General features: G+C 38.5%; 1 protein-coding gene across 1 annotated transcript; it reads right to left on the minus strand.

Moving 5' to 3' along the window:
• Window positions 1–30605: 30605 nt before the first annotated feature.
• Window positions 30606–79196, minus strand: LOC145999178 (gamma-aminobutyric acid receptor subunit alpha-2-like). Its single transcript, XM_083136109.1, has 6 exons — window positions 79084–79196; window positions 57205–57287; window positions 56858–57001; window positions 55907–56108; window positions 38093–38324; window positions 30606–30794 (listed from the first exon to the last, which is right to left on the minus strand). The coding sequence occupies exons 1-6, from the start codon at window positions 79137–79139 to the stop codon at window positions 30606–30608; spliced, it is 906 nt and encodes a 301-aa protein (XP_082992235.1). The 5' UTR covers window positions 79140–79196.
• Window positions 79197–144179: the final 64983 nt, after the last annotated feature.

A 144179-nucleotide genomic window follows, 5' to 3' on the forward strand; every position in this document is an offset into this window, starting at 1 on the left:
TTTTTGTCTAATTTCATCAAACATTATTTATATAACTGATTTATCTTCAAAACCTTTTGAATTACATGCCACTTCGTATGTTGATAATCTGAAAGCAGCAAAGATGAAAATGTCTTGTTCCGAAGCGTCGATGCATTATTGTATATGTTGAAAAATCACAGTTATTAGCGAAAAGCATGCAGCTATATTATCATTGAGATCGCTTCCTAGTTGTCAGTGCTAATATGGCAGTAGTTACATTATGTCAACACACCATTATGCCAACACACGTTCCCAGTAAAATGATTACCTTTCCACTTTTCAAAATCGTGAGTGCTGTTTGAAGTAAAGACTTTGATACTTGCGTTTGCAGGTTCGAATCCAAAGTAATACGATTTTTTTTCCAGCAAGTGACATTGAAACCATTAATAACTGTTTTTGTAATGCGATATTGATATCATATATTGAAAGAATAAAAATGGAGAATTTCGCTTAAACCAACTTTTAAATTATCATACCCTGATGTGAAGCCTAAGATGCACCATCAGAAAGCCTGATTGTTGCACTGAAAACCGTAGAGAACAATGACTGACTTATGAACAGTGAAAGGTTTTTCTATGTTTCAATGGGCTTTTACTTATTACTATAAATAAACAAAGGAGAAGATCACAGGTTGGTTTGATGAACTAAATTGTAAACTAAAAGTTTTATTTAAAGAAACAAAACACGTTCACGATTTAAAAAATGGCACTCAATTTCAGGCACATTCCGCCAACTGAAAGAGTATTTTCAAAATTAATAATATTTGGAATACCGACAAATCCAAAATTGACATTGAGAACGTAAAGCACTTGATAATCACAGAAATATAATTTCACTTGAGCATGCCCTTAATTTTGTGTCTTGATTGTGGAAATAATGTATTGCAACGAGCAGATGTTTTTTGAGAGTGTTTATCGTCTGTGTACTGCATGAGAATACTGAAGTCATTTTTATTTTCCTAATCAAATGAAAATTATTCAATGTAATCTTTAAAAAGGAGAGCCTTTGTTTATTTGCAGCTGTTCATGATAGAAATTCAACTGCAAAACAAGTTACCAAATTAACAAATATTACATATTTGTGGTATGTGCTCGTATGCTTTATACAGGATGAGGAAGGAAGCAGATATAAAAGGTAGAAAATTACTGTTTTGAGTAGCCTGTACTGCTTTGTCAAAAAACCTGATCAGAATACTGAACAAAGCCACCACATGAGATACGACTTCAATAATAAGATCCGTTTCTGTGGCCAAATAACTCCGAAAAAGGTAATACAATTGTCAGTGTGAGGAGGCGAAGAAATAATTGCCTCCTATTTTACATTATACTCTGTATGCCTAGTGTAGTTTGCCTGTCCCAAAATAGTAAGCTGAAGACAACCCTCTGTCGGTTGTAACGCGTGTAACGTTTTGTTCCAGCTTCCAAATCACATGAAATACCTTCGTTCACATCAGTGTGCTGGTCTGAATGCACGAGTTCGTGTTCGACTGATAAAGCAGATACAACGTGACTCCGAGGCCAACCGTCAACACCGCAGAGAACCTTGTGTAACTTTGCGAGATTCCTTAGCATCCCTGATAAAGCGCATGCTCCATGTAGTCCTCGCACGTTTTGCATAACTGGGTAACTATTAGTGAGTTTGGACTCTGGATATTTTTTGAACTCAGAGAAAAGTAATGATGTGCAGGGAAAAACATTTTTTCTCTATGTTTCGAATGTGTGCTCAAATGTTGCAGTAATCATAACTCCGTGATACATAACAAGAATTACATTAGCCAGTCATATCCGACAAAAAACGCTGTAAAGATTAGAAACTTAGCAAGAGTTACTCATGAGACGAATATATTGACCGTCTGTCAGAAGACCGGATGGTGTGGTGGTAGCGTGTTAGCTTGACACGTTGAAGGTACTGGGTTTGATTCCCGTTTGATTGCCTCCATTTTTCCTTAACTCGAGCAACCATTTATTTCATTTTATTTATTGCGCACATTATTATTTTATTTGCTGTGCAAATTGTTGAATTTTGAATTGAATTTTGTTTTCCAAACTTTTACGATAATTACTTGTGAATAGTATATTTATTTCTGGATCATTTTCTCGAGAAAAATGTATATTTTTCTCCAGGCATAACATTTTTGAATAAAACACTTGAAGAATTTAATATGTAAATGTTTGTAAAATGATGAGAAAAGTGGAAACCTATCGTAAAAAATCATTTTAATAAATAAAATTGAAAACGGTGAAATAGAGATTTCTACCCAAAAATAAAATAAAAATTTCACCTTTATTTATTAAATAAAATGCAAAAATGAGTTGCTCTAGTTATTGAAGAGAAGTTGTGCAGTAGAAAGAGAATCGAACCCAAAACCTTCAGGACGTGAAACCTATTAGCTACCACGGGGCCATCTGGCCGCTTGAATGTCATGCAATAGCTAGCTACGCCTCATCAAGGCACTTGGAAAGCATCGAAACCTTCAAGTGCTTTTCCTCAGATTTTTTCTTCTTTTAAGTCCACAGTAAGAAAGCAAATACCGAACTGGACCTACAGTTTAAAGTGGGATCCCAACCACTTACGTCTAAACCGTATCAAACTTTTGCTCGGAAATTGATGACTATTGAGTGATATTATCAATACTCATTTCGAGCATGGATGTTTGTGTTTGTCCTAATGAGAATGAAGAGAACATAGAGAAAATTGACGTGTGTGACAACTGAGAAAAATGTGAAAAACGGGGGATACTGACGTGTAGGTGTATTCCTTTAATTTAATAATAAAAAAACTACAGGGTACCCTACCACTATACAAAGTCCCGTCCCAAACCGTAGCCTCTTCTTCTGAGATATCAACAGATATTCGCAGTTTGTGACTTGTGTGCCTTTTCCTGAAAAACTTAGATATTTTATTTTAGTTTACAATTTTAGTTCATTATTAGTTCTCTCATGTTTATTTATATTTATAAGTAAATTCCTATTATAGTATGAAGATACATTTCACTGTTCATGGGTCATTCATTGTATACTGTTAAAAAATAATACATTGTAAACTGTTGAAAAATAATGCATTGTTCTCTGTAGTTTTCAATGCAACATTCAGGTTTCTGATCTTGCATCTTACGCTTCACATCAGGGTATGATAATTTATAAGTTGGTTTAAGCGAAATTCTCCATTTTTATTCCAAAAATTCGTATAACTTTGGATTCGAATATGGAAACGCAAGTATCAAAGAATTTTCTTCAGACAGCACTCACGATTTTGAAACGTGGAAAGGTAATCATTTTACTGGTAACGTGAAAGTTGGTGTGTTGACATAATGTAACTCCTGCCATATTAGCACTGACAACTAGGAAGCGATCTCAGTGATAATATGGCTGCATGCTTTTCGCTAATAACTGTGATCTTTCAACATATACAATAATACATCGACGCTTCGGAACAAGACATTTTCATCTTTGCTGCTTTCAGATTACCAACATACAAAGTGTCATGTAATTCAAAAGGTTTTGAAGAAACCTCAGTTTTATAAATAAGGTTGGATGAAATTAAACAAATTAATTGTTGACTTCCGCTGGGCTCGAACTCAGGTCCCCGCATGCTAGTCTGACACGATAACCAATGTTCCAAACGAGACAACACGAAACATTTTTGCAAGTAGTCGACTAAAACGAAAGTTTATTTTCAGTTTGCTAATTCCCTAAGTATAACATGGCTTGTCAGGTATTTGAGTAGCATGGATCTCTCCCTAAATTAATCACGGGAATAGTGAGGAATGTGTTTTAGACGAAAATAATAAATAGACACCCAGGAATAATCACCGTCGCAAAAAATGCAGAACTCGAACCTGGAACCTTCGATGCGAGGTGTGTTTCTTGTTCTAACTATATCTGTTTGTTTTCGTTAGATTCATGGTAGTCCGTGAACAAATATGAGGAAAGTAAATAAATAAGACAAGTGGGTGGAAGGGATTGGGGAATTGTAGCTACGGAACCATTGAGAAGATATCCTTCGCCAAGATAGAGAATCTCTATATCCCTTGTGATAGAGAACCTATTAGAAGAATGAAAGGAAAGATTAAAATATTAAATTTGATGTGTATCATTCCGTCAAAATGTCCAGAAAACAATATAATATACTTGTTCACTGCTAGAAAAAAATATATTTTTTGCCCATGGTGCGGATCGAACCCAGGCCTCGTTGATGAAAACGCTGCACGCTACCAACACACTATCAATAACACTACATTTTATTTTCTCCAGTCAGTTTATTTCCTTCCTCAACACCTGAAAAAGCAAATATATCTTAATTTCACTGATAATTGTTTCATTGTCTATTGATAGAAACCAGGTTTGTAAAAGAGAGACGCAACCTTTCCGTGAAATATCCCATGTTTCGCACATCATGCTTCTCCGTTTACTGTTATTTGGACATTCACTTGGAAGTTAAAACTTAGCTTTGTCTGTTTGTATTGACGTGCATGTGTGTGACAAGAGTGGTGTGAACGTTTGTTGGATGTTGTTCAAGGTATTATTTTGTTCAAAGCATTAATATAATTGTAAGATATAGAACTTAGTGTAATGCAAAGAGTGAAAATATGAACCCAGTCGGTCTGGTTTGTTCCCAAACAATATTAAAGAAAGGAACGTAACGTGGACCGGGATTAGTCCATGTCGAGAACACGAGACATTACTTCCGACAATCTTCATCTCGTATTTCTCTTTGTCATCACTGTTCAATTTACAGATATGTGTAGCCGTGACTGGTATACAAGCCGCAGAATTGTAATGTTGGTTGGGTTGTCTACTCAGAAGGCGCTTGGTGGTCAGACATCGAGACTTGCTTCAGTACTTCTTTAACAGGGTCGTTACAACTCAGAAGTGTGGTGACTGTACAAACTACAAACGAAAATATAACCTACATTTTTTAAAATTAGTTTTTTCTTGTTTTCTCATTTCAAAATTTGTAAGATGGAAATATTACGAGCCATTATTTAAGAAGAAAATATCAAAGGAAGCAATTCAATTTTGGTGCAAAGCCGCGCATAACGGTAGAAAAGGAGATGAAGCGAGTGGACGTAACAAAGCCGTGCTGCAAACGGCTAGTATCTGCAGCTGCATTTTCACCTCACACCCCTTCTCACGGGATCATTGGTCGAGCCCTCTCGAGTTGTAATTGCACAGAGGACTTGTTTTATTTCACTTGCTCCATACCGTCCTGGACAGAGGCGACAATGTTAAAAATAGCTAAATTGTTAATCAAGCCAGTCACATAATACGTGGGTGCAAAACCCATAGTTAAAGGAAAATAATGGTAAAGGCTCTTGTTAGAAAATGAAAATGTGTTTAAGGATTAATTGAATCAGACATTTAAACTAATACAGGAATCTACTTCTTATTAAGAACTCGAGCCAAATTATTCATACTTCTGCCAAATGCCGAAGTAATATTCCGTGACTTCTGCTCCTTCCAGATTGAAATGGAAAATTGACAATAAGGAACAAGAATAAGATATCGCCAAGGAATTCTTAAGAATGTATATATATATATATATATATATATATATATATATATATATATATATATATAAATGGATGTATATATACCGTATATATATATATAAATGGATGTATATATGTTTGTTCCGGCATAACTCTCGAACGCCTGGAGCAATTTCAACCAAACTTGGTACACACATGACTTACAATTTGGAAATAAATAATGTGGGGGAAAGACACCTATGGATGGGGTGGGGGTGGAAAGGGGGTGACATGTAAAAATAATCGAAAACGACCGATATTAGTATGGAATCCATAGTTTTCTGGGTCGCTAAGATGAATAGTGACACTCCCAATGCCGTTCAATTTATTTATTCTTGCTCCTGGGGGTGAAACTAAAAGTGTTATTTATAATCAAGTATTGAGTAAATTATTAATATTATAGTGACATTGTAAAAGATTTTACTTCATAATTTGTATACTGTACTTAAACTTTTAAATACCTGTAAATAAAATTAGTAACATTTTACACTGTAGTTAGGATTCATTATTTTCCTGTCTCGGTGAACGCCGGGTAATCAGCTAGTAATTCAATAAAATAAATTTACCTATATATTTTCTGTCAGCAATTTCTTTACCTAACTTTATTAGAGCGTATCTCGGCCCTTTGAAATGTACCCAACATCTTAAGCAACTCAAACTGTACCTCTTGTCCTGTACGCCCTACATGTTGGCAAGGGAAGTGGGGAGCGGGGATGTGACCAATCCAGCGGAATAAGAAAGCAGCAACGCCAAGCACCTCCTACCGTGACGTCGTAACCCTCGACGCCAACGCTGGTTGGTCTGCAACTTATTCCACGCTCCCCACTTCCCTTGCCAGTATGTACAGGCCGCCCGCCGTAAGACCAGACAAGAGCTGTAGTAACCAATTTGGTTAGAATGCTTTACATGTGAAATTTTGGAAAGTGAAGGAAATAACAAGATTTTGTAATGGAATGCATAACATCATGATCGGTGTGTTTGCAAATGGCCACTGCCATTTTTTCTGTCGACAAACAATAACATTTTTAGTACCCTTTTGGAGTATGAATGCTTCTGGAAAATCTTACGAAGCTCATATTTAACAGAAAAGCATGAAAGCAAGCATGCATAGTACATATGAAAGGTGATAAATACACTAATTAAAGTTGGAAATATGAAGTCTGGGATTTCACCAGTGGTGGTGACTTTATGGCATCAAAATGTACAAATGCTGTAAAATCAATTGTAATATTTTTTCCGATAGGAAATATAGGACTTTGTATCTGCATATTTGAATGTATTTACAGTTAGAATGGCGAGGCGGAGGTGTCCATCCGAACATGACCCATTAAGGAGAATCGGGGTGCAGCGGGGACTTGCTACGTATTCTGCAGTCCTCATTCTTCTCCTCCAACCTAGAGACTCTTGGTTCTGAATATTCCACTGAGTCTCCATTGCCCGATTCACCATCGTGCTGTGCCGCTTTGGCATAGGTTATTGGAGATCTTCATCTGATCGTCGCACTGCCTATTGTTCGGATGAACGCCTACACTGCCGCGATTCGTGTATGAATGGGGCTGTTCATTTCCAAACTTTTCCAGTGGCTGCGCCACCCTCGTTGTGTCCCAAAATAATCCCCTATACGCCTTCATGGCGTGGTGCTATGCACAGGGGAGCACTTTACCTTTACCTTTTTCTTCATTTGTTTGCCATAAGCTTGGAGCGCTATAGAGTGGCTATTCAAACGTTATTTTCATGTAAAACGGTAATCAAAATATGTTTAGCAAACCTTAAAGATTATGTAGCAAGTCATAAGTTTCAGAAAATTACATTCTCCTGAACCAAATAATTCCTATTAATGCGCCACGGTAGGGTAGCTCGAACGGGCAAAGTATCGTATGTTTATGCACAACGAACACTAAACGCGACGTCATTTGGGTCATCCCTAGATGTAGGTCGATAGTACAGAAATTTACATTCTACACTACGCTTTATGTTTCTTCTGGTCGAGAGTGTGTGTAATTCAATATGTGAATCGGAGACACTTCCCAAATTATGCAGAAAAAATGTGTTAAGTGCGTACCTGTATGAGCATATTTATTATTATGCACTATCGGATAACTTAATATTAACGTATGTTTTCCTTGTATTAAGCAAACAATTTCTCCCGTACTTTGCAACGTTATTTCTTATTTACGACACTTTCAAAATTATAATTAATCCAAATAAGAACGCCCTACAGGTTGCGAGACATGAAACTGAAGGTAAAATATTTTTCGTAATAACTTTTCTTCTCGATGAATGTGTACATATAAAACAGAGGGCCACATTTAGTAGCCATATCGAAAAGTATTATATTATGTGAAAAATAGAGTCAGTTAATAATAACAACTATAAAAATTGAAAGTACAGTCACGTGGAATTATTATGTATTATTCTTTAACGGATTCACAACAATAAAGCACTTAAGTTGCGAAAATTGCGTGACGTAAACAAATGCTGCGTAAATATTTTTTTAAGTTCCGATATCTTTGTTTTTGTTGTGGAAGATCATATTTTTTTAAATCATAGTTTTAAGTATTCATCTAGCATGTTCCGACATAATGTTTGAGGTTAAGATTAAATAAAACTTGCAATTTCGTATAATAGCAGCACGTTCAGTATCAAATTCCCCATGTAAATGGAAGAATAATTGCCCAGGATGGAAATAAGCATGGGGAGACAACAGTCATGCTGCCACCTACAATATTTTTCTTTGACCAGGCCCATCGTTGTGTCCTAATTGCGAACAGTCCTAATTGCGAACAATGCCTAAATCGTCCTAATTGCGAACACTTAAAAGTGAGAAATAATATCATGTCCGAATTGCTATCACATGAAACGCAAATACCTGTTTTCAAAATCAGATAAGGTATTGACGCAGAGAGACAGCTAGTTTGACTAACACCAATAGCCAACCTGGTGGACTTATCATAGTCTTCTGCTTTGTAAATCCATCCAACCTCATTTCACTCTTTCAGTCTGTCGACGTAATCTGACTTTCATTCGTGTGTTAATGACTCGAAAACCTCTTAGTGTCTTAAGTGATGTGAAACTGTTTCAACAGGAAGCACCGGACAAATAATGTAGTGAACGGATGGAACCGCAAAATCAACAGCGACATAGGTAGTCCACATCCGGGAGTAGAAGGCCTTATATAAAGCTTAAAGGGTGAGGTAGAAAAGTCCAATGGCATGACTCTTAGGATGGAAATGAGTCTGGAAGATGTAGATCGTAAGAAAAAATAATGTGTTTTTGTTATTTGACGATGAGCACTAACAAGTATGACATTGGCGGTATTCCTAACTTTTAAGGACAGTGAGATATGTTTTGAAATTTGAATTTGAAATTTAGGTAAAGTTAATATTTGTATTATTGAATGACGATGCTCTTTTCATTTAAGAAGTGTGGAGTACGTATTCCTATAAAAATAGGCCACACTTTCATTATTAAATTATATATACTTTGGTGACCACTTTAATCATATCGATTTTTTATGATCCTACAAAACACTGACCAGTACCAAGTCTGGAACTGAGTCCCTTTTTAAAAAAAATCGTTAAATAGCTTCGGGAAGTGTGAGAGAAAGTGTAGGTACCAAGGCAGAAAAATGTGTTCGCGATTAGGACATAGTCGAGTATGTTTCTGTTCAGGCAGCAGGTGTTTGCAATTAGGACTGTTCGCAGCTAGGAATGTTCGCAATTAGGAGGCACCCAGGCCCATTGGTGTAAGTTTCATGGCAAACTTATAGTGACTCTTGCGCTTGCGCATGCGGGCCTGCTTTCGGACACTGTTGCCAAATGGCATTGGTAGATACAGTATGTGCTACCCTGTATAATACAGAGTATTCACTTACCTTTAAGATTGCTGTAACTTTTGCTTCCTGTGTCCTGTATCTGAGAAGAGTAGCAGATATTGTGAACTGAAATGCTTAGAAGCAGAATCTAGCAAGAACCTTTAGATTCCATTGACTGTTCTGTAGAGTTAACGTGCGGTAGAAGTCTGACGAGAAGTACGTATGCATAGTAACACATTGATTTTATCTGCACATCGTTGAGCATACAGCCGTAGGTTGTTAATGGCAAATACAAACATTGTTCGTGTACAACACAACCACACAGAAAGAGAAGATATATTTTCTGATTATTTGTCATGCAACAAAGTAAATAGCTTTGATATAATCTATTGGTCGTTGGGCAAATTAGTGCCAAATGCACATAATACAATCGAAGCTGTCATGCCGTTCTAATAGATGTCACTACTATCACCAATGCACTATAATAATCCAAACTGGATTTCTCAAAGAAGTAAATTACTACGATTTCTCAGTTTCGAATTGAATTAATTATGTACTTAAAGGCGTTACTTACTTGAAGGAATAATCGGTCTCCTAATAGTAAGGCAACTGATTTCTTGCATATTTTTGTGAAAACATAATAATAATTCCAGATATATAAAAAGTGGCTAACTCGCAATAATGTTGGCGCAGTCAATTTTTGCTAAGTGCGTAGTTAGAGATCGGTTAGTTCATTGAACTTTTCAGCCTAATTATTATTGCCTATTTTTGGGGGAGCAGGAAAAAGGTTCATTAATCCTTACCTTAACTTATTCTCACCCAACAGACCGCTAGGCGCCGGGGCTTGACCCGAGTTGATACTTTCCTGGAGATGAGGCCAGCTCGATAAAATGTATATTAATCCAATAATGTTGGGACAATAATTTAGAAACTATTTGGCATTAATCTATATAACCGGTATACCTATCATCTGAAATTCAATATTCCAATTTTGCTCATATTTGTGTAGACTATAATTATAGAAATTAAGAAACGAAACTGTGAGTAGTTTTAAGGTATTACTCAAGATGTGGACTTGTAATAAAAATATTTAATAACGTGCGTCATATAGGTGCAACACATTGATATTGTTATCGCCATAACTGCAGCAAATTTAGATGTTTGCAGCACAAATTCATATTTCTATGATACACCTTAAATGACTGATCTGGTGTTCCATTTGAGAAAAATCAGGCAAATTATTTCAAGATGGCGGATGCATAAGAAATGTTTCCTATTTCTCCATTTAAAATTCTGCTGACATTTTCGAAACTGCTTAGACTATATTTCTGAGGCGTAAGAAATTGACTGAGAGTAATTTCAGAGATTTTTTTTTTGTGAAGCGCTGTTGATAAATGTTTAAAATGTATTGTGTAGTTTAGAAATGGAGTGGGGGCAATGTGTTTGCTCTTAATACTGTCGTGATTTTTCACTCTTAATTATTTTATAGTAGCATCAGAACATTGAAAACTTGCTCTTGTGTTGCTTTTGACAAAAATTGATCCCATTGTCTCCTTGTAATCAAGGGGTCCCATTTTCGATACCCGGTGGAGGCATATTGCACAGTAGATTTGATCCCACTTTAGACTGTAGGTCCAGTCCCGATTAGCGTACAAGTCCCATAAAGTGGACTATAAAAACAATTTTAAAAGAATCAATTTATTCAAATATTGGTCAACGCTTTTCAGGACGACAAACGTGTTACAGTTTTCTTCCCTGTCCTGCAAAACTTCAGGTTCTTCTCTCATTGGCTAGCAGCCCACGAGACTCACACCACTCCCCTGTGTCGTCGTGTGCTACTTCACAAGGGTAACAGATACCAAGGGACTTTCCTGTTGCACACAGCACGATCAGCTTCTCCATGTTTTCCGAGGCACCAGCCTATCGGTCACTCGACACCTCTCAACGAATGCAAGGTCTTGCGTCCAGAGAGCCAGGACAGGCAGAGCTATACAACCTCGCACGGAGCGAGTGACTCAACGCCAAAAATTTATCGCTACAATCATTGTATTCCTTCACAGAATCCGAGCCATTGAGGGCAGAGATAGAAAAGCGAGTTTCGACTTGACTCTTCCTTTCATTTCAGAACTTATCCCCCAGCGTACTCGATTTCAGTACCGAAACGCGGTGTCAAGCTACACTATAGTGACGAACTTCTATTTAAAATAACAAAACTAGGAAATACGCTTGGCGCGGCTGATGAGCGGAAGAGATATTTCAAATTTATAAAATTGCAAATATTTCAAATACATTTTCCTACATTTTATCTGTATTTTATCTCCGCTCTAAGTTAAATAATTACTGGAACGTACTACCTATGTGGTAAAGAATAAAATTTTAGCAGGTGTTCATTAGAAATATTAGGGTTACGACTCTAGGGATCCCGGGTTCAATTTCTGGTCTGGCCTAGAGGTTCTTAGTGAGTGTCCCTTTATCAATCACATCATATCATCCTCAACCTCGCAATTAGCCAAAAGTGGAAGAAATGCGACGACAAATACAAAAAACACGAATAAAAATATTAGGCCTGAAATATGGTCAAGAATAAGAAAATCTGAAGATTGATGGATCTCTAAAACTGGAAACAGGAAATTTCTAAAATTTCATATTTGGTGAATTGATTATATTAGCGATTATGCTTCTTGAAAAATAAGTTTGAGCTCTGAGAATTACTATTTTCCTTTAAGAAGAATGCTTTGAAAACTACTTATTGTTTATTTTTATTTCGCTTTCTGCAATTTACGGCTAATCGCGAAGATGAGATGAGGTGTTGATATTTTGATATTCCCACACCGGGATTCGAATTCCAAACCTCTGGCATTGAAGTTAGTCGTGGTAACCACTCTGCTACGGAGGTCGGCGCAATCAACAAGACAGTTGCTGACGTCATCTGAACCTGCAACATCTCGCTAGCCCCCTTGTTGACGCTCTACACTGTTCGTAGGCTCACTATCTACCTAGGTAGACTAGACCAGTTAGCAGGAGATGTTCCGAAACTAATCGGCCCATATATGTGCAGGAAGAAATTCCTAAGGTAGATTCAAGTATTTTGAATTGAACCATGGGAAGAAAATGAAGGAAAGAAATAATATTTACCAGTTTCCTTCAACAAGGTGAGATTTGTGACTCCGACTATCCTTATGTGAAAGAAAGGATAATTTATTTTAGTAACCATAATACATTTTGTTAAATTTTAAGCCATTGTTGAAACCTCCTATTGTGTACAAATTAATACGCCGAACTGAAGAGGAAACTAGAATTTTTATTTCTGAAGCCACAGAACAAGATGAACCAGAAAAAAGAGTAGCTCTACAGAATATACCGGGTGTTCCGTTCAAATCTCCCTAATTTCAATTAATCGTAGAAAAGAAAGTATGAATGATAGAGCAATGACATTTCAGAGAATTGAAGAAAAACTTATAAATTTTATTTTCCACACACTAATACACCTCTACATTTGCCCCATTGGTAGCACGAAAAATATCCAGTCTTCAAATTCTAGCCATGCTCTCTTCAACATGTCCTTTCTTACTGTTGCAATCGTATCACGTAAGCGCGTTCGTAACTCTGGGATGTTATTCACTGGAGTCGCAAACACACGATCCTTGGCATAACCCCAGAGGAAGAAGTCCAGCGGAGTTCGGTCAGGTGAACGTGGCGGCCACCGTGTCGGTCCATCGCGTCCAATCCAGCGATTAGGAAATGTCGAATTGAGGGACCTCGGGACATCCAGACTCCAGTGTGCGGGAGCCCCATCTTGTTGGTCCGTTTGTAGAGCAACTACCTGGGGGTACACGAACTGCTTCAACATGTCCAAGTACACAGGGTCTGTTACTGTATCGTCATTGAAAACAAACGGACCGATGATCCTGTCCTTCATTAGACCACACTAAACATTCAATTTTGGGCTAACGCGTACATATTCTCTGCACACATGAGGGTTTTCAAATCCCCAGATCCGTACGTTATGCCGGTTGACAATCACCGACACGTGAAACGTTGGTTCGTCTGAAAACATGACGTTGTCAAGGAAGTGAGGAGTCATGTCGATACGCTGCAGCATTTCCATACCAAATTCTTTGCGACGCGGCTCATCATCTGACTTCAATTGTTGCACAATCTGCACTTTATACGGATACAACCAAAGCCGCTTGTACAGAACTCGATGTATTGTTGTTAGAGGCACATTGAATTGCCTAGATGCCTGGCGGATGGATTTACTCGAGCTTCTCTGAAACCCCGCTCGAATTTCTTCCACCTTTTCCTCCGACACACGACGGCGAGCTCCACCAGATTATTTTAAGACACTGCCGGTTGTTAGAAACTAAACTTACTAAACCACAGCCTAATTGATTTAGCATCAGGTGCAACTTCTCCATACACTCGTCTGAAATTTCGTTGCGTTGCAATCACAGCTTTTGTCTCAGCATACCACACCACTGTCTGCGCTTGTTGTTGAACGGTCGCCATTTTTATTTATGCGACCGTGGCGCTGCGTAGTGAGCAAACGGGCAAATTCAAGTCATGAAAACAAAACCTGAAGATCTGGCCTTTCATTTGGTGTTACAGTTATTTCACAATTCATCGTACTTCGTTCACAGTAATTAATGGAAATTAGGGAGATTTGAACGGAACACTCTGTATAACACATATGAAAAAGCTGCGTGCATATTTGAGTATGAGAATATTTTTGGAACAAAACATTTTTACACTTCCCCTTACTCAAATATGCATACATACATATGACCATCATTATTTTAAACCTAACTTTGATACATAATTGTCATGCACAATTTTAGATACAGGTTTCGTTAATATATCTGCAATCATATCATTCGTTGGTTGATAAACCAAATGAAAATCTCCCTGCTGAACAGCATCCCTAATATAATGATGTACATCAATGTGTTTTGCACGCCTATGATGCTGAGAATTTTCAACATTTTTATGAACACTTAAATTATCATTAAAAATTGTAATCGGTACCTTAATATCAATTATCTCTGATAACAAATTTTTCATGAATTGTGCCTCTTTGGCGTCATCACCCAAACTATAATACTCTGCTTCGGTACTTGAGGAAGCAACGGTACGTTGTTTCGAACCTCCAAATTTTACAACTAAACCACTGTAGGATTTACGATCTACCAAATTATTAGACCAGTCAGCATCTGTGTAGACTTCTACTTCATTTCCACCTATGTGAAACTTAAGTCTATAATCTAGTTCACCTGCCAAATATTTCAAAACTTGTTTTGCTGCAACCCAATGTCTTTCATCATAACAATTATTTAATTGACTGAGTTTTTTACAAGCAAAAGCAATATGTGGTCGCGTACAAACTACTACATACATAAGACTACCTACCAATTGCTGATAGGAAAACTTGGTTACACATTTCTCAGCTTTTTCTAACTTTACATTTAGCTCCATGGGAGTTGAAACACTTTTACAATTATTCATACAAAAAAAATTAAGTAACTCTTTAGTATACTTCTTCTGAGATAAAGTCAGGGTATTCAGTTTCTTATTCCTGTCAACCTCCATTCCTAGGCAATGTCTTACTGGTCGAATAGTTTAACATCAAAATTTTCTTTCAGTACATTGATCAACATTTATTTTTCATATGCATCTTCACTAAATACAAAAATATCATTAACATATAATGCTAAAATCATCTCTTTACCCTTTATACATTTTGAATACACACAAGGTTAACATTTTGATTGATTGTATTTCATTTTGATTAACACATCATGTATTTTCTGATTCGGTTGATTGCGGTTGTTCCATATAAATTGTCTCATTTAAATCATCATTCAGGAATGCAGTACTTATATCAATATGCTCTATGTCCAAATTATATTCCACACCAATAGCAAACAAAAGTCTGAGAGTAGAGTCTCTTACAACAGGTGCAAACGTCTCTTCATAATCGAACTTTAAAGGAACGAATCTGGAAGTATTTTACAAAGGAAAGAACCAACTGTTATGTTAATGTACTCCCAAAGCTCTTGAAAGCTTATAATCATAAAATTCACTCGAGTATTAAAATAGCACCAGCAGATGTTACTCCTGAGAAGGTTTTGAAAGTATGGCACAATATGTATGACAAGAAGCTCAAATCTAATTCATCTCCACTATTCTCATCGAAGATGCCATTGAAAATAGGGGATACAGTGAGAATAACAAAACCAAAAAACGTTTTGAACTAACAACTTCTTACTGGCTCCTTTACCTTTGGTCGCAAGGATTTTATCAATTTGATGCATATCCGGTAAGCGGACCAGTTGCAACTCTTCCTTATAAAATGTTCCATCGATCTTATGTTCTTGTAGATCCTTTAATTCATACACTTGAGGATTTCTTTTCAAAATACGTTCCACTACAAATATTTCTCTACTACAATTTTCCATGTAACCTTTGTCAAAACTTTTTTTGTTTTTTGTTATTCTCACTGTATCCCCTATTTTCAATGGCATCTTCGATGACAATAGTGGAGATGAATTAGATTCGAGCTTCTTGTCATACAAATTGTGCCATTCTTTCAAAACTTTCTCAGGAGTAACATCTGCTGGTGCCATTTTAATACTCGAGTGAATTTTATGATTATAAGTTTCAAGAGCTTTGGGAGTACATTAACATAACAGCAAACAATACTAGCTTTGATATCAGGATTCTTTGTTGTAAAATAAATCACATTTTCCTTTATGAGATATTCCTGCACATTAGTGTTGGTAAACTCACGTCCTTTGTCAGTTTGTAATTTCAAAGGATTCCTTTTGCTTTGTTTGAAAATTTGTTGGAAAGCCTTTTTTATACATACACCAGTTTTATTTCTCACAGGGACAGCCCAAGCATGCCTGCTAAAAATATAGATAACTGTGAGTATATATGTGTACCCTTTGTTGTGATTCCGCAAACTCTGCATGTCATTCAGGTCAGCTTGCCATTGGTTATAGATATTATGCACAAAGTAAAAATTTCTCAGAAATCGACGCCTTACAGGTCTATGCAAAGTATATGCAGGTTGCTTTGTCAACCAATGTTTGATTTTTGACAATGGTATGGATTTTTACGGCTTTCCATAATGTTGATGCTGTAGAATAGGATGCTCGATGAGCTGGATTGTATCAGATATTCTCTAATGTTTTATCGCTGATGGTTTGTATCTTCACCAAACTGGAATAGTGCGTTTACGTCTGTGCCCTACAGATAATGATACAAACGAAATTGGTTCCTTTTCTTCTTTCTCTTCTTCTTCTATTACTTCTTGTACCTCTTCTTGGTTAGCTCCAGACAGCGAAACATGGCGTTCAGGGTTGCCAAAACAATCTGTTGAATAATCTCTTGTCTCCGGGGTTTTCAATATATTCTTGAGGAATATTAGATAACGCCAGAGCTCTGCTGAACACTTGCCAGCCAACAGGATTGCTTGTTTTCCGTGGTCAAATTATATCCGATACTAGATCAACAATATTTGAGCCTTCAATTTTATTATTATTAATAAAACCTGCCCCATATTTATCCCAATCAATATTACTATTATGCAAAAGACGTTCATACAACAATTAGGCTTTTCTACGATACATGCTAGGTGTAGCAGATATAATTTCTTCTTTCATATGAACCAACTTCTCAGTTATTTCTGCAATCGGTAGCGACACAGGTTCTCTTTGTTTTCGGGTAATAGAAATACATTTTTGGAGCACAATGTTGTAACGATTCGATTTTTCATCATCCGAAAGATTTTGAAGATTCAAAATTACTTGCATATCCTGATCCAATTGCGATAAGGATGTAGACGGTGCAGACATATCAGAATGTCTCATGTTATCCATGAATTCTTGAGATATTATAATCATTTTCTTGACGTGCTCCATGTTCAGCTTTTATTTCACTTAAATAAACTTGATAAGACACCTCCTATTAAAGGGGTAAAAACCCTCTGCTTTGTAGATTGTCCTTTGGCAGACGATGCAATCAATTATTTGTATATTCCAACAAAAAAGCAAGCATCATCAGTAGTTGTTTATTCTGTCCTTTGGCAGAGAGATTACGTATCATCTTCTTGTACCGGCCGAAAACGTACTTCTTCCGGAGTGTTCTGCTTGTAATATGTCTCTTTTACAAAATTTGGTTTCTCCGGGTATACTTGTCTAGATAAATAATTAATTTGAGCTCAGCTTCTTGGATTTTTGAAGCACACTATATAATGACTAATCAAACATATATCCCTATTCCCTTGATGGATTAGATTTTGAGTGATATAAAAATACTAATATCACGATGATTACCCTTTTGTGAATAAATCCATGATTCTTTGATCGCATTATCTCATCTGATGATCGACAATAATAATTTGAGGTCCAGAATTTGGCACAATCTCATCAATATTAGGCATTCCTTCCCGAAATTGTACAAAACCATGGAAATCATGGTATGTAGGTTGCCATTCTCCGTAGCACAACAAACTGTTGTTGAATTTTACATTTACCATTTGGGGTAAAGAATGGAGAAAATGCTTCACAAAATATGTCTTTCCGCAACCAGATGGACCAGCCAATATTGCAGAGAAGAGGTGTTTCCACAAGCGCTCTATTTTTCAAACTGTGAAGAATGTTTTATATTACACCTAATATAAAAGTCGAATGTTATGAATCTCTTTCTAGTTGTTAGACTATTAGTACAAAATTCACTTTACAACAACACAATCAATGACAAATAGCATTACCACTACACGCCTGCGCGTTTGAAAAACCCACCTACACATTGCGAGCATCAATGTGCTGTTATATCGCTCTCCATTGTTTCAACGGCGAGAAACAGCTTGAAAGTCCAGTTAAAATTGGTTCTGGAATCTGCTGTGACTTGTAGTGTCTACTTTGATGTATAAAGAGGCGAGTTGGACAATATTACTATTTAGTGTCCAGCAATGCTGTCGACTTTAAATTTCCTTCACGGGTTAATATCAAATAGAGCCTTTGACAATCATCATTTTGGGGTTTTCGGTGCTAATGAATTACCTGTACATGTAGAACTACCAGCAGCACTGATTGTAATTACAGATCCAAGGGATAGCCCCGGGAAGCACTGGGTAGCAATTTACATAGACAGTAACTGCCGAGGGGAATTCTTTGATAGTTACGAAAAACCTCCACATGTGCATAACTATTTGCGATTTTTGGAAAGCAACTCTAAATGCTACACGTACAACACCCATCAGATACAAAGCTACGTGTCTGTATACTGTGGGCATTACTTTTTTCTTATAAGACCATTAAGCTTTGTTTCCATGATATGAAACTCAATATGCTGACCAAGGCAGAAATTTATTTTATTATAAAACATAAACTAAACGTAACGTTTCAACCTTCTAGCAAGGTCATCTTCAGACTATGTACCAAGTACAAGTGTAACAAGGTACAAGAACAGGACGATATATACACGGGGTGTTTCGTAAGTTCGTTTACAACGCTTCGGAGGTGATTGTACGAGTGAAAATAAGGTGGAAAGTTCATGTAACGAAATTCCGGAAACGGCTTTGTTGACTAGTTATTGACGTTTGAAAATGATTTTCCGAAGTGATTAATGGCAAAACTGGTGGAGAAAAGTCGTCGGTTTTTGGCGGTCCACTAAGAAATTGGGTACGCTCTTGTCAAAAAATCACGCGGCAATGTTGTGCAATGTCGGCGCGAGGGATTCCCCAAAGGACGCGAGCGGAGATGTTGACGGGAGTGGGGTGGGTGTGAGCTGGTATCGACGAAAATTGGCATGTGTTGAATGGCACCAAAAAACAAAGAAAATTTCCTGAGCGAAGGGCACCATGACGTAAAAAAGAAAAAATGAACTATCATAGGTTGTATACCCTGAAGGGCAGATGGGTGTCCGTGTGATCTGACGTTAAGTACCACATTTCCTCATGAAGGAGCGCACGTGTCTATGCCATTCGTGCTTCAGGTGCTGTGCCAACAGCAGGTTGTTAAACATTCACGGTTGAATGTAAAGACGTGAGGTTCTTGGACAGTAGTGTTGGGCAAAAATTTGACCTAGCAGTGTTACGTGTTAATTCTTAGCCACAGGCCATCGTGTTCTGTGAAGTGCACTAGTGTTAAGGGCCATAAACACTTGTAGTCCGGTGTAAGGGATGGCTGCATACACGTCCCAAGAGCTGGTGGACATGCATCTGATTTATGGGGAGGCTGGAGGTAATAGCCGTGCTGCAAGAGGTCTGTATGGGGCACGTTTTCCAAATAGGGTGTTACCATCACACACCTTATTTCAAATTGTAGACACTCGACTTCGGGAAACAGGATCAGTTTTGCCACCTCGTGGAGAAGTTTAACGACCGCGAAGTGTGCGAACACTACGGTTTGTGGAAGATGTGATAACTGCAGTTATGGATCATCCAGGCACCAATACGCGCGCACTAGCCCACGAACGAAACACCTCAAATGTGAATGTGTGGCGAGTCCTGGCATAAGAGGGGATGCACCGGTACAAATAATTTTCCCACGTTTTCAAACGTCAATAACTCGTCAACAAAGCCGTTTCCGGAATTTCGTTACATGAACTTTCCACCTTATTTTCACTCGTACAATAACCTCCCAAGCGTTGTAAACGAACTTACGAAACACCCTGTATATACACAAAAATACTCCCCTCTAGACTATTAGAAAGTTGTTCGGGAACATTCTAGCAGGTGGCTTTCCCTTGTCAACTTTACGTTCACCTGAAAGTGAATGTGGTTCGGCTCTTTATCTCACGCTCTATTTCCTTCATTTTCTTCCTTCTTCTCTTCTCTTTCTCTCTTGTTCTTTCCACTCTTTCTAACACCTTCTTCCATTCTTTGTTTATCATCAGTCCCCCATTCCAGTTCATTGTGTCTTCTTCACCTTTCTTCTCTATTTCCTTGGCGTCTCTCCATTTTCTCACAAGCATTCTCTTCTCCCTTCCTATCTGCTTAGCCTCATCCAACTCTATGTCATGTCCTGTTTCTGTCGTGTGTTTAAACATCGCATTTCTCTCTCTCCTAAGTTTTTACATCATCCCCATGTTGTTTTAACCTGTCTTTCAGCCCCTTTTTCGTTTCTCCTATGTACACACACTGACATTCTTTACATTCCACTTCGTAGATAATCCCTTCCTATTCCTCTTCTCTGTTTTCCTTTTTCTTGTTTGCATTCTTCGCTCTTCTTAAGATGCTTCTCCCTCCCATCCTGTAAGTTTTAATTCCCGCTTTTCTAAGCACTTTGCATATCTTTTCTGTGGTCTTCCCCATACTCCTTATTCCAAACCTCCTCTCTTTTTCTATCTCTTCCTCTTTTTCTTTCTCTTCCAATTCTCCCCTGCCACTTTTCTTCCTTCTTCTGTTTATGTCCAGTCTATCCTCCTTCTCATAACCATTATTTTCCAGCTGTTTCAATAGGCTATTTATTTTGCCTTCTTTTGCACATTCTTTTCTGCATATTTTCTTGATTCTGTTCTCCATATTCTTTATAAAATTTCTTTTTGTCACCTCACTTACATCACTTTTTTGTGGCAGAATACCCCTGCTGCACACTTCTTCTGATGCCAAGCGGTTTCAATTTCTTGTCCTCTCTTCCTTTTCATCAATATATCTAGTAAGCTTAACTTATCTTCTTCTATTTCGAGTTCTGTATTTATTTCATACAGCCTCTGGTAAAACCTTGCAACAATTTCAAACTTTATTCCCAGTGCTCTTCGCTGGATGTCTTCAAGGTCAACAGGCACATCAACGTTCTGCAGACTCAGCCTTATATCCGCTCATACATGTCTATGAACAGATGTAACATAACACCGGACGTGTCAGGGTTTTTGCTGTGTTTTTAAATATAGTGCTGCCCTTACTACTCGCAGCAATCAGGAGACAAGAAAAGCAAAGCGCCGATTTGCATACTAATTGCTCAACCACCAAAATAAACAGGACGTTCTGTGGAAAATGTTGAAAATTCTTGGTGTTGGGAAACAGAAAAAGTACGACTACAGTCCTAAGTTTGCACCAGATGTACTAAATGACCATTTTCGTGACCTCCCCACTATTGAAAATAATGTTAGACGCGAAATTATTCGGAACATCGCAACGCACTCCACAAATGCTTGAAAATTTTGCTTTTCCTGGATTTCACCGGAACCAGTCAGAAAATCTTTATTTAAGATAAAATCGTCGGCCGTAGGAGTAGATGAAGTTTCCATTCTCATGATCAAAAAATCCTCCACCACGTTCTTATTCCCATCACGGACATATTTTATTTCTCCTTGTTTTATGACACATTTCCGTCGCTTTGGAAACTCGCCGAGGTACACCCTATACCTAAAACAAGAAACGAAAACAATTTAAACAATTTTAGACCAATCAGCATCTTCCCAGCTCTAAGGCTCTAGAACATCTAATTAGTGGTCAAACCCTTGAATTCTTAGCATGAAATACGTGCGCTAAATCGGGGCTATATGGAGGGTGGGGCAGCCATTCCCACCCCAATTCTTCAATTTTATGTTGTGTTTGCACTGCTGAGTGGGGGCGAACGTAATCGTCAAGAAGAATGACACCAGCTGACAGGAGACTTGTCGCTTATGTCGAATTGAAGTTTTCAGTTTATCCAATGTTTGACAATAACGGTCAGCATTAATTGTTCTTCCTCGTTCCAAAAAGTCCATAAGCAGAACGCCCTTAGCATCCATGCTTCTGAACTCCTTATGACGCGAGCCTGCGTTTTCCGAACAAGCATTTACTTTTCGCCCTTGAGCGCATGCGCCTTCACGTCTGATAACGAATCGATTGTTGTTCCTTGTAGACGAAGGATGGCGCTTGTCAACCATGTGCTTCTTTTTAATGGCATTGCTTTATACAATATTTTATAGCACAGGGAAACTTGTATATTGAACGTCCCTAGTAACCTAATAGACCACTTTCAATCTGGGTTCCGTAGCAACCACAGCACATGCACGGCTCTCGTCAACGTAACCGACGACATGAGGTTGGCAATGGACAATCGACAACTTACAATCCTTGTTCTTCTCGATTTTACCAAAGCATTCCAAACCATTGACCACGAAATTTTACTCACAAAATTATCATCGCTATTCAGCTTCTCGAACTCTATGTAAACTGGTTCCGTTCCTATCTGTAAGGACGTCAAAAACGTGCCGTCGACCCATATCAAAGATCATCCTGGAGAAACATCCCCTGCGGCGTTCCTCAAGGCACCGTACTGGGCCCTCTTGTTTACACTGTATATAAAAGTCCTCCCGTCGGTGCTTAATCACTGTAGGTATCACGTCACCAAGTGGTCGGTAGACCACTGTTTGCACGTCAACCCGACCAAAACGCAGTGTATGCTCGTAGGCTCCCCAAAGATTCTGAACAAAATTGACAAATCTTCCTAAGCTGACGGTCAATGATAACCACTTATTGTCACACTGTCTATTCGGACGTTAATCACGAGCAAGCTAAACGTCTTCAGCGAATCCAGAACGCGTGTGTCCGCTTCGTTTTCGACTTAAAGTATTCCGAACATTTGACACCGTATTATGCGAAGGTCGAGTGGCTGAAATTTAGTAATAAAAGGATTTATCACAGCCTTGTCCTACTGTACAAAGCCCTAGAAATAAAAGATCCAAAATACTTTTCAATATCTTTCCGACTTTCACTCCCGCAACACCAGATCACGTGAAAAATCTCTCTTATCCATCCCTATCCACAGATCTAACTTCTACGCCAATTTGTTTACCGTTACCTCTGCAGGACACTGGTACAGACTGCCCCCCGAAATCCAAGCCACCTCCTCAGTTGTAACATTCAAAAGACAATTAAAATTACACATGCTAAACAATTCGACCTAGATTAAATTCCCAGAAAGCAATGCGTTATGCATTTAGCCCACGAAATCTGCATTCTATATATGTTTTTGTGTGAGTGTATGTGTGTGTGTGTGTGAAACTGTATTGTTTTTATTTTTAATTTCTTCTAAGTTACATTTTTTCATTGTGTTAGTAAAAATAATGAGCAATGTAATTAATGGTTAATCCATGCTTGACTGCTCGTATTTCAAACTGTATTGCTTTCATTTTATTTTCATTTTACTTTCATTACTTTATTTTTCATTTATCTTTTTTAATTTTTTAATTGTATACAATTAACTGTAAATAAAAAAAATGATCCCTGTAATTAATGGTTAAGTGGAGGAGAAGGCATTAATGCCTTAACTTCGCCATGTAAACAAAGTCGTTAATAAATAGAATAAATACATAAGTGGTAAAACCGGCAGGAACGTTGTGCTGACCACATCACTTCAGAGAAATTGCCGAGATCGAGAATATGTGGAGTCAGTCCTACCTTCACATCCATCTTCATTGAATTGTCCAATGAGAGGAACTATACTTTTATCCACGTTACCCTATGGGTTTATCCAGGACTTTTCGGGAAAGATTTTATCACTTCCATAATTCTCGTAAATTACAACCTGCAGAAAACAACTTGAAACATGTTTGGGTACTGATAGATATAAAAACAAGCAACATTTCCTTATAATCATTATCTCTAAAATGCTTAGTCTCTGCACTGTAAGCACTAAAAGCCTAACCTGTATATATGGAACTTAACACAGCAAACACAGCAGGGTTGCCACGACCGACCCTTGTCAAGAGAGATGACTTCTTGGAACTCAGCAAAATCCAGAAATCAATTATACTTACGATGTTGTAAGAAGTATTTACAATATTTAAAAACTGACCAAGACAAAGAGTGCGTACTGAAATGCAAGACTGTTAGTTCTAAAACGTGCCCATGGTGTTTCGAGTTTCACGGAATATCAATAATCGCAAGAATCACGTGCAACGGTTGTTGATGACAACGACGAAAGAACTACATCATGTGCAAGCATAATGTGTTCGCCGCCTCGTTTAGATCACGTCATTGCCTTGTAATCAAGTTGTCCCGGATTCGATAGCCGGTAGAGGCGCAAGTGGTTCGGATTCCACTTTAAACTGTAGGTCCAGTCCCGATTAACCTTACTCTGCATAAAGTGGACCTAAAAAACACCAACTCGAACCAAACTCGAACCCATGACAATTTATTACAAGGACGAGGACGAGGTAAAAATAAGGATACATTAAGTGAAGAGATATATACTTGAAGAAGTGGAAATGAGAAATGACATCAACATTATTTATGTGATACTGAAAGCAAATATAATCTCATATAATATCCACCACTATTGAGTCTACTGTCTTCAAATTTGCTGTAGTATTTGGTATTTTTAATGAAATTTTACTTTTCCCTTAAAATTCCGTCCAAAATTGCATACAAAGAGAGGGAAATTTCCCATCATGTGTAAACACTGCATGACACACTGACCCCGAGCATTTTTAGCCGCTTAAGAGTATAACCCTGTCCTAGCTAACTGTAAAGCAGCTACATGTATGGACGTACGGTCCAGATCTTAGTTCGTGGGCTATATGTGCAGCTTGTCAAAAGTTGCTGTTGCAGTTTTATCAATAATATTTCCCTAAGAAATTCTTAAACCAATCGTACGGACCTGAAGATATAAATACGGTCCGTTTGGCATGTGTGTTAGGTATTATCCTTTTCAAAAGTTTGCAACGCTGCATAGCGAAGGTGGAAATCGGGAAACTCCCGTTGCCCATTACACAATCCCGTTTCTCTCACTGCTCATTGGTGGAGCCGTCTCGCGTCACTACTTGCGCAGAGACTTGTTCTCGTTTGCCTGGTCTACAGTTAGCTGGTACTGAGTTTATTAGATTCCCTCTCAGTGTTGACAATAGACGTTAATAGTTAACATGTATACCATCCTGTACAATACAAAATATTCGCTTACCTTTAAGATTGCTAGAAACTTTGCTTGCTATGTTCTGTATCTGAGAAGAGTATCACATGCTGTGAACTGAATCGCATAGAAGCAGATTCTAGCAAGAACATATAGAACATGTATTCTGTAAGATTAACGTACAGCAACAGTATGGCGAGTAACACATAGGTTGTATCTGTTCATCTTGGAAATTCGTTGAGCATACAGTCGTAGGTTGTTAATGGCCAATATAAGTATTTTCGTGCAAGAAGCAGTCACAGTACAACACAATTACACAAAAGAGAAGATAATTTATTGTTTATTAGTCACGCAAGAAAATAAATAGCTTCGATAATATCTGTTGGTCGATGGGGAAATTAGTGCAAATGTACATAATCTAATCCAACCTGTCGTGCCATATTTAATAGATGGCGCCACTAGCGTCAAACTAAGGGCTAAGCTGATACCGGTGCCGATGTATCGGTATCGGTGATAGCAGTGGTACCGGTATCGGAAAGTATCGGTTGAAATTTATTTACCGATACTGGCTGATACTTTTCTGACGTCTTCGTCTTTCAGGAGGCCCACAAGATGCCGCATGTCACGTCTAATTAAGGTACCTGTACCCAATTAGAATCAGTTTCAAATAAAAACATGGGTGCAGTTAAGGTTTTGTTAAAAACTAAGTTTTAGTCCATATTGGGTACATATGGGCCCAGTAATATCTATATTTTGTTCTTTCCCATCAGAAGATTCAACAGAAATTGAAAAGAAAGTACCATAATGTTATTTGTATAGGTATATATAAGTATATTTATGCACTTACATTTTATTTACATAACGACATAATGAGATTTTTACAAGGAAATAACATCGTTTACAAACCAATAAACAAGGAAGTGAGATGTCATAATATGTCACCAGAAGACCACACACACCACAGTCTGGGCAAATGAAAGGTCCTTCATCATCCTTAGCGACTCCCAGACACTACGTGAACATAAGGGTAACAAATATCACATTTGCACATGTATTTTCCTATATATTCCTATGTAAGTTATATTGAGTCCACCTTACATAGTGTTCTTCTTTCCTTTGTTGTAAACAGTCTTTAGATTAAAGTCTAAACTAAGTACATTGTTGTAAAGTACAAATTATGAGCTACCATAATATGTACTAGAGATATAAACAGCTATCACTTGGAAGATGTATAAAATAATAACTTACATGCGCAATATTAGATGACGTAGAACACAATCATAAGGTTCAGCTATTTAACTTCTTGGTACTCAAGTTACTGCACTATAGGTGCAGTATAAATTTCTCAAAATTCGAAATTGTTTTCGTCGTACGCCAGTTAGTGTGGAAAAACTTAATTTTGCTTCAACGAAAGATGTGATTCTTGCATATTTGAAGCATGGTAAGTTGATGCATATAATTAGATGTCAATCCATATTTTTATCAATTTTTGATTTTTACATTTTTTAAGTATCGGTGAGGGTATCGGTTTTTGTTGAAAGTATCATCCCTGTTTAATACAAAACTGGATATATTAGAAGTAGCTTACCAAACTCACAATAATATTGGGACAACAACTTTGAATATATATATATATATATATATATATATATATATATATATATATATTGTGTTGTGTAGGAAGGGAGTGGCTGCCAAGTTTTGCGAGGTGTGATTGAGATGTTCTTTGACTAGGCTTGTAATTTTAAATTTCTTACGAAGTCCAATTATAGACTTTGCGTCTAAAAGTTTGTATTTTACATTTGAAAGTGGTATTTTTGGAGGTAAGTGCTAAAGGGACATCAACTTGAAGACGTGTTAGTTATCTGACCTTAGCCCCCAAGAAAAATACTGTAAATACAAGGTGGCGGAAAAAGATCGCATGTTTTTGGAATAAGTGTAACGTCGTTGATTTTCAAGATACAAACGTTTCATTAACAACAAAACCATCGATAAGAAATTCAGTTTGGATAGGTATACAGTGATGATTTAAGTATGGAAGATGATGTCAAGGAAGCTCCGGATGTGTAAACAACAATAACAACCATTGAATCATTTCCTTAGCTGATGCAAATACATGGAGCAACACAACACCAAACCCTATTTTTCGTAGCAACAATCGACACTTTACTGTTCTGCTGTCTGAGAAAAAAGTTGCGGAGATTTTAGTCTTGGATCGGAATGAATTGACCTTGAAGCATCTATACCTTTCGCAATTCTAACTGGCGGCTGGGAAACAACGAATCAGCGAGCAGCCGATTTCTCTTCGACTGACATCGGGCATTTTCGAATCACCGAAAATTCTTGGCGGGACGAAACAAATGAGCATCGAATACGCAGCATGTTGCCAAACGTACTGTAAAACGAAAGGGGGGGATAGAGGGAGAGAGTTGATCAGAGCCGTTACTGAATAAAACTTGCACAGAAAATGATAACACAAAACACCCAAACACCTTACAGACAAATCAATAAAAACAACATTGGCACGATTGGCAACATTGTAACTGGAGAGCGATGTTACCCCTACAGATTTCTCTTTGCAACTGAGGCTGTTGACACTCATCGAGGCACACTCCCCCGAAGACGATTGATTGTCAGAAGGAGCTATGTAGCAAAAGGTAAGTCAGCCGTCAATAGGGTATAACACAGTCGCTTTTTTCTTTACAGCTTATTACTATAATTTGCCGATGTTTGGGGATCGGCGCGAGTAATCAAGCTGCAGCATTTTCCACGTCCAAGAAGCAAATTTTATTCATAAGCTCGCAACTAATGTCATCATGTTAGACATTGTGAAAGTAGGAGTTTTCCGCCATGCAAAGTGTAGACACTGTCTAAGCTTCTCGCACAGCCACCTTACTATCTAGAACAAGACAGGTATATACGTCTCGATTCTCACCTTACACCTCCTTCTACCAGAGTTCTTCGTTTACTCCTGTTCTTCCGCTTTCCTTGAGGAAATTACGATCCGAAACCAACAAGAGCCGTGTCGTGTTTGGTCCAACCGGTTACCTTTCCCGCCCTCGGCAATTTCTGTGCCAATCAGAAACACTCTTACACACCGAAGGACGAATGGAAATAAAAGAAGTGTGCACATGCGCTGTTGCCATTTCGTAATTTAATCCTAGCTTTTTTTTTATGGTCGTTGTGGCCAGTTCTCATTCGAGTTGTTAGCCCGCTGAGAGTACATGTGTGTATATTTTCGTGCAGCTTATTTGAGGGCTGACCCCCCTCCCACCAACATGGGGTTTCACAGTAGATAGACAATGCCGTGTAGTTTCTGCTAGAACCATCCGCAAGAGCTGAAGCGCAAAACGGTATAAAGAATGCTTTACCTCAAGTAGGATGTACATTATGATACCATTACAACAATGCTCGACAACAAAGTAACAATAATGCTTTCCCTTTCGAAATTCTCAAACAATAACTACGAAGTAATAACGACCTCTTGGGTTCTATAAAATTTAAAAACTTACCAGTTGGACTTGAAGTTACTTCGGATTGTTACGTTACATGCGAGGACGACACGTTTTTGCATCAAAAACAATAACATTTCTGTATAGAATCAATAGAGTGTTATTATAAATCGATTACTGTCGATGTTTGATAGCAGTAAGGCGAGAAATATAAATGGGAACATACAGTGGCGGCGATTAGGGGGGACGAGGGAGCCAGTTGCCCCTTACTTTTTGCGACTTTTGCCCCCATACTATGCTAAACCTTATGTATCAATGGAAAGTCAATTTTCCTTACCCCCTCCCACTTTTTGTACCTTGCCCCCGTAGTTTTGGAACCCAATCTCCGCCACTGGTAACACATAAATAATATACTGGCCAATTCAAACATAGCACTGTCTTGATTAACGTTCCTAGAAATATACACCCATATATCGTGCAATAAATAGTCCCTGTTCTAATAATTATGTATAGTAGTCATGAAAATAGGTAGCATTGAAATAATCACTCGGTCTCATGGGAAATTAGTAGCAAATGTATCAATTAATGTTTTCTTACAGTAGTTGGCAAAACTAGCACGTAAAAGAGATAATTAAGAATTCTGTTTACTTTGAAGGCGAATTTAGTGTAGTTCTAAACTGAAATAAAAAATCAGAGTCAATAAAGGAATAAGTAGTTGAGTGTTTAGTTTTATGAATATCTCCAAAGATATTTTGTTTTGTAATCATGTATTAAAAAGCATCGGTTATGTTAATAAAAATAGGAAAAACATATATGTTCTATGAGGTAGCCACAGCACAATAAACATTCACATTACTTTTATAACATCTTTGACTGTTCTGCATATGTAGCTTAGAAGCGAGCCGTAACTCCCGAATCCACTAATCAGCAAGCGAGTCGCTGACGTCACCTCAACCCAGCAACCATTCCCCAAACCACTTGATGACGCAATACACTGTTCGTAGGATCACTAGCTAGACTAGAACAGTCAGATGGAGATCTTCCGTATCTAATCTGACTATATGGGTGCAGACAGAAATTCCTAAGGTAGACTGAACTCTTGAAAAAAGAAAATCCTGAATTGTACGTGGGAAGAAAATGAAGGAAAATAATAAAACTTACCTATTTCCTTCAAGAAAATTGTGTCCGAAGATTGTATGTGTGATTCCTATGATAACTCTTTACTATCTTTATGTGAGAGAAAGGATATTCCTGTTAGTAGACATAAAAATTGATATATTTGATAATATCTCTCGGCCAGTTGGGAAATTAATACGAAATATACAAAGTCTTATCAAAATCTTAAAGCTTTTTGGTAATAGATTGCAAAATGGCAGCGGATATATGAAACAAAGCAATAATTAATATTTCTGTGTTAATCGTAGGCTAATTGTGCAAAACGAGTTAAAATAAAGATCTGTTGAATGGTTGTTGATTTTTACCTTAAATTTCACTTATTGTTCTTGATTATGACCTAAATCAAAATATCTTCATTGTTAACCACAAATATGCAATCAGATATTTTAACTCATCTTGAGCCATTTGACATAATGTGTTCTGATAACGTATTCTGGATTTAAGGGGAATTTGTCCATGAAAACATTTAAGAAAACGTCGAGTTGCAATATGCATGTTTAAAAATGTCACAAGTGCACATTTCCATGACGTCAGATAATTTACTCGTCCCAAGATATATCTCATTAATCGTAGTTTTTCTGTTGAGCATTACATGCACATTTTGTTACAGCCATTTAACATTTTTTTCCAGGTTTACATATCTGCATGTTGCAACATTGCTGTTTCACTATTCGGTGCTAGTATCACACTTGTTTCTTTATTCCCATATTATAACATGAGCAAAATGATGAAAGCAGGCATAGTTTCGAGTTCTAGAAACATGGAACTTAAGCATTTATGACGCTCCTTCTCTGGAAGTATGTTGTCCAGTACACGGCATTGAAGCCTATGAACAGCAACGGGAAAAAGATCAAGGCCAGGATATCCATCGACATTTCATCTCGGCAAAGAGTGTTCTTCAAAGATTCCCATTTGCCATTCTTCTTCCTCTTTTTCTGTTTCCGGTCCAAGTCCTCCTGAAAATAGGTAAATATTTTATTATTAGACCATTATCACCAGTTTAAAATTCCTGTGCTTTAAGCTGGCGGCTGGAAATCAAATATCGGTTAAATATTGTTCGGCTATCATCGTTTACCTTTGTGACCCAAAGGACCAATCAGCGCTCGGTTAAATTGTGTTCGGCTTTAATCGTTCACATTCGTGCCCCAAAGTGCCAATTAGCGTTCGTCTCAATGGTGTTCGGCTGTTATCGTTCAGCTTCATGACAAGGTTGCTGAAGACAGCAGTCAGTAGGAAATACATTAAGTATAGTGCAAGAACTGGAAGTAGCATTTACAACTAAATGAATAGAATAAGTAAACCATACACAATAATCATTTAAGATGATTTACTCATATCCGAAATGTTTATCACCGCTATAGTCCATGAGCCCTTAAAAAGATCGCTTCGCGGGCTTGCAGCAGACGACAATATGGGTGTGTGTCTGCGAGAACCAATCAGGTCCGCGAATGAGCGAGCCCGGTTGCCACAGCTATAGCTCGACCACAAGGAAAAAAACCTTCCGTCCAAAGCGTTCGCGCAACTTCCCTGCAGTTATCGGTGTTCGGCGCAGTGTTGCCAGGTAAGATTTGAAAAATTTGGGAGATTGTTCCTTGGGAAACCAGAAGATCTGCTACAAAATCCGTTGATCTAATAGTAGCGGATGAAGGACGTTCTTGGGGGGGGGGGTGAAGGCGAGTGGCGCGCATTGTTTACGGTGTAAACGTCACAGATACATTTGTAACAATGGTGCTAAACCCAGCACCCTGTGTTTGGCGAAAATAAACCGAAGATCTCCATTTCAGGAGTGGACATGTTTCAAACAAAAGAAAGTGAACCGCCCGAGGGAACCGACCAACATGTTTCATCTCTTCCGCATTTTCCGGTTAGAGGGTGCGTGGAAAGACCCTCAAATTTGCCCTTTCTCAGCACCGACACAAGGGGTTTGCGATGCCTCTATTATCGCGAGGAATTTTTATGACAGGAAATGTTAAGAAAGTTGTGTTCACAGATGAAGCTAACGTGCCGCCGATTTTCCACAATCTTTCAAGTCGAATGCTAACAATAACAAATCAGTTTGCCTTCTGCTGGTGTTCGGTGTACACGTACGGCTATCGATAGGGGTGGGCACGCGTCCTGCACCATAATGAGAAAATGCATTACGTATGTGAAATATATTTGGTGAAGTAGACAGCATGTCTTCCTCAATAATTCAAGATAGCAACGCTTATGCTAGGGTGCCACCCATCCTAGATATATATACACACACACACACCCAAAACACATACATGTATAACATAAGTTGCCCACGCTAAGAAGTCAGTGTTTCTACCTCGTAAGGAAAGGACGTTTCACTGTGTTTGCGTCACTTCATCCATTTCATCAGTTTTTCATTCATCCATATTGTCGTACTTACCCGTAGAGGCACAAAAGCGACGTAAAATAACTAAAATAGTAATAGAGTTTAGGGTGGGATAAAATACAGCCATCTAAAATAGTAATATAATACAAGTAATAAAATAATGTCCTAGTGCAATTGAGTAGCGTTTGACATAATTTCACAGTTCAAACAGCACTTTTCACGGCTGAGTGGAGTTCCACTCCACATCTCCCCTTCATGTTCAAGTAAGATGAGCAGTAAACGTGTTTTTAAGCTGGCCGTTGGAGGTTCCATAGCAATAGTTTATTAAGGAATTCTCCCGAGAAATCAAAAGGCCTGGCAACGCTGACGTGAGCCAGCGCGAATGTTGCTTCCCCCTGCTCTTTCTTGCACCCGCCGGCGCGATGTGCTTCTGCGCAGGTTTTTTTGCTTGTGGTTCCACTATAGCTCGCTGCACCATTCTGGAAGGGTGAGTGACCTCTGTCTGTTGTGAGTGAGCGCGCTTGTGCTCAAAATATAGGATACGTGTTCGAGATGGAAATGTTGCTACCTGTGTTTGTTGCGGTGTTAGTATTTGTATTGGTTGTAGGAGGTTTACGTAGTGAAAGAAGTGTACGGTCAGATGCGAAGGAATTGGTGGTGAATGTGTATACGTTCTTTCAGTCAGAATTTGATAAAGGTAAAAAAAAAAGGTAAAGTGTTCCCCTGTGCATAGCACCACGCCATGAAGGCGTATAGGGGGTGTGGGGGTAACGCCCCACACTTTCTTGATCCGGTCGTGAGTGGGGGTGATGTGATCAGCATCACGCCCCTGACCGCCTTTACCCCCCAGGGTTTCCCCCAGGTACCCATGTTATTCGACGCTGGGTAGGCGCCGGGGCCGCTTCCACCGTTAGAAAAGTTCCCGGATTTGAACCGGCCGGGGATCGAACCCGGGACCTTTAGCATGGTAGTCAGACGCGTTACCGACTGAGCCACCGCGGCCACTCAGTCAGTCAGAATTTGATGCGTGCAGAAAAAACGAACAATTTATTTCAGTAAGTTTGGTTATGGCCAGACCGTGTAAAGCCACAGCTCTTTCGAAATCTTGCATTCGGCTCATTCTGAAAGAGAAGGAGGCTGCAGATGTCAAGGGAGTCCCCTCTGAAAACTCCAGGTAAGAAGAGGAGAAGGAAAGCCACGAGGTCAAATATTGACAATTTTGATAGAGATCTCTTACGTAGAAGCATTTTTGATATGTACAATGACAAGTGTATTCCGAGCCTACCTATGTACAAGAAAGCAAAGGAGGTTATTTTGTTTCAAGGTTCTATGTGGGCTTTCAGAAAAGTGATTAAGGCACTTGGGGTTGTCTATAAAAATGAATTGGGAAGAAAGTACTTGATAGGGAGAAACGATGTGGTTTCCAAACGAAGCGAGTATCTTCGGAAAATGAAAAGGTTTAGGGAGGTTAAACGATTTATCGTATTCCTTGACGAAACGTGGGTTCATGCAAACAACACCAAAGGCAAATTGTGGATGGAGAATGAAAGTTCAACGCCTTTGAAAACACCATACGGAAATAGGCAACAAATAATTTTTGCGGGAAGTTCCAATGGGTTTATTTCGAATGCTTTTGATATATAAATCCAAATCAACAAAAGACTACCACGAAGAGATGGACGCTGATCGATTTAAAGAATTGTTCGAAAATCAACTATTACCCAACATTCCTCCACATTCCGTGATATTTATGGATAACGCCTCAAATCATTTCAAAGATATTAACAATGCTCCAACATCTAATTCAGGAAAGGGTGAAATGCAGGCCTGGTTACAAGACAAAAATATTTCTTTCGAGTTAGTTATGGTAAAACAAAAATTATATGATTTGATCAAACTACACAAAGATAGGTATGACATTGATTCTTTGGCAGAGAAAGCAGGCCATATATGCAGAGTCGGATTAAGACGAAATTGGACCTGATGCTTGAAATCTTCTGTGAACAATAAACACAACGACGTTGTAGTTACATCACAGCGCAAAGATTAATAGTACTTACTACTTACTTACTTAGTCGATCCTCTTCTACCGTCAGGTGTAGAGGTTTTGCAAAGAGCTCTCCATCCTTCTCGGTCCCTGGCTAACATTTTTGCCCTGTTGGTATCCAATCCTCTTCTCCTCAAAACTTCTTCCATCCAGCCGTCCCAGGTCTGCCTTGGTCTTCCCTTTGGTCTCTTTCCATCTACTTTAGCTTGCCATATCTTTTTAGGTATCCTTTCTTCACTCATTCTGTGGACATGACCAAACCACCTCAACTGCGATGCTTCTATTTTTGTTGTAAAGGTTGGGTCTTAAGGCTCATTCGAATTGTCTGATTCCTTACTCTATCTCGTTTTGTTTTTCCTTCTATTCTTCTTAGGTATCTTATTTCAGTTGCTTGAAGTTTGCTAGAATAATTAGTTGTTAGTGGCCATGATTCACACCCGTAAATTACTGTAGGTGCATACGTTGTTTTGTAAACTGTCAACTTTGTTTTCTTCGTAATTTCCTTTTTATTTATGAAGTTTCTATTTAGAGCATGATATAATCTTCCTACTGCAGCAATTCTATTATTTACTTCTTCATCTATTTTCCCACTGCTGCTTATTATAGACCCTAAATACTTGAACTTTGTTACTTGTTCCAAGCTCTCGCCTTCTATCTTAATGGTATGAGTTCTATGTTCTCTACTTATTATCATTGTTTTTGTTTTACTAGTGTTAATTCTCATATTTACCTTTTGTAGTTCTCTGTTCCATACATCTAAATTATATTGTAAGTCCTTTTCAGTTTTAGCAAATAAAACGAGATCGTCTGCAAAAGCTAGTTCTGATATTTGTACAGGTCTCATGAGCCAATTCCCAACAGTAAAGGGTTTAATCTTTCTTTTGCAAATTTTTGAAATTTCATCAATTAAAATTATGAACAGAAGTGGACTTAAAATGCAGCCTTGTCTTACTCCAGTTGATGTATAAAATTCATCAGATTTTATGTTACTTGTACGGATGTAGTTACAACAGTTATTGTAAAAGCTCTGTATGCTAGCGATCAGGTTGTAATTCACTTTTCTTCTTTGCAGCACTTCCCATAATTTAATCCAAGGTACCCTGTCAAATGCCTTTTCCAAATCTATGAAACACATATGAATTTCTTTATTATATTCTATCACTCTTCCTGATATTTGTCTTAGTGTAAAAATTAAATCTTGGCAGCTTCGATTTGGTCTAAATCCACTTTGGCTTTCTTCTAGACAAAGAAGCAACCAATCGGTCAACGGCTCTGACGACGGATGAAGATACATAAACATCCCAACGGCGAAGGAGGCGGAAGAACCACAAATCCTCTGCCTTGAGGAAAGGGTGTTGACCCAAAGGCTAAGGGAGTAAACCCTGAAGAAAATCCTGGTCCCCCAGGTTGGGGGTTGGGCGTGAGGCCAACACCCTCACCCTGGAAAAATTTATCTCGTTAAAAGTAATCAAAGAGATTAATAGTAACTGTATAATAAGTAGCACTGTGTCTAGGCGTCCGAAATTGGGGCTCCAAATTTCATTCTAAGATTTATTTTCAGGTTAATGTAGCAGAAGAAAACTGTTCAGCTTTCGGAAAATTATCGTCTGTTTTCATTTGGGCCTATTTCAGGAATGGGCCTAATGGTGTACAGCATCAATAGCACCCACCTTGATCCGTCACTGCATATATGTGTGAATTAAATCCAATAGAACTTATATGGAGGTAAGTAAAATGTTATGGGGCAAAATACAACATACATTTCAAGATGTCAGATGTTGAAAAATTATTTCAGGAGGCAGTTGACATTGTGACAACGGAAAACTGGAGATGTATGACCATGTGTGCGGAAATGAAAACTTTTACCGAGAAAAAGACTCAGTGCTCGATTAGTTACAAAGAACTTCATCATTTCTCTATCATCTGGAAGTGAATCTGATCCTATGGTGAGACCCTGGATGAAAGCGAATCTGACGAGACTTAGGGTGGACTTGAAGGAATCCAAACTATGGATGGAACGTAAGGTACGTGTGTATTAAATTAATTTCCCCTTTTTTGCTAAATTATGTCATTACATGTTTTTGGCTTAACACATTATAATTTTCATTTGATTCACTTACTTGTTCTTTGTCTTTTAAAACAATATATTTCTTGACTTCAGTGTACTGGAATTTCATAGCGATATGCCTATTCTTTCATTTACTGAAGCAAGCACTGAAATTACCGTGTGAAAAATTATTCCTCTTTGCTATCTCGACCTGTTTGTTCGGCCGAGGAGCAGACGACACGAGATTATCGGCAACAGTGTGCGAGCGACGTCTGCTGTTAGACAGCGAAGCGCTCTTTCTAAGGCTTCTTGAAGTATAGTAGCTTCTACATATTTCAGACATGTGTTACAGAGTCGCAATCTTTTATACTTCCAGACTTTTCACCCTACCTCCGTTGTGAAGTGGTAAATATACTAATGCACTACGAAGTCAGAAGATCGAACACTGGTTCAGACATGGGTGTGCCACTGTGTTTGTCCAGTAATTTGTTTCATCCGTTCACTCATTGTAGTGATCAACACAAGATGCAGACAAGTGACGTCAAAAACAGAAATATAAAATTTTTGAGATTCATTCAACTACGTACGAACCGCGTGCTGCTAAGTTCTGTTCTTTTTTATGGGGCGCCATTTCTAAGTGTCCATTCTTCATTCATCCTCCTCATCTTGGCGATTAGTCTAGCGTCAGAGAAAGCGTGAAAGAAATAAATAAAATTTCTTACCTTGAAACATAGAAATACAGGGTGCTACAAAAGTAAGTTTACGTAGGAAAAAAAATACATGCATACGAACATACACATATATACATGATTGGTATGCAATGGCTACAGTAAACAGTACATTTTCAATATACGCACCACCTGCTTGGATGCATGCTTAATTTGAAGCTTTTCCAGTAGAGAAAGATATCTGATACTGTGGTGGTTCATACATCACCTAGTATATAATCTGACTTTTACCTCACCCTATATATATATATATATATATATATATATATATATATATATATACACACACACACACGCACATTATGACTAATTTTAAGATGACTGTATGTGATCTGCTGAAGCCTCATAAACTATTAGACTTTCAAAGATAAATGGATAAGGTAAGATAAAGTTCCCGTTCATATAGCACCGTGACGTGGAGGTACATTTAGGGGATATGGGGGTAGTTGATGTGATCAGCACCACGCTCAGGCCGCCGTTACCTCCCCCATGGTTGCCCCAGATACCCATTAATTTGAGCCCCAAAACTGCTTTATGCGGGAATAAGGTCGGAAAAATTCCGACTTCAGATTACCTAGCCTGGAAATCAAACCTGAGTCTCCGAAGCGGATTGACAAATAATTTACTTGCTTGACTAGCGAGTGTTTACGGTTAAAAATCACGTGATTGAAACCATCTTGGCTTATTCTCGGCATCGCATTTTTGAGAAACATCTCACGTCTTGATTTTCTCTCTTTAAAATACACATTTGGAAATAACAGTAATATTTGTTTAGGAATTCTGACTGTCATTATCTATATTTAAAAGAAAGTAGCTGTTACGTTCTTGTCATACAGGACTCGTTACCAATACTTACTTTACGACACTTAAATTGTGACCTGACAATTTGTAACAAGGGGGTATAGCTAAATGTGGCAAACCTGTTTCCAATCGTGTCTTCTCTGGAAGGTAAGGTGAAAGGTTTTTGTGGAATCGTTTAAAACCATCCGGGCTCTGCCTCATATGATCTATACAATCAACTTTTAACTGTTTGAAAGATTTACCAAATACTTGCTTGTTGCAAGAATCGAATAAAATACTCATACACCAACCTTCCACGCAGATGGCACGTTTCTCAAGTGTTTCCTGTAGATGGAAAACGCGCTATTTTCATATATATTGTACTCAGGATGCACACTTGAAGACTCGGTCGACCATGAAGATTTCCTCCTCATCTTGAAGAGGACGATTGCGAACTCCGCAAATGAAGATGCCACGAAGGCGATGCACGCTAGGATCCACACTTCAATGGGCTTCACGAGAACAGACCCTGGAGTGTTTTGCCTGAAATGAAGATTGAAATACAGATACCGTACTGTGAAAAATGAAGGTGTTAAAGCAATATTGACAGTACGAGATCTAAACAAATTTAGCACTTTTAACTTCAGTGCTGTTAAAATAACACAGGTGAATAATTGCACTGGGAACACAGTTTTTGGCACATGAAACATAGATTGTGCTTCTAATGTAAACGTTTACGCTGAATTCAAATATGCACTTAGATTTTTTTTGTGACACACAGATTTTTTAAGTATTGCTTAATTTTGGTATTTTTTTCTGTGAGAAGTAATGTATGTAAAACAATATTAAATGATTTCGAACAGAAGGTGGGCACAAACAAATTAGCATTGATGAATGCTAAATAGCTCACTCAAATTTTATTTCGGGGGAGGGCTAAAACGCATTGAAAGGGGAAACCTTGAATGTGATCCGACTTCAATGGAAATGGAATGTTGTAGCTTGAAGCACGAGATTATTCACCAGACTGTTATTTCTGTTCTACAAAGGTAAGACGAATAAGTAGTAGATGCAAATAAACAATAAAGTAACCAAATTTGCCATATTCTGTGAGGCCAGTACCTGTACCACATCCCCGGACACATCTAACTGTAGAAGATACATGGGAACATGACTTGACTTACTTTGACTTATATCCTGTTACTCCACTACGGAGCATAGGGCCTCAACGAAGCATCGCCAACGGACTCTGTTTCCAGCCATTTTCCTCATCTCGTTCCAGGTCTTTCCTGCTTCCCATATTTCTTGCTCTATTGTCCTTCTCCAACTCATTCTTGGCCTTCCTCTCCTATGTTGTCTTTGTGGATTCCAGCTCAATGCTTGTCTTTCTATTGCCGATGGATCTTTCCTAAATGTGTGGCCAATCCACTTCCACTTTCTTCTTTTGATCTGTATTGCCACCGGTTCCTCTTGTGTACGTTTCCATAGATCTTTATTTGAGATAATATCTGGCCAATATATTCCCAGAAGTTTCCTTAGGCATCCATTTATGAATGTCTGTAGGTCTTTAGTAATTTTCTTTGGTACTTTCCAAGTTTCACATCCATAAAGGAGAACTGACCACATTACTTCTAAAAATTTGCAGCTTAGTTCTTATTGAAATTTCTCTGGAGTAGTATAATTGATGATACTATAAACTCAACAAATGATGAGCCCCCCTCAAGCAGATTTGGCTACACTTAAAACAAGCTCAACATGCCCATATGAGCTTCTTGCTCAAGTGTAGCACCCTGTCTAATCCAAGATTTTTGTAAAAATGCCCTCGGGAATTTCCCGAAACTACAGTGTACAAATGATGAGCCCCCTCAGATTGATTTGCCCATACTTACAAAAGTTGCATCAGCCAGATTGTTGTCCATAAGCTTGTTAAAAATATGCCCCTTCTTGATATTGTTTTGGATACACTTGAAATTAAGCCAAAATCCTCATAAAACACACACCCACACACACACACATACACACACACACACAAAGCACACACACTTGTTTTGTTTGCTTGTTTGTTGTAATCCATTCTTATTTAGAGTCAGGCTTATATCTGTCCCAGCCTGTTATACAAAAATCAATACATAACACACAGTGTTAGGTCATTGCCTTTCTAGGACATGCATGTCTGTGCAGGCATTTGCGGAAGGTCAGTGTAGATCAATATTTATTCTCTTTTTCCACTTGTAGGCTATTAGCTTTACAACCTGTCATAGGTTTATTAAGTATAGAGTTTTGATTTGAACCCCAAGAAATTTTATATAAATACCAAAGCCAAAAAATATTCACACACACACACACACACACACTAAATATACAAAACACACTGCTGAACCCAACTGATATTTTTTTATTAAGCATAGAATTTTGATTTGAACCCCAAGAAATTTTATATAAAAAACATAACAAAATTCTAATATTTATTTTTGTTTAACAGGTACAACAAGTTTTGAGCACATAAGCAGTTTCTGAGGAATACAAGGCAGCAGCAGCAGCAAGCAAGTAACTTAGAAAAAATACACACTGCCTTCTATAATTGCATGGATAATCTTGACACAGGATTTTTTGAGAGAAGATGTATTTCAAAATACATAAAATCTAAGTCACTTGTTGATGATTTAAAGCTTAGATTCTTTGGCCTGTCCGAGTATGACCTGTTTGCTGTGAAGAATGAAACTGAAATGCAGTGGGTGCTTGCCAGTGACAGGCCATTCCAATGCCTGTATCTCAACTTTATCAGTGAGTTTGAAAGGCTTGTATACAACAAGTACAAGAGAATTGTTGGATTGTTTGTTAATTTTTATACATACAGGTGCCATTATAATTTAAGGTTGAAATTGTTTGACAATTATTGGTTCAACAATTGCTATGAGCATTGTTTTTAGTATAGGATGCCCATGATTGCATCTCAGAGTTTAAATTGCAGACATTATAAATATTCAAATAAAATTATTAACAAGATATCTAAAAATAAGAAGATTGAATTTGTTACAACTGATAATGGGAATTTGTACAGTGGTGAAGATTTCAATCCAGAGTTTGTATCAAATTCCAACTATATATATTTGAATGAGCTTGTCATGTATTTTATAAGGCAAAAATTTAGAGATTGCACTTATGATTGTATTGTTGAGGCACTGGGGCAGAATAATTTGCATGATATATGCAATTGTGGGAGAGTTTTGTCCAGCCTCTCAGTGTGATTTCAGGCACAGGAATTTGGCAGTTGGGAATCAATCCGCAGCTGGCAGCCCTGATTATTTCAGCAGAGACAACAATCAAGGTAAATAAATATTTTCTGCAAGTGTAATTTAATTCTCTTCTCATCAGTGTAACATATTTCCTGTCTTATGCAGTTCCAAATCCCTGCCCCATCAGTGCTGTAGAAATATCAGACAGGCTCGGGTCTGTATGCAGGAAGAGGCAAGACATTTGTTTGAAATCTGTTTTGAAGCCTGTACCTAATCACAGCACAGCTCTGTCAGAGATAGGGACAATGAGTAATATCTGTAATTAATAATTCAGTAATCATTTCTAACAAGTTTAATTTTCAATAGGCTCTTCTCATCAGTGTAACACATTTCCTGTCTTATGCAGTTCCAAATCCCTGCATAGCAGTGCTGTAGCCAGGCTCGGGTCTGTATGTAGGAAGAGGCATAGTTGAAATCTGCTTGGGTATAATATTTTGAAGCCTGTACCTCATCACAGCATAGCTCTGTCAGAGGATAGGGACATTGAGTATAAAATCTGTAATCAATAAGTCAGTAATCAATTCTAACAAGTTTAATTTTTAATAGGATCTTCTCATCAGTGTAACAAATTTCCTGTCTTGTTTCACATGCAAATCCCTGCTCATCAGTGCTGCAGCCAGGCTTGGGTCTGTATGCAGGAAGAGGCAAGATATTTGTTTGAAATCTGCTTGGGTATAATTTTCGGAAGCCTGTACCATTCACAGCATAGCTCTGTCAGAGATAGGGACATTGAGTAATAATTAATAATTATTCTTGTCAGTAATCAATTCTAACAAGTTTAATTTTTAATAGGTTCTTCTCATCAGTGTAACAAATTTCCTGTCTCATGCAGTTCCAAATCCCTACCCATCATCAGTGCTGTAGAAATATCAGCCAGACTCGGGTCTGTATGCAGGAAGAGGCAAGACATTTGTTTGAAATCTGCTTGGGTATAATTTTCTGAAGCCTGTACCTAATCACAGCACAGCTCTTTCAGAGTGTAACAAATTTTCTGTCTTGTTTCACATGCAGTTCCAAATCCCTGCCCAGCAGTGCTGCAGCCAGGCTCGGGTCTGTATGCAGGAACAGGCATAATATTTGTGAAATCTGCTTGGGTATAATTTTCTGAAGCCTGTACCCATCACAGCACAGCTCTGTCAGAGATAGGGACATTGAGTAATATCTGTAATCAATAATTAATAATTATTCTTGTCAGTAATCAATTCTAACAAGTTTAATTTTTAATAGGCTCTTCTCCTGTCTTGTTTCACATGCAGTTCCAAATCCCTGCCCATCAGTGCTGTAGAAATATCTTCCAGGCTCGGGTCTGTGTGTAGGAACAGGCAAGATATCTGCTTGGGCATAATTTTTTGAAGCCTGTACCCATCACAGCATAGCTCTGTCATAGATAGGGACATTGAGTATGTATTATTACTGCACCTGCCCCATCTAACATGTTGCTGTGTTTCTTCAATACATTAGTCATAATCAATAAAATATTCAGAACAAACCTCTATAAGATATGACAACCTGCAACAATCTGGATGTATGAGATGTTTATTTTCTGTATTTTTCAGGCTCTCTTGTTACAATCTTGTTTCTCTCTCCAACATTGCTATCACTATAATTCCACATGTTCTATGCTAACAACTTCAAACCTGAAAACATATCTGTAATCAATAATTAATAATTATTCTTGTCAGTAATCAATTCTAATATTTAATTTTTAATAGGTTCTTCTCATCAGTGTCCTGTCTTGTTTCACATGCAGTTTCAAATCCCTGCCCATCAGTGCTGCAGCCAGGCTCTGGGTCTGTGTGCAGGAAGTTTGTAGTTGAAATCTGCTTGGGTATAATTTTTTGAAGCCTGTACCTCATCACAGCATAGCTCTGTCAGAGATAGGGACATTGAGTATAAAATTATTACTGCACTATATTTTAAAACCTGCCCCATCTAACATTGCTGTGTTTCTTCATAATCAATAAAATATTCAGATCAAACCTCTATAAGATATGACAACCTGCAACAATCTGGATGTATGAGATGTTTTATTTTCTGTATTTTTCAGGCTCTTTTGTCACAATCTTGTTTCTCTCTTCAACATTGCCATCACTATAATAATATCTGCCACATGTTCTATGTTAACAACTTCATAATCGATGCAAAAAAAATAAACCTGAAAACATATCTGTAATCTAATCAATTATAACATTTAATTTTCAATAGGCTCTTCTCCTGTCTTGTTTTACATACAGTTCCATCCCTGCTCATCCGTGCTGTAGAAATATCAGCCAGGCTCGGGGGTCTGTGTGTAGGAACAGGCAAGATATTTGTTTGAAATCTGCTTGGGTATAATTTTCTGAAGCCTGTACCTAATAACAGAATCACAGCATAGCTCTGTCAGAGATAAGAACATTGAGTAATATCTGTAATCAACAATTAATAATTATTCTTGTCAGTAATCAATTCTAACAAGTTTAATTTTTAATAGGCTCTTCCTGTCTTGTTTTACATACAGTTCCAAATGCCCATCAGTGCTGTAGAAATATCAGCCAGGCTCGGGTCTGTGTGCAGGAAGAGGCATGATACCTGCAGTGGTACATACAATTTTGAAATCTGCTTGGGTATAATTTTCTGAAGCCTGTACCTCTTCACAGCACAGCTCTGTCAGAGATAGGGACATTGAGTATAAACTTAATTGAAAACATATCTGTAATCAATAAGTCACTAACAAGTTTAATTCTTAATAGGCTCTTCTCTGTGTTGTTTCACATGCAGTTCCATCCCTGCCCCTCAGTGCTGTAGAAATATCAGCCAGGCTCGGGGGGTCTGTATGCAGGAACAGGCATAGTTGAAATCTGCTTGGGTATAATTTTCTGAAGCCTGTACCTAATAATAACATCACAGCACAGCTCTGTCAGAGACAGGGACATTGAGTATAAACTTTATTGTGAAAACATATCTGTAATCAATAATCATTATTCTTGTCAGTAATCAATTCCTTCTTATCAGTGTAACAAATTTCCTGTCTTGTTTCACATGCAGTTCCATCCCTGCCCATCAGTGCTGTAGAAATATCAGCCATGCTCGGGGGGTCTGTATGCAGGAACAGGCATAGCTGAAATCTGCTTGGGTATAATTTTCTGAAGCCTCTACCTAATAATAACATCACAGCACAGCTCTGTCAGAGACAGGGACATTGAGTATAAACCTCTATAAGATATGGCAACCTGCAACAATCTGGATGTATGAGATGTTTTATTGTTTTTATGTTTCTGTATTTTTCAGGTTCTCTCTTGTTACAATCTCATTGCCCTGCCACATGTTCTATGATTATATGCTCTAACAACTTATCTGTAATCAATAATAATTTTTCTTGTCAGTAGCTCTTCTCATCAGTGTAACAAATTTCCTGTCTTGTTTTGCATGCAGTTCCAAATCCCTACCCATCAGTGCTCAGCCAGGCTCGGGTCTGTATGTAGGAAGAGGCAAGACATTTGTTTGAAATCTGCTCTGAAGCCTGTACCTAATAACAGCATCACAGCATAACTCTGTCAGAGATAGGGACATTGAGTATAAATTTAATTGAAAACATATCTGTAATCAATAAGTCAGTAATCAATTCTAACAAGTTTAATTTTCTTCTCATCAGTGTAACAAATTTCCTGTCTTGTTTCACATTTCCAAATCCCTTCACATCAGCGCTCAGCCAGGCTCGGGTCTGTATGCAGGAAGAGGCAAGATATTTGTTTGAAATCTGCTCTGAAGCCTGTACCTCATCACAGCACAGCTCTGTCAGAGATAGGGACATATATCTATAATCAATAATTCTCAATAATCAATTCTAACAAGTTTAATTTTCTTCTCATCAGTGTAACAAATTTCCTTCTTGTTTTACATGCTGTTCCTAATCCCTTCACATCAGTGCTCAGCCAGGCTCGGGTCTGTATGCAGGAAGAGGCAAGATATTTGTTTGAAATCTGTTCTGAAGCCTGTACCTCATCACAGCACAGCTCTGTCAGAGATAGGGACATTGAGTATAAATTTAATTATATTCAGAACAAACCTCTATAAGATATGACAACCTGCAACAATCTGGATGTATGAGATGTTTTGTTTCTGTATTTTTCAGGCTCTCTTGTTACAATCTTGTTTCTCTCTGCAACATTGCCATCACTATAATAATATCTGCCACATGTTCTATCTAACAACTTCATAATCGATGCAAAAAAATAAACCTGAAAACATATCTGTAATCAATAATAATCTTGTCAGTAATTAATTCTAACTCATCAGTGTAACAAATTTCCTGTCTTGTTTCACATTTCCAAATCCCTGCCCATCAGTGATGTAGAAATATCAGCCAGGCTCGGGTCTGTGTGCAGGCAGGGGCAAGATATTTGTTTGAAATCTGCTTGGGTATAATTTTCTGAAGCCTGTGCCTAATAATAGCATCACAGCATAACTCTGATAGAGAAGCAGCCATTATAAATATACATGTAATGCAGATATTTGTGAAAACATTGACAGGAAAGAGAGTGACCCTGGAGGTAAATCCAGAAGACACTGTTGCTGCTTTATAGCTGCTGCTGATAATCTGATTCTGATATTTTCCACCATTGTTCCTATATAAACGTTTCAACGTATGTATGTATGTTTCAACATGTTTCAACAATTACTGACAAGATTATTATTGATTACAGATATGTTTTCAGGTTTATTTTTTTGCATCGATTATGAAGTTGTTAGATAGAACATGTGGCAGATATTATTATAGTGATAGCAATGTTGCAGAGAGAAACAAGATTGTGACAAGAGAGCCTGAAAAATACAGAAACAAAACATCTCATACATCCAGATTGTTGCAGGTTGTCATATCTTATAGAGGTTTATACTCAATGTCCCTGTCTCTGACAGAGCTGTGCTGTGATGTTATTATTAGGTACAGGCTTCAGAAAATTATACCCAAGCAGATTTCAACTATGCCTGTTCCTGCATACAGACCCCCCGAGCCTGGCTGATATTTCTACAGCACTGATGGGCAGGGATGGAACTGCATGTGAAACAAGACAGGAAATTTGTTACACTGATGAGAAGGAATTGATTACTGACAAGAATAATGATTATTGATTACAGATATGTTTTCACAATAAAGTTTATACTCAATGTCCCTGTCTCTGACAGAGCTGTGCTGTGATGTTATTATTAGGTACAGGCTTCAGAAAATTATACCCAAGCAGATTTCAACTATGCCTGTTCGTGCATACAGACCCCCCGAGCCTGGCTGATATTTCTACAGCACTGATGGGCAGGGATGGAACTGCATGTGAAACAACACAGAGAAGAGCCTATTAAGAATTAAACTTGTTAGTGACTTATTGATTACAGAGCTGTGCTGTGATGAGGTACAGGCTTCAGAAAATTATACCCAAGCAGATTTCAAAATTTTACGTACCACTGCAGGTATCATGCCTCTTCCTGCACACAGACCCGAGCCTAGCTGATATTTCTACAGCACTGATGGGCAGGGATGGAACTGCATGTGAAACAAGACAGGAAATTTTTTACACTGATGAGGAGAAGAGCCTATTAAGAATTAAACTTGTTAGAATTGATTACTGACAATTATTGATTACAGATATGTTTTCATGCATCGATTATGAAGTTGTTAGCATAGAACATGTGGCAGATATTATTATAGTGATGGTGCAGAGAGAAACAAGATTGTAACAAGAGAGCCTGAAAAATACAGAAATATAAAATCAATAAAACATCTCATACATCCAGATTGTTGCAGGTTGTCATATCTTATAGAGGTTTTGTTCTGAATATAACTATATTTTATTGATTCCTTCTGTATGTTGTAATCTGAAAGCACCCTGTCATCCTGAAGCTGCTTGCATGCAAATATGAGCCTCTGTTGATCGGGAGGGATTCCCTCCTTATCCTGTATTTTCTGCTTTATAGCAGCAACAGTGTCCTCTGGATTTACCTCCAGGCTCACTGTCTTGCCTGTCAATGTTTTCACATATATCTGCATTAATGGCTGCTTCTTTATCAGAGTTATGCTGTGATGTTGTTATTAGGTACAGGCTTCAGAAAATTATACCCAAGCAGATTTCAACTATGCCTCTTCCTACATACAGACCTGAGCCTGACTGATATTTCTACAGCACTGATGAGCAGGGATTTGGAACTACATGCAAAACAAGACAGGAGAAGAGCCTATTAAAAATTAAACTTGTTAATATTGATTACTGACAAGTTATTGATTACAGATATGTTTTCAGGTTTATGTTGTTAGAGCATATAATCATAGAACATGTGGCAGATATTGTTATAGTGATGGCAATATTGCAGAGAGAAACAAGATTCTAACAAGAGAGCCTGAAAAATACAGAATCAATAAAACATCTCATACATCCAGATTGTTTCAGGTTGTGATATCTTATAGAGGTTTGTTCTGAATATTTTATTGATACTCAATGTCCCTATCTCTATCAGAGTTATGCTGTGATGCTATTATTAGGTACAGGCTTCAGAAAATTATACCCAAGCAGATTTCAAACAAATATCTTGCCTCTTCCTGCATACAGACCCGAGCCTGGCTGTGATGGGCAGGGATTTGGAACTGCATGTGAAACAAGACAGGAAATTTGTTACACTGATGAGAAGATCCTATACAGCATATAATCATAGAACATGTGGCAGATATTATTATAGTGATGGTAATAGAGAGAAACAAGATTGTAACAAGAGAGCCTGAAAAATAGGGAATCAATAAAACATCTCTTACATCCAGATTGTTGCAGGTTGTCATATCTTATAGAGGTTTGTTCTGAATATTGATACTCAATGTCCCTATCTCTATCAGAGTTATGCTGTGATGCTATTATTAGGTACAGGATTCAGAAAATTATACCCAAGCAGATTTCAAACAAATATCTTGCCTCTTCCTGCATACAGACCCGAGCCTGGCTATGATGGGCAGGGATTTACACTTGCAGCAAATATTTATTTACCTTGATTGCTGTCTCTGCTGAAATAATCAGGGCTGCCTGCTACCGGTTGATTCCCAACTGCCAGATTCCTGTGCCTGAAATCACACTGAGAGGCTGGACAAAACTCTCCCACAATTGCATATATCATGCAAATTATTCTGCCCCAGTGCCTCAACAATACAATCATAAGTGCAATCTCTAAATTTTTGCCTTATAAAATACATGACAAGCTCATTCAAATATATATAGTTGGAATTTGATACAAACTCTGGATTGAAATCTTCACCACTGTACAAATTCCCATTATCAGTTGTAACAAATTCAATCTTCTTATTTTTAGATATCTTGTTAATAATTTTATTTGAATATTTATAATGTCTGCAATTTAAACTCTGAGATGCAATCATGGGCATCCTATACTCAAAACAATGCTCATAGCAATTGTTGAACCAATAATTGTCAAACAATTTCAACCTTAAATTATAATGGCACCTGTATGTATAAAAATTAACAAACAATCCAACAATTCTCTTGTACTTGTTGTATACAAGCCTTTCAAACTCACTGATAAAGTTGAGATACAGGCATTGGAATGGCCTGTCACTGGCAAGCACCCACTGCATTTCAGTTTCATTCTTCACAGCAAACAGGTCATACTCGGACAGGCCAAAGAATCTAAGCTTTAAATCATCAACAAGTGACTTAGATTTTATGTATTTTGAAATACATCTTCTCTCAAAAAATCCTGTGTCAAGATTATCCATGCAATTATAGAAGGCAGTGTGTATTTTTTCTAAGTTACTTGCTTGCTGCTGCTGCTGCCTTGTATTCCTCAGAAACTGCTTATGTGCTCAAAACTTGTTGTACTTGTTAAACAAAAATAAATATTAGAATTTTGTTATGTTTATTATATAAAATTTCTTGGGGTTCAAATCAAAATTCTATGCTTAATAAAAAAATATCAGTTGGGTTCAGCAGTGTGTTTTGTATATTTAGTGTGTGTGTGTGTGTATGTGTGTTAATATTTTTGGCTTTGGTATTTATATAAAATTTCTTGGGGTTCAAATCAAAACTCTATACTTAATAAACCTATGACAGATTGTAAAGCTAATAGCCTACAAGTGGAAAGAGAGAATACATATTGATCTACACTGACCTTCCGCAAATGCCTGCACAGACATGCATGTCCTAGAAAGGCAATGACCTAGCACTGTGTTATGTATTGATTTTTGTATAACAGGCTGGGACAGATATGAGCCTGACTCTAAATAAGAGTGGATTACAACAAACAAGCTGGATGCAACAAATATCAGATTTTTTATACAAAATATAAGCCCTTTTTGTTCAATATACCAGAAATATATTTAATATGAATAATAAGAAATATTATATATTAAACCAAACAGGCCTGTAAGTATGAGAAGCACTGTAACAACACATCTGTACTCCTCAGCCACTCTCACAATACTGGCTGATATGTAATGCAAAATCTCTTTATATACCCTAAGCATGGATTAAAACATCTGAAACAACAAAGCAATCAGAATATAACACATCATCACATTATGTCATAATTAACCAATCAGAAAACAACACATGCATAATGTTGGATAATAATTTGTTGCACAGCATGATGCAATAGAAATAAACCAGAAGTAAGCATGTGTGTGTGTGCTTTGTGGGTGTGTGTGTGTATGTGTGTGTGGGTAGGTGTGTGTTTTATGAGGATTTTGGCTTAATTTCAAGTGTATCCAAAACAATATCAAGAAGGGGCATATTTTTAACAAGCTTATGGACAACAATCTGGCTGATGCAACTTTTGTAAGTATGGGCAAATCAATCTGAGGGGGCTCATCATTTGTACACTGTAGTTTCGGGAAATTCCCGAGGGCATTTTTACAAAAATCTTGGATTAGACAGGGTGCTACACTTGAGCAAGAAGCTCATATGGGCATGTTGAGGTTGTTTTAAGTGTAGCCAAATCTGCTTGAGGGGGGCTCATCATTTGTTGAGTTTATAGTATCATCAATTACACTACTTTACATAGCTTAACAAATGCCACATTTGCTTTCCTAATTTTATTTTGACATCTTCTTCTGTTCCCCCTGTATTTGTCACCAAACTCCCCAGATATGTAAACTCCTTAACCTCTTGAATATTTTCCTCATTCAAGTGAAAATTTTCCATCTTTTTTATATTTGTTCTTAATGATTTCGTCTTTGTACTATTTATCTTTAAACCAACTCTTTTCCCTTCCTTATCCAAATCTCCTAATTTCTTTTCCATATTACGGTATGTGTGAGATAGCAGACAAACATCATCTGCAAAACACAAGTCTTCTAGCTGTTGGGTGAGACTCCAATTTATACCTCTCCTTTTCCCTCCCGTTGCCCTCTTCATTACTTTATCAATTACCATCAGAAATATTGTTGGTGATAAAATACATCCTTGCCTTACTCCTGGAATAACTGGTATTGGATCCGTAAGTATTCCCTCATGCACGACTTGGCATGTGGAATCGTCATAGGAGTTTTTAATATGATCAATCATATATGTTGAAATGCCATATTCTTTTACAATTGTCCACATTTTCATTCTCCTTACAGAGTCAAATGCTTTTTGGAAGTCCACAACTATAAGGTACAGATTAGAGAAGTATTCCATACTCTGTTCTATAATAATACGCAGTGCATTTATCTGATCTATACAGGAACGGTTGCTTAGAAAGCTTGCTTGTTCTCTCCGGATCTTTCTCTTAACACATCTTTTAATTCGGTTTCAAATAATTGTACTTAGTACTTTTGCTTGAAACTGAAAGTAGTGTTATGCCTCTCCAGTTATTGCAGTTGGTAATATCTCCCTTTTTAGGTATTTTTACTAGTAAACCTCTTTTGCAATCTTCTGGTGTTGATTTTGCTTTCCATATTTTTGCAAAAAGTTGTTGGATATTTACCACTCTTTTGTTCTCTCAGTGTTTTTTTAATTTCTTTTTCTTGTTTGTTCTTTAGTAGTAACTTTAACCATCAATTTCATATTCTGGCATTTCTTTCGGTATTTCAAGCAATGGGAATATGAGGCAGCTAGCAATGTTCAAAATGAGAAGCAAGATCATTCTACATTAGAAGCCTCTTCCTCTAAACATCATGTGTTAACATGAGGTGAATTAAACAACCCTGTTCGGGATTTGAAATTGGGAAACAAAGAGGTAGAACGTTTGGGATCTAGGCTGAAAGGCTGGAATTTCCTTCCGAAAAACACGAAAATGTGTTTCTTTCGTAACCGACAGGAAGTGAGTTTGAAGATTTTAACTCCAGAGAAATCTATAGTGTATTATAATAATATTTTCGATGTGATGGATTAGTTTGATAATGACAATTGAACAGTATAGCGGAGACTGTTCACTGATTCCTTTTACACAATGGGAACAAATGTCCTTTTGTGCCATCAGTTTGTGCAGAAAACACACATGAAAATATGAAAATGCTGTTAAACAAATTCAGTATGACAAGTATTGTTGGATCATATGCTTCGATTTAAAAGTAATTGCGTTCAGTGAAAGAAATACTATTAGGATCAGCTATTTTCCCTCGTTTGCCAAACATAAAGTTCAATTTTGTATTCAAGTGTTATTATTATTAATTCTTGTCTAGTGGTTTTAACTATACTTTTTCTAACGTTTTGAACATACGACAGGCCTGTGATTCTACTACACATTTGGAGCACTAACCAACTACTCCATGACGCTCCAGTAATTCTGTACTAATTTTTACTCCACTTATACTACTATTTCTATTTTCTGAGGAAAGGGGACCATACTTGTTTGAATTCTACATTAAGACGACTTATACGGTTTTAGACCATTCCTATTAAGGCTGCTTCGTTCATTTTCCTTAGTTCCAAATTTGGTTCTTTGTGTAGTACTCCATTCTAGTGTGTCCAGAAAAACACTCCATGATTATAAACGACCACAAAATTTTAATTATATATATTACGAGATTTATACCAATACCGTTCGAAAGAATAGCTCAATAAATTCTAGCGGATGTAGAATTGTTGGCGTTAACTACAACAATAGATGGCATAACAATAAAATAATAAAATAATGAAAAAAGGAAAGAAAAGGAAAATAATCTTGCGATTGTTAATACGTTATTTGAAATGGCATTGTTGTTAGAAGCAAATTGTGTAGAGCTAGCTTGCAGTTAAACATCCCTAAATCCTCCGTGTCCAAAATCCATCTCGATGTTTGGAATTTTCTAAATGAGAAACATGAAGGCAGATGGACTGGGCGCTCAGGAAACAAAGATGCTGTGTTTACTAACATGTTTTCGTTAAGAGAATACGAGAGAAACAGTCGAATGGTGCTCAACGTTTCTTTTTTTAAAATCAGAAACAGTCGAAATTTTTTCCTCAACGAAAATTAGAGGAAAACATTGAAAAAGTGTTCAACGCTTCCTTAATAAAATGAGAGCAACACTCACTAAAGGAAGACGAAGCCCTATTGCCTTCACCGAAACCGTCCCTGTTTAAGGTACTGACAGCCGACAGCACGAACCCGTCGTGGGTACTGCCTGAGGAGAAACGTGAAACTCAATTTCTTGTTCCAACACATTTCCCAGGCTGTGGTACCGTGCATCCGACAGCACGAACTAGTCACCGTCAGGCTAATCTAAAAGTTGTCAGCTTTTCACTACCAAAACGAGATAAATATGGTCTAAAAGTTGTCAACTTTTCTTTACGAAAACGAGAGAGAAACAGTCTAAAAATATTAAACTTTTTACTACGAAAACGTAAGGCAAACGGTCGAAAAGGTTGGATCTTTTCTTTATCAAAAGGAGAGAGAAACAATCTAAATATGTTCAACTTTTTACTACGAAAATGTAAGGCAAACGGTCGAAAAGATTGGAACCTTTCTTTATCAAAACGAGAGAGAAACAATCTAAATATGTTCAACTTTTTACTACGAAAATGTAAGGCAAACGGTCGAAAAGATTGGAACCTTTCTTTACCAAAACGAGAGAGAAACAATCTAAATATGTTCAACTTTTTACTACGAAAATGTAAGGCAAACGGTCGAAAAGATTGGAACCTTTCTTTATCAAAACGAGAGAGAAACAATCTAAATATGTTCAACTTTTCACTACGAAAACGTAAGGCAAACGGTCGAAAAGATTGGAACCTTTCTTTACCAAAACGAGAGAGAAACAATCTAAATATGTTCAACTTTTTACTACGAAAATGTAAGGCAAACGGTCGAAAAGATTGGAACCTTTCTTTACCTAAACGAGAGAGAAACAATCTAAATATGTTCAACTTTTTACTACGAAAACGTAAGGCAAACGGTCGAAAAGATTGGAACCTTTCTTTACCAAAACGACAGAGAAACAGTCTAAAAATGTTCAACTTTTCACTACGAAAACGTAAGGCAAACGGTCGAAAAGATTGGAACCTTTCTTTACCAAAACGAGAGAGAAACAATCTAAATATGTTCAACTTTTTACTACGAAAACGTAAGGCAAACGGTCGAAAAGATTGGAACCTTTCTTTACCAAAACGACAGAGAAACAGTCTAAAAATGTTCAACTTTTCACTACGAAAACGTAAGGCAAACGGTCGAAAAGATTGGAACCTTTCTTTACCAAAACGAGAGAGAAACAATCTAAATATGTTCAACTTTTTACTACGAAAACGTAAGGCAAACGGTCGAAAAGATTGGAACCTTTCTTTACCAAAACGACAGAGAAACAGTCTAAAAATGTTCAACTTTTCACTACGAAAACGTAAGGCAAACGGTCGAAAAGATTGGAACCTTTCTTTACCAAAACGAGAGAGAAACAATCTAAATATGTTCAACTTTTTACTACGAAAATGTAAGGCAAACGGTCGAAAAGATTGGAACCTTTCTTTACCAAAACGACAGAGAAACAGTCTAAAAATGTTCAACTTTTCACTACGAAAACGTAAGGCAAACGGTCGAAAAGATTGGAACCTTTCTTTACCAAAACGACAGAGAAACAATCTAAATATGTTCAACTTTTTACTACGAAAACGTAAGGCAAACGGTCGAAAAGATTGGAACCTTTCTTTACCAAAACGACAGAGAAACAGTCTAAAAATGTTCAACTTTTCACTACGAAAACGTAAGGCAAACGGTCGAAAAGATTGGAACCTTTCTTTACCAAAACGAGAGAGAAACAATCTAAATATGTTCAACTTTTTACTACGAAAACGTAAGGCAAACGGTCGAAAAGATTGGAACCTTTCTTTACCAAAACGACAGAGAAACAGTCTAAAAATGTTCAACTTTTCACTACGAAAACGTAAGGCAAACGGTCGAAAAGATTGGAACCTTTCTTTACCAAAACGAGAGAGAAACAATCTAAATATGTTCAACTTTTTACTACGAAAATGTAAGGCAAACGGTCGAAAAGATTGGAACCTTTCTTTACCAAAACGACAGAGAAACAGTCTAAAAATGTTCAACTTTTCACTACGAAAACGTAAGGCAAACGGTCGAAAAGATTGGAACCTTTCTTTACCAAAACGAGAGAGAAACAATCTAAATATGTTCAACTTTTTACTACGAAAACGTAAGGCAAACGGTTGAAAAGTTTGGGACTTTTCTTTACCAAAACAAGGGCGAAGGAGTCCAAAAGTTGACCTTTCTTTACCAAAATGAGTAGAAACATTGTAAAATTGTTCAACTATCCACAACGAAAACGAGAGAGAAACGTTCGAAAAAGATTGTCACTGGGGGCCTCCCCGATGGCGCAGTGTTGCCTTGTAATCAAAGGGTCCCGGGTTCGATACCTGGTGGAGGCACAAAGTTGCTCGGATCCCACTTTAAAAACTGTAGGTAGCCTTATTGCGCATAAAGTGGACTTAAAACTCCAAATCAATCAATAAATCAATTGTCACTGGGCGTCGTAGCATGTTGTGATAACAACTCCGTCACTTTTCTATTTGTTCAGTTAGTGATGCGAAGTACTCAGAGTTTTTGATTTAAAATGACTTTGTTTAATAGTAATTATTTGTAGCATATGCTTGGCTAGTGTATGTTGTTTTCGGGAGCCTATAAATCTAACTATTGTGTGATTGTGTGTTGTGAGTTGAGAGATATTATGAATGTTGCAAGATATGGAAGGGATTTTGGAAATATGAATGTGTTAATTTGTGTAGTCAAGAAGTATTATGATCTTAATACAATTTTGTTTGTAATAAGAAGTTTAATTGTGAGTGCAAGTGTTATGTATTAACATTAACTGACATCTAAATATATTTTTGGTGTGCGAGAGTTAGCAAGGTTTACGTTAACATATCCTTATTTGATTTCCCACTACCTGAGAGCTTCAAAATAGGCTGATAAGTCTCAGGCTCGCCGTTGAGGAATAAACGTAAGTTGATCCATTGAGAATAATCGGGGTAACGTGACACAGCCTTCATAGAATGCTCCAAAACTCTATGTCATTCCAATGTAGAATTCAAGCAAATATGGTTCTCTCTCCTCGCAAAATCGAAATATTAGCATAAGTGGAACAAAAATTACTATAGAGTTGTAAAGGAGTAGGGGAAGGAGGGAGTCAGCGACACAGGAGGCTTCGTCGGTCGCGTTCGTGCAGTGGGAAATCTCACGTTATCTGATTTATGAGTAACAGTGCACTGTGGCATACCAAACTGTTGTGCAGGGGGGAAACTCACGCGGCATGGACCTCTCTCTGGTCTCCACAAATAAACGAAGGTTGCTCAAGTCTAGTTTAAACTCAAACTCACTTAAATAAGGTGGAATAGGTACACAAAGATTAAATGGGTTTCGATAATTTTAACAAGACTTTACACGTGTATATGACATTACCTGACAGTGAAGAACATTGTGACCAGTGATAGAAGATTGGTCACCAGAAGCACCATCCTTCCGGGAACAATTTCGGGCGACACCAGAAAGCTGAACCAGGATATGACCACCAAAAGTGTGCTCGGGAAATACGTCACGAGGATATGGTTAATGAGACTACGACTGAACACCATGCGAAAGTGTAACCTCTTCGGTTTATTTTCTGTGGAATAAAATAAATGGAGACAAATAATTGCTTGTATAATATACATAAAAAAAGGCTCATCACCAATCGCGGCGATTGGGTTACAAAACTGGGGGGAGGGGCAATGTGCCAAAACGGGGGGAGGACAGTTTACTCTCCCTTTGTAGATAAGGTTCAGCATAGTGCAGGGACAAAAGTACCAAGAAGTGTGTGTGTGTGAGAGGGAGGCATCTGCTGTCGATGTGGATCCAAACCCTTTTGTGAAGAAATATAGCTATATGTATACCAATATTAACAGCAACATCAATTATTTTCGAAGTTTGCTATAAAAATCTGATCATTGCTTTGATTTATTTTACGCCACATTTCTGCCATTTTTGAATAGTCACGAAGATATTATTGAAGGGTGTAGGATGAAGTGGATAGGAAGGCCAGTTGTCGTTTGGATGTCTTCCGAAACATCACCTCTCATATCACATAAATCTGAGGAAAAAACGAAACATAACGTATTGCTTCGTGCCATAAAATCACATGGAGGTGTGGAGACAAACATTTTAAAGCAAATTAAGGAAGTGTTGATCATCCTTAAAGTTGTTCCTAACATACCCAATAGTCAGAGGCTGGGTGATGTTCAGAGTCGTTACGTACAGCAACACCATCGTATATCATGACAAGCCAACCGTACACACCCTTCTTAGCACTAAGAATCACTACATACTCTACTACTAATATTTAGTTAATTTACAAAACATCCACAGAAAACTTACCTCGCACTCTATCACGTGGTTCTGCGAGGAACTGAACTTCAAATCTAGGTAGAGTCAATTTGTGTCCATTCGTATTATCTAGCCTAGACAAGTCAATGGGGTTGTCACCCCAAATTAAGTTCAACTTTGAACTCGTGTAACGCACTGAAATGGAAGTAAACAATTTTCATGTAGTGTTTGAGTAGATATTTGCAATAGAATAAACACATTTGCAAAAGTATTTCAGATGGAACATGTGAACTGTTTCTAAAATATATCTTTTTCAAAGGGAATCTGACGAAATTTTGTCTGAACAAATGTTCGAGTGATTAGCATAGAGTTGTAAAAAGCAATGATGCAACACTTACTTGATGAAAGCGACCAACTACAGTTTTGAATGTCCAGGGGATACAATCCGAAGTGCATCTTGCACAACAATCGAACAGAAGTTCTGTAAAAGAGATTATGCATTAATATACATGATCTTACTGGCCAGTTTGGTTTTATGATTTGTATAGAATTTGAAACTGAAATTAAGTTAAAGATTGACAAGAGGAAAGTTATGAAAACTATTAATAGGACACTATTTGTAGAAATGAAAGTAATACTAGCCAATACATCATCTGAAACAAAACAATATTGGTGGGTCAGAGACACTAATTTTTAAGTACGTTTTCCAGGCGTTGTAAGTAGATCAGTATCATCTTGGAAATTTCACAGACATTTTAGCTATTTTATGACTAGTTTATGTTAAAATCCATATCAAAACAAACTTTGTTTTCCTTGTAAAGGTTATGAAAAACAATTGTGACTTAAAAATAATACATTTTGTTTTTTCAGCAATACAATGCAAAGTTGTGATATGTCCGTTTCCGAGAAAATAAAATTACGAAGTTTGACAAGGAACGGAAGTTCTTTTTAAGGCAGTTATTCACAAATATCTGAAACAAAAATATCCAAAATGCCCTTGAATTATCCAACATTTAAAATATTTCTGTTCATTAGGCTACACTACATTTTTTAGCAATGTAATACTTAATAATCGTAGTTTTAGTTCTAGGCCATGTTGATATTACGAAAGTTGATCTGTGAGTCCACCCAATGCTTATCAATAGTTCGTGCTATTATTTGTGAAAGTTAAGTCCACTTTAAGCACATATTTATTTATTTGTTTATTTCCTTCAACAGAGAAATTATCTTATTGTACAGAAGGTTGCCAAGAAACAAGAAAACAAAAACAAAAGACATAATATAAGACAGTGAGACATAACACAGGTAGAACAAATACACAAATATAATATACCAGGCTGTCTCACAAGTCCTGCACCATACATGGGGGAAAATGAAACAGAATATCAGAAACAAAGACAGACTTTATTCAGCAAAGTACAGGCCTCCATGTTCGATTACCTTCACCCATCTCTGCGGCAACAGTTCAATCTGATGGCGATACCAGGTGGCAGGTTTAGAATGGAAAAACTCGCGACAGGCAGAATTTACCTCATCATATGAATTGAACTGCCAACCACACAGAAAATGTGAGAGAGAGCGAAATAAACCGTAATCCGATGGTGTAACGTCCGGACTATAGATGGGATGAGGTAACAACTCATCCCGTCAAGCTCAGCCAGGGTGTTGGTCACTCTTCGAGACTGGTGACTTTAAGCATTGTCAATTTGCAGCAGTAACATCTTCCTACTCATTAATGTCGGGTATTTCGTGTTCAGAATGGCATACACTCGGCGTAATTGTTCACAATACAGTTCACCTGTTACAGCACGATCTTCTGGAACAAACTCATAATGGACAATCCCGTCAATATTCCACCACACACTCAGCATGAGCTTTTTCCCAAATCTGTCCTGTTTCACACGGGCAATGGCCTTCTGTCCTCTTTTCACCTACTGTTTACGTGTATCAGGGTTTTTCAGAAACAGCCATTTCTCGTCTCCTGTCACAATTCTCCTCCAAAAACGAAGATCACGTGGGTTTTGTAGCAATGTCTGGCAAATTGCAACTCTGCGCTGGGCATGCACCTCTGTCAGCTCGTGTGGACTTTGTCGGAGCTGTTTATTGGAGTAATCCATGTCATGCAAGCGACGGTTAATGCCGATTTGGATGCCCTAACCAGTCTTGCTAACGCACGTGTGCTGGATTGTGGTGTAGTATTCACAGCATCCTGCAGAGACTCGTCAATGTCTATCAGAGATCGACCCGTGCGAGACTTGTCCGCGAGATGTAGATCACCTGAAGCGATTTTTGTAAACCAACGGGAAGCTGTCGATCGATTCACCACTTCTTCATTCACCACACGACAAATTTCCTACGCTGCCGCTTTTGCTGTTAGTCGTTTTTTCCATAAAAAACGTAGCACTGCATGAAGTGCAATTTGGTCCTCACTCATCGTGCCCACTTTAACTTCACGGGAACACTCGCTACATATGCAGTGCATGCCTTCACTTGATCCCACGAACCTGTCCTTTACGCCTGCCAACAGCCTTTCAGCGGTGGTGAGTAGTGCAAGTGCACGGGTACCACAACAGAAAGTGAGGCTCGGTGAGGCTCGCCTTAATGGACTTGTCTCGTAAGGCAATGAGCCTCATTTTCTCGCAGTGTTGCCAGCTGCTTACTCGAAAAATCACCAAGGTTTTTTTTGGGGTCTAATCTAGCCTAAAGCAAGGAGCTGGCAATCTTGCTTGAGGCTCGCTTTAATGGATTTCACTCGTAAGGCATAAGCCTTATTTTTGCAGTGTTGCTAATATTTTACTCGAAAAAAATCACCAAGGTTTTTTTTTGGTCTAACGTAGCCTAAAACAAGGAGCTGGCAATTTTGCTTGAGGCTTGTGTTACAGGGCATAAAGCAAGGTTGCTAACCTGGTGGTTTTGCCATAGTTTTTTTACAAAAAAGAGAGAGGAGAGAGAGAGAGGGAAGAGTTAAACAACCGACAGTTTACCTACAACTTTTTTTGGTGTAACCTAGCCTAAAGCAAGGAGCTGGCAACTTGCTTGAGGGTTGGTTTACAGTGCATAAAGCAATTTTTGCCAACTTACATATATACTAAACAAGGAGAGTTGGTACTGCCGTAAAAGAGAGAGGTGGGTGGGTGGATGGCAACACAAGCGCGCGCGCGTGCGCGCGTGCGTGTGTGCGTGTGTGCGTATAATATGTAGCATTATTAACTAGAGTGTGTGTTGGCAATTTACTTCCAACTAAAAAAATAGAGATGGCCACGTTGCTGTAAGATGAAAGAGAGAGAGAGAGAGAGAGAGATTTATGGCCGGCAACAGTAATAAGCGAATGCGCCATATCGTAATTTTCCAACTCCGGTATATCGTGATTTTTGTAAACCTCTCTCGGGGGAGGGGGGATGATGTGCCACGCACACGCGCGCGCGCGCGCCGTATTCTTAAATAACTAACAAGAACAATGAATCTTTTTGGCTTCCGCAAACAGATCAACATGGAGACTGCACCGCCAAATTTCAATAACCTCTTACCTTCCGTGTTACCTAAACTCAACGGTCTGTTGATCATTCACCTCAACAGCATTTGGACGAAACTGAATGACGATGTGGGCAAGATGTTTTATGTTTTTAATAACAATTTAGATTTCTACGAAATTCCGATCGACGGGAAACTTCAAATCAACGTGAATCCGGAAAACGCAGGCGAAATCAAAATTTCTACCGGCAAGAACATTTTTCGAATCAAGCACGACAAGATGCTTTCTAACATTACGTACGATGTGTCTGCAGGAGATTATTTTTACATGGAACTCCTCGGAGATTATGACAAACTTATTCCTCTCTTCGTAGAATTACGAATCGTCTATCCTATTATAAATAACCGTTAACCAAAAATGCCTAACGACATTTTCGGCAACACCAAGCGTGTAGACCATGCAGAAGAGATTCTCATGTTGGACATTCGAGTTAAGAAGTTGAGGAGCGATTTGATTGCTTTGCAGGAGACCTTAAACAAAAGTTTAGAGTCGGAAATCGCCACGCTCCAAACGCAATGTCTCGACCCCATTCTGAAAATCGATTCCGAACTGAAAACGCTCATAAAAAATTATGTCGACGTACCTTCTTACGACAGCGTTCAAAATATACAATTGAGCGTGGATTCGCTTCAAAATGATTTGGCCAAATTACAGCAATTTCAATCGAAAAATGAAGATTTGGAAAAATTGAAACTCGAAATCGAAGAACGAACTTCCGCAATCGAAAAGAATTTCTCCGAACTTCAAACCGTGGTGAACGATATTGATGTAGAACGCTTGCACGTCGTCGTTTCCAAATTACAAGAAGAATTCACCAGCACGTTGGAAGAAATTAAATCCAAGTTGCAGACTTTGGAAGATACCATGTCGAACCTACCATCGTCAGACGAACTGCAGGTCATCGGTAAAAGCGTCGCGAACATAAAAATTCAATTGGAGGCGTATCGAGATTTCGAACACATTCAAACCACCATCGCTACGCTTCAGGCGTCCTTGTAATTGATCAACGAAGAAATTAAAAATATTCACGCTGAAGCAAGAGCGTTGACGAGCATTCAAGACACGTTGAGCACGGTTCAGCAGAAGATCGAATATTTAGAAAATTTGAACGTCGAAACGAATCTCGCTCATTTTCATCACGTACTCGACAACATACAGGGTGACTTGGAATCGTTACGGACGAGCGTGCCTTCGAGCGAAGATTTGGAAAAATTGAAAACGGCGGTGACGGCACTATCCGATTCGAGCGACATCAAAAGTTCGTTGAGCGAACTCGAGAGTAGGGTGGCCAATCTCCCCACCTCCAAAGAATTGCACGCTTTGAAAAGAAACATATCTCGAATGCTGAAACGACTAGAAACGGAAACGGCGAACGTGGAACAGATTCGAGACGAAATTAGTTCGCTGGTGTCGACGCTGCCCACTTCGCAGAGCGTCGCCGACCTTCACACGCAGTTTACAGAGATGCGAAGCATCGTGAACGATCTTACCGAGAAGAGCTCGAAATTGAATCAAGTCGAGAACCTTCAGAACATCGTCGTCAACATCAGAGATCAAGTTGGAGTGCTGGAATCCACGCAGGAATCGACGCTGGCCTCTTTCGGTGCCAAGTTGCAAGAACTCAACGAAAACTACAAGCAGTTGAACGTGGAAGTGAAAATCAAACCGTCGTTTTCTGCCGTAACAGATACCATAGTCGAGCATTTGCTGCCCATCGAAAATAAACTCGGACAAGTTCACAGTAATCTGCTCGGCGTCGACACTAAATTCGCTAAACTGCATTCTCTGCAAGCCATCGAAATCAACAGCGTACCCAATCAACAGAGAATCTCCACGTTCGTCGAAGGTAACAAACTGTACATGTTGCATCCTTATCATCCGTACTACAAGTTTCTCCTCGATGGCACGATTCAGATAAACGAATTTTCGTACTGGTCTCACGGCAGAAAAGCTAGCGTTCCCACCATGACCTTAATATCGAATCGTGGTGTCCAGAAAGAGGGAAACATTCCTCTGGCACGTTGGAACGAAACGCGCAACATATATGAAATACACGAAGACGAAGATCTCACCGTTTTCGACGTGAGTGCCGGCGATAAGCTGATCATTCAAAACACGAGCGAGGTGCCACCCTCTTTGAATCCCATCACGCTTGTGCTTCTCTTGAAACGTAATCTCTAAAAAAATGTCTAGGCAAGCCATCGTCGAAGAATTGCATAAACCTGCACGCCGCAACTACGAACGTTTGGCTGTGGTAACCAAGGGCATCGACGACCTCTGGCAAAGCGACCTCGTGGAGATGAGTAGCGGCAATTTGAAAAACATACATAAATGGAACAAGGGCAACAAGTACCTTCTCACCGTCATAGACACGTTTTCGAAATTCGCATGGGCTCTGCCTTTGAAAGCCAAAACGGGAACGTGCGTCACGGAAGCATTCAAGACAATTTTTCGCGAAAGCGGCGGCAGACGACCACGGTTTCTGCAAACAGACAAGGGTAAAGAATTTTACAACGCCGTATTCGGATAACATGTTAGCGTATCGATCTGGTAAAAATAGACTGTATTGTGCGTTGAGCAACAGGCGTACCTTGGGACCATACTGGGTAGAAACGATTGAACCGGAAGTTATCGTGTAAGGTTTGTCGACTTCCAATTCCTGAATTTTTACATACTCGACTGACAAATTTAGCATTTGTTTTAATGCTTGGAGATCGCTCATTTTTTCAGTCGTCATATCAAAAAATTTCAGAGTGTTAGAGAGAAATTTAATTGTTTTTCACTATGTGTGTTATTTATATATACCAAAAATTATTTTTTTATGATGTGTGTTATTTATATATCAAGTTTTTTTTTTTACTGGATGTTATTTATATACCCCACCCCAATTTTTGTTTCGTGTTCATGGCGATGGTGGTACCCAGTGCGGCGACCCGTTCACCCAACGATGCGTCTCTGCTCACGAACCTTTCGAAAGCTGCATGCTCCAATTTTCTGTCTGCTTCGTGACGTGCGTCCAGATCCGTCTGCGTGGTGTTGTAGGCGATGTCGTGATCTTTGCATGCGGCGTCCAACGGATTCACACCCTTGTCTCCTCTCTCCAATCTTTTCTCGAGTTTGGTACCCGGTCCGCAGTACTGGTAGCCAGGTAGATGCATCTCGAAAGGTAACTTGTTGATGATGTCGTTCACGAGTCCCTTTCCTTCGGCCACGTTCCAAAATTTCGGAGGCAGCGTGTTGATGATTTTGATCAGGTAACCTATGCCCTTGTCGTCGTTCACGATGAAGTTGGAAAGTTTCGTGCTGATCATGTCCACGATGCCAACCTTCTCGTTGTAGAAATTACGGTTGCCTGCATTCTCTTCGCCGGCTATCACCAACAATCGGTCCACGAGTTTCCTAACGTCGTCCACCCAAACGAATTCTTTGGGTAGCGTGTTGTAGCGTTTGACGCCGCTGCCTGTTTTGACCTGGTTCCAAATCGGTTTGATGAGATTCCTGTACTTCTCGCCGCTGCTCGATTTCACCCTATTCTGCGAGGCGTCGTTGTTCTGGTACAAGGCATCCGTCATGATCAGAATTTCCTTGTAACTCTGGTAATCTTCGTCGGTGTAATCTTTCGGCTGCTTTTTGGCGACGAGTTCCCACAGTCCCACCGTACCCGGATACCTGTTCCAACTATCCTTGTCGCCTAAATTGACTTTAATGTCGTTGCCTTCGAAGGTCACCTTCGATTTCCCAATCTTCCACACCACACCGCCGCCTTCGCCGGTTTCCATGCTGGGATACAATCCGAACACTTCATCCTTGTCGAATTTCCCCGTACTCAGGTAGTCTCGTGCCAAAGGTCCCAACTCGATTTTATCCGAAGACGACGACGTGCTACCTATGGCTCGGCGTCGTGCCGGTACATCCTTCAGTTCGAACGGTGTCGAAGGAATGCTCGAAATAGGCGTGGGTACGGCGTAACTTTTAGCTGCGAGCGGTACGAGTTCGTTGATCAAATTTTTATTTTGTTCCGTGACACTTTTAATTTCTTTACCTAGACCGCTGATGGCATCGATCACGGGTTGATCCTGACGTTTCTTCTTTTCGTAGAATCCGCGATTCTCGGATTTCCAACCTTTGAAGCGTTTCGCGAGGTATTTTCGCAACTTGAGATTTTCGTCCTCGATTTTTCGTTTCGTCATGACGTTATTTATATACGTCGTTTCTCACAACGTTGCAACGTTTAGAAAGTCGTTGATTTTGTTTCTGTATTTTCCGTCGTTGGGTTTCCTCGTCATGTCGATTGTAGCGAATCCGAAATCGTCACCGTTCCAGCAAGTAGAGCAGCCTTCCGAAAATTGATTGTAGTTCATGTCTCCGCCTACGTAGTCATCGTACGCATGCTTGAGGTTGGTGTGATCTTGACGAAACAAACATATGAAATTGGCGTTGTCGCGCACTAACTGTTTTGGAATTTTGGAAAACGTTTGAGCTAGGTAAAAGCAATCCATTCCTTTGTGACGACCTTGCGTGAAAAAGTTGCGAATTTCATTTTGATTTTCCAGGATGGCGTCGTCGAACACAACAACTGAATTTTCACGACAATCGTCGAGTGGTTTTATTTCCGAGGCGAACGTTGCAATGTCCAGACCATCGTACAGTTTCATCAGTTGCTGGTATTTGGATTGCTCCAAACTTTTCGAGAACACGTACAGGTGCCTGTTCTTCCAATCTAACCAATTCGGTGCGAGGAGAAAATTGTCCACGAGCAGTGTCGTTTTCCCACACCCCGAAGGACCTACGATCAGACAGCGGATGCTGTCGGGAAGCAACTCGCCGTTCTTTTTTTTTCTCGTTTGACTTTCCGGATCCGGTAGACGCTTCACCACGTTCCACGTACTCACAAGATCACTTCGTTCGCGTCGATCCAACTCTTTTCCGGAAGTCCCAGCCATTTGACAAACAGTTTGTCACCTTTCCTACGCAATACTTTCTCGATGAGGTACGTGTCGGGGTGTTTCGTTTTAGAGAGTTCCTCTTCGTAAAATCTTCCTTTCAAAATCTCACCGCTACTATCTTTTATTATATACGTGTGTCGGTTTCCGGGTAAAACTCGAACCACCGTAAAGAGTTCCGTGCTCCAATTTTTTGTGAACCCCTTCTCGAAGGTGCGTTTGAATTTGCTGATCCTCACCTGGTCTCCAATTTTGTATTTAGCTTTTTTTGTCGTGGGTGTGTACTTTGGACAGTAAACGGTAGAAATTAAACGCTGCTCGTCAGATTTCGTAACGTCAGCTGGCTTCATGCCTATCGTTCTGTGTACTGTATCATTATAGGTGTCGACGAGTTCCGGCAGGATGTCGACCCATTTGTAATTTCCCCGAAGCGTGAATCGTTTCCACATGTGTGTTTTCAAGGTTCGATTGAATCTTTCCACGATGCTGGCTTTGATGTGACTGAAAGTCGAATAATGTCGAATCTTGTGTTTTTGAATAAACTTTTGGAATACGGCGTTGTAAAATTCTTTACCGTTGTCCGTTTGCAGAAACCGAGGTCGTCTGCCGCCGCTTTCGCGAAAAATTGTCTTGAATGCTTCCGTGACGCACGTTCCCGTTTTGGCTTTCAAAGGCAGAGCCCATGCGAATTTCGAAAACGTGTCTATGACGGTGAGAAGGTACTTGTTGCCCTTGTTCCATTTATGTATGTTTTTCAAATTGCCGCTACTCATCTCCACGAGGTCGCTTTGCCAGAGGTCGTCGATGCCCTTGGTTACCACAGCCAAACGTTCGTAGTTGCGGCGTGCAGGTTTATGCAATTTTTCGACGATGGCTTGCCTAGACATTTTTTTAGAGATTACGTTTCAAGAGAAGCACAAGCGTGATGGGATTCAAAGAGGGTGGCACCTCGCTCGTGTTTTGAATGATCAGCTTATCGCCGGCACTCACGTCGAAAACGGTGAGATCTTCGTCTTCGTGTATTTCATATATGTTGCGCGTTTCGTTCCAACGTGCCAGAGGAATGTTTCCCGCTTTCTGGACACCACGATTCGATATTAAGGTCATGGTGGGAACGCTAGCTTTTCTGCCGTGAGACCAGTACGAAAATTCGTTTATCTGAATCGTGCCATCGAGGAGAAACTTGTAGTACGGATGATAAGGATGCAACATGTACAGTTTGTTACCTTCGACGAACGTGGAGATTCTCTGTTGATTGGGTACGCTGTTGATTTCGATGGCTTGCAGAGAATGCAGTTTAGCGAATTTAGTGTCGACGCCGAGCAGATTACTGTGAACTTGTCCGAGTTTATTTTCGATGGGCAGCAAATGCTCGACTATGGTATCTGTTACGGCAGAAAACGACGGTTTGATTTTCACTTCCACGTTCAACTGCTTGTAGTTTTCGTTGAGTTCTTGCAACTTGGCACCGAAAGAGGCCAGCGTCGATTCCTGCGTGGATTCCAGCACTCCAACTTGATCTCTGATGTTGACGACGATGTTCTGAAGGTTCTCGACTTGATTCAATTTCGAGCTCTTCTCGGTAAGATCGTTCACGATGCTTCGCATCTCTGTAAACTGCGTGTGAAGGTCGGCGACGCTCTGCGAAGTGGACAGCGTCGACACCAGCGAACTAATTTCGTCTCGAATCTGTTCCACGTTCGCCGTTTCCGTTTCTAGTCGTTTCAGCATTCGAGATATGTTTCTTTTCAAAGCGTGCAATTCTTTGGAGGTGGGGAGATTGGCCACCCTACTCTCGAGTTCGCTCAACGAACTTTTGATGTCGCTCGAATCGGATAGTGCCGTCACCGCCGTTTTCAATTTTTCCAAATCTTCGCTCGAAGGCACGCTCGTCCGTAACGATTCCAAGTCACCCTGTATGTTGTCGAGTACGTGATGAAAATGAGCGAGATTCGTTTCGACGTTCAAATTTTCTAAATATTCGATCTTCTGCTGAACCGTGCTCAACGTGTCTTGAATGCTCGTCAACGCTCTTGCTTCAGCGTGAATATTTTTAATTTCTTCGTTGATCAATTACAAGGACGCCTGAAGCGTAGCGATGGTGGTTTGAATGTGTTCGAAATCTCGATACGCCTCCAATTGAATTTTTATGTTCGCGACGCTTTTACCGATGACCTGCAGTTCGTCTGACGATGGTAGGTTCGTCATGGTATCTTCCAAAGTCTGCAACTTGGATTTAATTTCTTCCAACGTGCTGGTGAATTCTTCTTGTAATTTGGAAACGACGACGTGCAAGCGTTCTACATCAATATCGTTCACCACGGTTTGAAGTTCGGAGAAATTCTTTTCGATTGCGGAAGTTCGTTCTTCGATTTCGAGTTTCAATTTTTCCAAATCTTCATTTTTCGATTGAAATTGCTGTAATTTGGCCAAATCATTTTGAAGCGAATCCACGCTCAATTGTATATTTTGAACGCTGTCGTAAGAAGGTACGTCGACATAATTTTTTATGAGCGTTTTCAGTTCGGAATCGATTTTCAGAATGGGGTCGAGACATTGCGTTTGGAGCGTGGCGATTTCCGACTCTAAACTTTTGTTTAAGGTCTCCTGCAAAGCAATCAAATCGCTCCTCAACTTCTTAACTCGAATGTCCAACATGAGAATCTCTTCTGCATGGTCTACACGCTTGGTGTTGCCGAAAATGTCGTTAGGCATTTTTGGTTAACGGTTATTTATAATAGGATAGACGATTCGTAATTCTACGAAGAGAGGAATAAGTTTGTCATAATCTCCGAGGAGTTCCATGTAAAAATAATCTCCTGCAGACACATCGTACGTAATGTTAGAAAGCATCTTGTCGTGCTTGATTCGAAAAATGTTCTTGCCGGTAGAAATTTTGATTTCGCCTGCGTTTTCCGGATTCACGTTGATTTGAAGTTTCCCGTCGATCGGAATTTCGTAGAAATCTAAATTGTTATTAAAAACATAAAACATCTTGCCCACATCGTCATTCAGTTTCGTCCAAATGCTGTTGAGGTGAATGATCAACAGACCGTTGAGTTTAGGTAACACGGAAGGTAAGAGGTTATTGAAATTTGGCGGTGCAGTCTCCATGTTGATCTGTTTGCGGAAGCCAAAAAGATTCATTGTTCTTGTTAGTTATTTAAGAATACGGCGCGCGCGCGCGCGTGTGCGTGGCACATCATCCCCCCTCCCCCGAGAGAGGTTTACAAAAATCACGATATACCGGAGTTGGAAAATTACGATATGGCGCATTCGCTTATTACTGTTGCCGGCCATAAATCTCTCTCTCTCTCTCTCTCTCTTTCATCTTACAGCAACGTGGCCATCTCTATTTTTTTAGTTGGAAGTAAATTGCCAACACACACTCTAGTTAATAATGCTACATATTATACGCACACACGCACACACGCACGCGCGCACGCGCGCGCGCTTGTGTTGCCATCCACCCACCCACCTCTCTCTTTTACGGCAGTACCAACTCTCCTTGTTTAGTATATATGTAAGTTGGCAAAAATTGCTTTATGCACTGTAAACCAACCCTCAAGCAAGTTGCCAGCTCCTTGCTTTAGGCTAGGTTACACCAAAAAAAGTTGTAGGTAAACTGTCGGTTGTTTAACTCTTCCCTCTCTCTCTCTCCTCTCTCTTTTTTGTAAAAAAACTATAGCAAAACCACCAGGTTAGCAACCTTGCTTTATGCCCTGTAACACAAGCCTCAAGCAAAATTGCCAGCTCCTTGTTTTAGGCTACGTTAGACCAAAAAAAAACCTTGGTGATTTTTTTCGAGTAAAATATTAGCAACACTGCAAAAATAAGGCTTATGCCTTACGAGTGAAATCCATTAAAGCGAGCCTCAAGCAAGATTGCCAGCTCCTTGCTTTAGGCTAGATTAGACCCCAAAAAAAACCTTGGTGATTTTTCGAGTAAGCAGCTGGCAACACTGCGAGAAAATGAGGCTCATTGCCTTACGAGACAAGTCCATTAAGGCGAGCCTCACCGAGCCTCACTTTCTGTTGTGGTACCCGTGCACTTGCACTACTGTGGTGCCACCTAAACTCGCAAACTTCACCTCGTGAAGCTCAGTGTGCTGATGGTGCAGGACTTCTGGGACAGCCTGGTAATATAAATTAGTAAAATATACTATAGAACAATATAACACCCAATTAGCAATTTAGAAGCGCTTCACCCAAAACAATACAAAATAAGACCAAAAAAAACAAAAAAACAAGATGTCATTTTTATTCATTTGCAGTGATATATCGATAAGTATAATACTAAATCTGATAACTTATGTTGTAAACACTTGTCTTAATATTCTTTTGTACTCATTGATTGAGATACTAAAATCAAGATTAGATTTCGATGTAGATATTTTGTTGTACGCAAAGGACATTCTAAATAATGGTGAATTCTTGAATCTTTCTGCTTTAGGAATATCATAAGACATCAATTGTAGCAGCCTTAAGCCATATTTCCTTGCTTTGAAACATATATTTTGGAGAAAAGTAGGGTTATCTAAAATGCCATTCATTGTTTTGTACAGAAATATTTGTTGTTATTTCCCTTCTATTAATTAGTCTTTCATAATAGAACTCATTAAGTAGGTCATTGTATGATAAGTTATTATAATATGATGGTACATTATACCTTTTGTAATACAAATATCTTAAAAATATAGTTTTTGAATTCATTCAATTACCATATACTGGGATTTATAATATGTAAACCAAACATTAGAACCATATTCAAGCTTACTTCTAACTAATGCATTATACAAGAGAGAAATACTGTCTACATTAGTTAGATTCCTCGTATTTCTTATATGCTAACGTGCCTTCAAGGTATCGAACCCAGGACCTCTTGATTTAAAAGCGACGACGTTGCCATTATTTTTTCTATTTCCAATTTAAATCAAACAATTACAGTAAATCTTTACAATTCTTACAGATATGTTATTCAAGTATTACATTTAAAAAGTTGGCATAATGTAATTTTTTATAATCTAAAGACATTTGTTCATATTCTTGTATTAGAATTAGTCCAAAATCCAAGTAATTATATTTTTTCCCACAGGAAATAGAAACGTTAGGTATTGTGCTATTAACCACTGAACTGATTTTTTCTTTGTATTTGGAAACAAATGAAATTCTGGTAAGATAATGTCTTTTGCTGATACTTGGTTTGGTGAAGTACGACAAATTCTACTGAGCATTGTTCTTAATTTTGACCAATTTTGGCTCGTTTCTTACATTCTGTTATCTTATGGGTAATCGAATCTGGAACATGACAATTATATCAATTTGGAGAATTACTGAAACCGTCTTTATGACATCTATCTGCCGATACAATTACTTGTTGGATCACTTTGTACCATATTACATTATTCCAAATTTGCTTCCAATTACATTTTGGATTTTCTCTTTCAATTCGAACGGTTATTATATTTGCAATAAGTTGCTCTCTGTAAATCTGTTTGACAGAAGGACTGTCATAAGTATGTTGCACAGTTCTATAAAATGTATGATTAGCAACATCGGTTTAAAATATTGTTTCTCTGTTGATAATTTTTATATCCATTGTTGCTGTTAATAGTACATCTTTTAACAGTGTAATTATTATTTGTTGCGTGGTGGAGTCAGTTGGAGAATATATCGCTGAAAGACCGCTTTGAATAAATAAAACTCTTGATTGTATCGCCACACTCTTTAAGTTCATACCTCCCCTCTTTCCCGGGAGATATAGCTCGCTCATAGCCACGCTGAACCCTGAGTCGTGCCAGAGAAATTTGCCAACCTCTTGCTTCACCCTAGCTATTTGCTTCGCTGACAAGGTCAATGTCTTGGATAGGTACCAAAGCTTCGATAAAGCGTACAGTAGATATTTACGTATCTCATTCGCGATTTCAAACAAAGAAACCTGAGTTGGTTTGCACGTAAAGTATATATATCACTTTTTCGGTCACTCACCGACTATTATATTCAATGGTGTCTCTGATATTTGTATAAAACTGTATACCTATTATTTTCACTTTCGGTGCTACTCGTATACTAGTGTTATTACTAAACAAATGGTTGACTCCCAAGGGTAACAAAAACGTCTTGTTTAAATTTAGCTTTGCACCCGATACATTTTCGAAATATTTCAAGAACTTTTGTGCATTCTCCAAGTCCCTTTCGCTATTTAGCAATAAGGTAATGTCATCAATATAACTACTGACTTGGATCGTTCTTGACATAACAGAAATGCCTTCATTTATTTCTTGTAATCTTTTAAGAAGGGAACCAGTGTTAATACATATAATACACTACTGAGTGGACTTCCTTGTAAAACACCTCGTTATATTTGATTTTTTTTGTAAGACACCCATTAAGTTTTAGTTTTAACTGAGTGTTTCCGTACAAAATTTGTATCCATTTTATAAAGGTATCTCCGAAACCAAAAGCCTTTAAAACACTGTATATATATATAGAGAGAGTAAGGTGGGGCAAGACTGCGCAGTTTGAGTTCATAATTTTATATTCAAGCTATGAAACTACTGACACACATGAAAAAAGCAATACACATTGCACTATCCTTTGCTAACTCACAGTAAATTTCCGAAAGCTGAGTGAACAATATTTCTGCATGAAACAATTACAAAACCGTGACCATGCAAATGCGTAGTCTTACCCGCACCGCGGGGTAAGACTGCGATCAAGTTCGGGTAAAAATGTGCACTTTCTACAGAGAGTCACATTTGTATAAAAAGAAACACAAATCACCTAAAAACGTTATTCTATCATATGGGATACATTTCTCGTGGCATTCTAACAGTAGTCATAGTGAATCCCGTCCTGCACTTGGGTTAGGAATCGCTACCACAAATCACAAATAAAGGTTCCTGTTTCATACGAGGTGCAATTTTCATGCCACCACTCGTCACATGTGGAACACTGGATCCAATCCTCTACTGGAGGATCGCTGTACTTCTCATTACAACCTGGGCAATTGTACTCTTTCTTCTGGCGTTTTATGCTTGCTACATCTTCTTCAACAACAATGTTCCGTTTCTGTTTCCCCTGAACTTTCTTCTTACTCTTCTAAGCCAACAAAGCTTCCAAGTTGACTTTGAATGGAGATCCAGTTAACACCTGAGACTGCCTTCCCTTTCGTCGACGGTGCTGAATATGCTCTGCACGTGGAAGTGGTGAATCTGGTTAACGGAAATGTGCCCATTTGATCCAGTATTGTTAACCCCACTTGTTGAAGGCTACTCACCTGGAGTTTCAGCTGATGCATGAGCCACATTTGCCTTCTGTGGCACGTCATTGGTGGATGGTCCAGTATTGTTAACCCCACTTGTTGAAGGCTGCTCATCTAGAGTTTCAGCTGATGCATGAGCCACATTTGCCTGCTGTGGCACGTCATTGGTGGATGGTCCAGTATTGTTAACCCCACTTGTTGAAGACTGCTCACCTGGAGTTGAAGCTGATACATTTGTCACAGTAGAGGAAAGAAACTCGTCCTCAGTGAAGATGTCTTGATTGAAAGGGCATAATGCAGTCACTTCAAAGCCCTTCATGGCATTCCCAACTGTAGCTGCCTTCCCATATGCCTTTGTAAAAATGGATGCCACTTGGAAAACTGTGATTGGGCGACCCGGATGGTTACTCATACACTTATCATACTCAGATGAATACAACGACTTCAGTGGACCAAAAAATGATCTATCTAATGGCTGGGCCTTGCAAGCCACAAACGTGTGGGGTAAAACTGCGCACGTGCGCAGTCCTGCCCCGTGCTGCATTCCTGAACAAATCACGTGATGCTGCCCAGCTATTGTACAAAGCAATGGAAACTAATACGCAGGTGGACTCGGCATTAATACAGCTTATTCTATCCATCAACATCGTAATATTGTATACATTCACAGTGACGTAGTACTCAAAACACGTAGTACCAAAATAAATAGCAAATACCCTCAAAATCTTTCCACTTACCTCTCTCAGCACAACGAATTTCAAACGTATCTTCACCACTGTCCACAGCTAGCTACCACCTTGGACGAAGTAACGGTGGGTCAGTGGTGCCAACTGTGTGATTTTCACCTTGAAAAACCGGTGCGCAGTCTTACCCGCCGCGCAGTCTTACCCCACCTTACTCTATAACTAACTCTGTCATAAGCCTGTGATAAAATTGCTTTGTTAGCTTGCTGGTTTTGTGTTGTAGTAATTACATCACGTATAGTTTGTAATAAATGATGAATTGTTCTTTGAGGATTGCATGCATATGTCCCTATTAGTTTATGCATGTACGGAATTAGGAGGATGTTTATGCATCTTCTAATAATCTTAATATCGCTACTTAGAATTGTAATCGGGTGGTAGTCAGTAACCACTTTGGGTCTCGGTTTTTTGGAACAAAAAACACTATTCCTGTTCGACTTGAGGACCCTAATTTCCCACTCTGTAATACATCATTGACCCATTGCGTGAAAACATACCCAGAGAGATTCTAAAAGGTTTGATAAAAGTCTGAGGGCAGGGCATCCTCTACCGTTGATTCATTTCTGGCCGCTTTGAAAACTCCATTTCTTACTTCGGTGTTCGTAAAGGGTTTACTAATTTTCTTTAGTTCTTCTTCAGTTAGTCTTTCTGTTCCTTGGTTCTTAAAGTCACAATCGAATTCTAAGGGATTATGAGCTTGACCCTTTAATTTTAAATAATATTGTAAAAATGTACTCTGAATTACTCTGGGATTAGTTGTAATCTCTCTTGTGTCATCTGTTTTATCTGTTATTAGGTGACTTTTAACTTGTCTATGCTCTTGGAAAATATGATATAAATTTGCCTCTTCATCATTATCCAAAGGTAACTTTTGCTTTTGATTTTTACGATGATTCTCTTTTTTTCGGTGTATAGAGAGTAATTTTGATTTCATCTCGTTAATGTAAGGCATATTTACATTACCTTGTAATGCTAGACTTTGTAAATCGTGTAACACAGCTTAATAACAATTATTCATGTTGTTAAGATCTCTACTGTTCTCTATACTATACATTTTACTAATATAACGAAATTTTGGTTTTACAATGAATTACCACCAGTCTGTTAGGGTCTTAAGGTTTCATCTACGCCTAACTAGCTCTAGCCAATTGTCTTTTATTAGCTGTTCATACTTTTCATCCGCCAATACTGACCAATTTAGCATCCAGAACATACATGATTTGCTTTGTTCCAATTTTATTTTTAGAATTAAGGCACTATGATGACTGGAGCAGATGGGAACGACACTTACACTATGTAAATTTTCTTTACAACCCTTAGCTATATAAAATCGGTCAATGCGTGAAGAATTTTGAGCTGTAAAATGTGTATGTCCTAGTTGATCTCTATGTTTACAACTCCATACATCTTGTAATTGTAATCCTTTTGTTAATTCAAAGAGTGACAGAGAAAAATTATAACCAGGTTGTTGATCTTGCCTATCTAGGACGCAATTGAAGTCACCTGCCACTAACGCATTTAATGTACGCGATGTTAATTCTGAACATAGGATTACAGAAAAAATGTTCTCGTTCATGCTTATTGTGATTTCCTGAAGGCGCATATACATTGCATAAAAACAAAGGACCTAATTCCGTACTTATTAGTCTTCCTGATGGGTGGAGGGTAACATTATGTAAATCAATTCTTTGATGCACCGCTATTGCTGTGCCTTCATATGTGGCAGTAAAATTATTTTGAACATTGTACCTTGCCAGAGATGAAAAATTGTCAATGCCTACCTCTTGTAGGAAGGCTATATCAATATCCGACTGTGTCAAAAAATCATTTAACGTCATTAGCTTATTCTGACTTTGTAATTTGTTAAGGTTAATCGTTGCTAATGTGAATATGTACATTATGGATGTAAGGATCTGATTTAAGCAATGCATTAATAACACAGGGCCGCAAGTGTTCTGTTGTTTTTATAATTTTCGGTGTTTTACATGTATTTAAACTTGCTGATGCTGAAACTGGCATTAGTTTTCTCACATCACGCAAGATTTTTTTACAATTCATGATTTATATAGTATGTGGATTGTGGTATGCACGTTTCAGTGCAATTGAAGTGATTGTTGCTAGATGTCACTGGTACGTTTCAAAATTATTCAACAAGTAATAAAGACGAATAAGCTATAAATACAGAGAAGATTTGTTTCATTTAAATTAATTAATATGTTTCTTGCCTAAATGCTGAAAATAATACTAGGTAAAACATTGATATATCATTTGAAATTAATTTTATATGTAACTGTCAAAAGTCCTAATTTGTTTCCATGGTATGTAAGATACTTCGATTTCCTTCATTAACATTTGGTTGTTCAGTGTGGTACATTACTGTGGTGTGACCACGGCATCTCGTGGTTGTCTGAATAGCTCAGATGTGTTTTGCTACATCTGCGGCGAAATTGTTCCCCGGCTTCAGAGACAGGAAATTACAGATTTTTTTAAGAAGAGCATATTACACATACTTTAAAATAAAACTAGGAGATCAAGATAAATCGTGGGCCCCACACAAGGTATGTAGATCATGTGTGTAATCTTTACGAAACTGGAGCACGGGAAAACGACCAGCTATGCCATTTGCAATACCTATGGTGTGGAGGGAGCCTCAGGATCACAGCAACGATTGTTACTTCTGTTCCTGTGAACTTTAGGTCGAAATATTAGAAACAAAAAGAGGATAGTGTATCCCAATATTCCCTCTGCAATGAGCCCTGTGTTGCACGGTCCAGACTTGCCTGTACCGACACCTCCATCAAGTGTGTAAGTGATCCTGGTTCACTAATTGATTTAGTGGAAGGAGGTGAAATGGAAGATGACATTTATGACCCCCCTCAAGGATCTCGTGACCTTATACCGTTCACTCAAAGCGAACTCAATGATTTAGTTAGAGACCTAAATTTATCTAAAGAATCAGCTGAGCTTCTTGGTTCCAGACTTAACGAAAATAACTTGCTGGCTTGTGGAACAACATTTTCCTGATACAGACACCGAGAAAAAGAGTTTGTGCAACAAGATTCTCTCGTGCTTTGTTGTGATGTGTCCGGTTTGCTGACTAAGTTAAATTTTCCTTGTCTTACAACTGATTGGAGGCTATTCATTGACTCGAATAAAACAAGTTTAAAATTTGTTCTGTTACATAGTGGAAATAAGTTCCCCTCAGTTCCTATTGCTCATTCTGTGTCACTAAAAGAAACCTACAGCAATATGCAACTTGTTCTTAATAAAATTAAATATGAGGACCATGTTTGGTTGGTGTGTGGTGATCTTAAGGTTTTGAGCATTTTACTTGGACTACAATGTGGATATACGAAAATGCCATGTTACATCTGTGAGTTGGATAGTAGGGCACGAAATTACCACTGGGAAAGAAATGAATGGCCAATACGGAAAACGTTGAATCCGGGTTCAAAGAACATCGTACAACAACATTTAGTCAGTCCTGAGAAAGTTGTACTTCCCCCTCTTCATATCAAATTAGGGCTGGTTAAACAATTTGTGAAGACACTTAACAAGGAAGGACAATGTTTCAAGTTCATATGCAACAAATTTCCATACCTGTCGTACGGTAAAGTGAAAGAAGGTGTTTTTGTTGGACCAGACATTAGGAAATTAATGAATGATAAAGACTTCAAGCTGAAAGAGATGATTGGATAGCATTTAAAAGTGTAGTGTTGATCTTCTTGGGGAACCACAAGAGTCCTGATTACAGAGAAGTTGGGTTGTAACATGAATCTCAAATTACATTTTTTGCATTCACACCTTGATAACTTTCCACAAAATCTCTGTGAATTAAGTGAGGAACAAGGCCAACGGTTCCATCAGGACATGAGGGATATGGAGAGAAGGTATCAAGGACATTGGAGTGTTAGCTTGATGGCTGACTACTGTTGGGCATTGTACAGACAAACGCCAGAAGAAAATCACAAGAAAGTTAGGAAAGCTTACAGAAGAAAACGTGCTAAACAGAACTGAAAAATATGTATTGTGTAATGATTTTCTCGTGTGTATATTATATACTGCTATATGTCGTTTTCTATGGGTCCTTTGTGTCTGTCTATATTCATTTTAAAATAAACATGTTGATGCGTTTAGTGTCATAAGCTACTTATTCGGATTCAAGAAAAGAAAAATTATAATAAAACAGTATGCAATATTGGACAAAGCCCAAATTTTGAAATTTGATTTGTAAGAAAACCTTGCGTGATAGAGAAAAACGAATTTCATATTCGTGATCAGCATGGCACAAATAATAAAGTTCACTTATTAAACAAAAACAACATTAAATTAAATTTAATTTGCGGCCCTGTGTAATTGTTAGTACTTTACGCTTTGCAATTGTTCCACTTTTGACGCTGGGCAGAATCACTCATATCTCTTCGTCACTATCTGAATGAAGAACTATACGCATTACTGTATCATTTGGTTTATCTGTCCCTGCCCCTATTAGTTCTGAACTTTTTTCTTCTTTTCCTAAAAAGGGGTCGGTTGAATAGGTTTCTTACTCTTGGACTTAAGCTGTACTTCTGCTGCTGTACTTACCTCGTCGTCCTTTTTTTGTTTCTTCGGACGTAAGGTCATATGGTCTGTAGCATTTTTGCTCGCTTTCCTGGCTGATCGTGAGCGGAGTTTTTTGGGGGTAGGTTCTGGAAATTTTGCGTCTGCGAACTTCGAACTTGTACGGATTTGGGAGTCTTGATTCAGAATTTCGAATAGAGTAATTGGAACTATAGATTCATTCCCACTTTCACTTTCACTTGCAATTCCGTGCAAACTTTCCTTGTTACCATCACTTGCATTATCTTCTTGCCGGTGTGGGAATCGTAGTACTTGCCTTTAGTTCGTTGTCTTCAGTGACTACCATCTGCTCCTGTTGTTCTTTGTGGTCATCTGGAGTAGTGACCTGTTGATATGTCGGTACTGGTAAACTGGTTCTGGTATTCTGGTGTTGAACAGTTGAGGGTGTGAAGAACTGGGGAGTGTATTTTCCACGGCTGCAGTGTATTCTGTAGTACGTGTCGACCTTGCCACCCTATGCTGGCACTAAAGCTGTAGGTGATCCTGTGCTTTACATCTAAAACAGAGTTTGGCTTGCCCTTCTGGTAATTCCATGGGAACTAGATGAATATGAACTATAGTAACACGTTTGTCTGCTCTGTGTACTGGAATTTCATATTCTCCCGTGTCGTCTGAGAATGCTAAAGTTCCCGTACTACGTGCTATTATTTCCTTGCAGAATTGCTTGGTACTTACTTTAACAAACACTTGGTGTTTTACGAAGTCTACTTCAATACTCAAAACGTCCGCAACGCGCAATTTCACTACATCTCTCAGCCATTCGTTAAAGGCAAGCGTGATCGGCCTTTGCAGCACTCTTGCAAAATAAAATTGCAAAGTGTTTAACCTTTTGACCAGCATGTATGAGAAATTACATACGTTCACTTAACTTCACTGCTACAGAGCTCGGTCTGCTGTTAATATATTCACCTGTCTGTAGAAAGTAAAAACCGCGTGTTGACTCTACTCTACTTGACGAATGTTCGGGGAGCGCTCGCTAGACACGTCTACTCTCTACCTCGCCTCGTCACGGAATACTACGCCATCAGGGAGTCTTGTGAATTTATTAACATTTTACGAAGTAAAAAGTGTTGAATTAAATTAACGAAGTGAAATTACATACCGTGAAATTGTAAACTTTTATACTTGTGTCACGTCAGCAATAAGTGAGATACAAAACATTTCCCTCGCACTTACATTATTGTCATCCTAAGTACATTGTCCTTGGTGACGTACAAGATCTGGTGACCCATCTCGCTGACAGACTTCACCTCATCCGCTGGAACGAAGACGAGGTCTGGCTTCCACAGTTTGTCCATGTACGAAGGGTTCACTACGACCTGATGGTCAGGTATATGGGATTTGTTGAGCTTCATTCGATTCTCCGTCCAGTTCATTCTCACAAACACAAACAATTTCACCATCTGGAATGGAGTATTTGCAAGGTGGAAATTATACAGGTTGTTCCATTTGGGATATTAAATTTATACAATTGGTTGACTATACATGAATGGGGTTCTGTTCTGGGAGGCTGTAGCTTTGTAAGAAGGAGAATAGACAAAATACGATGTTTCTTCATCAGAATACTTAACCTTTCCAAACATAAAATTCTATCCACTATTCAAATACATTATTTTTCAGATTTGAGATTGTTCTCAGAATAGAAAAAATCTATTAAACTCTTACCACTTTCTTTCATATCCGAATTCCAAGTACGAACAGCAAAAGACGTAAATTCCTTTGCAAAAGAGATCCAAGCCTGTACTTATTTTATTGACAACAAAACATCTACAGTTCATTTAACTATCCTCAAAACTTTCATCTTTTCACACAAACTCTCAACCAGATCATGAGTTATTACTACTTGTTTTACTTTTGTTGCTGTTATTATTATTATCTTTTTTGTATGTGTGCGTTTGTACACTTTTTATAACATTGCTTTTCTTTTTGTTATCCCGATATAAAATGGATTTATTTTGTATTCATGTTGTCTCAATTAAATAAATAAGGTGCATTTGACACCAAAACGATAATCGACGGAGACAAGTGGCAAGTGACACCTCTCACCAAAGTAGTAAAGGATACTTTACCACAAACTTCACACCAACGCGGCAGGTGATACTTCACCACAAACTACACAAACCTAAATAGCCATTTTCCCCCGTTTAATATAGCCTATATGTACAAATTGGTATGAGAATAATAAGTTTGAGTTTTTGTTTTAAGTCCAATTTATGTACAGATAGACTAATCGGGAATGTATCTACATTTTAAAATCGGATCCGACCCACTATGGGGCTCCACAGGGTATCGAACCCGGGACCACTTGATTGAATATAATGAGTAAATTCATACAGAGTATCTGAGGCACTGTTGTTGAAATTGCGTGGGCCGGTGTGTTGGTGAAAGCATTGGTACAAGCTTTAGAAAATTAATATTAATAGCCAAAACTTTTTTCTTCTTCCGAAATGAACTTAGGTCGACATATATCGACCTGAGAATGGAAGAGAAAACAATTACGTACAAAGCGAGATGTTATCTGCTTTTCCAGAGCAATTAAGCGTCAGAATCCAAATCATGAATTACAAAGCATGTAATTAGCATAATTTTGTCTTGCACCTTTAATATTGGGCATAACAAGATGACGACTCAAAAGTTATCGATCGTCTCAATGTTAATAGCAAATTTTATCTTCGTTGAAAACAGCGTCTAACACGATAGTATATTCACGATTAAATTTATCCGATATGCCATCTGGTGAGTTTTTGAGGAACCACTCCACGTAGGACACTTCGCTGCGCTTCGCCGTGTTGAAACCGTTCAAAGCATGGGGAACATGCGAAAAAGTAACATATACTGTTCAGTTTTTGGCTCTAAATCGTTTTGTGGTTCAGGACAAGTGAAAAGCTTACATGTGTTTCCACCCCGTGGAATCAACAAAAAGAAATGTTTAAATAAATCAGGGAAAACAGAACTGATTGACAAGAAATTACGAAGAATGTACGAGTCTGTTCACTTTATTTTTCGAAAAAATCTTTCGGAAAGATGATTTTATTGCCATGAAAGTAAGTTTTAAATTGTTCTTTATGAATATAACATTTTTTTCGAAAACAATGTATTATGTATGTAATTTGGAACAGGTGCAAGTCGATTAAGTGCGAAGTTGAAAATAGTTTGAGAATTAATTAATGACCCTAATCATAGAAGTAAGTCAGAAAACGTAATTGACATGCTAATGTTGCTGTTTCATTCAGTAAGTCAATTTTTAGTGGACTGAAGATAGCCTCAGTGAAATTGCTGTTATTGTTTTTATTATTATCATTATCCGGTGTTGTTATTAAACCAGCTTGCCTCTTTGGGGAAAAAAACTGCAACGGCATGTTTACATTTATTTCCTACCCAAGCTTTGCAATACAGGTGAATTGATTTATTTTCAAATCATTTCTGAGAGCCCGAGTTAGGCAGTTACAACCGAGGTACAGTGCAGACGAAACAGCACTGCTTTGAAAAACCAGTGCGTATACATTAGTTTGGTATCCGTTTTCCGTGTTATTTTTATTATCGTAATTAAATGCTTCGCTCTCAGCACAGCTTCACCTTCGTTAATTGTTCCTGGAATTCGCAATACTTAAATATAACGCGTAATTTAAACGTTCCTTCCATACCAGCAGTGACAACACGCTGCTATTACGTACTACTACTGAATGTAAACAAAGATGTATCCTAAGTAGAGCGGCCATATTGGAAGCGACACTAGCGCTCAGGTGGTAATTTTAATTCGCGAATTGCAGACCTACACACGATATCGTAGTTTGCTAGTCACAATAATATAAAACTAATATTTTGTAAATACATAGGTTTGGAAGTTAACTTCCATGATTTTTTGCCCAAAAACAAGTTTTCAGTCTACAAAAAATTTAAATGTAACTTCACACACACACGTATATATGAAAACAGTTACCATAGCAATACATAAAAACCAATTCCTGCAGTCTTCCAATTCTTAGCACATATTGTTTTCTTAAAGATTCGGTTTCTCTTATAAAGAGCGCCATACTGTGGATTTTTTGGACTTCTGAGCATATAAATATATGTTTTCTTCATCGTATAAAAACACAAATCGTCCGCTGAGATTTTAAATGTTCTATGTTCAACTTCTCCTTTTTTTAAGGAGAGTTCTTTAAAGTTTGACATGATATATTTATTGTACCTTTGTCATGATTGTGCTGAAAGTTTGTGCCAGTCCAAAGGCTGATATATTGAAGCCTTTCTGAAAAAAGGTGTTATTTGGTTAGGTATTTTTGCTGTAATTCATTATCGAAATTTCAGATAGAACAATCGCACGCACAACCAGCTATGATTTCAGTGTGCCAGTGTTCTATCAACCAGATTTAACACTGCATTCTGGAAACGAGGTGGAGATGAAACAATAAATAATTCATATTTTGTGAAATCAATCAACTAATTTGATTGCACTATTATTCAAAATTCTTGTCTGTTAACCACTAAAGTAAGAACCCAAAACCACTACCATTGTTAAGCATATCATCCAAGTGACTGAGGTTAGAATGCAAGTGGTTTGTCTCATACTCTGACGGCGCTTGTGGTTGGTTGAGGAAACTGTCGTAAGGTTTCATTGGCTGTTGGAGTTTGCATTTCCGTGTCTGTTTCCAAATTCTACACATGTACCAAAAATAATCTCAATATATCAATATTGGTTGTTTGTAGGCACCAGTCAATTTCAGAGATGAAACAATTCCATCCTAAATAGACTGCAGCCAAAATATCTCCATTTGTTTACAATTTGGAGATATAACATTTGCATTCTCAATGGACAAAATGTTAAATTGAATATATTCAGTAACTCTTTATGCAATACTCTCTTTACATAAATGTGTGTATAGTATTAGAGGTTTACATTAAGAAACATAATAATTACTATACCACAGGGAACAAACTTACTTTAAAGCCTAATCTTGCATAATAAGCCGTACGCATTAGGCGGTTGACTTTTGATATCATCACCGTGGTTCCTGGGTTTGAGTTCAGGACTGAGCATGAGTGTTTTTTTGTTACTGTCCATTCATCAATTTTCTTTTTCTAACTGACCCTCACCGTCGCGATTAGTCAAAAGTTGGATAAAAGAGGCGTTAAATTAAAATGCAAACGCAATCTAGTATAATTAATTCATATGAAAATTGTACAACGTGTGAACGTGTGTATAACCTCTTTTATTCTCATACCAGACAGTATTTAAATGTACAGTCATCAGCAATAGAAGTGGTACACCTAGATCCTGAAGTACTCGTTCCCCTGCAATACGATGTGTGTGTGTGGGTTGCCTAACTCTACCGCGATGAACCGACTTCAATAGCAGCTTTACAATTTAGGAAGTTCTTGTATTGTCATGGAATTATAAAACACACATAACGATTGCAGGAATAAGAGCATTTCAAGATTTACGTGTACCATTTTTATTGCGCCGACTGTAGAAATCGCTTTTTTTGTAACTCTTATCGAAGGATTCCCTAGCTACGACCCTGTGTATAAACAACGACCAGACTGTTGCTAAAAAAATATGAATTATGCACAGTGAAGTGCAATTACAGTAAGAGTCACATTAGCACATTGTAATTGTGTCCCTACATTCGAACCAACCGTAGAGAAGTGGTTAGCACAGCGCGCTACGACGGCAGAGGTTCCGGGTTCGAATCCAGGCCCGGAAATGGATGTTCTCTGCGAGTGTTCCTTCATCATATTCACGATCAACCGAAGATGGCATAAATGTGAAAAAAATAAACCAAATAAGTCAATCAATCAACCGAACCTAGTCTTAAATGTATTCCTGAGCAACAAGTTTTCTTTTGCAAGTGGATATGTCTAGCATGTGTTTGATGTTGAGATAGACTTGGCTACCTCCAAGTACACCACCGACAGGATACCCTGACCACTGTGCGAATTAAGCTTTCTGCTGTTTTCGGTGGGGGGAGGGTGGGGGCTATGCAAATCTGTATACGTTACCAGTCAGTAAACTAAACTATTGCCTTGTGGTTCAATTTTGTCTAGAACAGTGGTTCTAATCTAAGTCCTTAAATCTAATGATATCATTTACAAGTCATTTTGAAAATGTTACTACATTTACATTCTAAGAGAACACAACCTCATACACAAAAAGAGCTATCGAACTAATAATACTGAAAACTTAACTGAATGTCTATTGCCAAGTTCAAACTTAACGTCCATCCAACCCACCTACAAGCCTCTTGTGAACACTTTAATACAGTGTGTCCGAGAAAAAATATACCAATAAAGAATTTAAATATCTCAATAATCGTTAACGATAGAAATGTCAAATAACGTTTATTTGGAAGAAGAAAGGATTTTTTTTACCACCAGAAGGGACAAAATCGTAACATAAGTAATTAAGCGCATGCGAGGCTTTGTTCGTGAGTAGTCTGTACAATGGCGCCGTTTACTGTTCGTCAGAAAGTTGAGTGCTGCTATTGGTTTGCAGAATTGAAGTCTCCTGTAACGGTACAAAGAAGATTCCGGCAAAAATATGGACAGGAAGCACCAGAACGTCATTACATTGTAAAATGGCATAAACAATTGCTGGAAACAGGGTCTTTGTTGAGGAAGAAAGGTAGTGGTCGGAAGCGTGTGAGCGAGGATAAAGTGGTTGCAGTTCAGGAAGCTTTCCAGAGAAGCCCGCGTAAATCTGTGAGGCGTGCTAGTTCTCAACTTCAAATTCCACGTTCTACTGTGCATGATATCGTACATAAAAGGTTAAGGCTTAGAGCCTACAAGTTACAGCTTGTTCAGAAACTAAAGTGTAGTGATAAACCCGCTAGGTTTGATTATGCTAGTGAAGTGCTATCCCGCATTGATGATGACAATGAATTCCCGACACGCGTAACATTTTCAGATGAGGCTACCTTCCACATTTCCGGAAAAGTGCATAGGCATAACTGTAGAATATGGGGTGAGCAGAATCCGCATGCTGTTGTTGAACATGAACGCGACAGTCCAAAGTTGAATGTGTGGTGTGGTTTGACACGAGATTCCGTAATTGGGCCCTTTTTCTTTGAGGAAGCTACAATTACAGGTGCAAGTTACCTGCAAATGTTGCAACAGTATGCTGTACCTCATATATCTCTTGGGTATATGCCCGTTGTGTTACTAACTTCCTTAATAACAATTTCCCTGGTAATTGGATTGGGAGGGGTGGACCCATTAAATGGCCACCACGGTCAGCAGACTTTACCAAACACCTGTGCAAGACCTTAATGATCTCCGTGAAAGAATTATCGATGCATGTGGCTCCGTCACTCATCAAATGTTGAAGAACACTTGGAAGGAGGTTGAGTACCGCTTTGATGTTTGTCGCGCCACCAAAGGAGCACACATTGATTTCTACTAAGGTGATTTTTTTCTTGTTCTTTGGTTAAAAAAAATTCTATGATTTTCTGTTCCAAATAAACGTTATTTGACATTTCTGTCGTTAACGATTGTTGAGTTATTTAAATTCTTTATTGGTATATTTTTTCTCGGACACACTGTAAATGTAAAATGTCAGCACTATGTCATGGAAACGTAAGTGGAAAACGACCTGGTATGATTATTCAATTGTGTTTGTTACATATTATTTGAGGAGAGTAGTGTATATTGGGCGTTTCAAAATAGTACTTAGTAGGTATGGTCTTTTTTTACCAATTGAATATCACTTTTTGACATACTTTGACAATTTTTTGTCGATGTTTTAGCGTTTAGCGATGTTTTAGTACAAATTTTCACTATACTCATTTTTTCCCCACTCGTACTTGGTAGGTATATCATGATGTTACGTGATACAACTTAACCTATCCTTTTTTTACGATTATTTAATTTTTTTACGATCCTAAGTGATATAACTTAACCTATCATTTTTTTTATTTAGGTACTGTTTGAACGTCATTATTTGAGGATCATATTTTGTAGGTATTTTTTTTTTATCAATCGAATATAAGTTTTTGACATATTTTGACAATTTTTTGTCGATGTTATAGCGTTTAGCGATGTTTTAGTACAAATTTTCACTGCACTCATTTTTTCCCCACTCGTACTTGGTAGGTATATCACGATGTTACGTGATATAACTTAACCTATCTTTTTTTTTACGATTTTTTTTAATTTTCTTACGATCCTAAGTGATATAACTTAACCTATCATTTTTTTTATTTACGCACCGAACTAACCTACAAGGGGGACTCTGTTTGTTTTAATATTTCAGTATTATAAGGTTTTCACAAATTTTATATAACCTAAAATGTGTTGGATGTTGATTTTTAGTATGTGGCAATTTTTTATGAATTTAAAACTGCTCTGTGACCTTCTCGTTCTTCACGTCGTAGGCGAAGGACTTCTCTGCAATCAGGATGACACTGCATAGGGTATCCTCGGGCAAGGCATCGTGGAACTCGCAGACGATCTTGATGTTGGTTCGATCGTTGACCACAACCTTCTTTCTCTTAGATGTGTTGATGACGGTCATGGGTCTCCGTGCTTTGAACTCGCTGGGCGTGTAGTACATGTCCACGCTTCCCTCGGTCACGCGTTTGTAAGCCGAGAACGCTTCGTAAAGTTTGAGGTAATCGTTTTTGGTCACGTCGAGGTTGTAATTCTCGCGCGGGAACACTTCGTTGCGTCCGTTCTTCAGATAAACGTTCTTGATCTTGCAGTCGTCGAACTTGCTGGAATCTTTTTCCTGATTCTTGTCCCTCCCGGTCTGAAAAAGCACTACGACGAAATCTGGCATGTCGAACTGTATGTTGTTGAACTGCGTCGTCACGTCGAATTCCATGTGACTTCCCGACGCCATTTTCTGCACGCACTGGTAACCGTGAAAGTGAATCAACACCTGCGGACTTTTTAAGATCTCCGCTTTGTACTTGAGGGCGTAGTTTGTTTCGTATTCCACCACCGGCATTCTCAATTCCATGCTCCGGATGATGCATTTTGCTGCTTCGGGTAAAGTGTTGGCTATCGGCGTGGTGCCGTCCGGACCCAAAGTAGCGTATCGCATCAGTGCGTCGTTGTCGTTGGGCGCTCTTCGAAACGTGACCCTCAGTCCTCCCTTCCACATGATCTCCTTGTAGTCCGAGAAGAAACCAGGCAGCAGACGCATGGGAAAGAGCACCGTGTGACTTCTCGTCGATATTTTGGTTCCGGCTTCGAATCCCCCGGCCTGGTAGTACGCAGCATCCGTTTTGGATAATTTCAACGTTCCCACCGCCGTCGACGTGATGCCTGGATAATCTATTCTGTCGATGACGGTGTTGTGTTTCCTCACCTCCACCTGCGAGAACAGGTGAGGCACGAAGTTGTCCACGAGTATCAAGTTTGCTGCTGCGGGAAACGCGTCTCCGCTTTCCTTCTTCACCACGTCGAATTGAAGGTAGAGGTCCGCTCTGTGAGGATGAATGAACCCGTCGCCTACGTCCACGTCGTATTCGATCTCCCTGTTCGCTTCGTTCAGATTGGCGAACGTGCGACGGTTGGGAGGGAAAGATTGCAATTCGTAACTTTCGATTTGCTCCATTTTGCATGTATGGTTATTTATTATACGTTGATCTCCACGATGGCCGTCGTAGTGGCACCTGCGAAATCCACCACGTCTCCTTTCTCGTTCGTCACCACCAACTCTATGTCGTCTATACGGTTACGACATACTGGAAAATAGATCGGCGAAGAGGGCGTGTAGATGATCGGTTCCATGAACTCGGAACTTGGTTTGAAAGTGGCTATGATTCCCGTCTGCTTGTGACTTCCCAGTAAACCGTCCGAGGATTTCGTGATCATACCTTCGGCCACGTTGCAGTGTACGTTCAGAGTCTCTATGGCCAAGAATTTAGGAATGTTGGTTGCTACGTGCTTGATGCCAGCTTCGAGTTTGGTGTCGTTCTCGAAACCTAAAAGTTCTCCCATGGTGCCCAGGTCCACGGTCTCCGTCGCGGATAGGATTTCCACTCTGTGCGTGACCGAATTTTGAGAAAGGTACGTGCCTTTGGGTAATTGAGCTTGCAAAGTGGAAAGATTGTATTGGCCTGGCGTGACGACGATGTGTTCGCTTCCGACGCTAATTTTGTTGTTGTGCTGGGTGACGTTAGGTATGAGGTACATGCTGTAGAATGCACGCAGAGCCACGGATTTAGGATAGACGATGTCGTCGTGCAGCGTGAGTTTCAAGATTGAAGATTCGCTCGTGAGATGGAACACGCCCATCCTAGTGATGCTGTTTGAGGTTCCACAATGCTTTCTGGAAATCCTCGATCGTAGGGTTATTTATTTTAGAGAGAAACGCGAGCACGGAGAGGCAGAGATGACCGCAGTTCACGTCTCCGAAATCTTGAATGCGTTCGTCGTTGTAGTATATGGAGGTTTTGTTCGTTTTCAGATAATAGACTAAATTTGTAGGTGGAACACCTCCGAAAGAATCGAAAACGAATGCTTTATCATCATTTTTGTGGTAACATATCCAATGCGTGCCTGGATTTTCTTGACCGTCCAAGTTGACTACTCCGCATTCTTTTTTTTTCACGGTTGAAGGTAACGAGTCGGACATGAAAACTCCTCTGAAGTGTTTGATTTGTAACGGTTCGATCAGAGATTCAATGTCTCGGTTGGTGAGTGCTTCTGTTTCTTTTTTTTAAACTTTCTCATCACGCCCTTCCCCTTTTTCTTCTCCATGGCCAGGTTGTGACGTTTCTGTTCTTCCAACTCGGCCTTGTTCTTCTTCGAGTCGATGACGGTTTTCGCGATGGCGGCACTTCCGCCAGCCAAACTTCCAACGGCCCCCAATGCTGCCAGGATGGCCGGGATGCTGAATATGAAACCTCCGATCTTTTGCTGTTTCCGCGAACGCTGCAATCTTTTCAATTGAGGTGTGCTGAGCAGCAATTTCATTCCATGTCCTTTCGACAAGCAAGAACGTTTCTTCTCGCGTTGTTTCTTGGTGAGTAACCCATCGAGGGCACCTAGATTTTTAAGATTGGAGTATGGTATCTGGTACACGACACCCTTGGGCTTCATGTTGATGCTCTATGTGTTATTTTCACGGTATGTTATTTATATATATATTCTGAGATTTTTTTTGTGTAGTTTTTTTACGGTATGTTATTTATATATTTTCAAGGCCTCGCAGTCGTTACACAAATTCTATTACGTGTTTCGTTTTCTTGCCAAGAAGTTCCTTTGTCCCCTTGTACACGATTCGAGTTTTGTTCTCGATTAAAATAGATAGCTTCTCGTCGGATAACATGTTAGCGTATCGATCTGGTAAAAATAGACTGTATTGTGCGTTGAGCAACAGGCGTACCTTGGGACCATACTGGGTAGAAACGATTGAACCGGAAGTTATCGTGTAAGGTTTGTCGACTTCCAATTCCTGAATTTTTACATACTCGACTGACAAATTTAGCATTTGTTTTAATGCTTGGAGATCGCTTATTTTTTCAGTTGTCATATCAAGAAAAATTTCAAAGTGTTAGAGAGAAATTTAATTGCTTTTTTTTTCACGATGTGTGTTATTTATATATACCGAAGATTATTTTTTTACGATGTGTGTTATTTATATATCAAGTTTTTTTTTTTTACGGTATGTTATTTATATACCCCACCCCAATTTTTGTTTCGTGTTCATGGCGATGGTGGTACCCAGTGCGGCGACCCGTTCACCCAGCGATGCGTCTCTGCTCACGAACCTTTCGAAAGCTGCATGTTCCAATTTTTTGTCTGCTTCGTGACGTGCGTCCAGATCCGTCTGCGTGGTGTTGTAGGCGATGTCGTGATCTTTGCATGCCGCGTCCAACGGATTCACACCCTTGTCTCCTCTCTCCAATCTTTTCTCGAGTTTGGTACCCGGTCCGCAGTACTGGTAGCCAGGTAGATGCATCTCGAAAGGTAACTTGTTGATGATGTCGTTCACGAGTCCTTTTCCTTCGGCCACGTTCCAGAATTTCGGAGGCAGCGTGTTGATGATTTTGATCAGGTAACCTATGCCCTTGTCGTCGTTCACGATGAAGTTGGAAAGTTTCGTGCTGATCATGTCCACGATGCCAACCTTCTCGTTGTAGAAATTACGGTTACCTGCATTCTCTTCGCCGGCTATCACCAACAATCGATCCACGAGTTTCCTAACGTCGTCCACCCAAACAAATTCTTTGGGTAACGTGTTGTAGCGTTTGACGCCGCTGCCTGTTTTGACCTGGTTCCAAATCGGTTTGATGAGATTCCTGTACTTCTCGCCGCTGCTCGATTTCACCCTATTCTGCGAGGCGTCGTTGTTCTGGTACAAGGCATCCGTCATGATCAGAATTTCCTTGTAACTTTGGTAATCTTCGTCGGTGTAATCTTTCGGCTGCTTTTTGGCGACGAGTTCCCACAGTCCCACCGTACCCGGATACCTGTTCCAACTATCCTTGTCGCCTAAATTGACTTTAATGTCGTTGCCTTCGAAGGTCACCTTCGATTTCCCAATCTTCCACACCACACCGCCGCCTTCGCTGGTTTCCATGCTGGGATACAATCCGAACACTTCATCCTTGTCGAATTTCCCCGTACTCAGGTAGTCTCGTGCCAAAGGTCCCAACTCGATTTTATCCGAAGACGACGACGTGCTACCAATAGCTCGACGTCGTGCCGGTGCATCCTTCAGTTCGAACGGCGTCGAAGGAATGCTCGAAATGGGTGTGGGTACAGCGTAACTTTTAGCTGCGAGCGGTACGAGTTCATTAATCAAATTTTTATTTTGTTCCGTGACACTTTTAATTTCTTTACCTAGACTGCTGATGGCATCGATCACGGGTTGATCCTGACGTTTCTTCTCTTCGTAGAATCCGCGATTCTCGGATTTCCAACCTTTGAAGCGTTTCGCGAGGTAATCGCGAAGCTTGAGATTTTCGTCTTCGATTTTTCGTTTCGTCATGACGTTATTTATATACGTCGTTTCTCACAACGTTGCAACGTTTAGAAAGTCGTTGATTTTGTTTCTGTATTTTCCGTCGTTGGGTTTCCTCGTCATGTCGATCGTCGCGAATCCGAAATCGTCACCGTTCCAGCAAGTAGAGCAGCCTTCCGAAAATTGATTGTAGTTCATGTCTCCGCCTACGTAGTCATCGTACGCGTGCTTGAGGTTGGTGTGATCTTGACGAAACAAACATATGAAATTGGCGTTGTCGCGCACTAACTGTTTTGGAATTTTGGAAAACGTTTGAGCTAGGTAAAAACAATCCATTCCTTTGTGACGACCTTGCGTGAAAAAGTTGCGAATTTCATTTTGATTTTCCAGGATGGCGTCGTCGAACACAACGACTGAATTTTCACGACAATCGTCGAGTGGTTTTATTTCCGAGGCGAACGTTGCAATGTCCAGACCATCGTACAGTTTCATCAGTTGCTGGTATTTGGATTGCTCCAAACTTTTCGAGAACACGTACAGGTGCCTGTTCTTCCAATCTAACCAATTCGGTGCGAGGAGAAAATTGTCCACGAGCAGTGTCGTTTTCCCACACCCCGAAGGACCTACGATCAGACAGCGAATGCTGTCGGGAAGTAACTCGCCGTTCTTTTTTTTTCTCGTTTGACTTTCCGGATCCGGTAGACGCTTCACCACGTTCCACGTACTCACAAGATCACTTCGTCCGCGTCGATCCAACTTTTTTCCGGAAGTCCCAACCATTTGACAAACAGTTTGTCACCTTTCCTACGCAATACTTTCTCGATGAGGTACGTGTCGGGGTGTTTCGTTTTAGAGAGTTCCTCTTCGTAAAATCTCCCTTTCAAAATCTCGCCGCCACTATCTTTTATTATATACGTGTGTCGGTTTCCAGGTAGAACTCGAACCACCGTAAAGAGTTCCGTGCTCCAATTTTTTGTGAATCCCTTCTCGAAGGTGCGTTTGAATTTGCTGATCCTCACCCGGTCTCCAATTTTGTATTTAGCTTTTTTTGTCGTGGGTGTGTACTTTGGACAGTAAACTGTAGAAATTAAACGCTGCTCGTCGGACTTGGTAACGTCGGCTGGCTTCATGCCTATCGTTCTGTGCACCGTATCATTATAGGTGTCGACGAGTTCCGGCAGGATGTCGACCCATTTGTAATTTCCCCGAAGCGTGAATCGTTTCCACATGTGTGTTTTCAAGGTTCGATTGAATCTTTCCACGATGCTGGCTTTGATGTGACTGAAGGTCGAATAATGTCGAATCTTGTGTTTTTGAATAAATTTTTGGAATACGGCGTTGTAAAATTCTTTACCGTTGTCCGTTTGCAGAAACCGTGGTCGTCTGCCGTCGCTTTCGCGAAAAATTAATTTGAATGCTTCCGTGACGCACGTTCCCGTTTTCGCCTTCAAAGGTAGAGCCCATGCGAATTTCGAAAACGTGTCTATGACGGTGAGGAGGTACTTGTTGCCCTTGTTCAATTTATGCACGTTTTTCAAATTGCCGCTACTCATCTCCACGAGGTCACTTTGCCAGAGGTCGTCGATGCCCTTGGTTACCACAGCCAAACGTTCGTAGTTACGGCGTGCAGGTTTATGCAATTCTTCGACGATGGCTTGCCTAGACATTTTCTTAGAGATTACGTTTCAAGAGAAGCACAAGCGTGATGGGATTCAAAGAAGGTGGCACTTCGCTCGTGTTTTGAATGATCAGCTTATCGCCGGCACTCACGTCGAAAACGGTGAGATCTTCGTCTTCGTGTATTTCATATATGTTGCGCGTTTCGTTCCAACGTGCCAGAGGAATGTTTCCTGCTTTCTGGACACCACGATTCGATATTAAAGTCATGGTAGGAACGCTAGCTTTTCTACCGTGAGACCAGTACGAAAATTCGTTTATCTGAATCGTGCCATCGAGGAGAAACTTGTAGTACGGATGATAAGGATGCAACATGTACAGTTTGTTACCTTCGACGAACGTGGAGATTCTTTGTTGATTGGGTACGCTGTTGATTTCGATGGCTTGCAGAGAATGCAGTTTAGCGAATTTAGTGTCGACGCTAACGAGGTTACTGTGAACTTGTCCGAGTTTATTTTCGATGGGCAGCAAATGCTCGACTATGGTATCTGTTACGGCAGAAAACGACGGTTTGATTTTCACTTCCACGTTCAACTGCTTGTAGTTTTCGTTGAGTTCTTGCAACTTGGCACCGAAAGAGGCCTGCGTCGATTCCTGCGTGGATTCCAGCACTCCAACTTGATCTCTGATGTTGACGACGATGCTCTGAAGGTTCTCGACTTGATTCAATTTCGAGCTCTTCTCGGTAAGATCGTTCACGATGCTTCGCATCTCTGTAAACTGCGTGTGAAGGTCAGCAACGCTCTGCGAAGTGGGCAGCGTCGACACCAGCGAACTAATTTCGTCTCGAATCTGTTCCACGTTCGCCGTTTCCGTTTCTAGTCGTTTCAGCATTCGAGATATGTTTCTTTTCAAAACGTGCAATTCTTTGGAGGTGGGGAGATTGCCCACTTTACTCTCGAGATTGCTCAATGAACTTTTGATGTCGCCCGAATCGGATAGTGCCGTCACAGCCGTTTTCAATTTTTCCAAATCTTCGCTCGAAGGCACGCTCGTCCGTAACGATTCCAAGTCACCCTGTATGTTGTCGAGTACGTGATGAAAATGAGCGAGATTCGTTTCGACGTTCAAATTTTCTAAATATTCGATCTTCTGCTGAACCGTGCTCAACGTGTCTTGAATGCTCGTCAACGCTCTCGCTTCAGCGTGAATATTTTTAATTTCTTCGTTGATCAATTCCAAGGACGCCTGAAGCGTAGCGATGGTGGTTTGAATGTGTTCGAAATCTCGATAGGCCTCCAATTGAATTTTTATGTTCGCGACGCTTTTACCGATGACCTGCAGTTCGTCCGACGATGGTAGGTTTGTCATTGTATCTTCCAAAGTCTGCAACTTGGATTTAATTTCTTCCAACGTGCTGGTGAATTCTTCTTGTAATTTGGAAACGACGACGTGCAAGCGTTCTACATCAATATCGTTCACGACGGTTTGAAGTTCAGAGAAATTCTTTTCTATTGCGGAAGTTCGTTCTTCGATTTCGAGTTTCAGTTTTTCCAAATCTTCATTTTTCGATTGAAATTGCTGTAATTTGGCCAAATCATTTTGAAGCGAATCCACGCTCAACTGTATATTTTGAACGTTGTCGTAAGAAGGTACGTCGACATAATTTTTTATGAGCGTTTTCAGTTCGGAATCGATTTTCAGAATGGGGTCGAGACATTGCGTTTGGAGCGTGGCGATTTCCGACTCTAAACTTTTGTTTAAGGTCTCCTGCAAAGCGATCAAATCGGTCCTCAACTTCTTAACTCGAATGTCCAACATGAGAATCTCTTCTGCGTGGTCTACACGCTTGGTGTTGCCGAAAATGTCGTTAGGCATTTTTGGTTAACGGTTATTTATAATAGGATAGACGATTCGTAATTCTACGAAGAGAGGAATAAGTTTGTCGTAATCTCCGAGGAGTTCCACGTACAGGTAATCTCCTGCGGAAACATCGTACGTAATGTTAGAAAGCATCTTGTCGTGCTTAATTCGAAAAATGTTCTTGCCGGTAGAAATTTTGATTTCGCCTGCGTTTTCCGGATTCACGGTGATTTGAAGTTTCCCGTCGATCGGAATTTCGTAGAAATCTAAATTGTTATTAAAAACATAAAACATCTTGCCCACATCGTCATTCAGTTTCGTCCAAATGCTGTTGAGGTGAATGATCAACAGACCGTTGAGTTTAGGTAACACGGAAGGTAAGACTTCATGATCTGGTATGGTTTCCATAATGATCTGTTTTTTGAAACCGAACAAATTCATAGGCATGCTGGTTATTTATTCTCACAACGTTGCAACGTTTAGAAAGTCGTTGATTTTGTTTCTGTATTTTCCGTCGTTGGGTTTCCTCGTCACGTCGATCGTCGCGAATCCGAAATCGTCACTGTTCCAGCAAGAAGAGCAACGTTTTGAAAATTGATTGATCAACAGGCCGTTGAGTTTAGATAACATGGAAGGTAGAAATTCATGATCTGCCTTGCGGTGTACAGTCTCCATTGTTTGCTTTCGGAAACCAAAGAGATTCATTGTCCTTGCTAGTTCTTTATTGTGTATGTGATAATTTGAGACGGTCAAAGTTTTTTTTATTTTAGTTATAGTTATTTAAGTTCATTTTTTTTCAATTGCATTGCCTACAATTTTTACTATTTTCTAAACAATAGTGTCCCCAAGGCAACGTGTGGATTCCACAAGACAAAATACATCTTTTATCGTCGTGCGGATCTAATGCTACCTTCCTAACTTCGTTTGTTGTGATGATATGGTTGACGCTCTGGATTCTTTGTTCTTCTCTTAGAACCGACGACCTGGTCTTGAGGCAATCAATGTAATCGTGGAAGGTGAGTTTGTTCTCCACCGTATTTTTGCCCACACCTTTTGCTTTCTTCGTGACGCTACTCTCTGTTTTTATGGCATACATCTTCGAACGCAAACCCGCGAACTCGACAATAATATCACCGTTACATTCATCTTTCAGTTTACCTAGGATTTTTTTGTTGAGGGATGGAATTCCAAATCTGTTGGGTTGAGGGTACGCAGAAGTATCGAAATACTCAAGCATGGAAGGATTTTTTATGTCTTCGTATAGGTTAGGTGTTTGTATGCTGTAAATGAAGCTGTCGGTGTCCGTGTACAAAAGTGATATTTTATCATTGTAGAAGGGTTTCATCACGTCATAATGAAATTCGAACATGTAAAGTTTCGACAAGTCGAGAACCGTTGCGCCAACGTAAATTGGTTTTCTGAATTTCATCAATTTTATATGTAGATTGAAAAGTGCCAAATTCTCGTTGTAAATTTTTCTCGACTTGAATCTAGGATCGGCTATCCACTTCCGACATTTATTCTTATCGGAAATTAATTTCACGTCTACGTGCTTTCTAACATTCTCCATGGTCTTTCCGTACACCGCATTGTTCATTAATTTAAAGAAGTCCTTGTCTAAATCGGAAGTGGCAGCTGTTCTATGTTGTGTGTTAATTTCTATGTAAGGTCTTAACCACGTGGAATGTTTAAACTTTAGTATTCGTCTAACATTCACTATCTGAACACCCTTCGCAATCAAAAACCGGAGATTCTTGTAGTGGACGACGTATCTCTGTTTAGGGTCCAATGTTAACAAAAGCTTGTCTTGAACCGAGTCGGGTGGACATTTGATTTCGGGAGTCGGAGGCAAATTCGAAAACGTGTCGTGCAGGTGGTCGGAGAATTGGAGATCTACCTCTGCGAAGAAACCACACTCGCTATCGTCGAAATGAATAATATCTATCGAAGTGGGATCTAACCATTCGAATCCCCCGTAAGGAAGTTTCTGAACCATGGCATGTCCGTAGAGATTATTAACGTCAGCGTAGAAGATGTAATTCGATGCTCGATTTGAATCGTAATCTTCTTTCATGTGTACGTTATTAGCTTTCGCATGTCTCTGTACGCATTGCACCATTCCACCTCGTATCCCTCTTTCGATGAATAGCAACATGTCAACGTCCGATATCAGTTCCAGCTTGACCTTTGTCTGGAATAACATTGCCGACCACGCTAATCCCGGTAGACTGTAGAAATACGCTGGATCTAATTTGTAAATATTCGTTGCCGTTTTCCTGAACGCTTGAAAAACATCCGCGAGTATCGTCACGTCCAGTTTTAAGTATGCGTCGTGGTAGTCTCCGAGTGTCCTACATTCTAATTTCTCCCACATGAGTTGCGCGTGTTGGTATTCTTCGTCCGTGATTCCTTTCTCTCTGAGTCTGCTGTAAAATTCTCTTGGAAGTGGAAGAGCGTCGTCGTTAAATTTAGAACCATCACTAACATATTCGTAAGGATAAACCCCTTTACGTCTAACGAGTTCTATGTCTACGTTGGGAAAACTAGCTCTAGTTATTTTAAATTGATCGTCGGTGAGTTTGTTCGCTAAAGCATCCAGACTTGCAGAGAGAAATCTATACGAATCCAGGAAGCGCATCTCGATTGTATTTTTCGTTCCCGGAATCGACACTTGCTTGCTGAGACTAATGTAACGTTCTTCATTCTCGGCCAAGACACCTATACGTTTCGGATCGTAGCCAAGATGTCTCACCAGGTGGTGAAAATCATATCCGCTTCCGTTGTGAAAAAATATGGGGATGAATTTAGGTTTCTGGATTTTAAGATTGCACGTGTTGCAAATTCCACCTATGTAGTTTCCGCTGAAATGATCGTGGTGGAATATTTTTTTGTTCTCATCAGTGAAACTTTGATCACATACCGGACACACCTCAGTGGAATTGTAATTTTGAAGTTCATTTTCAGTTAAAGGTGCCATCGGTTTTGATGTAAGCAGTACGCTACCAATTACCTCAACCTCCTCCACCATTTTTTCCAGGAAGTGTTCGATTACATTTGGCCCGCGATATATATATGCTTCATTTATTTTATCACGTCGCACAACAACATAGCCGAAACTGTTTGGTTGATGAAGCTGGTACGGCGTTGTGGAGGAAATTTCAGGATCCGGTTCGCAGTAGGAGAGTGGTTTGAGGAACGCCTCGAAATCAGCAACGATGATGGCCGGATGTTCCAACAATGCCTTGTGCATTTTGAATTCTTCGACTTCGTTCGTTTCGGGCATCAACATTCTAGCCGGTCTGTTGTCGCCGCAATAAATTTTATGTTCGGCAAGTTTCTCGATAGCAATTTGACGTCCGGTGTAATTTCGATAATCGAGTTGTTTTCGATCGTCGAACGTGGTTAGGCATCTCGGGCAAACTTCGATGCAATGTTCATGCTTGGTTGTTTGACTTTTGACCAAACGTGATAGAGAACGAATTAGCGTGTAGTGATGAACATCCTCGTTTGAAATGAGAAGGAGATTAATCACACGAGCATCGTCATCGTCGATATCGCTTATCCTGACAGGGTGCACTAGATATTTATCTGACGTGAAGGAATACACATTAATAGCGAGGCGTTTTCCTGTACAATTTTCGAACTTTGTTATATCCGACAATGTCACCGGGTATTCGATGTCAGACATTACACTTTGAAAGTCGGTCTCGTATTGTTTGTAATGTCCAACCCACTGTGGATTATTTTTGCAATGAACAGGATGCAGTGCAGCCAACACACACCAGAGAAAACACTTGTTATCGCTGTTCTGTATATTTAACACAGCCCTCTTGTGTTGAATGTTCGGTGGAAGAGGAACGTAGCTGGAAGCTCGAAGAGGCGAGAATCGGTTCACGTAAACAGTTAACGTGTGAGGACTTCCACATAGAGACCATCCCGACCCTTTAGCCTCGAAATCGTCATGTTTCTTAACCAGCTCGTTGGAAACTTTATAATAGAAGTTGTCCAAATGTTCGACGTCCGCCAAATAAAGAGTCTGGTTTTTTGTACGATGATAAAAAATACTTGTTGTACCATCGACTTTTTCGTATTCGGAAAATAGAACAACGTATACTTTTATGGAATTATTTTCCAATTTATTTTTTAGAATATTTATCACGGATGTTTTCGTTTCACGCAAGAAACTAAGGATGTCACGACCTGGTTCCGAAGTAAAAGAGAAATCCTGAATATGACGGTTGAATGCAGATCTAATTGGTTTTCGTTCATCCGATAATTTAACTTGCTTGGAAGTGGAAGCTTCCGTTTCTGGATCATCGATTTTTCTTTTCGATGTTCCTTGTTCGGTCGATGGTTTGCAAATTTTGAGATGTTTACTTAAATTTGTAATGCTGATCATCTTTCCGCATCGAGCACAGGGCTTAGAAGGTAACGAACGATTAATTCTCGAACCTGTTTCGCTACATCTTGCCCTGTGTACCGATAAATTGTTCCTTGAGATTAGTTTCCCACAAGTAACACATTCAGTTTTATCATTTTTACGATTGAAACTGGTGGTGGATGCCATTGTTTTCTCCAAAATCACAGAAATCAAAAAGTCTAGTATATAGCGACACAATTTTCAGGTATGTTATTTTATATAAAATTTCTTGGAGTGATTACAAAACTCAAAAATTCAATCTACTGTAAATAGAATTTCAGGTATGTTATTTATATAGAATTTCTTGTGTGCGAATACAAAAACTCAAGAATTCAATCTACTGTAAATACAATTTTCAGGTATGTTATTTTATATAGAATTTCTTGGGGTAATTACAAAACTCAAAAAATAAATCTACTGTGAATATAATTTTCAGGTATGTTATTTTATATATAATTTTCACGGGGCGTACAATATTGTCAACGGTATTATATTTGAGCGAGCCGCTTGTCGCCTAAACACTACAGCTCACAGGTCGGGAAAATCTAACATGAAAGCAGATAATACGTTTATGCCTTATTTATATATAATTTTCTCGGGGCGTTCAATATTGTCAACGGTATCATATTAGAGCACGTCGCTTGTCGCCTAAACACTACAGCTCACAGGTCGGTAAAATCTGACATGAAAGCAGATAATACGATTATGCCTTATTTATATATAATTTTCACGGGGCGTACAATATTGTCAACGGTATTATATTTGAGCGAGCCGCTTGTCGCCTAAACACTACAGCTCACAGGTCGGTAAAATCTGACATGAAAGCAGATAATACGATTATGCCTTATTTATATATAATTTTCACGGGGCGTACAATATTGTCAACGGTATTATATTTGAGCGAGCCGCTTGTCGCCTAAACACTACAGCTCACAGGTCGGTAAAATCTGACATGAAAGCAGATAATACGATTATGCCTTATTTATATATAATTTTCACGGGGCGTACAATATTGTCAACGGTATTATATTTGAGCGAGCCGCTTGTCGCCTAAACACTACAGCTCACAGGTCGGTAAAATCTGACATGAAAGCAGATAATACGATTATGCCTTATTTATATATAATTTTCACGAGGCGTTCAATATTGTTAAGAGCGTTAGTTTTTGTAGAGCTCTCTTTTTCCATCTTTCCTCTAGACAGTGAAGACACAATTAGCTAACCTAGCATACAACATACCTTCCTAATTAATATGGATATTGTCACACACTCCTCTTATTTTATACTGTTGTAAATAGAAAAGATTATGTACGGTAAATGTTTTGTACATTATAGGAAAAAAATGCAAAATATCCTCCAATTTTAATTCGAATCGAGTCGAATTTTTACATATTTCCACGCCGCCACATATTGTCCTATTTGCTTCTTTTACTTGCCTTGCTTAATTAACTCTCGCTAATTAGCATTTTTTTGGAAGAAGTCAACTAGAACAACATATGGCGGTATGAGAAATATGCAAATCAAAGAACATTTTAGCAATATATGGGCCCTAGCAATTAGCTTTCTCGACTAAGAGTACTCTTTCAAACGTCTTCTGCTGATCGTATTACTAAACGAGGACGTTTAAAATTTTTGGGTGTTGAAAAAGTTTGACCCTACTTTTTATTTCTATTGTTTGCTAATAGATGGCGCTAATAGTACCCCCTCCCCTCCCCTCTCCCCTCTTCTCCTCTGCTGTATGGCAAATAGCACAAACATAGAAATCAAGATTTTGGAGAGCAAAACATAAAATTTGCATGCATCTGATGTCGAACCAGGAACTTTTATCTTTCGGGGAGTCAACATTATTTTTTACTCAGTCGTCATATAACATGAACGCACGCAAAGATTCACATGTGCTTTTATTATTTTGTGTTCGGTAAGTACAAGTATATTCTTACATAAATTATTGTTTAATTTAATAAATTGTAAACTCGGAGCCTGCTATACTAAAACTCCTTCTGTCTATTGAAAGCGAATGTTGCGTGCATGCGGAAATAGCACAGAAAAAAAAACCGGATGGAAGCAATTTAAAATCACTGGGGCAAGGTCAGTATTACGAGAGCGTAAAAAACACGTGCTTCCATTCAACTTCGAAAAATAAGAATGAATGTGTGCATACAGAACACATATGCTTTCTTTTCACAGTTGTAAAATCATATAAATTGTGCATGAAGTAAGTTACGAGAAGGCTCTCTCAATTAGGTACAAGTATTGTACAATTAGGTACAAATTGTTGTACAATTATTTCCCCCAGTTGCCCAGTTGGAGTTGGGGGCATAACACTGGTATTATTTGTAATCACAGTGCTTACTCGTGTATTTTGTTTAATATTTTATTTCAAATTCACTGTCAGAAACTAGTGTTGCCAGTTCCTGGCTGTAGGTTTATTTACTCTGTTGGTTGTCACTGTCAAGTTTTTAGTATTCGTACAGCATAAAAAGCTATAACCCCTCCCCCTCAAAAATATATACATTGTATACGCCAAGATGCCCAATAGCCTGGCAACACATCATGAAAAAACATGCCAAGAAGACCCAGTGGGTTTATAAGTCAGTGCTGCCAATTCCTATTTGTAGGTTAGCTTAGCCAGTGAAAGATCATATAGTAGAATTTTTGTAGAGTGGGTGTTTGCGAGTTCCACGATGCCTTGCCCGAGGATACCCTATGCAGCGTCATCCTGATTGCAGAGAAGTCCTTCGTCCACGACGTGAAGAACGAGAGGGTCACAGAGCAGTTTTAAATTCATAAAAAATTGCCACATACTAAAAATCAACATCCAACACATTTTAGGTTATATAAAATTTGTGAAAACCTTATAATACTGAAATATTAAAACAAACGGAGTCCCCCTTGTAGGTTAGTTCGGTGCGTAAATAAAAAAAATGATAGGTTAAGTTATATCACTTAGGATCGTAAGAAAATTAAAAAAAATCGTAAAAAAAAAGATAGGTTAAGTTATATCACGTAACATCGTGATATACCTACCAAGTACGAGTGGGGAAAAAATGAGTGCAGTGAAAATTTGTACTAAAACATCGCTAAACGCTATAACATCGACAAAAAATTGTCAAAATATGTCAAAAACTTATATTCGATTGATAAAAAAAAAATACCTACAAAATATGATCCTCAAATAATGACGTTCAAACAGTACCTAAATAAAAAAAATGATAGGTTAAGTTATATCACTTAGGATCGTAAAAAAATTAAATAATCGTAAAAAAAGGATAGGTTAAGTTGTATCACGTAACATCATGATATACCTACCAAGTACGAGTGGGGAAAAAATGAGTATAGTGAAAATTTGTACTAAAACATCGCTAAACGCTAAAACATCGACAAAAAATTGTCAAAGTATGTCAAAAAGTGATATTCAATTGGTAAAAAAAGACCATACCTACTAAGTACTATTTTGAAACGCCCAATATACACTACTGAGGAGCATAAAACATCCCTGGCAGGGATTAAAATAATTTTATTTTGCCGGGGATAATTTTTCATGTTGGGGAAAATCCCCTGTCCCAGGCACATCACATATTTCTCCACACTGAAAATAGTCCTCAGCACCCCTTCGGATTCCAGCCCGAAAACAACAAAAACGGATCCCTATCTTTTGAAGAATTTCATCTATTACTCTTACTTATATAATACACCCCCTCACACACACACACACACACACACACACACACACACACCCCCCCCACACACACACACACACACATATATATATATATATATATATATATATACATACTTACCCCTGTTTCTTCCTCCACTTCTAGGTCATGATAAGGTCTTAATTGAAGAGATACAATTACACCACTTCCTGCGAAATAAAAATAAATGCTTGTGTAGTAAATAACATTCATTTTGACTCCTTTATAATATACTAAATTATTATAAAAATAAGATTCCAAATTAACATTTAAAAAGTAAAAGTGTGTTTCATTTTCAAGTCTACTGCAATTTACTATAGTTTCGTTTTTTAATATCACATCTTTGTCTTGTGAATTAATCGCGGAGAAGAATTGAAAATGGTGCCTTAGTAAATGAAATACTCTTTGCGTTGCTCTTGCCAAAATTTGAACCCAGTACTTTCCTACCCGAGATCGTGAGTCGATCACACAACCAAAGTGGAAAAACAGACTATGAAAATTTGAATATGTAACTGCAATGTATTATATAAATATTGCAATGTGAAAATAATAATTGTGAATTCTTTTAGTAAACTTATAGCTGACGTCGCTTTTAAGTAAAGGGTTCAGAGTTCGATTCCCGGTAAAGGAACAGTGGTTCTAATCTAACTTAAACTGTAGAACAAATCCTGACTTACCTCTCTGAGCATTATGTGAATTTAAAAAATGAAAAGCCTTATCTTAAGAATAAATGTTAATTGATTCCATAAACATTTGGGTTAAAGTGGAGAGATTCGTTGCTCACCGTTAATGGACGGACTGTCCATCTTGTCATAGTCGGGTAAGAGGGTTAGAAGTTCCGAAAGTACGTTTTCTTGCATCATCATACTGCAAGAACATAACAAACTCTATTAGTATCACATAAATTACTGTTGGAAGTGAAATCGTGCTATTTTATGATAAAAGACTTAACGTTTATTGATAAATATAAATATAATTACAGTTTGTAATGGGAATCGAAAAATTATTATTAAATTTAATATTAATAATAATAAATACTCAATCCCTGTAAACTATTCTAGAAATAGTGATTATTGTAGAAACTTAAGGGAAAATGAGGAGAATCTATACTCTGTTCCGAGTATCTCTGGAGCAAGTAAACGAAATCAAGTCTCTGCGCAAGGAGTGACACGAGACTGCTTTACCAATCAATATATGAGAGGGAACGGGATTGCTTGGAGGGGAAAGCGATTGCAGTTATCAGCTTCGCTCTGCACACTCATTTCCCCCTTCAAATATATTTCATTATTTATGAATATTTATTCTCTAGTATTATATCTTACTTTGCTTCTAACCGTTGTACGTCATCTATTTATATATTTAATGGCTACATAACACAGAATAATATTAACATTATAATGTTTTAGCTTACCTGAAAATAATGCAGACTGCCTCGAAGTACAACTTCATATTCACCTGATTTCATTACTATTTCAATCTGGAAGTATTACATAGATAGAAGTTTATTACGTGAGTTAAAATTTCAGTTTCAATGTGCATTATGCACGAATTTAAATTTTGTAATTACTGAAGCGTTACACTAACAGTGAATATGATTATTGTAATTATGTATTTATAGTGTTAAGTTTGGCGTATGTTACGTCTTCCCGCCAAAACGTTTGACGTAGAAGTCCACGTGAGTCAAAGCACCAATAACTTTCACTGTTCCTGAGACCTTGTCTGATTGGTTTATGTTATTGTTAGTTTATTCAGGCTTCGGCGTGAAGAAGAAAACGTTGTATTTCGTTTGTGTAAAATGAATTGGATCTCTATATTTAACTGATCAGAATAAAATATGACATTACATATTTATTAAAAAAATACACATTTGTAAGAAGACATTGGAGAAAAAGTTCTTTAGTTTCCAAATTATTTAATGACTAAAATAAAATAAATGTGATTTTGAAAAATGAGTTTAGATAGGCGTGAATGAGCACAAGTTGTATTTGTCATTACTTGTATGAAAGCTGGTACACTTTTAAAGCTATATTATTCTTATTTCTTGAATGTGTAAAGTTGAATGAATATTTAATTCCAGCACAGAATGATTAGTTCTTTACGTAACACTTTGACTCAATCTGTGGGAAAAACTAAATGACTGTTGTAACCCAAATGAAATGAGCAAGGAAAGATGCGTTTTACCAGTTAATATTGGCGTTATATTTCGAAGATGCGTATTATCGGGGGCCAAATACCTCAAAAGCCGCTTTTTCGGTGGCCCTTTGTTAGATTAGTCTACAGCAGTACTTCATGTTGCTTTGAAACTCTGCAGGAAGTGTTTCACGTGCATGTCTTCTATACACAAAGCGATTGTAAGAATAAGATACACGCACATATATGCACACTAGTGTAATCAATATTTTTTTTCAGAAGGGACTGGAATTTTAAATGCGGATATTGCATAGCTTCGTTCTATTGGAAGGGAATTTCATAATTAACGTTTCTAACATTAGCTGTAAAAGTTGATGAAAGACAAAAATGGTAATCGCTTGTCGTTTTAAGGGGGATTTACATTTGCAACTTTGATCTTTCACAAGTTCTTTAGTGCCTTCACTTTGTCAAAAATTTCGGGGATAATAGCCCCATCAGCCCCTCTGCGTATAAACACACATACACACTCCGGTCACGTCACGATTAGCCTAAGAGATAGAAGAGCGACATAAAATAACCGAGACACACACAAACACAGGAGGATGTGTGGTGGCCAGTTGTACCCCTAACTTTTTGCCGATTTTGCCCCCTCACTAACTAACTAACGCTCTAGCTGCAGCAACACAAGCCTGTCCTAGGCAAGATCAATCCAATATTTTCCATCCTTACCGATTTCCTTTTGGTCCATCTCAACGTTATCCCTCCATCTCCGTCTTGGCCTTTCTACAGGTCTTTTTTACCATCCGGTTTCTCAACAAGAATCCTTTAAACGTTTCTTTCCTCTCTCATCCTTGCCTCATGGCCTGTCTACCTAACTCTTCTTGATTTTATCATTGTAATACTATTTGGACATGTTTTGCCCCCACACTATATCTTCAAAATGCTAATCCTTGTCTACCAAGAGAAAGTGCTGTGTACTTGTCCCATGCAGTTTTGGCGCCAAAACACCGCTACAGCACACACACACACACACACACAAATACACACCAATATATAATTATATAATATAATATATATAAGTAAATAAAGAAAATAATATATAATTAAAAAACTGCGTTGTTTTAACAAACATAATAATACACACACAAATACACACCAATATATATAATTACATAATATAATATACATATAAGTAAATAAACAAAATAATATATAATTAAAAACTACGTTGTTTTTAACAAACATAATAACACACACACACACACACACACACACAAAACAAAATCCGCCGTTTCCAGAATCTTCTAGTACAGAATGAAAACTTACAGCTCTATTTATATAGCTCTGATTTCCTTCCCTAAAAATCCTAGGGAGAATATTTTCTTGCGATATACTATACCTGCTGATCACTTATTCCAAAATTGCAGGCTTGCGGCATTAATGAATAAACTTCTATTCTTAATCATGAAAATGTTTGATTTAGCATTAGCACTCACATATTCAAATTAATTAAACGCATAACCAAGCACCTGGAACCAATGTCTGCCCAGAAATTGAGGAGAGTTTTTGTCTTCTTTTTCTAGCAGCCAGTCCTGTAGTTTGAAAAGGGCAACTGTTATTGTCAACCTCCATAAACACACCACTGTTGTAACATTATTTCACCAGTTTGTGTACATGAGGTATAATACACGCACAATAACGGAACTTTAGCATGAATTCGATACTAACACTAGCAATTATATCAACAGTATATGTTTATGTATGTATATATATGTGTTATGTATTGATTTGGATTGTAATCGGTATGCAAGGCACAGGTCAGATTGTACATAAGATTGTGGAACAGTTAGTATGCAAATATTTGATTTGCAGTTAATATAAACATAGAGAAGCATATGTAGGTTAACCTATTTCTCTTGTATTATTATTTTTACCTTGGGTTATCAATCATTATGTATCCTGTGTACATCAACGAGAATATATAATTTGTTATTCGACTATATCAATTACATTGATATTCCTGTTTATTCTTAGTAGCTGGTTACAAGTGCAATCTCGTATGGAAAAACTATACGCAGTAAAAACAATTCATTACAGACTCTTAATGACATTGATTAAATTACAGTTACTAGGTGACTTGCCCAGATCTGATAGATAGTCTGTGGCATAAACGTACGTGCGTTCGATTATATTTTGCCTATTATTAGAATGTTAACGTACAGGACTGCTGATTGAACTAATTGTTAAAAAGGCATCATGCTCTCTAACGGCCTTATTTGCATTGAGGCATTTTTAAATTCTTTCATTAAAAAATATAATAGAAAAATGTGTTGTTGTTTTTCAGAAATGTAGCCAGATTTTTCTTTCGGGTGAAGTCCAAATTTATGTATAAATAGTACTGTGTTGGAAAACGTTTAAGGGTGGGGGAAATAATAATGAAATAACAATTTGTAATGAACACTTTTTCGTATAGAAATTGTGATTGTTCTATTTATAAAATGCTACTTTCGTAGCATTGTGACTACTACTAGTATTGCTAAAATGCTTCAACACATAAAACTCACATAGCAGACAATTTTTTTACATTTGTGGTGTTTCTGATAAAATGTATGCCTAATTTAGGATAAATATTTAAAACTATATTTAGCATATCACCTTATCCACATACAAGCATTTTCAGTCAAGAACTAACGTTTTTTCGATAATATTGCGAGTGGGAAAAAATAATGTTCTCAAATGAAGGATTAGAGAGAGGGGAACGGCGGGCAATATGGCCCGCGAGCGGAACGGTCCATTGAGTTTTTTGCAGGATTTGACGCAAGGTAGCAGCACCGTAGAGTACTGCTTACGTGACGTCAGTGTCTGTCCGCCATGTGCAAAGAGTAGACTGTTGTCAGTACAGTTTGTTAGGAGATATTACATTTAATTTGTTTTGTAGCTCTCGGCGCGCTGTCTCGACTAATATTTAGGGATTTCTGTGTTGAAGGTAGGTAAGATAGCAATGCAATATACTACACTATAATTACTGTCTACTATGTCTAGAATATGTCCTATGAGTTTCAAACAGTAATGTTTGTTTGTTTGCTTAGGAGTCATTTTCTTTCTTAAGGATCTCGGGTGGGCGGTATGGTTCATACTGGGTGTATGGGCCAAATAATTACATGATTTTATTTCAGGGGTCAATGCCAGAGTTTAAGAAGAAGCCTGCAGGTGAAGGCCATGGAGAATGGTCTGCAGATAACATGAAATTAGAAAATAAAATGTCCGTCCGGACCTCGGCAGAACTACTTTACGTAGAAAATTTCATAGCGTTAAAACTAAACCACAAGTAGAAATTATACCTCAACCAACTTTCAATGAAATGTACGCGAACAAGCTGATCACGCATATGAAAAACTTGGGTGCTCGGTTAATGCCATTGTCGAGAAATTAACTGTTAAAACTCCGCTTTGATTTAGCAGAAAGACTGAAATTCAATAAAGAAAAGAAAACGACAGGTAGAGATTTTTATTTAGCGTTCGTGAAGAGGCATCCTGATGTAGCCTATATAAAACCTGAGTCCACTAGTCTAATGCGTGCAGTAGTCTTTAATAAATAATAATGGGGGACTGAAAATCAACAAAGAATGGAAAGAAGTGTTAGAAAGAGTGGAAAGGATGAGAGAAAGGAAGGAGGAATGAAGGAAGAATAACGAAGAAAGAAAAGAGGAGGGAAGGAGTCCACGTGATAAGGAATCTGTCCAAGTATAGAAGTGGAAAAATTGATAAGGCACAGAATCTCACCGGGAACTTGTCAGGAGGTTCCATACTCAGGAATTTATGACAGGAAATGTTCTCTGATAAGGACTGGTACATTCATGTTGTTTTTTGTATGGACCCTGTTCTGGGAGTGTATATGTAAGATGATGGTCGGATATGTCAGTAATTTATTGTGAATCTTCGTCTGAAGATCACCCTGTTAGAACCCTGTTGAAACACTGTATTCCCAACTATGTAAACTATTAAGTGATTAAAATAAACAATTTTGTGTTCAAATATATCTTTTGTTTCACTTTATTCCTCTTAATTGTGGACCATGCCACCCGACACTGGGAAGTTTATTATAAATGCAGATGTAAACGAAAATTGTCACCAAAATTTTATTTCACAAATAAAAATTATTTTTTCAGTATGTATGTAAAACAAATACTTCAAAATAATGTATTACACAATTATACATAATTCTATTAATTTTTATAGATTATATATGATAGTTTCCTTAAGAGGGCCATACCAACCTCCGTTCTCCTACAACATTTGTATGCGCTTCCAGTTAAATTTACCTGTATAGGCCGATCACCAAAAAAATAATGCAATTTTTTGAATTCAGTACCCCAAAATTTATCAGAAAAGATTATTTTCTTACTCTAAAAAGCATTGCAAAGCATTTCTGGAGGGGCCAGTTCCCAGTTACCCCTAGCTTGGCTACGTAAATGAACTTCGGGATCAGTGTAATTATCAATCTGCCTCATTAATTCCTTTTTGTGCACTATGTATTTGTATTTGTTTGATATTGTGGTCTAGAAGTGTTATATTGGTATTACTTGACAGTTACTAACATTGAAATTAAGGTATTCTGAAGAATTATTGACGTACCCGTTGGTGGTTTCTGTTCTTGTGGTGGCTTTAGTGCACTGCGAACTAGTAGGCTACATTCTACAGGCCATTTCTTCAACAACCCATGTTAGAATTTACAGTTATATGTAGCTCATGCATTTCAATAAATTTTCGCTACAACGCAATGCAGTCAACTCTTTGGGTAACTCAAAACCCCATCTGCAGGCATGAAATTGAACTTTAAATTTCAATTTAAATATTGTAATACAAAAAGTGAACAATGAGAGCTAAGTTTTCGCAGATTATTCTTGCTACTAGCTCGTCGAAGATATTTTGAAGGGGTTGAATCTCCAAATTCTACGAACCGTCAAAAAATTCTACTTTTTGAAAATTATTTAACAACTAATATAAAAAAAAGATGTTGATTTTGAAAAATAACGTGGGGCACCAGATAGTCGTCGCATGTGAATATTTTCCGTAATTTGAATGAGAGCTGTCAAACTTTTCGAGCTGTTGTTCTTATTACTTGAGTGAGTTTAATATTAAAGAAGTTTTCATTACAATACAAAGTAACGGGGTTATTTATTTTATTTTAAATAGTGCACTGCGCTATTCAGCCATGAGTTCGGGTTATAATCACGGCCTGGGAATGGGTGTTCTTTGTGAGTGTTCCTTCCACAATTTCATCATATCATCACTCATCCTCATCTTAGCGATTAGCCGAAAGTTGCAGAAAGGCGAAGTAAAATATACCAAATCAATCAATCAATTAAGTCAATTATTATGAAAGGGACTTGAGGAAGGCAGTAGCAGTGCAGAAACGCTGACACAAAAAAACGGAAAATTATAGTAAGGACGTACATACAGAAATGCATCAAAATAAGATTGATGTACTTTTTGGTTCATTTTTTGACACAGTGAAACGTGTAAATTTAGTGCTTTATAATGATAGTGCCTGATGTTCTCAATTTATGCTTTTGTAGCGCATTCCATGGAGCAGCGGTTGATAAAAGTACTGTGCTTTCCATGGAACAGCGGTTGATAAAAGTACTGTGCTTCCGACGGAACAGCGGTTGATAAAAGTACTATGCTTCCCATGGAACAGCGTCTGATAAAAGTACTGTGCTTCCCATGGAACAGCGGCTGATAAAATTACTGTGCTTCACATGGAACAGCGTCTGATAAAAGTACTGAGCTTCCCATGGAAAAGCTGTTGATAAAAGTACTGTGCTTCCCATGGAACAGCGGCTGATAAAATTACTGTGCTTCACATGGAACAGCGTCTGATAAAAGTACTGAGCTTCCCATGGAAAAGCGGTTGATAAAAGTACTGTGCTTCCCATGGAAAAGCGGTTGATAAAAGTACTGTGCTTCCCATGGAACAGCGGTTGATAAAGTACTGTGCTTCCCATGGAACAGCGGTTGATAAAAGTACTGTGCTTCCGATGGAACAGCGGTTGATAAAAGTACTGTGCTTCCCATGGAACAGCGGCTGATAAAAGTACTGTGCTTCCCATGGAACAGCGGCTGATAAAAGTACTGTGCTTCTAATGGAACAGCGGTTGATAGAAGTTCTGTGCTTCCCATAGAACAGCGGTTGATAAAAGTACTGTGCTTCCCATGGAACAGCGGCTGATAAAAGTACTGTGCTTCTCATGGAACAGCGGTTGATAAAAGTTCTGTGCTTCCCATGGAACAGCGGCTGATAAAAGTACTGTACTTCTCATGGAACAGCGGTTGATAAAAGTATTGTGCTTCCCATGGAACAGCGGCTGATAAAAGTACTGTGCAAGAGATGCAATAAAGTCCATCAAAACTGCATCATTAACAGTAGCTCCGTCTAGTTGTATGCACTTTTTTGACTTTCTCTGCACTCGCGCGCGTCTACTTGGTTACAAAGTGCAACACCAACTCGTCTACTTCGTTCATTTCGTAACAATCTGTATAATCTTTTAAGTGTAACGTACAACGAACTCTAGAATTTCAGATATTTTAGACATCACCTTTCTGGACAGGAAATTGCTAGAACCATCTACGGAATGTCTTGTCAGACATTGCGGAGCTTCCTTGATCGCCATCGGTGTGAACAGTCGCAATCGAGGAAGAGATTACAGGTCTGACTCTGCATTTGTTGAGTAAAATCAATCTGAATAAATGTCTGGAGAGAGAGAGGTCAGTGGTCTGTTCTAAACTATCAGTCAGAGGGTGCAGAAGAACGAGCTAAAAGCCTAGGAGAAGGGAGTGAAGTCTGGGCTTCCAGACTTGCACTACTAACGGACACTACGTTGGATCAAGTCCGTAGTTCGACTCTTCGAGGAAGCACTTCCCCACAGCGAGAGACAGGTATTTCCATTCACCATTCTGATCCAGTCTGTAAGGGTTTAAACTCAAGTGTTGTGTTTTGACATCAAGTGTGTAATTATTACATATCGCACCTCAAAATCAAGCTCACCATGAGCAGGAGTTGCTCTAGAATAGAGGATGAATGACCAGTGAGCAACATCACTCATTGTGACACCTAATGGTCCCTAGTTCGATCCGCGTTCCTAGGAGATTTTGTGTCACGTACTGCATTTGGTGCCTGCACCGTTTTCACTACTATCCGTAGCGGTGTAGAGTGTGGTGCTAACCATTCAAATGTACGTTTAGGCTACGGCCAGACGAGCGATATTTACTGCCAGAATTCCGCCGTAAATGTCGCAACTACAATTATCGCAAGTGGGTGGTCACACGGTAGCTGTAAATGTCGCTCTACTCTGCGTTAAATATAGGAACAAAATTTCTGCCCCGACCAGACGAGCGACATTTACTACGAAAAGCACTGTGTTCAAAACGTGTCTTGAGTTTGCTGAAAGAAATTGCTCCATTCATAGTGGCATGTAACAATGAATTGCCAGTCGAAAGCAGCTCTGTGCTTGCTTCTGATTCGTCGTCGTCGGCAAAAGCGTAAGAGACAGTGGTGGATTCATCCTATTATTAGTGAAAGATCGTACAAAGGAAAGTTTGTGCTTCTTCATAGGAAACTGAAAGACTATCCAGATAAGTTTTTTGAATATTATAAAATGTCTACAAGCTCCTTTGAACTGCTACTTGCAACTGTGAGTGGTAGCCTGAAAAGAGAAGGTACAGTTATGAGGGACTGCATAAGTGTGGAAGAGAAACTCGCAGTTACATTACGGTAAGTTTAGTTTAATATTACTGAAAGTAAAAAGGTAATACATACTACACAGACATTGATAAAACTAGAACATAACAAGATAAAATGTTCTCTACAAATCAAAGAAAGATAACACTGACTCTGATTCAACATCTGATTCAACGGTAGTTCTGGATGATGATGATGTGCATGAATTTTGGGGAAGCAAATTTGTAGGGGAAACTGCTTGAAATGAACCCCTGCGTTCAGCAGCATCATCGTAAGACTTGAGCAACTGCATGACCTTTATCTGAAATTCTAATTTATCTGAGGGATGTAGTGTTTTCACAGTTGGTAGCAATGATAATAGAAACATTTTGTCAGGATCATTTTCATGTGGGTCGGGCCAGTTTTTTCCAAGAACGTCCAACAATTCCCTCTCAAATGAATCTCCAGATCTCCTCTTTCGTTTGGCAGGTACAGCTTTAAAGTGTTCCGTCGAAGAGGTGGCATTGCTGGTATTGGTCTGCGAGAGTTCTTCCTCTGTTCTGTGGTCAATTTGGTCATCAGTTTGATCCATGTTTCCGGACGTCCTGCAGAACAATATTGAAAAGAAAAACATTCATGTTACAAAAGCATAATACAGAAGAACAGATCAAGAGACAGGCGGGGCATAAGTGTCCAGTCATCAATTTCATCATATCATCACTCATTCCCATCATCGATAATGCAGTGTAATGCAAGGAGTGAAAATATAAACCCAGTCCATCAGGTTCGTTCCCAGACAACATTAAGTAAAGGAACGTAACGTGGACCGAGTATTATTCCATGTCGTGAACACGAGACATTACTTCCGACAATCTTCATCTCGTATTTTTCTTTAGCATCACTGCTCAATTTACAGAGATGTATACTCGTGACTGGCATACAAGCCGAAAAATTGCAATGTTGGTTGGGTTGTCTAGTCACACGGCGCATGATGGTCAGACATGGAGGGCTTGCTTCAGTGCTTCTTCAATAGGATCGTTACAACCCAGCAGTGTCCGTGACTGTACATACATACAACTTTGTTAGGTCCAGAACCTCCACCCCATCCCCCCGCTCTCCAACAAGTTTCAGATCAGCTGCGTCTCTGATTTTCACATATGAAATATAGCAACCCTAATCATACCAAAAGTTAACTCCCCCCCTTACGTGAACTATATATATGCCCATGCTTCAAGGAAACAAACGCAAACTGCTGATTTGAAATTTATATATTAATGTACTGGAATGTGAAACAAAATCTATGTCCAACAACAGTTTAGTGTAGTAATTAAATAAGGTAGTACTTACTGCCTAGATTGCAAAGTCGGAAGAAGAAAACACATTTGTTTGTGGTAAACGTAAGGTTTCCTTGTAGTCGCACCACTGCCACTACGTCCATCTTGTGATTTCACAGATCTTGTAAATGCATCTTTCAAGCTTTTCCAACGTTTTTGAACCTCCTTACCTAAATTAATCATAACATTCATGAGGAAAATTCGAACTCTGTTCACACAATTGTTACAAGCAAAATGCTATGTCACAAATGTAACTTTAAAGGTACAAACATTTCAAAACTAGTGGCGTCTCCTGTGTACGTAACTAAATAAACAATTAAACCTGTAAATGATCAGTCATGTCTTTGAAAACGCTTCTCAAATCACTAGTTTCTACAGTTGGCATGTGGCGAAAGTACAATAACAAAGCTATTTGGATTTCAGTTTGAACATGTATTTTATATTGCTTTAACCTAATAAAATCGCCACTAGCTTTGAGATGGTTATAGCTACAATATACCACATGACAGTGTCTGAAAACAATTTATGCATAATTGTAACTGAAAGCAACTCTGTAAACACAACGAACATACTCATCTCAGTTTAAATCACAGGACATCAACTAGATGGTACTTACACATTTGTTTTTACAATTACATTATTCTATATTTAAGATCACTTCCTGCTTTTTTTCAGATACCTGGGTTCTGGATGCTCTTTCCGGACATTGCATTTCGATTTTCTAATTGGTCGTGCCACAATTGCTGACATTGTCAGAGAAACCTGTGTGGCCATATGGCATGGTCTTCATGCTGAATACATGAAACAACCGTCTGTGGAGGGCTGGCTTCAGATTAGCCACAAGTTCGAAAGCAGAGCTAATTTTCCGCATTGTGTTGGCGCTATTGACGGCAAACACATCAGGGTTATTAAACCCTGGAACAGTGGGAGCGAGTTCTTCAATTACAAGATGTTTTTCTCCATAGTACTAATGGCAGTAGCTGATTCTGAGTATTGCTTCACGTACATAAATGTTGGAGCTTATGGAAAAGAAAGTGATTCAAATGTATTAAAGGCTACAGATTTGGGGGAACAAATCTATTCTAACACATTATCTTTACCAGAGCCCAAGACATTTTCAAGTGAACATGCAGGTGATCCAATTCCATATGTGTTTGTAGCTGATGAGGCCTTCGCACTCTGCTCAAGTTTGCTGAGGCCATATCCTAACAAAAACCTAACACCTGAAAAGAAAATATTCAATTATCGACTTACCAGAGCAAGAAGATTTGTTGAATGTGCATTTGGCATATTAGCAAATAAATGGCGGCTGTTCCATCGCCCCATTGATGTTAGTCCGGAGTTTGCCGATTGTATTATCAAAGCATGCTGTGTACTACACAATTTTGTTAGGAAGAGAGATGGGTACAACTTTGAGGATACACTTTCATGTCCACTAGAGAGTATACCTGCTCAGGGAACAAGAGGAAATACCTATTTTTGTTCTGATCAAGGATCACTTCCCTGGCAAAACGATTGCTTGTAAAGCTGTTCTCAAAATGTTCAAAACTTTTTCTATACTATGCTCCCCCACCCCTGCATGGAACACACCATTGGCATTGGCTGTAATTATTTACTTTCGTTTAACCCACTTATGAGCATAGTAATACATTATACTATGTTTTCATTTACTATCAATATCATTTCATTTCGTCTTGTTCATTGCAATGTTTGTAGTAAACAAAAATCCTAACCTGCTAATTGACGTAATAGTGTAAAAAATAATAACTATGTACTTTGTATTTTCAATACATTTTGATTCGTTTCAAGTACTTACCTATGTCGTTTCTTTCTTCAGAGGTCATATCTCCCCACTTCTCACCAACCACATCCATTGTCACTTTCATCCACGCATCCATCTTCATGTTTCTGTTCTTGTAGTCCTCACAATTCGTGTCAAACAAACAGGGATACTTTTGGACTTCAATTATTACATGTTCACTGTCAATATAATCCATAGTTGTACAGTTCGACAGTTAAATTACCGCATTAAATGTGGCAGCTACAAATATCGCTACGCGTGGCCACGCTCACGCGGCAAATACTGCGGAAAAAATGGGCCCCGGCGCATTCCTTCGCGACACGACCTTGAAGACGCGCCAAACTGGCTACAATTACTGCTGCTTCTGGCCACTCCCATTTACGACCTAAGGGTGCATATCTTCAGCTACATTTACGGCAGAATTCTGGCAGTAAATATCGCTCGTCTGGCCGTAGCCTTAAAGAATCAGACAGGCATTTGTTGAATCTTCTGAACTTGAAAACCGCTATTGGTTGAACGTCATTTCCTTCCACCAGCCTGACACCGGAATACACCTGCACTACATCTAGCGTCAAAAAGTGCAGCCAACTAGACTGGGATCAGTATATGCACTTTCGGGAGTCATCATATGTGTGTCAGTTGACAAACGTTGCTATCAAATGCATTGGTTATGAACATATGGACAAATAGTAAGAATATTGAAGTTATGGTGATTGGTTTAGCTTCACTGCAAACAGTACAGTATCAGAAAAGTTTATTTCCAATCAGTGAATAACATATGATATAATAAAATAAAACAAGATACATTATAAGTGTGCCTAGTTAAGCACGTCTCTCTCTCTCTCCTACAATTTTATGGAGTTCAAGTTTAAGTTCAAATCCCCAATCATTGGTAGAGGACATTGCTATTTAATAGGTTGTGCGGGCAGATGCATGGGTGATAGATGGAAAGTAATACAAGAGTTTCCACAGTTGACAGCTGATCAGGATGTTGTTGAAATATCTCTTTGAGAAAGTATATTGAATTTTTGTTACTTAACGTCGCTTTTCTACCACTTTTGGATAATCGCGAAGATCAGAATGATGATATTAATGAAGGGATACCCACAGAGTGCCGCACCGTAGCCTTGTGGTCTAAGGTCAAACGTTGGACTCTGATGCGGCAAGGTTTGAGTCTCCTAGGGAAAGCGTAACAACTTTTCTGAGAGGTCTTCCTTTGTATGGGACCGGGGGTCACCCACCATCTTGAGGAAATTGAGAAGATAGGAATGAGTAACTTATACCCTGTTACAGCTAACTGTAGAGCAGGGCCGCGCATAACGGCAGAGGAAGAGGAGAGAAATCGAGTGGTGAAAGCGCAGCGTTGCCAACAGTACGAAAATTTCATGGCATGTACGGAAGTACGCTCCAGACCTTAGTCCGTTCACTAAATGCACGGCTTGTCAAAATTTGCTCTTGCAGTTTTATCCCTAATATTTCCCTCAGAAATTCTTAAACCAAGCGTACGGACCTGAAGACAAAAATTTGGTCCGTTTGCCATGTGCGTACGGTTTTATCACTTTCGAAAGTTAGCAACGCTGACAGAGCGAAGCAGTGAAAGCTGGTAACTCCAATCGCCCATTACACAATCCCGTTCCTCTCACTGTTCATTGGTGGAGCCGTGTCGCGTCACTACTTGCGCAGAAACTTGTTCTCGTTCGCCTGGTCTACAGTTAGCTGGTACAGGATATAACCTGTTCACGGAAACCTACAAAGACCGGGGGTTCGTTGTGCTGACCACACGTCACTCCGCAACTGGTTTAAAGATCCCCCACCTCTTGTGAGAGTAAGGCCGGCATGCGTTAGGTAGCCACTGGCCCTCACGAGCTAAGGACACACATGCCCAATCCGGGATTCGAACCTAGGAGCCCTGAAGAAACAGTCTTGACAAGTTTAGAAGGCTACAAAATCTAAGTGAGGAATTTTTAACCATGGAATCGGACTAACCTGCTTAATAGGTGTTCAATATGCAGTTAAGATCCTTGCTTCCGTCCATCACCGATAATAGAAGGCGAGAGATAGAAGAACGCCTAATGTGAAGTCGATATTCTTTTCCTGTTTTCCTTTTCTCATGGAGACGTTAGTAAATACCACATAGTAATTATTTAATTATATTGATTTCAGGGACGTTGGGGAAGGATAAATTGCACCTGCAACTCGTTAAAGGTTTCTATCAAGGTTTTCGAAACAGATCAATATGGCTCAATGAAAGTTTACATTAACGTACTTAATCAGACGACTAAAATAATAAAAGCACTTACAGACACGTCATGTTTACAAGATGTTGGTATTATTTAACTTGTGCTGAATACTTGAGGTTGTCATGGCTTTTGAATACATTCTAAAATTATCTCGTCATTGTAGTACATACAGAAACACACACACTAGCAAACCAGCCCGCGGCTTTGTAGGTTGAGATGAATAGTACACACAGCACCATCTGTTGAGAACTTTCTCATTATAAGAATTTTGACATTTCTACACTCCGTCCCGGCAATCTCTGGGGCAAGTGAAAGCCCATTTAGCAAGTAGCGGGCCTAGAGGTCTCGATCACTGAAGGCGTGAGAGTAGAAGTGATGGCATCGAACCAGGGACCACTTGATTACAAGGCAACGACGCTACCATTTCGTCATCAGGGAGGCCCTAGATGAAAGATGCCATTAAACCAGTAGCGGCTGCTCCCTATTCGCGCACTCGCACACCCAAATAAATGTGTAATGTAATTAATTCTTATTATATTTATTCATTGAACGCCATTTCTTTAAAACATCAAATGTTCCCGGGCCACATCAATTTCCATTTACTTCCTTACGTCAGCTTTTCTACATGAGTAACGCGCGTCGAATGTGCATGTACAAAATTGGGAAGTGTACACAGGTACATACTTAAGTGGCGCTGTGTTCAACGGCGTATATAGGAAGCAGAAAGGTTCTTCTTATGTCTTGGATCAGTGGCCTCTCGGACTCGCTTCGCACCAAGAATAGAGACATAGTACTTACCGGCGTGCGCTGCTCCCTCTTCGTCATGTAGTGTTGCAATCTCTTCATTCCTTGCCGTGTGACGGAATAGAGAATAACCCACGCATCATTGCAAATTGAGCTTAATTTTCAGAAAGGGAAATGTCGATCTCTCTCACCTCACGCGGTTCCCAGCCTAGCATCGAAATCCGAATGACAGAAGGGCGGGAAAGGAGGGGGAGAGGGAAACCGGAACTGTAAACAAAATGTTGCATCTATAATGAGCCTTTGCTTAGTATAAAGCAATAAATAATGTATCTGCCAACAAGTTCCATTTGCGATGAGTAGAATACGTTGATACAGGTGCTGGAAATATAGTTTTAAGAAAGTGTCAACGGTTTGAATTTAAAACATTCATAATGTTGTAGTGGAGTTAGTGTCATTTAGCCGCTCTGACTTGTATTTGGAAGTTCAACGAAAATATTAATGTTTAATCTTGTACTATTGTCACAGAACAGCCAATCCAGTTTGTTATTCCGTGCAAATGAGAATCTGCAACTTGTACTATTTATATTATGTCACAGATTTGACATTATTTTTGAAATGGTGCTGGCAAAAACTAGTTGTATATGATTAGGGTTTCGAGGATCCTCATGACAATGACTAAAGTGAATGAGTACATTACAAATGGTAATTACATTATGTGTACGATGAAATGTTTACGTGGCATTAAACTTGGGTTTCTGATGGGGCATATTTAGATTGAAGAAAGATAATACATGGTAATGACAGAAAATACTGGCGATATTATTATCCCTTACAAACCATAGCACTTTATCGGTATAGCGTTGTGAATGATTTTGTCAGGTCGTGGAATGATGAATTGTCTACAGGACACGAAAGAGACCAAACAACACATCTTCTCTCGTGATCGATTAAAGAAATCACTGTGGTATTTCGAATTTGTAATAAACCTTATTTTTATAAATTTTCATGAAATATAGCTCTGGATTGCTAATTCGATTAGCAGAAAGGGGTGGGAATAAATTGGTGGAGGTAACAACACTCCTCCTGGACGCGAGGCCAATGTGCAAACCCATAGAAAAAGACCACCCACTACATTAAACCTTTAGGATTTGTAACGGTATAGTTTGTGCTTTTAAACCGATTCTCAGCAACATACACAATACACGCAACCATACATTTTTGAATCCTTGTCCCGAGGTTCAAAACGTGCAGTACCTGAAGTTCTGTGGATGCTAGTTTAGGCAATAGACACGTACCTCTTCAAATTACAACTTAACGCCCATTTCCTTTTAGATATATATAGGTTTATTCATAATATATTTACATAAATTAATTCTTGGCCGTTATTAGCAAATTACATTTTAGTATACCCTGTCCCCCCTTCCCGAAGAGAGTATGTAGACTCGCGTAGCCACTGGCTCCACGAGTTAAAAAAAATATAACCCTCAGTACCAAAAAAGGTGACTGAAAGTATGTGTGTAGTGTACCCGGTTTCCCACATTAAATAAACTATTGGAATAATGTGAAAAAAAGCAAGTGTGTGTATTAAAAGAAAGAAAGTTAACATCCCCGTCGTTTCACATAGTAAGGAAAGAAAGCTCGCCCAGCCGCTCCCCTCAGAGAAAAAGATACCTCTTACATTGCTGTACTCCGCCAAACATCTGAGCCCCACTGCTCCCCTGCCCTTCCTATTTATAGGCCCCGCTAATGACCTAAACCGTTACTGGAAACTTACCGTTCTCCAACGGCCAAGAACTGGAACGTACAGGAATACATGGACATACACAATTTATAACATAAAAAAGAATCCAGTAATGATCGCATCATTACAGATTCTAGATCCAGGAGTTTCGCCTGTAAGCGTACCATAATTTTAAAGAACTTTCCTCCATTTAGGGAAAGGGTCATACCAGGAAGACAACCCTATCTTTCAGGTCTCTAGGTTCATGGGTTTCGGCTCTAAATGATTGATTGATTCGAGTTAAAAATGTGTGTCCGTCAGAACCTTTCACCAGTTTATACATGTTTCAATTCGGAAGCAGATTTGGTACCTTTCACCAACGGCAATACGTTGTAATACAAAACATCTACACCAGTATTGCCTGTACTATCGAAAATATATTTAAAAAATCCTAAATTTTCTAATAGTCTCTTGATTACACACCATTATTTTAAGTACGGGAAAGACGTCCAGTTCAATATCTCCTCTATATTATATTGGTTCTCGTAATGCAACTAAATACTTGTCCATTATTAGTGCTATTATACATACTTCCTCCTGCGACAGCTGCAGCTTCCCACTACACCTACAACATTGATTTTAAAGTCCAGTAGTTGCTAGGTCGTAAACTAATGTCAGACTAATAAAAGAATAGAAGCTTATTGGAAATTCACTTTGACGCCAATATTTCTTACAGCTCCAGGAAAATTCTTCTACATCATATTTAAGCACAGTTTTCCAATATGCACAAAGACACAAGAAAATAAACAATATAACGTGAAAACTTTCAACAAGCAACCGTCTGCTTCACTCCTCCTCCTGAGTTAGGAGGAAGTCGATTTCGAAACTTTCCTTACAGATCGTAAATATTTAATGTTTTAACTGGTACCCCTTGCACGTTCGCAACCAACCATACTTAAGAGTAAATTGGGTTGCCTATCTCTCAGGATAAGATCAGCAAAAACAACTTTGTTAAACCAGAAATTGGCGTGTTGCGAGTCAAAACTCCTTTCTCAACTCATGTAATAGTCTTTTCAGCGTGCTGAAATTTTCAAAACTGACGTTGTCATCTTGTAAGTTATTTAATCTGAGGGCTGTAATGTTTTCCTTATTTTATTTAGTTTTTTCCATTGTTTTAGTTAATCACGACAATCGAGATGAACGATATAAGATTAAACTCATGAAGTGGGCAGCATATGAACTTAGGCTGGTGTTGGAACCGAATCTTCGATGACGAGATTGCGATTAAACAGACTCAACACACTCTGTCAGCGAGGGACTCTTGCATATTGTCGTGTCATACTCATCAATCTAAGCATTGAATGCCACAAATCTGCAAGAATCAATGTTAATATAAACAATAGCACAGAATGATGCACTAAACTTTGGATGATTAAATTTGTAAGATCGGATTGAAGACATTCTAGCAGTATTTTTATTGAAAAATGTTTTCCATTTACAATTTCATGTTTGTTTCGGCCACTTCACGGAAGTCTTTTGTTTCTTCTTAAATGCAACCACCCTCAAATGTAAAGTGATTCTCTTTTACTAAGGTAAGTGGTCCAATACACAACATTGAAACATAGGAACATCAAAGGGAACATTATAATCGAGAACATATCGAAATGCATTTTCTTCGCACAAAGCTTCTTCGTTGTTGTTGTTTTCTTCATCGGTTTAATATTATCCTGGAAAGACAGAGAAATGTAAATATAATATTTTAAAACTCTCGGGGATAAGAAAAATTAAGTTATAACCTGCGTAGAAAGACCGACTGCGCCTTAGTTGGTAAGTTACTGATTTGCCTTGCGAGCAAAGTCTTCCAAATTCTTTTTCCGATAGTTCTCACATGTAACGATTAATATACAAAGATAGTTAAGTAGCAGATACGTGGGTCGTTCAATATATAAGTTTCCGTATGCTGTAAAAAAATATTTTTAAGATACATTAGAAAACTATACATACCTGTGTAGGAGGATCCTTCCTCACTTCTCCACATAATCCCCTTAGAGATTCAGGCATTTGTCTCAGCGTTGCACCAATTTGTCCATACCCTTTGCAAGAAAATCAGCGCTCTGACTATTGAGCACTATTCTCACATTCCGCTTCACTTCTTCATCTGTTTCGAAACGGTAACCTTGCAATTCAGACTTCAACACCGGAAAAAGATGGAAATCACTCGGTGATAAATCGGGGCTGTATGGAGGGTGGGGCAGCCGTTCCCACCCCAATTCTTCAATTTTGTGTTGTGTTTGCACCGCTGAGTGGGGGCGAGCGTTATCGTCAAGAAGAATGACACCAGCTGACAGGAGACCTGGTCGCTTATGTCGAATTGCGTTTTTCAGTTTATCCAATGTTTGACAATAACGGTCAGCATTAATTGTTCTTCCTCGTTCCAAAAAGTCCATCAGCAGAACGCCCTTAGCATAACAGAAAACTGTCAGAAGCACCTTCCCAGCTGATCGATCCATCTTGAACTTCTTCTTCACAGGAGACTGTTTGTGCTTCCACTCCATGGATGTTCTCTTGAATTCGGGAGTGCAATGATGGACAAATGTCTCATCCCCTGTCACAACACGCGTGCACCATCCATGCTTCTGAACTCCTTATGACGCGAGCCCGCGTTTTCCGAACAAGCATTTATTTTCGCCCTTGAGCGCATGCGCCTTCACGTCTGATAACGAATCCATTGTTGTTCCTTGTAGACGAAGGATGGCGCTTGTCAACCATGTGCTTCTTTTTAATGGCATTGCTTTATACAATATTTTATAGCACGGGGAAACTTATATATTGAACGTCCCTAGTAGGTTAGGTTGTATGGAGAAAGGTTTCTCTTGATTATATGGCATTTTTTCTTCACCTGAATTACAAAATAATTAACAAAGGAGATAATGAATAGATGAATGATTTAATATATTTTACTTCGGGTTTTCACCAAATTTGGTAAATTGCAAAGATGATGAAGGAATGGTGATAAGATGAAATGCATGAAGGGATATCCATGAGCAGCACGAAACAAAAGCCCCATAGAAGATTTTCCAGAGCTTCGGTAGTCTGCTAAGCAAAGGAGATCTATAAACGAGAAGTAACCAGCCGCACGAAATTCCATATAATATGTTTTGTGTATAATTCATATTCCTGAGGAGACTGGTACGAAACTGGTACAGAATTATGCACAACATTGTAAAATGGACTACGAAAAATAACATGGACAAGTCAAATTTTCTGCTATTTTAATTCAAAGCACTCGTGACGATTAAGGATTTTGAATGGAAAGAAAGCTGGGGGTGTCAGTTCTTTTTTTAGCATTGAACATTTCCGTTACATTTTTAGAACATTTCGTTAAGTGTTTTTACTGGGGGTATGTACCAAATTCAGCATGGAGATGTTCCTTGATTAGGAGAAATATCTTCATCTCAGGAGTCAACCATCTGTTTTTCTTTATATCTCAAATTGTGTTGTGTCTGCTCGTCTTAATCTCCTCCCAGTTCCAACTGGAGTTATCATCTAATGTAATTGTCATGAAGTACAGCATTTGCTCACTCAGTTGCAACACTGAGAGTCCTGTACCGCAGTCTTAATGCAATATTTAAATTCTATAACGCATGATGTGCCACTCGTGTGTCTGTCTACTCCGTACTCGTTAGGGAACTTGAACAAGACAATGAAAGAATTTGCTAAAACATCTAACACAATGTCATTGTTGTTTGCTGAGAACTAGAAATTTCTCTCTTTAATCTGCCTGCTTCATTGTTAATTACATAACATACACGTGATGTGAGAAAAACCAAAGGAATTAAACATTAAGCGAACAAACTTTACTAAGTGGAAAATGTCTTATATGCAGGACTGGACAGGCAAATTACTCGATACGTATTTGACATAAATTACTTCGCGGAGAAAACTTTCTCATTATTTTATTCAAACACATATTGGAATCCAAACGCTTGTATGATTCAAATACACATTCAATGGTATTGACATGTATGAACATACCTAGCAAACATATATAACTAATTTTTGAGGTTACGAACTCGGTAAGGATATCCACTACCTGTGTTAAAAATGTAGTTTGGGGAGAAAATTAGCACTTTCAAGGGGAAGGAACTGTGACATGTGTAAAAATTGTTATGTTGAGGATATTCTTAATACTTTTTAATAATTATCTTATTCCTAATTGGAATTCCAAGATTACCAGGCTTGCAGCTTAAAAAGGGGTTGAGACTAGGTGAAACATAATTATTTGGTGTTTGTTATTCTCAAAAATCCTGGATAAAAATTTCAAAGCCACTTAACTATAATCTTCATGAAAACATATCCCTGAAATATACAAGATGTGTTGTTAAAAGTAGTGTATATAAACCCAATGATGTTTGTTTATTTAGAACTTAACCTACACAGAAATAAAATTATAAATGGGTCACTACATCAACAATTATTGCCTTTAACGCTACATCGAAATTGTTGACTTGCATACGACGTAGAGAAACCTGAAATTTCAAAAACGAAGCTGAAATATGCATTCAAGAGTAATAGCCTAATGAAAAATTAAGTGAGTGAAATGTTCTAACCAGTAGCGGAACTTGGGTGCCAAAAGTAGGGGTGTGGGATGGTTTACTATTTTTAGTAGACAAGGCTTAGCATTAAGAGGGCACAGTCGGGGGCAGAAAGCGGCGAGATGGGGAACTGCCCCCCAAGGTCCGCATTAATCGCCACCACTGGTTCTAACTTAAACACATGGCAAGGAGAATAAAGTGGTGGCAAAATGCGATGGAGAATTTCAAACATCTCTGCATTATTTGTATACAATGTAATCTTTTTCTGTTGTCTTTGTGGTCATGTAGTTAAGTACAATGTGTCCCTTAAGTCTGAAACGATAGGAGAAGAGCAAAACAAGTTAATGTTAGCAACTTATTATTGTACAACACAGTTGTAGAATATGTTCAAAGTCCCCACCAGCAAAAAAGCTTGGATTCGCTCCACCTTTGTCAGTGCCATGATTTACTTGTAACAGAGAAAGGGTATTGTGAAAAATACACTGCTCCACAAAACTTAAGGTACACAAAGGGAAGAGAAGGAAACAAACACAAAAACAGGGTTCATATAGTGTACCATTTTGCAATGCTGCTGGTCATTTTCGTTGCATGTTGCATCTGTACCTCATTGGTGTTCATAAGCCCTGATCAAGATTATCCCAAACCTGCTCGATAGGATTGAGTTCCGGTGAGCATGCAGGCCACTCAACATGGGTGATTTCTTGTTTCCAGTAATTCCAACACAATTCGTTTGCGGTGCGGGCCAGTATTTTCATCCATAAACTGGAACTATGGACCAAATGATCCACGGAAATGGCGAACATATGAACGCAAAATGTTTTTTTTTCTCAATTTCGGATGGTACTGTAGCCTCATCAATCCCTTTCTGCGTACGCCAGTGTAGCGTGTCAAAGCGTAAATAAACTTAGGACGATGATGTGCAGAAGAGATATTTTATTGTAATGTTATTCTCAAGATTAATAATATTCTCTTGTACTCTGCTTGCTCTCATAATCCCTTGGTGTTCCTTAAGTTTTTTGAAGCAGTGTACTAATGGTGCCAGACTTATGAGTCACCCGGTAGTATGTATGTGCACATAACAACATAATGAAAAATGGGTATTTCCTGTATTTGTTGCGTTTCTCTCTCTCTGTGTGTGTGCATGTTAGAGACGGTATCAAGACGAGATTTGGCAGTGCCTTGATATATCCTAGAGTTACAATAGCCTGTCTCGTGACGATTAGTAAACATCTGCTGCTTTCTCGTTTCTATCCGGTCTTGATTGATTCAATTTATTGAAATAAGTTTCTTTAAGTCATTTCTCTGAGTGGTTAGCACAGCGAGCTACGACGCCAGGCATCCCGGTTTCGAATCGTAGCCTTGGAATGGGTGTTGTTTGTGAGTGTCCATTCATCAATTTCATCATATCATCACTCATCTTCATCTTCGTGATTTGCCAAAAGTGGCACAAAAGGCGAAGTAAAATAAACCGAATCACACAATGAAAACAATAATTGCACATATTTTTGTTTATTCATTTATTGATTTTCTTTATTTTACTTCGCTCTTTGTGCCACTTTCGGCAAAATCGCGTAGATGAAGATGAGTGATGATATGATGAATTTGATGAATGGACACTCACAAACATCCATGCCCAGGTAGGGATTCGAATACGGGACACTTGGATTTGATTGATTGATTGACTTGCTTTATTTTACTTCGCCTTTTGTGCTACTTTTGGCTAATTTGCGAGGATGGGGGATGAGTGATGATATGATGAATTTGATGAATGGATATTTACAAATATCCATGCCCAGGCCAGGATTCGAACCGTTACCCCTGGTGTCGTAGCGCAATTTTCTAACCACTCCGCCACGGGAGTCGGCTATAGCACATTTTATGGCGACAAAAATAGTCACTGTCAGGGATGCCCACAGGAGGGGGGATTATGGCACAGGTTGCGCCATTGAGATTCTTTGGAGGATATTTTCCATTCAAATAACATAAAATTCAACATTTATATCTTTTTCTGGAATATATGTAAACATTTTACACCTTAAATGCACCATACTTAATCCATTAGATGATTTAATCCATTCTGCGGGGGATTCTGAATTAAATCTTGGGGGGACAGTATCCAACTCTAGGTCTTAGACTATGGCGGGTATTTTAGTTAGAGGGGGATTGAGCATTAAATTGAAGGGGTATCCAATTCTTGTGTATTACTATTGTCTTAGACTGTTGCAGAAATTCTGGTGTGGAAACAGAATTAATTTTTTGGAGGAGGCAATATCTACTCTTCAATATCAACAGTAAGTCTAAAATTGATTGAGTATTAAATTTAAAGGTGGAGATAGAAAGCTCTTGATAAAGTGTTAAATCTTAGATTGTCAAGGGATTTCTGTAGTGGAGAGGGAGTTCGAACGTTACATTTTGGAGACTGTATTTAGCGATATGGTATCCACACGTTCTCGACCACGAACGTGCCAAAGGAGAAGCTGGAAAAGACTAAGAAAGTAAGACATCCTATTAAATTAACATTCTTGAAAGCCCGCAAAGAAATGGATGTAAATATTTTCTTGTTCGCTTCGCTCGCAATTTGTTGCTAGGGTGCGTGTTTGACGCTTTAATGAGGTGAATGTGAAGCTATAGCTGCATTACAAGACAAGCGATATTCTCGATTATGATGAACGATTTTAGGGGCAGTCTTGAGTGATGGACCCCCTGTTTAGGGAGGAGGGGCAGATATAGTATTGTATTCAGTAAAGCTAAGAGAAAATTGTTTCTGTAGACACGCTGTCGTAATTAAATACTTTGAGGGTATTACGATACTATGGTTTGAGGACGCGAATGATATGATTTTGGGGGCGATACATGAATTTTGGCCGGGATGCGCCATTGGCCTTGGGGGGATGGGCACTTCTGATCACTGTTGTGAAAAAGCATAGCTGTACACTGCTTAGTGTGATTTCAGATACACCACGACGTCATATAAATAACAATATAATTAACAGCATTACTGAAAATTTTGTAGAACAAACACGGTGCAAACCTGAATCGATGACGTCACAAACTTCACGCGTCTTCTATAAACTGGCCCGAGGAATATTTTCGGATATTCTTCCTCAGGGTGAACTTGATTGTAACCTTCCAAATCTGTAGATTTCCGAAGCCTGAATAAAACAATGGCGTACTCCATGAAGGCGAATCCAACGAATGCAATGCAGGCGAGGATCCACACTTCCACCGGCTTCACAGTCACAGACGCAGGTGTACCTTGCCTGCAACAGAAACGAAATGTGTCTCTCAAAGTTGGTCCAGTTCTTTCTCTTTCCACACACCAATAACCACTAGTCAGAGGGGGAGGGAGAAAAGATTAGAGGACCTGAGAATAAAAAGAAAAGAGAGAATCGAGAGAAACACATATAGGTAGGCACAGAGAGAGAGAGAGAGAGAGAGAGAAGAAGGGAGAGAAGAGAGAAAAAGTGTGAGAATAAGGAAATGGGGCTGGAGATCAGGTTCCAGAGACAGAGTAAGAAATAGAGAAAGTCGAGGAAGTGAGAATGGGTTAGTGAAGGATCGAGAAATAGCTGAAAGAAGAGTGAGACAGAGAGAGAGAAAGAGACGAAGGAAGGGAAAGAGGGAAATGGAAAGATAGAGAGAATTAGAGAGAAAGAGGGAGATAGAAAGAGAGAGAGACGAAGAAAAGGAAGGAAGGACAGATGGTGAGAGAGGAATAGAGAAAAAGGAAGATCGTAGAGGGAAAATAGAGAGACGAAGGAAGGGAAAGAGACAAATGGAGGGAGAGTGAAATAGAGAGGAAAAGGGAGATAAAGAAAGACGAAGAAATGGACAGAGAGGGATGGAGAGAGATAAAGAGAGATACAAATATATTGAACTACTTTACAACGTGAGCGAATGCCCAGTTACATCAAGAAATGTTTATTGGATGGAATTAAGAAGTGGATGAACACTGTAATATTATGAATAAGACGTCTGGGGGTTACTTCAGGTCCGTAGCCAGGCAGGGGCAAGGGAGGGCTCAGCCCCTGACATTAAGTAAAACTATTTTGTATTATTTCTGTGCAGTGAAGAGTGAAAATATAGATAGGACAAATTCACAGACCATAAACAGCAGCTATTGCATTTGTTCATGTTGTTTATGAATAGAAGTCTAAGTAGCGCCAACTTGCATTTGGATGATTCTCTAGACTCTAGAAATTTATTTCATAGGGGAGCTTCTTTATCTGTACCTTAGCTGCCAATGTTGTGGCCTCATCTTTAGACAGAAATCTGTGTCTTTGATGTTATCATCCAAATTTCTTCCAAATCTGCTTCAAAGGTCAACAGATCTCAAGTTTTGGGAACGAGGGAGACTTTTATGGCTTCGGCCGGGGGTGGAATGTACGGGCATGTTTTCTTGTATTATAAATTTCTGTATCGTCAAAAGTAGTATGGACTGTTTAATAAGGGATGAGTAATAAGTAGCAGTCAATTTACACTTCAACGGATGATTTAGAAAGTACAGAAAGGAACAGTAGTATTTGCATGATATTTCTAAACTTTATCTTCTATATGAAATTAATGGCGCCCTCTCCCGCCACACCCACATAATTTTGACTTCATTTACAGGCACGTATCTAGATATATATATATATATTTCGAGGGGGTCCGAACCAAGTGCCTAAAAAATAATAATAAAAATAATAAATAATGATACTGTTTAAATTAAAAAATATTTAATTAACATTCAAATTTATTAATATTATATTTTCTACTATTCAGGATATTGATGGAACAGCTCGTATTCATTATCTACCTTACGAATAGTAGAGAATTGCGCTAACGTCGATATGTGCCTTCGGGCTTTTAGTATTTAGAATTAATTTGCATATATTTAGAACTAATTTACATATATTTCAAATTAAATTACATGTATTTAGAATTAATTTAATTATTGTATATGCATAGTTATAAGATTTATGAGTAGATGAATATTAATTGATTAAGAATATGTAAACAGAGGCAATTAGCAGTACTAAATGCTTTGCATATGGATTGATGATAATTAATGTAAAGTATGTTACGAATGTTTATCATATTGAAAATACGGGTCTAAAGTTTATTGAACATTATAAATGGTGATAATGGTTTTTGGTAAAGGTCCAATCACGAAAGAAGACGTTCCCGGTATTCGATCCTGGTAATAATTATAGTGTACTATGTAATGCCTATTATTAATATTATATATTATGAAAGACGTTGATCTGAGACGCTAGACAGAAGATGGCCTCCGAATCTGAACTCCGCGCAGGGAGACAACAAAGGAATTTGTGGAATGTGCGGTCAAAGTCAAATGTTGTTAAAACGCCAGAACAAAGAAAGAACCCGATTGTTCGATCAGAATAGGCCTTCGTAGATTTCCAGAACCGGTTTTCTCCAATTAATATTCAACTCAGGTTTGCCCCCAGGGCACTACATGGTGTGGCATGGGTTTTAGGATAGAGCGTTTGCATGTCAGAACATGTTTCTGTCAAAGTAGGCCAAGTTATCGAGGACGCCAGAACAAAGACAGAACCAGATTGACCAATCAGAATAGACCTTGGTAGATTTTCAGAACCGGTTTTAACCAAAGTAGGTCAACTAATTAGTATTCCGCTCAGGTTTGCCCCCAAGGCACGGAATACTGTAGCATGGGTTTAGGTTTAGAAAGTTTGCTTGTCAGAACAGGTTTGAGGTAGAGTAGGTCAACATGAACTAGAACACAAGAATAAAGGATTTTGGGGTAACCAATCAGAGTAGGGCGAGAAATTTACCATTAACAAAGAGAACGAAGCATAAGGGTTTTGACTCAACTAGGAGAAAAGGGAAAGCTATCAGGGACTGGGTATAAAGTTTAATGTGGATTCGATCCACTATTTTCTTTTTTCACGGGGAATTGAACCAAGGTCTCCTTGATTTATAATTTTTGTTATTGTTATTGATTTGGTGTTGTAAGTCCACTTTTGCAGAGTAAGGCTAGTAGCGACTGGACCTACAGTTTAAAGTAGGATCCGAACCACTGTGCCAAGTGCCTTCACCGTGTATCGAACTTGGGACCCATTGATTACATTGATTTATAATCAACAGGATGTTTGTTTAACTACTGAATTTATGTTAATGCATTTTTTAAAAATAAAATTGAGTTTATTTTTACCAAACTTTGATTTATGTCAAATATTTTACAACTTTTCACGTATTTTTTTACTCAAACAACACGATTTAAACAATTCACGCAATATTTTTTATTATATTTTTGACGCACAAAGTGTGTTTTTTTTTCAAATTTTACTTGTTTTATTTAGAGGATTTGTATCAATTTTTTCTATTTATTGCGTTTTGTATCCCACAATAACTATTTTTTAACATTAATAAAAGTTTTGTATTTACTTAAATATTTTCAAAACACTAAAGAAAAAGTACTTTTGTTAAAAAGTTAAGACACAAACTATATTATTATTATTATTATTACTATTTGGGTTTACAGATTTCCTCTATCTTATTTTTGGGCCTTGTATTTTATATTTATTTAGGTCAGGTTACGCCTGCTTCATAGGAAAGTTTGTTTATTTTAGAGTTTGCTGAGTATTTTGTTCTTGTTAGAGTTGGTGATGTTTCCTAAGTATGGTATGTATATCATTGTTGCTTTAGTAGTTTTTTTATTCTTGTTGTTGCTTGAATTAACAACAAGAATAAAAAAACTACAAAAGCACTAATTGAAAACATAATAACAAACATACCATAATATAACAGAAACCAGCATATATTCCATAAAAGGAAATCAATGATCACAGCCTAGCTCAGTTAATAGATTACATAGCTGAAACCTTAGAGAAACACAAAACTGCAAACACAATATATGTAAATCATTCCATGCCATTCAATAGGTTGAAACATGACTTGCTTATAGGTAAACTGAACAACATAGAAACAGAAGAGAGAACTCATAAACATATCCAATCATATATACAGAACAGAATGAAAATTATCTAAATAAGCTACAACATACAAGTAAACGAGAAAAGCAAATTAACAACATCTGCAGTGAACTATCATCTAACTTATACTTACTAAAATGACTGGCTAAGTATATACTCTATCAGAAATTAACAAATGCAACATTACGGAATAATGTACGTATACATATAATATGGCATAATAGCACGGACAAAGAGAATCTTACAACTTGAAAAAAGAAAACACTTAGAATAATTTACAAAGTAGAGTATAAGACATCTTCCAAAGAATTATTCAGGGTGTATATACATACACCCATAAGTCAATAACGCTTCGAAATAATTCCAGCTTGACCAAAAATAACCAAATACTCAACCTCAACATAAGAGGAAAATATAATTACTACCAGAAGAGCCTAGAATCAATATTTCAAAATAATCAGGTAAAATATTCTACAACAAGGTGCCTCATAATGTAAAACTGCTAACTCCAAAAATAAAGAAATACAAACACTGAAAAAAACACGACAAAGAAAACTCTCTACAGTCTTGCAGAATTAGTGGAAAATAATAATTAAACTTAGAAGCATGCACAATTGTTATTGATCAATTTGCATAAACTTCACGTGAAAGTCTCATGAAAAGGGCACGTGAAAGTCTCCTAGCTCAGTTCTTATCAGTAATTGGACAACAAAACCAGCATTTTGGTCTTACTAATCATCAAAGTTCTACCGTTCGTAGCTTTGCCTGAATAGCTCAAGTGCAATCTTGAGACCATATAGATTGTAGCAAGAATAAAATTGCAAAAAGATTGAGAAAATGCATTTGTATGTACTCGTACATGTATATGTGTGTATATGCCTGAGTGTGCTCTTATATAACTTGTTAAAAAATAGCAATATAGTTATAAATCCAAGACTATACTTAATAATATTAATTTGAAAATAACCTGATGAAAATATATTGTTTATAAGCTTTTTAACATGTAACCATACCAAAAATTGCGCTAACATTTAAGAACAGTGACATAGTAATTAGTTCAGTTGTTAAATAAATTGATGAAAGGACACTTGCAAAGACCAACCACGCCCATGTAGGGATGCGAACTCAGGACCCTAGCATCGTAGTGTGCTGTTCTAACCACTCCTCCACACTGGCTCTCGTATAGTGGAAAAAGGGTTGAATCTTACAGTGTTATTAGCCTGGGAAGCAAAATATATTCTTAGAAAGAAAAATCTCTTAGAAAAACTTACCTGACAGTGAAAAACATGGTTATCAGAGACAGCAGGTTAGTAACAAGGAGAACCATTCTTCCAGGAACGATTTCCGGTGACACAAGAAAACTGAACCAAGATATGACGACGAGCAGGGAACTCGGGAAATATGTCACCAGTAGCTGGTTGATAATATTTCGGCTGAACACCATTGCGAACCGTAATATCTTTGGAATGTTAACTAGAATGGAAAAAAACAGGTAATTGACATTCTTTCTTTTAACATAAAAACATTTGCAAAACCAACTTACTCTTTGTGAATTACGTAATTATATTTGATGAAGAATGTTAGCGTGTCTAGCTAACGTTGCATGTGAACAGGGGATTACAGATGATTTGAGTTTAAGTTTTGGTTTTAAGTCCACTTTATGCACAGGAAGGCTAATCGGGACTACAGTTTAAAGTGAGGTCTCAACCACTTGTTCCACCGGGTATCGAACCCTGGACACCTTCATTACAAGGCGACAACGTCACAACTACGGCATCGGGGAGGCCCCTGGAGATGAGTTGGCCTATCGTCATCAATATTCTATTAAGCCCGCATTTTTATTGGTAGCTAAGTGTAGTACAACTCGCTACCCTACTCCTCACTCATATCTACCAGTCATGAGAGAAATATTTATGTTTAATATCGTGATAATCATGATATATAATATATAGATACATAACCGAATACATTTTGCAGCACTATTATAAACTTATCCGAAGAAAAGAACAGTAATATTGAAAGGACATCAGTTTTCTTTAGAAACTACAAAATTATATTTACATTAGGTTTAGGATATCTCAAATTGTTCTTTCTTGATTTAAGTTCACTCAAGGCTTATGTAGGATAGCTGGGAATTACGAGGGTTGCTTAGAAAGTAATGCTTCACATTTTTTCTCATTCCAGAATGAAGAGAGCAGTGTGCAAATGGAAGGGTAGTAACAATGAAGTCGAATGTTCACATGTGTGTAAGTACATGGTCGTCCAACAGATAGCGCCGCGGTAGAGGTCCATGAAAATGGCGTCTGTGAGTGACACGTGTTACAAATAATGAGCAATGAGCTATAATTTAATTCTTAGTGGCGGATAGAGAATGTTTAGGAAATATTATCAAGTGGTTGTGTGCTGGTATGGAAGTTCTGCGGTCGATGGGAGCCCCGCTGGACGCTGGATGCAGAGAGTTAAGGTGCTCAGGAAGTGGAGAAATGGAGCTGCATGATCCTGCCACATTCACCAGCCCAGACATGTTGCCTTTGGCATTATTCGTACTGATCGGCGCATCATAAGTCGGCAAATGGCCATACAGAATTTCATTTGTAATGGTAGTGCAATGACAATTATTGACGCTTTTGGGTGTATTCGAGGGTATTGGCTAGATGGTTCCTGGAACAACTGAGCACAAGCCTTCGAACCCAGGAGGCATTCGCCAAATTTGTTTGGATTATGCTCCCCCTTATAGTCCCGAACTTGCACAGTCAAATTTTCATCTCTTTGGGCCACTGAAGGATGACCTGCGTGGGACAAGGTTTGAACATGACGGGAGCGTGAATAGTTCAGTGAAAACAAGGCTATGTGAGCAGGACACGAGATAATATAGGATAGGAATTCATGCTCTTGTTACCTGCTGGTGTAAGGCTGAGGACGTTGATGGAGATTATGTAGAAAAATAACATGTGTAAAGGAAACATTCAGTTATACTGAGAGTGATTTTCATACATATCCGAGAAAACAAATTGTCAGGCCATTACTTTCTGAGCAACCCTCGTATATACTCTACACTACTATTAACCTTTGTTTTACTAACCTGTTCTCTCTAACTTTAAGATCCAAGATTAATAATTGTAGACCTAAACAGTAACTTAGACTTTATGCAAATTTTAACCCTACTAACACTTTTCAATGTAAACCAATGATTATTCTGGGCACCGAAAATAATATTGGTTATCTTTCTGGTATGGTATTAAATTATACCATCATGTAAAAAAATAGAAATTTTAAATAAATGATAAAGAACAAAGATAAACTGGGGAACCCAGCAAAGATTTTCATATAATTTAAGACACCGGGACAATAGCGCATACTTCCGACTATATTCGGGTGGATGAGGGTTCTCTTTTTTTATTTGGGACAAAGGGGCTGACTTTTGAGAGAGCGCGAAACCCTTGCTAACATCCCAAGATTGATGGAAGATGATAAAACGTCGTTAACATCAATCTTGCCTCCCAATTATATTTAGCCAGAAATACTCTTTCGAAACGTACCGGGAAACGAATCTGAAAACCTCTTTAAAAATGCTTCGTCGCTGAAGCAAGAATAGTACAGTCACGGACACTTCTGGGTTGTAAAAACCACTTTCAATGGTATTGCTACCATTGCTACCAGAAGTGTCCGTAACTGTACATTTTGTATGTAATTCACACTAAGACAAAAAATATTATTGTATCGTACAACTGGATTTCAATCTGTCGTATATTTTTAGTTTGCATCATTAGAGTGGTAAGTATACGTCAAGTTGAAGGCAAACTCATCACAACTCATGCAGTACTTTGCAAGTGCTCGAAGGTGACCCTCGTACCACTCCAGTATGCTCGTTACTTCACAGCAGTTAAGATGTGATTTTTCAGTCCGTACAAAATTGCTGCTCTTCACTTCGCCTTCTAAGTCACTGGATCGTTTTCTGGGCTCTCAATGAGTTAAAACAGCGGTACTTAAACAGTGAGGTGCGTCTGCCTGAGAAGGCGCTGACGTCTTGCAGCGGAGGCGCAAGAATTCCGGAAAAACTGTATTTTTTTCTGAAAGTTAAACGTTGGTAATTTTTTTAAAAATAACACAGTGGTTAAAAGTCCAAAACCAAGAATAAACTCTCTTAAATTCTACCCGAAAAATGGAAAAATTGTTAAACCTCTCTCTCCGAAATTCGGATTGCCTCTGAAATCTGGGTAGTAAAATTTCCGAATAGAGATTTTAAATTTTACGGAATCCTGATATTTTTTACCATCCCTGGTGTGAGAGTAAGATATGTTAGGGAAAAGGTTCTGTCTAAGTAAGTATGTCTGTCACCTCGAGAACAAAAATCTGATCAGTCTTGTCATTCGTAAGCTTAGTAAACACAAAACAACAAGAAGTACTTCGTGTATTACTTTCCGAAATCGATACAAGCGCAGGATAAAAAAAAGAGAATTACTGTGAAGGAAATACATTGGATCCTACCTACCATTACTTTTATGTATTCTGTGTACGTTGCGTTGAGATGCTCTTCAATGTGTTTTTCTCTTAAAAACAAGAGCGTTGCATGCTTTAGGCCTACATTGCTGGACATTCTGAGAAGTTTCATCTTGATGACGTCACAGAAACCCTGCCGTGTTTGTAAACAAGGGGGCTGAAAAAAGGTATGTTATGACCAGACCTTCAAGAGCTGGGGAAAAACGGTCAATGAACCTTCGACGATTCGCAGACCTGCTGCGATGACTTGACCCGTCTGACACCATTGCACTCAACAGGAAATGTAGCGGGACGGTTGGGCACGGACATTAGAACTTGGCTCTCCTTTCGATGCGCTAAACTTTAGCGAATCTCTTGGGTATTTCTAGCTATTTGATGGCGTCGCGTGACTAATTTCGCTCAAATATACGAGTATATTTTACTTCTCAAAAATATTTATAAAGCAAAAGTTTTATCATTTTGCTTTGTCGTCGCCGCATCTCCCGATGACCGGACGCCTCCTCGCCTCTGACAATAACAATGATCAGAAAAGTTTTGGTCTGGGATCTGGTCAGATATGACGACTGGTCCTTGATCTGATCTATAAAGAGTTGTGGGGATATCAGAGAAATGACTGACGTAATGGTAACTAAGTGGATTTTTGACATGCCTACTAGTTCAAAGATAGGGAATTGAGAAACCTTTTGGTAATCTTCATAGTAAGAGACCTGTAGGAAGGTCAAAGGATAACTTTGAGATGGACCTAAAGGAAATCAGTAAGGGTGGAAAAGATTGGATTGCCCTTTACAAGGATAGGGACAGATGGAAGGCTTGTGTTGCTGCAGTATAAACCTTTGGGTTTAAGAAGGCCAGAAAGTTAGTATGAGATAAAATAGATGAGCTGCATGTCGATGTAGCTACATCAAGGGGTGATAATCAAATTCTTCATTTCTCTTGTCAGTGATTTTCATCTGATCCACCACTCCTTGCATTTGATGGAATAAAGCAAATAGTTACAGGAGTAAGAGGGAATAAGAAAACCAATTCTTCCGATGATCATGGTGTTGGAATGTCTTTAATCTTGAGTATTTGGGAAATGTCAAATTTGAACGAAATAACAGAGGTAATCACTGTTGCGGTTACTTCTAAGTGAAAATCAGATATGTATTGTATTCAGTTGATCCAGAGTTTTTATTTTTAAAAAATATTTTACTAAAATATCACAATACCAATTCAAAGATAACTCAAGGTACAAACTTGCCCCGTTTGCGTTATAGCTGATAAGGTAGTCATATGGAAAACCAAGAAGCCCTTTCTTTACGATCCTCCTTGTACCACTCTCTGAAAATATGCACCGCCAGAGCTTCTTTGCATTATATCCTGTACAAGCCTTAAAGGTTGCACAGGTGGCCTTGTAGCTGTAGGAAAATTTGGCTAAAGTGTACAATGATCTCTGAACATTGCAATGTCTTAATGTGTTCACAATCTGACACTGCTCTATAATCTGTCCCGAGAATCTCTGGAGCAAGGAGGCACATTACAGTAGGAAAGGGGAGAAATCGAGTTGGTGGAGCGAAGTAGAACACGCTCCTGTAAACGGCTAGTAGCTGTAATTGTTTCTGCCCCACCACGCAACCACGTTCCCCATTACGTGTTCATTGGCCGAGTCTTCTCGAGTTACTACTTGCTCAGAGGCTTGATTTCTTTCTCTTCCTCCAGAGATACCCGGGACAGAGTATAGAAGAGGAAGGGAGCTTTCAGACGGAAGCGGCACATGTCTCTCGGAAACCAATCTTAAGAAATAAATTCAGCTTCTCGAACTGAAGCGACACGGCAAGCTGCACGTGTCACTCCAACTGGGACGTGGTTTCAATACCCTGCATCGTAGCACGTCTGTTGTTCAAGCACGGTGAATGTTTTCCTTTAGATTAAAGGGAGCCTTGTCATCACTTCGGATAGAAAGCCTTCTGTATATTGTGGCCTGTCGCTTTCCCTTCGATCTGAAAGCTTACGACAACTGTGATGATCTTTTTCATGTGTTACTACAAGGATCCTTGCTGATAGAAGACAAGGGATGGTTTGTTTTTTAACAGTAGCAGAAATACAGACATTGTGTTAATTTGTTTTACATTAAATATTACAAAATTATTGTTTAATTAATATGCATATATTATTACTTGAAATCACATTTTCAAAGAAAGTCCTTAGAACATTTATAATAGGCATTTTAATGAGAAATAAACCCTCAAGTTACGGTGGAAAAACGCATCCTTGTCTATCGCTCTTGCAAAGTGGAGCGGGAAAAAAAACGTAAAATTTCTCGCTCATCTAGCACCCAAACGGCGCATCCTCGAAGAAAAATGCACAGAACCTGTAGAGAATGTTATGTAGATTAATGTTTGTCATAACATCTTTTGCTGTAAAATGCCTTTTAAGCGAGAAATTAAAAAAAAAAACTTTTTTGGGCGCCATTCTTCAAAGATGGCGGCCAAATCCGGGGTGGAACAGGGATGCAAAATTAATATGTTGTTAAGAACCTTTTTACTAAGACAATAAATTTGTTCCAGCTTTCCCTGATTTTTTTCCTTATTAGATCCCAAAGTCATTCCTTGTTGACAGGCCTATATCGTATTGCTGAAACAAATAACACCAAACTTATAAAGATTAGAAAATTGTACACCACTTGCATTAATCACACACGTTATATTTTCATTACTTGTGTATGTGCCCACAGTAAATAAACACATGAAATAATTTTGTGTAGGTCTTTCATGGTAACGTCCCATGTATTTATCTATTATTATTAAGGGGATGTGCCATGGTTCTTAAAAGCCCAGGAACCCATACATTCTCATTCCGCTGAAGGATCCGAACCTTTCTTCTTGCAAAATTTAAATTCTGTTCAAGTTGCGTATTGTCTCATTGAATAAAGATTCCTGGACCGAATTTAAATTGATACGTAAAAATGTACCTGGACTGTATTTAAATTGAGGCGTAAAAAAGGTTCCTGGATCGAATTGAAATACGTTACAGATAAAAAGGTTCTTTACGGTCCAGAACCCGTTTACGCTTACTGATTTTCTCTCCTGGACCGGAATTGAATTTATTTAATATCCCTGGACCTTTAACAACCCTGGGATGTGCGTGCAGATTTTTGCAGCGGACAGGAGCTAAAAGATTGAAAAACTCTGAGCTAAGAAATCACTTCATAGTTGCTGTGGTGCAAGTGCGAATGGACACGCTGAAGCGAATATAGCACGAATTCCTCTATCACACTGATATTTGTACGTGTAACTAAAGGAGGTCACCTACAGCACTTATAAGGTATAATACAAATTGTGGTAATTTTTTTTCTTCAGAGTTACATATAACTTATCTCTCTGATGTTACAAACTCTAAATAAACGAACATATTAAATCCGACAAATCATTTCGATACACACCGCATTTCGTAATATTTTGTAAATTTAGAAATACATTTGAAATACTAATTCATATTTTAGTAACTCAATATTCAGCATTATATGGACGGGTTAAAGTTACAGTGGTGTAAGTCACTTTGTAAAAGCAAAGACTTAGACACAGAAACCAGATCGCGATAAGTCAAGCTGTGAACAGAAAACGTGGAGTACGTAAGAGATTCATTCAACTGGCTACAGTTGACATTTGAAGTTCTAGTGATAAAGGAAACAGCTGTTGTGTTGATCAGCAAATTGCTGTGAGTCAGACTCTTTGCTTTTTTTTTTAATTTATTTTACAAAAGTGACTTACAACACTGTAACTTTAATTCGTCCATATATAAAAAACAATGTTTTATTTCATTTACCATTTTGATCTTCCGTCCTGTTAATTGAAAACTCCACCTCGAAGTTTGGAAGCGTTTCTTTGTTGCCATCATTTTTTGAGATTAATGTTAAGTCTATTGGGTTATCGTTCCAAATAAGATTCATCTGGTTTGGCATGTACTTCACTGAAATGCATGATAAAAATCAATAAATAAGTATTCACGACCCGAATGTTATAATGCTAGCAATCATGTTGCTACATAATAAATATGGCACGGATTTCTATTCTATGTATTTACATATTTTTTAAAATGCCTAGCAGAACTCTGAGAATTTGCGTGTGCACCGATCATGTGTTCTGGGACCCCGTGACAGAACGTTGTAGGACATACAATTATATATTTTCAGTGTTTTCATATAAAATCAAATACTTCAAAGATAGAGCATGGTTACTACATATATAGGGTAGGGTGGTACATTTTCGATATAGGTACTATTTCCATCACCCGTTCTAAAAAGTCGAATGTTTTGCTTCCTGTTACTGACAACGCTGATTTGAGGAGAGAGAGAGTTGTTGCGTGAGGTGCCAGGTGAGTTGTGCAGAAACATCGAGAAATTCTACGGAAAACCCGGAGAACCAGACGAAATTTTGTATGGCAAGGTGAGTACGTTGGAGATATAATTGGTGCTTTGTATATAAACGTCTCCCTGTCATTTTGCGTGCCCGTGTTTATGCTTGAACGTCGGACAGCAAAATTCAGGTCAAACATGAACAAGCATGTGGTGGCTGTAGCATGTGACATCTGTAGCTATCTGGTGAGAGATAAGGGAACTACAGAAGTATTTGTCTCCATGCACAAAGTGGTACATATTCTATCGGCGGAAGTGGTACAATTTCGATCAGCGAGGTATACATACAGTTTGAGTTACCGTAACTCGTGGAGCACATTATTTCACAAAGTAAATGCGTTGTTCTATTTATTGTTACAAATGACTTGAAAACGAACACCGTAGAAGGTAAGTATATCAACAGTATTCATCCCGAGTTCTCGAAAATGCCGTATAGAGTAGTCTAGAGGGACACTTATATATACGCGGAGCATCGTAACTTTATCATGTTCCATTTGACACCCTCCAAAACAAAGTAACGATGGCACGTCAAGAAGCATGGGGGGTGTTCCTTCCCTTTCCACCTTTCCAGGATTGAAGTTGGCCATCCAACAATTTTCTCCAAGCATAACTATGTATGTAGTCAAACAGAGTTATTAAACTAACAGAACATGCAGTTTGTTTTTATTTTGCTCCTGTAGGCCTACGGATAGAAGAAGTTGCACTTGTAGTATATATTAAGGATACCGTCTCTTCAGTCAATGTTGATCCAAGTTGTATCGCACGGTGATCAGATTTCTACCTACTGTGACGGTTGATATACATAAATATCAGCCCGCCACAGCTTCACTCTCCTCTTGATGTATGTGAGTGAAGTATTTAACTCGCCAAAATACGTCACTAATTATTACGTAACATTGTCAAGTTGCGAAGCCTTCTTGACAGAGGGCGCTCGCTTCCCCGAGAGGTAGCCTTGCGCATGCGTAAATTTCTTCCAGATCGGGCAGCGCTGGGAACACAGTGAAGAGTACAGACCAGGTATAGACAGACACCAGCCGGAGCGGAGAGAGTTCAGCTTTATCAACCAGTTCGTGGAATAACAGCCCGACCTTTTACCTCCCCTTTGATGCACGATTGGCAAGGCTATATAGCTGACGTAATACGTTTGAGCTGCCTATTTTCCAACTCGATCTGGATTCTGCCAAGTTACGCAACGGGGAAGGAAAGAGGTCGATACAGGTTTTGATTTAATGTACTTTTTTTATAAGTCGCCAAAATGGGATATTAGTTATTAACAATCTAAACATCTGTTCTTAATTCACAAGTAAGTTTAATTACGCTCTTTGCTGCAAAACTAAAATGAATCAGTAACGATTGATTTATTTTGTCTCTCTCTCTCCGATCTGGCTGAAAAATATGTAACAAATTTTACAAAAGCTATTAGTAACTTCTTTCGGCCATACTTTTTGCAGTGTAAATATGATTGATGGGATATATTCCAAGTAAGTGTATATAGTATGTTTTAATAACTATGTTTTTTTGAATGAAGAATTGTGTGTATGACAGAGTGTGTGAATCTGTAGAATATAAATTTGGGGAGAATAGATTTCTATGTATTATTGGCAGGAAAACAAAAAAATAAGAAAACTTAAAAAATAAGGGAAGTGGAGAGTTTAAGTTATACTTGAGGTCCAGTTATTGTTAGCAGTTGATTTTTATTGACTACATAAAATGTATTCGTCGATTTGTTATAATCTGAGTATTTGAGAATTCGAAGTTTATTGTACTGGTCGAATCATTGATGTTATTCCACATAGAAATTATTCATGAATAAAAGGCTGTTAATATGGAGTACATCTTTTAATGAAGCAAATAGTAAACTCATCACTTTTCTATAGATAAGGCATCGAAGTATGAAATCTTGTGTGAATGAGAGCGTTATATCTGGGTTCTTATTGGGCGTACGTAATTTTGTTGGGAGGGGCGATCTAGACGATTCCCCCATTTCTCAACAAGGTTCCGTTAACCCAGATTTGTTTACTTGTGCATTTTGAGTTCTTTGCTTCCTGCGAGCAAACCTAGTCGATCCACGAGAATCAATTTATAATATTGAGCTGGGCGATTAATACTTAATGTAGCACCTTCTTAAATTTACACGCTTCAACTATTATTTAAAGATCTTTGTAAATTGGGTAGCAGATTATTAAGATAATTGAAGTGCTACATAAATATGATAGTATTCGCCACACTACCTAGGTACAATTTTAATCAAATTTTATCCGACCGAAATTTCGTTCTTCTGTCTACAGTAGCAGAACTAAAAATGTCATGTTATGCCAGCGTCTTTAGTAAAAAGTAAGCATTTCATTGTCACAAAAACTGTCATTTTGCGGCCTATTTTTTCCAAGTTACATTGAATTTAATTTTTTGTAATCGCAAATGTGCCACCTTACCCTAGTTCCTTTTTAAATAACAAATTTTACATTTCTGGTAAACGTAATCAACAGTTTAGAAACCTCTGATTTACCTTTGACTGATGCAGTATATGAGGTTCATAATGCCCTCGAGGCACTTGGAAAGGTAGGGGGGAGAAGGCCGACTCAATTATGCAAAAAGCTCGTTCTCTATTGTATGGAGACCATGGTTTCCAACTATGCGTACTGTAGCTGCTGCTTTGAAAGGTGAGATCTGCATCGCTTCCAGATGGATTCACAGTTAAACAACTGGCTTCGTTTAAATATGCAAAGTTGACAATCTGTGATGTGGAACACACTTTTTTGCGTTGCGAAGCCTTGTTCCGGGACAATAGCCACTCTTTCACAACTGGCAGCCTAAGGATGATGTTCACCACCCACTGCAATGCAAACTTGTAAGGTGATAGTTTTTTCATTCCTTTTCTTTAAAAAACATGTCACATACGTTTGTTTCTTAAGTGCATATTTTCACTATTTCAGCGCTTAAATATATAAATATTTTACATGTTTTTACCACATAAAAATCCGTGCCCTAATAATAAAGCATAAGCTAACGAACAAGACTTGTAAGTAAAGAATATTTTCAGATTGTCCGATCAGCCACAATATTAGGCGAACAAACGACAATGGCGGTGTACTTTTAAGGACTTAACTTTTAAACATACAAAACGGTACAAGTAAATGCAAATATGTTAAGGCTCGACTGGACCTCGTCAGGCCGATATATTTTTCAAATTTTCCTCTGCATTGGAAAAACAGCCGTGGTATTCCAAAATCTGCAAAAAGAAAAAACAATCATCAACTTAGAATTCCTTCTAGAGCTTTGACGTGAATGTTCGTGTAGTTTGCTTTCACTGTTATCTAGATAGTATCAATAGTTTAATAGACTTACGTAATAGCTAAACTATTGAAAAATGTAGATCACAGTGAAAGCAAACTAGACGAACATTCACGTCAATGCTAGAATGAATACTAAGCTGATTATTATTAGTAGTGCAGGTGGGCGGGTTCTGGAACCTCTATTGGGGCTCGGTGGGGCTCGCCTTAATGGACTTGTCTCGTAAGGCATGAGCCCCCTGAAACTGGCAGTGTTGCCAGCTGCTTACTCGAAAAAATCACCAAGGTTTTTTTTGGGTCTAACGTAGCCTCAAGCAAGGAGCTGGCAATCTTGCTTGAG

The sequence above is a fragment of the Lepisma saccharinum genome, chromosome 15 (genome assembly GCF_977018435.1).
Source record: "Lepisma saccharinum chromosome 15, izLepSacc3.1, whole genome shotgun sequence".
NCBI lineage: Eukaryota > Metazoa > Arthropoda > Insecta > Zygentoma > Lepismatidae > Lepisma > Lepisma saccharinum.

Coding starts and splice junctions, on each gene's coding strand:
- LOC145999178 (XM_083136109.1), bottom strand. CDS start 79,139: ATGGGTCACCAGATCTTGTACGTCACCAAGGACAATGTACTTAGGATG. Junction 57,288..79,083: donor GTACTTAGGATGACAATAAT/GTAAGTGCGAGG, acceptor TCTCTTTTACAG/AACTTCTGTTCGATTGTTGT. Junction 38,325..55,906: donor ACAATGTTCTTCACTGTCAG/GTAATGTCATAT, acceptor TCTTCATTTCAG/GCAAAACACTCCAGGGTCTG.